Below are 105,294 nucleotides of genomic sequence, written 5' to 3' on the forward strand. Positions count from 1 at the left end.
AGAAAACACCGGGTTTCAGGAAATGCTGAGAGTACTTGAGCCCCATTACAGTATTCCTTCACGAACCTATTTCACCGATACCGCAGTTCCTGCTTTGCTTTCCTGCTAAATTAGAGACGGCAGTGTCAGCAGCACCCGCTGTTGCTCTGACCTCAGACGGCTGGACGTCAGGAGCTACGTAGAGCTACCTCACTGTCACCGCACATTACATTGATCCGGAATGACAGATGAAAAACTGTGTTTTGCAGACACGCCTGGTCATGCCACTGACAACTTAGCCAAAGGTCTCTCTGAAACTGTGGAAGACTGGAAGTTAGTGCGACCAAATGTGACAATACCTGTAACCACTGACAATGATAAGAACATAATTTATTCCGTCACAGCTGCTGGACTGGGGCCACAAATCAGATGTTTTGCACATACTATTAATATAGCTGCTCAGAAAGGAATGGCAGTGCAGAAGGTTTCCTATCTCCTGGCAAAGATGAGAAGAATTGTCTCCTTCTTTCACAGAAGCACAACAGGATGCAATGTGTTTAAGAAATACCAGCATCTGCTGCAGCTTAGTGAAAAAAAAACTGATTCAAGATGTTCCAACTAGGTGGAACTCCTCTCATGATATGATGGAAAGATACCTTCAACAGCAAGCTGCAGTGTATGCTGCTATGGCTGACAATACTGTGAAGAAGAGTATGAAGAACAATCAGAATCTAACTCAGGAAGAACATGCACTGGCTGAAAATCTTGTTACAGTCATGAAAACCCTAAAAACTGTGACAGTCATGATGTGTGAAGCGTCATCTTCAACAGGATCCATGATCCTGCCACTTAAAATGAACATCCTGAACTCTATGGCGCAGTCTGATGATGACAGCCCAGCAGTGAGAGATGTAAAAAAAAACATCAGGTAGGACCGGGAGCAGAGATACGCTAATCCTGCCCTTCAGAATTACCTACACAAGTGCACAGCTTTAGATCCTCGATTCAAGTCCCTGCGACACTTGGATGATGTCACTCAGCTGAGAGTCTATGGAGCACTCACCACAGAACTTGTCCTGAGCATTGAACAAGTAGGTGTTCTTTTTTTTCATTTTTGAAATTTTATTTTGCTACTGCTTGATTTATAAATATTATTTAAACAAATACAATTAACAGTTTGGTTGTTTATATTTCCTCAGGACCAAGCCGCAGGCACCACAGAAACTGCGACCTCCGCAGAGACTCAAGCAGCAAACTCTTCAGATTCACCATCAGCCTACGTAGGTAGGTAGTGTCCTTCAGAGCATCCTTCCCCTGAATTCGGACAAAGCAATTGTCTGTGTCTCCCCCCTTTGTTGTATCCATCCATCCATGTAGCCGTGTGCTCAGATTGTCTGTGTTTCCTGAGGTAAGTAGTTCCCGGTTTAAACCTATTCCAATTTTCTTGTATCTTCTGTTTTTGGGAGAGCTCAGCAATAAACTTGTTTTTGGACTTAATGTGACCTGTGGTAGGTACCTATTACAACAGGACAGAGCTGTAGGCACACAGTCAGTTAAAATGGTTTTAATGTTAATACAAAAATAAAAGTAAACATGTAACAGCAGCACCTGCAAACAAATAAAAGCGTTACTTTATTAAATGCGGTAAAAATGATAAAAATTGTATGATTGCCCGTGAGACAGGATAAGCGCTGCGGGGAACCTGTTAAAAACAAATCAAAATATATAACACACGTTAAAAGAGATGGCAACAGACACAGAACCCCAAATGGGCAAAACAGGGTTTAGGTCAACCCTGCTGGTAAACAGAACCTGTTACTGAAAGCAACCACACAGACACTAGTGTACTTTTCACTTGCAAAGGGAGCATTGGAGAGCAGTGCTGCGACTCGCCTGTCTAAGCAACTCCAACTGATTCCTTCGCTGCAGCCCTTTTTATTGTCAGCAAGCAATCATTCATGAATATGCAATTACAAATACATGTGACATTCTTAAGCAGGCACATCTGAACAACATCAGTGTCAATGTATTCTCTGTGTGCATGTGTGTGTGTGTGTGTGTGTGTGTGTTTCCAGTAGGGCTGGGCGATATATCGAGTTTTTAAAAAATATCGATATTTTCATACGAGATATAAGATGTGACAATATCCTTTATATCGATATAGTCTATGTTACGTTATAATTATACTTGTGGAGCCACAAGTTTGCCTCTCTTTCGTCCACTTTTGTCTCTACGCAACGTTACTCGGCCTCGCCTCTCCTTCACTGAATACAACTCCCCCTCCCCCATAGCTTCACCTGCAGGCAGCGACCAGATGGACACGGCAAATCTCCGTTAGCGAGTTGTGGGGCTGGACGGCGTCAACGTGTTAGCGAGCTAACCGCGCTAATGAGCTAACCACGCTAACGACATGCAGCCCACAGGGGCTGCACGGACTAAAATCCTTTCATTTTCTCAAAAGTTGACAGCGCGCCTTATGTATGAATTCTGGTTGTGCTTACTGACCGCGAACCGATTTTAGGTGGTACACGGCGCTCAGCAATCTGTCAAAAAATGTTTTACGACTTTGGTAAGCTACGGAGCTGCAGCGCTTGATGGATTGTCGGAGCATTACGGCTACCGTAGTCTGGAGCCTCGCGGAGTGATACATACTGTGCTTCGACGTAATATTACCGTATTGTGTGTGTATAAGGACCATAAATGGCACCTGTTAAGAGACATGGTTACGAAGCGGATTTCAAACTCAAGGCTGTCAGTCACGCAGTAGAAGTTGGGAACAGAGCAGCTGTGAAATCTGTCTATGTTATTATGTTCAGCATCTGTTAGTTTACATTTTGACTGCACAATTATGAGCTTTTTGTTATGCACAAAAACAACATTGTTTTCTTTTATTTATGGAGCATGATTATTTAATAAATGCTGATAATTTATTTTTGAGTAATTTCTTCATGTAAATCTATGCTGTATGTAAATAAAAATGCCTGTGTGACATCTGGGACACAGTGTGACTAAGAACTCTCTTTTTGTTCTTAACTTATGGCTTTAAAAAATATCGAGATATATATCTTATATTGCCACCCAGCTAAAAAATATCGAGATATGAATTTTGGGTCATATCGCCCAGCCCTAGTTTCCAGCCATACGATCTTTAAACTCTGTGTGAGGTATGCAGAAAAGCAGAAGTAAGCATCTTGCTAAACTATAAAAACAGGAACTTGCAATATGTCATATTTCAAATGCACATTTCAAGCTGTGAACTCTTTAAAGAAAACAGAAAAGTCTGGTTGAGATGAGAGGAAGTCTGCTTCCTCTCATCTCATGGTACACAAGTGCACACAGAATCTTATCAGACCTAATAAGGACATGATTTTTATCAGAATACAAATGATTATATATTTCTAAGCATAAATGATTATATGTTTCTAAGCACAAAAAGGTGAATCTTCAGTGCCGTCTTCACTCACTCAGGCATGCAAAAAGCGGGTTGGCTTTCCATGCAGTGCCCTCACTATCTGCAACGCGATATATTTATTAAGATTTTTTTAAAAAGGTAAACCACTCTAAAAGGCAATCAATATCTGCGGTGCCTATACAGAAAGAATAAAACAAATAAACTGAACAAAATCGACAGACACAGCCATCACAATAAGCTTTCAGCCCTTGGCTGTCGAATTACACCAGTTTAAAAACAAATTAATCCAGAAATCCACTCGACAAAGCAGCAGCTCGGTACTCGGTAAATGAAAGCAGGAGATGACTTACACTGGACACTAAAACGCAGCAGGAGTATCCCTCCAACCTGGCTTCAACTGTATTGCTTAGTTACCTGTCCACAAGTTGGCATCACACCCTAATAAATATTGGTCAGTGACGGTGGAGTCCACTACACGTTTCTCTGCCGCAGTAAGGCAATGTTTCCCACCTACAAGCGTGCAAATAACTTTAAATCTCTGCCAAACAGCCAGACCTCAAGTACATTTTCTATGTCCTACCGTTCTAACAGAAGGCTAGGGGGCCCGCAGCAAGCTTTCATAAAAGAAGTTAAAAGTGCCAACTCGCGTGGCTTGGACCAAGCACTCACAGCTTGAGGTTTGCTCCAGAGAAAACCTAATTGCCTACATCTGAGCTTATGAAAGGGACAAAAAACCAGCTCCACCTACCAAGGGAGGTTCCCAGACTCAGGTCTCACTTAACTTTGTGCTTTTGGAGTCCTGCGTTTGGGTCCTAACCTGCTTGCCACACAGCAGATTGCAACAGTTACAGCTGTCTCATGCGGCCACAAAATGCCAATAGTTTTCAATTATAATGTCTGACTGCTCTGACTTACCACTTTGCAGTGGTGCATTTGCAGGCCTGATCCAAACTGGGGGGGGGTTATGTTTTTAAAAAGGTTTTATCCAGCCCATGAGATAATCTTGTAAAGTTTAAACTTGGGAATATATTTTCCTCAATGTGGCCCCTAAGATAAAATGAGTTTGAAACCTCTTGCATAGAGGAACCAGGGACCATGACAAAAACTGTCTCAACTAACAAACCATAACTTAAGATAGAAGTACAGCAAAGCAGGAAGCTGTGTGCTTAAAACTGCAGATGCTATCAAAAACGGAAGAAAGAAAGATAAGGAGGTTATAAATTAGTTCTGCATTTTCTTATTACATGCCTTTGCCACACCACAGCAAAATAAGTTTGTTCTTAAATACAAATCTGACATGGATTGTGAAAATGGAGCTGATACTTCAACCAGAAGTAAGTAATTCAATTTATTTAGAAGATTTTCATGCTGTCTGTCAGTGTCATATGTTTGATTGGGGCGATCGTGGCTCAAGAGTTGGGCGTTCGTCTTGTAATCGGAAGGTTGCCGGTTCGAGCCCCGGCTCCTCGCCTCTGTCAGTGCGCCCCAGGGCAGCTGTGGCTACACTGTAGCTTGCCATCACCAGTGTGTGAATGGGTGGATGATTATGTATAGTGTAAAGCGCTTTGGGGTCCTTAGGACCCCAGTAAAGTGCTACACAAATACAGACCATTTACCATTTATTCTAGCTTTGATTATGAGTTTCATTGAAAACCCCACCTTGGTAGATATTGTTGGAATCAAGTGGAGGATTTTAGTTTTTAAGAAAACCAAACGATTAGGGAGTAAACTGCATTCAAAGTTTATTTTTTCAACCACTAACACTATTAAAATTATTTGATAATTGTATTTAATATTTATGAACTATTTAATAGTTTCTTCTTTTAAAGAACTCAGTATCAGGGCTTTCTAAATTCAGCTAAAACCGAGGTTATTGTACTCTGCCCACTTTTTTTCCGGTGGCCCTAATCCTCTTCCATACTAACCAGATACTTACTCACTGAAAAGCTTTAAGTTAATCCTAAATGCTGCAGCAAGAGTACTGACAGTGACTAGAAAGAGAGCATATTTCTCATATATTACCTTCTCCTTATTGGCTCCGTGTTTAATCCAGAATCTAATTCAAAATCATTCTCCACAAGGTTTTTTATAATCAAATAATAATAAATAGTGTCATATGACCCATTAGAGCTCTTCAGTCTCAGACTGCAGGCTTACTTGTTGTTCCTAGAATATTGAAAAGCAGAATGGGAGACAGAGCTTTCAGTTTTCAGCCCCTCTTCAGTGGAACCAGCTTCCAGTTTGGATTCAGGAGACAGACACTATCTCTGCTTTTAAGCTTAGGCTTAAAACCTTCCTTTTTGATAAAGCATATAGTTAGGGCTGGATTATTGGGCACCAGGTATGCTCAGGCAAATGTTAAATATAGTCCAGGTGTTGGTCAAACAGATGTACTGTACACTCGCTTTTCGACAGCCCCTACCAACAAACCAGGAAATGAATGCAGTCAATATTTCGGTCCTCTGTTCTCCTCCCTACAAGATCCAGCTGTTAGCGCTCTCCCCTCCTAGACTTGCTTGTCAGGAGCCGCAACTGACAAACCAGGAAATGAATGCAGTCAACATTTCATCTTTAAATATACATTTCTGAGAGGCTGTTTTTAGCCTGTGCTCTGTGCAATCTTTATGGTTTAGCACACCAGCTAATGCTTTTTTATCAGTCTGCTAATACACATCTGGTAAGAGATACAGATGCATAAAAAGTCACACCAAACGATTCCTGAACAGTTCTTACCCTACCACTGTAACCACACTGAACTCAAAAACCACTAAAGACAGTTTTTTTATGTATAAGATATTTATTATGTAACATGTTTATCATTTCTACTTTCTCTTTATTTACCCCTCCATGCATTTTTTTATTCTCCTGTTGTTGTTTATATTATTATTATTATTATTATGCATGAGTCCATATCCTGGCAGTGCACCATAATTTTCGTTGTACATTCTTATATAATGACAATAAATGTAATTTTCTTATCTGTTTGATACCTGCACACAGAAAGAAAACTCTGCAGACTGGTTGCTTTGAGCTTTGCACTTCTGTGTATTCTTCAAGCTACACTCAACATTTCACTACGACTGGCTTTTTGTGAGTCAACTTACATTTTCTTTGTAATGTGACCATAAATTCACCATCTGAATAATATAAGAATAGAAATGACAGAGAATTACCGTTACAGTTTGAAGAATTGCAATGAATTTAACTTTAATCAGGTTCATTCATGTGGCACTCTGGTGGTGTAGTTACTTAAGGAAATGTTTGCTCTTACAGACAGTTCTGATACAACAACAACACCAGATTGTGAGGCCATTATTAAAAACTTGACTAAAGAAGAAGACATTAAAATGAATGAATTAGGTGAGTGTAACGCTAAACAGTATTATCATTATTAACATTACTGTTTGTTATTTTCTTGAGCATAATTTTGAAGGTTCAGTTTTACTGTCCTTTGCAGCTTGCTATATCCAACAAGGATGGATATACTTCAAACACAGTTTATATTACGTTTCATCTACTAAAAACACCTGGAAAGACAGCAGAGAGGACTGTCTGCAGAGAGGGGCAGACCTGGTGATTATCAACAGCAGAGAGGAACAGGTACAGTATATAGGAGCAAAATCTGTTTCTGAGACACAAAGACAAAAGTGTAAAACTCAGATGTATTTAATGTTATTCTTTATTTCTTTTTCTGTGAATAAAAACTTCATAAGAGAGTTTAAAAATCGGACATGGATTGGACTGACTGACACCGAAAAAGAACAGACATGGAAATGGGTGGATGGGACTACACCTACCATCAGGTTTCACACTTTATGTTTGTTGCATGACTCTTTCATAAATTATTATTGGTAACTTGCATTTTAAGATAAAGTGTAGGTGTAAAGTTTTGTTTGTTAGATCAGTATACCATGACTTCAGTGTCAGTATAAAATGGTTAGTCTTTTTTCGTATTTTTTGTGTTCAGCTTCTGGGACACCGACGAGCCTAACAGTTATGGAGGAAATGATGAAGATTGTGGAGAAATCTATTTCTATAAAAGAGAAAACTCCTGGAATGATACACCGTGTGACACAAAAAAAGTCTGGATTTGTGAAAAAAATTTATAGATAATTAAACCCACCAGAAAATATTAAGATGTAAAATCATGACAAATAAATGTAGTCATATAATATCACCATTGATTTCAGGTTGTCAGCTGATTTTAAGTGAAAGCAGAGAGGCAGAAGAAAAGACAACCAACATAATACTTTGTTTATAAAGTTGGTGTGCAGGCTGTTGTCTGTATGTCATACATAGAAAAATATTTAAATACTGTTCAAATTATGTGATTATCTTCTTTTTATACATATAAAATATACCTCTGTCCCACTGTGTCTTTGTACAACACATGTACAAAGACTCTTCATACATGTGTTGGCAGCACTGATCTACTTTAAGCAAACATAATCATGTGTGTTTGCAAATAATATCAAAAATACTTTATTCATTACATTATAACAGCAAGAACTGTTTCTCGAGTTATGTGTGACAACATGAGCCTGGTTACTGGAAAACAAGTAAATGACTTCAATAGTTTGGAAACTAAATGAGAAAAATGCAAAAACCCATGTGGAAGATTGTCACAGTTACCATTTTTTAAGGGTGCCAGAAAAAAACCAAATTATTTGTAGAAAGAATGATGTGAAGTTGTCTGACTGCTTGTATTCAGTGCCATTTTGTTATTACCACATATACTTCATTAAAAGGCCTGGAATCGCTTTTTCTTATTAAAAAACCCATTGCCATTTTAGATGCGACATCTGTTTATGTTTAATGATCTACAGAATTATGAAAACAGCACACATTTGTTTGTTTGTTTGTTTGTTTGTTCATTTATTTCAAACATGCAAACAATATACAGGTAGATTTAATAAAGAAGATAAGAGAGAGAGAAAAATACTAAACAAAAGTCAATACATTTCAATATTGCTACCGTTCTAATTCATTTACATGTTGAAAGGGAGTGGGAAGAAGTACACACTTATTTAATCGCACCCCTTTGCCATAAGATATCAGTTAACATTTAGTCAGCTTCCTTACTGATATAATCTGTAATAAAAATAGTGAACAGATTTCTGATATAATATAATATCACATCATGATTTTTTTTAAATAGAGATATTTTTTGGATTGGATTTATATAGCGCTTTTCAAGGCACCCAAAGCGCTTTACAATACCACTATTCATTCACTCTCACATTCATACACTGGTGGAGGCAAGCTACAGTTGTAGCCACAGCTGCCCTGGGGCAGACTGACAGAAGCGAGGCTGCCATATCGCGCCATCGGCCCCTCTGGCCAACACCAGTAGGCAAGTAGGGTAAAGTGTCTTGCCCAAGGACACAACGACCAGGACAGAGAGCCCAGGGATCGAACCGGCGACCTTCCGGTTACAGATGTGATTTCCAACCCCCTGAGCCACGGTCGCCCACAGATATTCACTTAATTTCAATATTTCCCTTGTCTTTATAGTTCGAGAATATCAAATTTTTATATCTCCTTTTGAACTGTTTTATGTTTGGACATTGCTTTAATTCCATATTCAAACTGTTCCACAGTTTCACTCCATGCACAGTAACACAAAAGCTTTTTCTTGTAGTACGCACCTTCCCTGTTTTGAAGTTACAAAAACCCCTTAAATTATAACTTCTTTCAAAAAAGGATACTCTGAATATTACCTGGCAGTTCTTTATTTTTTGCTTTGAATAGAATTTGTGCTGTTTGGAATTTCACTAGATCGACAATTTTCAATATTTCAGACTGCAAAAATCGTGAGTTTGTATGTTCCCTTATAACCTGCACTGTGGATGATTCGAACTGCTCTTTTTGAAGAGTAAAAAGTGAAGGCAATGTGGTTTTATAGTTGTTGCCCCAGACTTCTGCACAATAGCTTATGTATGGTGAAATCAGCGAACAGTAGAGAATATGAAGTGATGTTCTGTCTAATACCTGCTTTGCCTTGTTTAGTATTGCAATGCTTTGTTATACTTTGGAATGAATGTATCTTACGTGAGGCCTCCAGTTAAGTTTTTCGGTACCACTTTACAATAAGGCTCCCCTTATAGATGCTAATAAATAGTTTATAGCTATATTATTAATTAATTTGTAAATGCTTTATAAACCATTATTAATGGTTTATTATGCATTAGTTAAGGGTGAGAAAGAGGAAAAAAACTGACCGGTTTCTTGCCAAATAGTGAGCCAAATGTGTTCACCTATATATTTCATCTAGAGTTGCTATATTAAACATTTCAGACTAAGTTACTATCCTGTAAGCACAATCAGCATTTGTAAACATATTTTTTATCATATAAAATTGTACTTCAGAAATGCATTATAAATATCCACAACTATCAATCGGAGCTTTGTTGTAAAGTGTAAAGCATAAAACCATTTATTAATGAATAATAAATATTTATAAATGCCAAATGGGAGCCTTATTGTAAAGTGTAAAGCATGACACCATTTATTTATGACTAATAAACATTTATAAATGCCAAATGGGAGCCTTATTGTAAAGTGTAAAGCATAACACCATTTATTAATGACTACTAAACATTTATAAATGACAAAAGATAGCTTTGTGGTAAAGTTTAAAACATGTCAACATTTATTAAGGACTAATAAACATTTATAAATGCCAAATGGGAGCCTTATTGTAAAGTGTAAAGCATAACACCATTTATTAATCACTAATAAACATTATAAATGACAAAAGAGAGTTTTGTTGTAAAGTTTAAAACATGTCAACATTTATTAAGGACTAATAAACATTTATAAATGCCAAATGGGAGCCTTATTGTAAAGTGTAAAGCATAACACCATTTATTAATCACTAATAAACATTTATAAATGACAAAAGATAGCTTTGTCGTAAAGTTTAAAACATGTCAACATTTATTAATCACTAATAAACATTTATAATTGCCAAAAGTGAGTCTTAAATGTATAATGTCACCATTTATAACACTTAGACCTAAATTACAATCAGTGCTTGAAATAACATTTAACTACTGTCAAAAATGGCAATGTATTGTAAGAGTAACACATGTAACATTAAATGTGTTTTTTAAAACACCAAACAGTCACCCACTCCAAAAAAAGTTCATGCCAGACTGGTTCAAACTGGAAATATTTTTTGTATGTCCTTAAATAAGCGTCCCAGTGGTCCATCAGGGTGTCGCGCTCCAGTTCCTCCTTAAGAAAAGTCAGTTTCTCTCGCTCCTTGTTAAGAAGGGCAGTTGCAGTAGGGGCAGGATTAGAAGAAGAATCTAAAGAACAAACAATTATTAAATTACAATACTAAAATAATTTATAATCTAAACTTGGGAAACTCAAATAAAATATTGAGTTTGCAAGTGTTTTGGAGTTTGCATGTGTTTTGGAGTTTGCAAGTGTTTTGGAGTTTGTACGTGTTTTGTCTCTAGGGGCCATCGTATATATTAATTGAAGTGCTTTGAATTTGTACCACTGATTTCTTCTCCCAGTTATGAGCCGCCTTTAAAGGCTCGTTACTTATTTTATGTATGCTACCTATCACAAAGCAAGCACAAATTATTATTCTTATTCTATTAAACTGTAGCTTGCCTCCAGCAGTCTGTGAATCTGAGAGTGAATGAATAATGGATAATGGAATTGTAAAGCGCTTTGGGTGCCTTGAAAAGCGCTATATAAATCCAATCCATTATTCTGTTTTTCTTAAACAGATTGCAGAGAAAATTGGGTGGCCTTCAGTGATAGTTTGTACCAAGTTTCTTCAGAGCAGAAATCCTGGCCAGAAACCAGACAAGACTGTCTTCAAAAAGGTTCAGACCTGATGATTATTAAGAACCGAGAGGAACAGGTGTGTGTGTGCAAACCTAATACAAATGTGTGTAGAACAAAGACTAAAACAGAGGATTTTTGGATTTTGGATTTTGCAAGTGTTTTGGAGTTTGTACGTGCTTTGTCTCTAGGGGCCACCGTAAATATATACTGCACATATATGTACACATAAGTGCATATATATATATATATATATACATATATATATATATATATATATATACACACACACACACACACACACAGAAAGAGAGAGAGAGAGCATAAACCCTGCAAACATAGAGAGAACATGATGCAAACTCCACACACTCCACACAAACCCAGGATTCTTGCCTCACCATGCTTTTTAAAAAGCTAAATTTGTTAAAATGTTACAGAGCCAAAAATGCTGTTAGAGATAAATCGGCCATCAAGCATTAAGATATAATTACACTGAAGCTTTCTCTGAAGGTCATCTCTGTTTGTGGTCATGTCTTCCAATCTTTTCTGGAGCTGGTCTCTCTCTTTAACCAGATTGTTGTGACTGGCCTGTAATTGGTCTTGTTTGGTTGTCAAGTTGTTGAAAATGTTCTCTAAATGCTTTCTCTCGCCGGTCACATTGTCAACAGGCTGGTGTAGCACCGCTTTCTCCATTTCCCAATGAGATTTGCTTTGGGTGGCTGTGGTGGACACATCATCATGAAATAAATGCATCACCTTTGAGGATTTTAGCATGCTAATTACATTTCTTTTGTACTCACAAAGACAAACCACATTTATGAGTCCAATCAGGAGGAAAACACACAGCAGACCCAGAAGAATCACAGCAGCTCTGCAGGAACTCTTCTTTACAAATTCAGCACCTGAAGATAGAAGTCAGTATTTGTTATATGTCTAAACATTTTATTATAACACCAATTTGGAGGCTTTGGGGTTAGGGTTTTTCCCGCTGTAAGCATCCACTGGGGTAACGGGGGTGTTGGGGCTTAACAGGTTCTTATTACTTTATTATTATAGCACTATGTCTGTGAAGGTTCTCAGTCATCCAGGTGATCATAGTCAAAGGAGCTTGCAAATTATAGCACTAGAGATTATAGCACTGGGAATAAGGGAAGGATTATGGATGAGCACCATGATGAAAACTTGTGGCAGTATATATACAGTACTCTGAAAAAGGTATAAAATGTAACTGATCGTTGTCTCGTCGTTACTGTCATGAATGGTAAATGGCCTGTATTTGTATAGCGCTTTTACTAGTCCCGCCTAGGGACCCCAAAGCGCTTTACACACCCAGTCATCCACCCATTCACACACTGGTGGAGGCAAGCTACAGTTGTAGACTGACAGAAGCGAGGCTGCCATATCGCGCCATCGGCCCTTCTGGCCAACACCAGTAGGCGGTAGGTGAAGGAAGTGTCTTCCCAAGGACACAACGACCGAGACTGTCCGAGCCGAGGCTCGAACCGGCAACCTTCCGATTACAAGGCGAACTCCCAACTCTTGAGTCACGGTCGCCCGTGGCCCGTCTACACCTTCTCCATGCTGTGTCTCCTGCTCCGTGTTCAGGAGAACTTCTACTTCCCAGTCCTGCTCTCCTAGTCTATGCTTCCTAGATTTAGTTTCCTAAGATTAGTTAGTTCCAGTTTGAGATTATTGGTTTGTTTTGGTAAAGTTTACTTCTGACAAAGGATGTTCCAGCAAATAAAGCTGTGCTTTCAGATAACTTCCTGTTTCTCAATCCTGCATTTGAGTCCACATCCTCCCTGCACACAGCGGTAGCCTCGACACATAACACTTGTTTAATCAGCTACTATCTCGCCTATAGACTTTTTAATGTCTACAGTCTCAGATCAACACACTATCAGTGCCCTTCGGCACTATTAGCAGCAGGAGCAGCAGTAACCCCTTAACTGCAACATTGCACCCAATCACGTAAAACATAGGCTACTTTTGCACTTTCAGACGTCTCTGCATGGCCCTGTGCATCAGAGCCACTTCTGCCAACAATTGCCAATTTAGGCCCAGTTACAGACACGTGAGTAGATCACACCCTGTGTCCACGTGGGGTTCGGCCTTGCAAATTCTGGTTGGTTGGTTTTAAAAAATTAGGCGAGGAAAAAAATCTACTTTTTCTGTGTTCCAGCCTCAGTAACTTTGACACAGTAACATCTGCTGTAATATTTATCCAATGAAATCTCAGAAGTATTAGCTTTATTTTGATACCAAGATTGTTTAGATGGGGTTTGTAATTGTAGAGAAATACTCCGTTCATTTTGGTCATGTCTTTTTCGAGCAGGAAATGACAGTGGTATGTGAGATTCGAATGACAACAAGGTTGAAAGGAAAATTAAATTCCTCTCTTGTTCAGAAAGTCTTGTTATGTCATGTACATTAACTAGCTTAATTTGATTAATATCTTGGTAATGAAAGTATAAATACTGACTGAACTGTTGAGTTTAACTCTTATAATATTACCTCTTTTTCAGCTACTGGAAAAATGGTGAGCTAAATGATGAGAAAAAAGACTACTGTGGACAGATAGATACTTACAACTCTTACAACAGCTGGAATGATGCATCATCAACATCTGATAATTTGTTTTGTTGTCAGTGACACAAATGCTGTTAGTCACAAAGTTTTTGATTGCATTATTATTTCTCTTCTAAACTCCTTCCAGTCAGGCAAATGCCAGCAATGGCGTAAAATTAAACCAACATTGAAACTAATACAAACATTATTAAACAATAAAAACTAAACTGAAAAAAAAAACCCACACATTCTGGAAAATCAGCTAAGAGCAGACCAGGATTAAACAAAAATGTATGTCTCAATCAAAATTAACAGCCAAAAAGGATTTCAAAACCACAGTAACTCTACAGTAAACCAGACTCCAGATTACGTTCCCTGAAATTGGTCTTTTGTTTTCTTGAGACAATTTGTATGAAATTCTCTGTTCTATTTTTAGTTTGGTTTATGCACAAAACCTCAGCAACATGTACATTGTAATATCTATAGATATGTTTGTGTTCTTTACCTGAGGGTGTAGGTCCGAAACAAAAAGGAGCACAAGAGTCCAATCACACAAGAAAACAGTCCAAGAACACAGGAAAACAGATCAAAAACAAAACCAAACTAGAGCTCAACAAGAGTCCATGAAAAGTTCAGGGGGCCGACCGTGTACACGGCAACGGCGGCGACGGGCAAACAGTTCTGGAGGCCGACCGTGCACACGGCAACGGCGGCGACGGGCAAACAGTTCTGGAGGCCGACCGTGCACACGGCAACGGCGGGGACAGGCAAACAGTTCTGGAGGCCGACCGTGCACACGGCAACGGCGGCGACGGGCAAACAGTTCTGGAGGCCGACCGTGCACACGGAAACGGCGGCGGAGGCAAAACCAATCAGGAGGCCAACCACTTGGAAGGTAGTGGCGGCCACTGAGCAGGTCCGGAGTTCGGCCGCGATGCCAGCGGCGACCACGAACGCTTTCTGGAGGCCGTCCCCGAAGGCCATGATGCCAACTTAGAGGCCCGGAAGACGGCCGGCAGAGGCGAGGCGGAACGGGTTGAGCTGGCCCTGACGGCGGTGTGGCAACCGCAGGACCAGACGAGGCAGGACCAGACGAGGCTGGACCAGGCGTGGATGAAGACACGGAGGCTGGACCAGGCGTGGATGAAGGCAGCGGGACGGCTGCGGAACCTGACGGCAGCGACGCTGCAGGCAGTGATGCGAATGGTGATGATGTAGAAGTCGCGGGGGATGACTCAGCAGACGACGGCTGAACAGACTTCCCCGGACCATCAGCAGAGGTGAGGATGTGCTGGATAGATTGTGATGGTTACTGGACCCTGTTCAGAGAGGTTGCTGTGGTCTGCCCTCAGCCCTCCAATAGCCACTGAGCATTGCCATTATGGGTTGTGCCCTTCTCCCATATGCTCTTCCAGTATTGCTCCATCTCCAGCCTTGGTAGTGCTGTTCTCATGTTGTTCTCCTGCCACTGAGAGTACACCTTGGCTGATTCTGTAGAGAACAGCTGGATTATTCTCCTGCCTTCAATCTCTCTGGTGTACCTCTTTAAGCGGCTGGCAAGGGCTGTGAGCCATTGCTTGGCAGTTTTCAAGGCCTCAGGTATGGACAGCTTGCTGTACTTCTCAGGCACCTTCTTTGTCCCACCTTTCTGCAGCTCTGACAGTTGGCTAACCTCCCTCTGTGCTACTTTGTTCTTCCAGTATTGCTCCGTCTCTAGCCTTGGTGGTGCTTTTCTCATATTTTTCCCCTGTCACTGAGAGAACTTCATTAAACAATTCAGAGAGTTCACATGGATCAGACTGACTGACTCAGAAGAAGAGGGGACCTGGAAGTGGGTGAACGGGACTTTACTGAACAGAAGGTTCATAAATTCTCTTTATAATTTAAAGTTATAATCACTAATAATGTGTCAATATTGACCAATCATGACCAGTCATAAAACTGTTCCACAAAGTAGTTGCATTTTGCATAAGTAATGTTGGTCATGTTGTATAAACAGTTTAAAGATGAGTGTAGCTGAAATGCATTCACAAATCAATAAATATGTTTTTATCATAGTAAGTAATTACTCAACCTTCAGTGAATTGTATTCTGTGATTGAATGTTTCGTGATATGTTGCAGCATCTGCAGGTATACAGAGACTTGAGTTCAGTGTATCGGACAATATCTAAGATTTAAACAGTTAATCATTATCATTATTCATATTTAATCATATCATATTTATTCAATATTTTATCGTTATTTGATTTATTTAGTGGTTACTGTTTTACTGATGCAGGTTGAACTTCAAGCTACAGCTAATTTGAGGACCTCGTTCCTGTTTGTTCACAAGTTGTTGATATGCATCTCTGATTTCTTGTTCAAAGCTGATTCTTTAGTTTCAGATGGCACAATGGAGAGCTCAACAGCTACAATGGCCCAGATGAAGACTTTGGAAAAATGAAGATCGTTAAAGATGAAAACAAATGGAAAAAACATATGGATCTGTGAAAAGATTGTGGATCTGTAATTGGCTGTCGCACTAGTATTTTAAGCCACAGGGAAAACGGCTTATCATTATGCATGCAAGTTCAAACACACATGGACTTAAACCTTTATTAATGCACAACTAATAACAGGAAATATGTTGCTTTGCCACATGTTTCCTGTTTTTGTGAACATCTCCCTTCACAGCAACCAACAAGAGTTAGCAGCACTGTGAAATTTCTTTTACAAAGAAGGACAAATCAGATACTTTGCTGTGTATTAATAAATTACTGCAACAGTGAAAACTGCTCAAGTGTGTAAAAAGAAAACTTCTGACTATGTAAAAGTAACAGTCAGCAAATATCCGACTGAACTTTATTTCTCTGTAAGACAGTATTAGCGTACTACTACATACTAAATAATAACAATTGTAACAATATTTTGTTGCCAAGACAACAATGTGGCAGGCAGAGTACTTTGATGTGTTACTCATTAAGTAAACTTCTTGCTGTGGTTAGCACTGTAACCTCAGATAAATTTGGCAAAGCCGTTCTGAATCAGCCATTTTACTAATAAACTGTATATCACATGAAAAGGACTGGATTTCAGTTTTCTTTAAAAGAACTTTATATTGTATAGCACAAAATTGTCATTCCATTTGATCAGATTTATTGGCAATTTGTTTATAAAAATTAAATATGCCGAAAATTTTTTTAGAGGTGGCTATGTTGTTTAAACATTTTCCTTTTGTTTTAATAATCCTGGATCATTGTGGAACTCAGCAACCTTTGTATGGAAGTGTGATTGGATGCTTGTATGTGTATGTCATATCTTATATATGAATATGAACTCTATGCAGGTCTGTACACCTTATAGACTATAGACTATAGTCTCCACTCACAGGCTGAGGACCGGCTCCCGATAGGACAGTGTGCTGATCCCCCTCCTGTATTGCCTCTACACCTACGACTGCAGTTTGGCCCACAACAACAACAACCTCATCATCAAGTTTGCTGATGACACCTCGGTAGTCGAACTCATGTCAAGGGGAGAGAAAAAGGGAGACAGAGAGGAAGTCTTAAAGTTGGCAGCATGGTGTTCAGAGAACAACCTGGCACTGAACACCAAGAAAACCAAAGAGAACATTGTCAACTTCAAGAGGCACAGCACTGACATAGCCCCCTATTCATCAACGGTGACTGTGTGGAGAGGGTCCACACCTTCCGGTTTCTCCATGTCCTTATCTCCACTGACATCTCCTGGACAGACAGCATAACAGCGGTGGTCAAGGCCCAGCAGCAGCTGCACTTCTGCTGATCTTCTACTGCTCATCCATTGAGAGCCTGCTGACATACTGCATCACAGTATGGTACGGCAGCTGCACTAAGCTGAATAGAGTGAGGTTTCAGAGAGTACTCAAGGCAGCACAGAAGATCATCGGCTGCCCTCTCCCCTCCCTGATGGACATTTATTCTTCCCGGTGCCTCCGCAGAGCAGCAAATGTTGTCAAAGACAGTTCCCACCCTGGTTTTGACCTGTTCAACCTGCTTCCCTCAGGGAAGAGCTACAGGTGCATCAGCACAAAGACGGACAGATGCAAAAATAGTTTCTTCCCAAACGCCATAACCACCCTGAACTCACACATGCACTGACAACACAGTTTCACCCCCCAATCCAAGGACTTTCCTCTATACACAGAATACACATCTACCATCACCACTGTGCAATACTTAATTTACATGCAATGTCCCACACTGTAAATGTATAAGGTTATGTCTTTATTTATTTTTCCCCCCAATTTGTATAATTGTACATTTTATTTATTTATTTTTGAATACTGTTCATATGTAAATAGTCACCCACCTTTTCCCACATGTCTGCATTGAGTATGAGATGCCCTGTATCTTATTGTACATGTGTATAGTGGCAATAAAAGGCATTCTATTCTAAAGCTGGGTCATGTAAAGGACATGGATGCAGAGCTCAGCAGAAAATCTGCAACAGAATTGCTGAAAAAGAAAAATTATGGTGTTGCAACACCCCACTCAAGGTCTAGACCTCAACCGGAAAAAAATGCTGTGGTAGAAACTTTACAGAGCTGTGCTGAAATTAATGCCCACAAACCTTAAGGAACTGAAGCCACAGTGTAAAGAAAAGTGGGCCAAAGATCCTCCACAATGATGTGAAAGACTGATAAAGTCCTACAGAGATGTACTACTTTATGTTATTGCGAAAAGCAGATCTAATAGTTACTGAATCAGAGGGTTCATTGGTTTCTGTGGTGGTAAGTAAGCAGGGGCAAATATGTAGCAAAAGGGTCAGTATTTTGAGGAACAGGAGGTTGTTTTTTCAGTGTTAAAAAAGGGAAACAGGAAAAAGAGAAATCAGTTTGTGGATGAGTTCAAAATATCATTATATGAGTACATTCCTTAATTTTATCCTGATAAAATAAAGAACAGCCTGAGATGGACTATGAAAATGTACCTGATACATCAGCAAGAAGTAAGTATCTTAAAGATTGTTTATTTGTTTCATTTCAGCTCGGTGTAAGTACGCGCTCCACCATTGTCCACCATCGTGGGCAGTGTCAGAAACAGGTGAAGGGTTTTGTTCAAAAACAAACAGATCCAACCAACTGTGTGGAGTTTCTTTTCATCTGCTGGCAGTAATATGAAAATACTTTTTAGACATTTGAGTCTTTTTGCTGTTTAATAAAGATGATTTTGTGTTTGTCTATTTGATTTCTGCACACAGAAAGAAAACTCTGCAGACTAGTTGTTCTGAGCTTTGGACTTCTGTTTATTCTTCAAGTTATTCTCAGCATTTCCCTGCGACTGGCTCTTCGTGAGTTCACTTACATTTTATCTGTAATGTAAAATTCATCATTTGAATAGTGTACGAACAGAAGTTAGAAATAATTACCATTACCATCGGAAAAACTGCAACTAACTCCACTTAATTCAAGTTTATTTTTACAGCACTCTATTATAACATCACAGTCTAATTACTTTGTCAGCAGTTTACTTAATGAGGCCAAAACCTCATATTATTATATAAGACTGGAATAATTTATAAAATAATTACAAAACACTTACAGCTGTCTGTCCACTCCTTTAATAAAGAAACGTGGCCCTCTAACACATACTATCACATCACTGTATAATTTCTTCACTACAAACTGTCTTGGCCTCCATCCATCTGTGGAATAACTGAATAAACGAAATATATCTAAATGCATCCTTTAACATAATGTTTTATTTCACATCAGACCAGGCCACTAAAAATGAGACTAAAGAAGAAGAGTCACTGAGGAGGAAGCTGAATATTTTCGGCAAGTATGATGCTGGAAATTAAGAGTCAAATCTTAAATATTAGCCCATTTTACTAATAGTATTATCATTAGTGAAGTAGATGAAACCGTTTTCTTTTATCTTTTTATGTTTACATTTTGAACAGATCTCAATACAGAACAAGGATGGGTATACTTCAGGGGTGATTTTTATTACATTTCTCATATTAAAAAGTCCTGGAGTGACAGCAGAGAGGACTGTTTGCAAAGAGGTGCAGACCTGGTGATTATCAGCAGCACAGAGGAACAGGTACAGACTGTAATTCTGAAATCTGCAAGAGTTGAAACAAAGTTTTAAGAACTGCAAGATTGCTAAGATTTATTTTCTTGATTCTTTTACTGGGAACAAGAACTTCATAAGGCTGTTCAGGCGTAACACGTGGATCGGACTGAGTGACACAGAGGAAGAGGGGACGTGGAAGTGGGTGGACGGGAGTTTGCTGAACAGCAGGTCCATACATTTTTAATTTTTAATAATAAATACTGATAATTTATAAATCAATCCTAATCTCAATAAAACTCCACAAAGCAGTAGTAATCACTCATAATAAAATCCTCCATCCATCAGCAGCAGCACTTTATTCATCCTCACTGTGTGTTGTGTAAATATACTTGAAGTAAATGTATTATAGTTCAAAATTGGTATGATATCAAAATATTCTTCTATTAGAATAGAATAGAACAGAACAGAATATATTTTAGTTTCACATGTAAATATAACTAAAATAACAACTATAAAAAAAACACATAAAAACTTTGTAGACATAAAAAACGAAGACGTAAAGTTGTCATGAATATTTCAATATCCACACAATGTTTATGCTCAAAAAGAAGTAGGAAGAAGTTTGCATTTATTTGTTCCCACCTCCTTATTTAAAATTCCATAATTTGCAAATCAGAATTCACAGTTTGGCTTATTATCCCACAATATACACGTTTAACTGCATAGAAGTCTACACTCATATAAAATACTCACATAAAAGAATTAAAGTTCAAAAACCAAAACATTTTTACATTTGCCAAACACCCCGTCATTAACACGCCACTAAAGCTGTGTGCTTTGTCCACATAATCTCTTTTATATTTGTTTTTAAACTGAGTTATGTTTGGGCATTGCTTCATATAGAATTACATCGATGTGACAGTTATCTTAATGAAAACTTTAAGTTTGGGTTACTCTCGCCTTGATCTATATAAGATGTCACACTAAAATGTTTTAGATCATCAAACAAATTTAAATTTTAGACAATGATAACACAAGTAAACACAGAATACAGTTTCTAAATGAGGGTGTTTATTAAGGGGGGAAGAATGCCAAACCTACACGGCCCTGTGTGAAAAAGTAATTTCATCCCTGTTTGTGGATAATGGCTCTCACTGTGGTTTGCAAGAGTCTCAAAGCCTTTGTAAACCTTTCCAGACAGATAGCTGTCAGTGACTTTGTTTCTCAGGTGTAACATGTAGGTTGGACAAAAATGCAAAACAGGAAACCAGGCAGGGGGTAAACACTTTTTTACACCTCTGTAAGCTATAGGATAAGTACTCACTATTCAGTGGGTGGATATCTGTGACTAAATATCTCTTAATGTGCAGTGGTATCTCATTTTGTGTAACTTGGGTTTTGTAATACGCACACACTTTGTTTTTATCACTATCTGCTTATTACTTTATTCAATTTTATTCAATTTTATTTATATACCACCAAATCACAACAGCAGGTGCATCAATGTGCTTTAGGATTAGGATTAGGGTTAGGATACCGTGTGTGTAGGACTTAAAGTCAGAGCTAATTTGAAGACTTTCTCCTTTGTTTATAAGTTGCTGAAATGCAAATCTTCATTTCAGCAACTTGGCTGAAAGGCAACTTTCTTTAGTTTCAGATACTGGCGAACCGGGGAGCCCAACAGCCTTGGAGACGAAGACTGTGGCGTGATGGCAGCCAATGACGAAGAAAACTGCTGGAATGACGCAAACTGCAGAGATGAAAACTTTTGGATCTGTGAAAAAAAGGTGGAACAGTGATCAGTAGCAGGAAAATTGTTCCATCACATACAGATGTTAACATGTTTGTCTCGACTGCTGGCTTGCTAGGTTGTGGAAAATCCTTTGAATTGATAATTTGTGAGTCTTTTATATCTGCTTTTAAATTCCTTAGGGAGACCTCTAAAGGGAAGTCTGCAGAGCATGTAGATGAAACCCTATTTATAAATTGCTGTTAAACATTAAGTTCCTGTTATTATTGTATACTTACTAACACATACATAGAGTTCCACTAGCTGATGCAATTTTTAAAATAATTCAAATGTTGAGAGAATACCAATATAATAGATGAGATTTTCTTTTATATTACATTTAAAGTTCCGAAGTTCTCACTTTGTTGTTTGAATAAACTCAGTTTTCTGGTTTTAACATTTTGTTTAATCAGGGTATGCTGTTGTAGGCTATTAAAGAACACTTCTTTGTTTCTGTTCCATAACAGAAGCTATAAATGCTACTAAGCCATCTTTCACATAACAACGCTAAGCCCTGACATCATATTACTGTAAATACAACAAGACAAAAGTCTCTGTACAAAAACAAACATCCTTGATTTGTTAGCATTAAGATATTGAAACATATTTTTCTCTCTATCTGTATGTAGCTTAACTTAATTTGAGTGTGTGAAGGAAAACTGTGCATTAAAGTGAACTTCCTTATATTAATGTTTCTCATTTCTGATGCAAAAGAAAAAGCCAAGAATAACAACATATACAAGAGCATTGGTGACTTTTACAAAGTATGCGCGTCAGCAGCCACTTTGTAACTTTGTATCTATCCTACTTGAGCAGTCAAGGCTTTTTGTTCACACACACACATTCATACAGCTCTTTTTCTGTCGAACCAGTTTCTATTTAACACACATGAAAGCATGTTCCATATCTTGCTCAAGGACACTTTGACATGCAAACTGGAGTAGTTAATCAGAGCAGTTAATCCTGGAATATCTAGGATGGACAAAATTTCACAAACTGACTTGTTGTAATGGTGGCCATCTGGTTACAGCCAGATGGATAAAATCATGCTAAAAAGCCTCTATTGATCATATTAACTATGTATCACTCACACCGGAAAAAGAGAAGTATTGCAACATATTTTTGCATGTGAGATGTACACTTTCAAAACAGGACAGATGTACAGATGATACTCATCCTGTTCCTGTTCAGATGCTGCAATGATAAAAACCTGATGAAGCACGCATTAAGGAGCGATATCTATGACAGCTCTGTAGCGTTCTTATTTAGATATCATGCGCAAGTTCCTAAATGATCTTTAGTCAATACATCTGCTGTTTATTCTTAAGATTTAAAAAAAGAAAAGAAAAAACTTCACACCCAGTACACCTCTCACATCCGAATGAAATGTAACTGACATGAAATTAGAAGTGAGAACTTCTTTCTTTTTATCTTCTTCAGTGTCCCATCCCACAAGGCTCAGTTCAACTGTGCGGTATTTACCTTTTGGTGGTTCAGTCTTTAGTTATTTAAAGCAGAATGTAAAGTGTTATGTTAAGGCACTAACATGACACCATTATTTCATCTTACAAAGTTGTGCCAAAGCTCAGTGTTGGGCTTTAATTCAATGCTTTTGTTTAGTTAATCCTTCACCTTTATTTCTTTCTTAATAATGTTTTCTTATGTTGTTCATTTTAAATTCTTCTTTCTTGTGCTCCCTGTATGGGTCACAACAGAGGATCAGCTATCTATCCCCAGTATCCTCTTCGGTCACACCACCTCTCTACATGTCCTCCTTCACTATATTGATGAATCTTCTCTTCCTCTTTTCTTCTGCCTGGTAGCTCCATATTCAATATCCTTTGTCCTGTTTAGTCTCTCTTCACCTCCAAAACAATCTTTAAATAGCCCAGTCCTATCTACACCACAGCAGGACAGCTTGAATTCACCTCCAATGCCCCTGCCTTTCCTTCCCTTCAACCTGGTTTCCTATACACAACAGTATAACTACTTCCATCATATCTCCATCATACCTGTTTCTTTATCAGCCATAGTCCCTACATTTAAAGCCTTCGTGCTGTCTAAGCAGCTCTAACCTGTTTATCTGTGTCAATATCTGCATCCTGTGGTGTATAACACTAGACAGGGACAACAGATTTTTAAGGTTATGTGAGCAGCAGCATTGCAGTTCAGTGTTCACTCTGTTACTTGAGTTTCTCCTGGGCAGGTTGTGTAGAGAGCTTCATCCTCCCTCTGACGTAAGGAACAGCCAATGCTGTGGGGAGTGTGTTTCTTCTGCAACAATGTTTTGGTGGGTGGTACGTGTCAAAGTAATATCCACATGAATGCAGGAGTGCGATTGTGACTACTTTGTGATTGGGTGAATGATACTTGCGTTAGTGCTTACTATTACTATTACTATTTACTTTTTTAGTGGTCTTCCACTTTTCCTCCTTTCTGCTTGCTATATGTTCAGCATCTTTTGTCCAAGATATCCACTACAGAAGGACGAGAACGATATCAGAAGGACACCTCAGTCCTTCTGATGTACTTACTTGTAATCCTACCCCTCGTGGTACTGTTGTTGTCATTGTCTATGGAGGTTGGAGTATTGGTACCAGTAGGGGGCGGTACGTACCAATCGAAAGGCACTTCCGGAAACAAAGACCGAGCTAATGTCCAATCAGAAGACTTTTCACTTTCAAACGATGGTTCCTTCTCCCAGTTACCGAAAACCACAACAAAACGGATTGTAGCGCTCGGTCCAGGCGTTTACAGGACTCTCTTTTACAGCTAGTAGATTTTTGTCAGCCCCATCTGCCTGCTGCAGACAGCTGTTTCATGGGAACCCAGGAGGGAGAGAGAGGTAAGGCAGAAGACCCTCCAACTCCGAGGAAAGCTAATGACACGTAACGCTGACTTAGAGCTAACGTTAGCACACGGTTAAAGTTGCGACTCCTCACTTGTCAGTAAGCCTGGCTGATATAAGCGATTTATCCATATATTATAGAGAGAACCAGAGATGAAAACGTGGGCTCTGCTTATGTTGTTTTCTTAAAATGTTCACGTTCGTGTTAGCAAACATTAGCAGTCTTAGCTAGCTACTTTTGAGTTGTCTTAGCCGGTGAAGTTGCGTAAAAAACATAAAATATAACGAAACAGATGGCAGACAAATTTAGATAGTTTTTTGATTTCAGGACAAAACACGACTACTGATGTTATTTATTTAAAACTTAATTTGTTCCCATCAAATCAACAGTTTTAGCCGGCGGCTAGCGTAGATAGTAGGTAAAGACTACCCCCGCCCCGCTCTCAGACTTAAGTTTGCCGGGGGCGGTCGTGATTGAGGCAAACTTAAAAGGCGTTGTGATAGAAGAACCACTTAATGTCATTGAAATGAGTTATACAAAAGTTAATTAAACTCTTCATGCTCGATAACCTCGATGTATTTTTTTTAATTAAAGCGAGTTTTCCACTCGAAGTGATGACAAGGGCTCTGCTTTTGTAATTTCTTTTATACTCCATGATTACGTCAGAGAAATAAGTTCTCGAGTTGCTGTTATATGAATGAACGTGACTTCTCTTTTTTTTTGTCTACAGATTGGGTTGATGTGGCAAATGATCTTCTCAGCAAATGTCACGTAAACCTGAGGCTGAAGAAACTTACGGACTGTAATGCAGATGTTTTCATTGCCCTGTATGAGAACATCCTGGGGGAGAAAGTTCCAGGTAAGAAGAAGTTACAGATCTGGCAGATGTCCGCTTTTACATTTTTTTTAAGCAAAAGTGTAAAAATGTCTCTGTTCATACCTTTGTAACTCAGTATCTTGAGATTTTGACATGTCTAATGTCTATAGATGGCGGAGCATGGGGGGCATTACTGTTGCAGGTAATCATGTAATCAAGTAAGGGGGCTACAGTCTTAAGAGAAATTCCAGTTCCAGAGTTAACAGTACTATGGCATTAATCAAATTTACAATCTTTTAAACAATACTGACATTACAATCGTTTAACAAAAGTACTCACAGTATTTGAGAAAAACCTGGATAAATAAAAATTTAAAAACAAACCAATTCAAACAAATAAAAAAACTGGACTGCACTTGCTACAGGGAGTTAACTGAACTTTCATGGAAGGACAAAAGTAAAAGACAAGATGTGCTAAAAGGGAAATGAGTGAATTATTGCAAAACATATAATCCAGAACAATAATTGTTTAACTTTCATTATATGTGGAAGCAAAAGTTGTAATTCAAATTAAAATAAAATTATTGCACAGTCCAACTATGACTTTAGTTGGGAGATTAGTTTTGTAAGATTGCTTTCTAAGACCCTGTTTTCTTTATTGTTAAGTTGAAGGGGGAAGTTCAGCATGTATGCATTAATTAATTCATTGAGCATTTGGTTAATCAGATGCTTGTTTGTTTTTTATATGTTTAGATTATATTGCAGTGCCATGTAGTCAAGAGGAAGATGTCCACAATGTCCAATGTGTGATTGATTCTCTGTCCTTGGATTACCTTCAAATCAGCCTCTCACATATTACAGGTAAGAGAAAAAAAATAATTTGTAAAAACAAGGAGTTAATAATATAGGTTTAAAATTTTGAATGTGCATGTCAGAGAAGCGCAAATATGAATCACTGTTTCACATCTGTGCAACATTAACTTAAATGAAGTTGAGATCATCATGAAAGTCATTCAATTTGTACTGCATGGCAGATGTTGCAGAAACAAGACTTTAATGAGTATGAGTTTGTTTTCAGGAGAAAATGTTGTCAGAGGGGATAAAGAGTCGGTTAAGAACCTCTTGGAAATCTTTGATGGCCTCTTGGAATATCTGAACGAGGAGATAAATGACGGGTCGCCGAACAGTGGTAGGAAAATGAAATTGTTGCTTTTCCCTCATCTTTTCCTCATTTGCTTTTACTTTGAAAGGCAATTAAAACTATATGATTTCAAATGTCTATAGTGGCACAGCTTAGTGTTTCTAAAGGACTTTTGTAGTGTTTTTATACATTATAAAATGCTTTTTGTTAGGAGGCATAAAAGCTGCACTCCTGCCTCTCTTTGTTTGAGTAGAGTAGTTAAGTAGTAAAATTACAATCTGTCTTTTTTTTAGTGTTTGTCAGACATTTATAACTGTGACTCTTTGAGGTTAGCACTTTGACATTTGGTGAGGGGGGGTTTCTGACTCTGTATGAGTTTGTTTCTCTTTAAATTTCCATGAAACATGTTGTTATCACTACTTTTGCTCTCTTTTAAATTAGTGCCTTTTCTGTTTCTACCTCTGTCATTTGCAAAATTCATGTTTTTCAGAGGAGCAGAATGGCAGTCTCAGTGAGGATGCACACGGTGACATCAATGATCCGCCTGGATGTGATGCTACAGAGCAGAAGGAGACAAAGCTGGAGGTGGCGTCCTTGTCATCGAGTGCAGAGTAAGCACAGACATGTTTTATAGACTTTACACAAGTCTCAGTACAATGTAGAAGAATATTACTGTTTGTTTTCTTCCCATGAACCAAAACACCACTGACAGACAGGTCTGATATTGATGACTCAGACCGCCATCATTCAGCTTTAGAGCACATCCTGCTCTACACCCTGTTGACACAGCAGCCTTTTAACAGCAGTGTAAATAATAAAATGTTAATGGCTGTCATAATAGATGAAAGACATCAAAACATGTTTGAGTTTTTTTATGGTGCTGCTTGGACCACTGCTTTATTAATTCTCTTCAGAACTCTTAATATTCATGTTTTTTTAAGAATAATAAGAAATGAACAAAAGTACTGATACAGCACGTGTCTGAGTCATTCTACACACCCGTTATAATTACTGGTAATCTTTTCTAAGCCTTGTATCTTAAAAATATAATTAACTGGCATTTTAATGTCTAAGTTTAATTTTTTTCTAGACTTCTTGTGCTGCAGTTGAATTTAGTAGAAATTTGTCCTTATGGGTTGCCCACTCTAATCATCTGAGAAAGAGAGATACGCACGTGCTGTGAAGATTACAGAGGTGGCTTGTTAAAGTTGAAAAACTTGTCGGTAATTAATCTGATACAGTCTGAATGCTCTCATTATTCAGGTCTGCCGTCCAGTCCAGTAAACAGTCCATCCACTCCTGGAATGGTGAGGAGGTGGGGTCAGCCAGCGAGCTCATCGGGCTGGGCGTGTCTGCGCGCACATTCATAGATAAAAAAGAAGGTAAGGCTTGCTTTGCCTCAATGACAGTGATTGTTTTGGGGATAATACTTTATTTCTTTGTACATATAACAAAAAATTATAATTTTCCACAGTTTCTTCAAAAAATTTTGTGTTTGATATTTTGGAAATGTATAAGAAGACATAGACAGTTTGATGCTTTATTAAAAGTCCAGGTGAGCTACCTTTTAATCCAAGGACTGGCTGTCCCTCCCCCAACCTCAGATGCAGCAACCACCTCTGGTCCTGTGGACAATGATGAAGCTCCACAGACTGAACCAATATACTCAGCCATTGCACTGCAGCCACCAAACCAGTCCAACACTCCCCACACTCCCATTGTAGGCCCTCACTTACCCGATCAACTCCCCACAGCTGCTGGTGTCAAAGAACAGCACACAGAGGAGGAAGTCAGCCTCATCACTACAGAGGTATCCTTTAAATACAGTATGATAAGGTTGAAGTGTTTTATGTGTTCTGTCTGCTGTGAACTGCAGTTTAAAACGACATGCAAAGTTTTACAACTGGTGTGTTGTGTTAATATTCTATACTTTTCCTATCATACACACACTTCCCACTTTGGTGACTCCAATTCAAATAAAGGAAGGATGAGCTTATGCTGACTTGGCTTCTCTGACAACATAAGTTACTCCAGTAATGCACTTCATTTTGACGTTCACATTTTCTGAATGTCTTCAACATTCACTTGCTGAACCTTTATATATATTTGTGTTTTGAGTATCTGTTGTCTGCAAGCAGAACTTGGTTATAAGATAATATCTGCTAAAAGATTAGCATTTTTCCAGCATGTTTCAAGTCGGTTTACATCTGTTCATCACTTAATGAGGAAGTCTCTGGAATCAGGAAGTGCCATGTTTATGCTGTTGTGATCTGTAAAACTATCTATGCTAACAGGTCTGACGTGAGTCTGACCTTCTACAGCACAAAGTACACAGAAACAAGCACCAAGTTAATTTTCCCTTATCTTTCTTCTGAGTAGTTTTTTTTGTACTTTGATTATCAGCCCTTATATTAGATTCTAAAAAGCCTTCTTAGGTTTCTGATTATTTTGTAGAGTTGAGTTTTGAGTGCTGCAGATTATGTTTAGTGCTAAATCTAAGTCTTTGTAATGAATGTGAATGACTTCTGCTCAGTTTTGCCTAAAACTCTTTATGCTTTCTCCTTATTTTTTCACTCCTCTTTTCACAGACTTCAAAACTAGTGGCTGAAACTAATGGACTACAGTCTCCTACCCACTGCCAGTCCCCTGGTGAGTCAAAGCACACCACAGTCGATAAGGACACAATTTCAAGTGAATTGTGATGAAAGTGATGAAAACATGATTGGAGATTAAGTGAAGCATCACATAGTTTTGTTTAATTTTCAGCTGTAAGTGAGAAATCTTCAACCAGCCAGCAGAGAGTTGAGACAGAAGTGGAGGGAGAGACGCTGGAGGTGAGAGTGCAAGTAGTAAGACTTCACTTGTACCAATTTTACAGTTTTAATATACCATCTAATGGTAAATTGTAAACTTGTGTGCTAGATGTGGTGGTTAATTAGCATGTACAGTAATACTCAGATACACAGTTTAAGTCAAATTGACGCTTTTCTTCTTTCTATTCTTAGCCGACTAACGGAGGTCCCAGGAGGGTTTTATTCCGAACACAACCAGATGTGCTTTTCCTCACCCTGCAAGATGGGACGACACCTGCCACCCCTTCTCCACCAGACACTGAAGAGGAAGATGAGGAGAATTTGAGTTGCACACGAAGATTAAAGGACAGAAGGATACACTGTAGAGAAAGAACTGCTCTCAAGGAAGACTTTGTAACTCACCCTGAGAGGTAAACCGAATAGAAGAAAGCTATGGGGAAAAAACAGAATCTATCACAGATTCAGATTGTTATGTGGAGGCAGTGTGGTGAATGTTATGCTTTTGATTTCCTAACTATCTTCTTTATGCTATATATTATTGCCCTGGCCAAGCAGTAGCAGGACAGCACAAGAGGATTTTGAAGAGCCTCTGTCTTATAATCGAAAAAGGAACAAGCAGGCAGAACAAGAGTTGCATGAGATATCTGAAAACCTCTCCCATCGACTAGAAGAACTCGATCAGGTATGTTTGCATTTAGTTGACTGAAGTGATCAGCGAGTTCACAACTCAGTTGTGTCACTGTTCTCGAGTGAGTACTGGTTACGATATTTTAAGTCTTGTGTAATTAATGTAGATGCTTAAACGAGTTCTGGGGGAAACTGGAGAGTCCACCGAGGTCAGAGAGGAGGACAAGCAGTCGCACCACAGCGACAGCATCATGGAGCGTCGCAGGACTTCAAGACAGGACACAGGTGTGCACACATTTTTGAGCACAAACTTTGTTGTTGTTCTTTTCAATTTTGACAGTAAATTACTAACAAATGCCACAACTTTTATTATTAACTTTTATTATTAACTTTTACCACATCACATTGCCTGGTTGGTGAAAAAAGGATTTCCAGTTGATTTTAAAAATCTTGTTGTAGGTCTTTATATTGTTCTTAGAAAATACTATCTTAACCATTCTGGATCTCATGCAAATTAATGAAATTGGTGAAATACACATTTAACTGTTTCAGGAGCACCTGATTTTGAGTCTACCCACCGAGCACGCTCCTTATCCCCTTCCCCTCCACGAGTCCGTCGTTCCCTGCAGGGACAGCTGGAGGATGTGATGGCAGAGGCTCTTAGCTTGGATGATGGGAGACAGTCCAACCTCACAGCGTCTGATCGATCAAGGCGAGGAGAGCTACACCACAGACCATCTCACAGAAAACATGACAAGGTACAGTACTAGTGCACTAAATATTACAAGATAATCAATTAGATGCTAAACTGACTTTTAAGAGTAGTTAAAGGACAATAATGATCAAATTTAGTCATGAACGTTTTTGCAACTGAAAAAAAATGTCATATTTGGCAAATATACTGTGCAAATTTAAAGATGCCATACGCAAATGTGAGCAATATGGTGAAGTTGCTTGATTACTTTCATATGCTTTGAAAATAAAATGATTATTTCTCTTTTTCAGTATCTGGAGAACGAAGCGTACGAGGAAGAGCTAAAAAGATATGAAGAAAAAGAACGTAAAGAGTTAGATAAGGCTCGCATCAAAGCTCAGGAAGCTGTAAGTTATAAATCTACGGTTTTCTGTTAAAGATTATTTAATTATTAAAAAAGTAAAACCTACCCTGGGTCCAAAAAAAAAAGAAGAAAAAAAAGATGGTATATTCTAAAAAATAGGTAGACCTTTGAGATAACATAAGTAGAAAAAAAAATCTCTAATGTCTGCGGAGGGAAAGCATATTGGTTCACAGAGAATACAAAGTTGAATCTATTTAAACAAAAATCAGTGAACTATGGTACAGTAAATGTTTTGGGATGCATTCAAAGAAAATTTCCAAATAAGTAAATGAAAAAAAATTACTAGAAAAATAAAAACTCCCCTTAATTTTAGGCGTATTTTACTTAAGACTTTTATAAACATAAACAACAAGATTTCCCTTTTAAAGCAGCGGTCCCCAACCCCCGGGCCTCGGACTGGTCCCGGTCCGTGAGTCGTTTGGTACCGGGCCGCGAGAGTTGAGGCTCGTGTGTGAAATGTATGGTTTTCAGGGTTTTTATCGGTTTTCAGCGTTATTTTGTTATCGTTTTTATCGTTAACTCAGTTTTCCTGGGTCTTTTCACGTGTGTTATGAATAAATCTTCTTTTTTTTCGGTACCGGTACTAGTTTTATTTTGTTGTATTTATCCGCGACACCTTAAAGGCCGGTCCGTGAAAATATTGTCGGGCATAAACCGGTCCGTGGCGCAAAAAAGGTTGGAGACCGCTCTTTTAAAGCAATATGTCAAAATGTTAAAGAAGCAGTTATATTAATCTCTGTGAATCCTTCTGTTTAGTTGTGAGCGTAGAGTCGTTTGTTCTAGTTTACTAAACTAGGACTGTGTGTGTGCAGGAGCGAGAATACAGAGAGGCCATACTAAAGGATGTTTCGCCAGATCCCAGACCCTCACCAGCTAAAGTGAAAGCTCAGCATAAATCACAGCGTACTGCACAAACCACTCCAGGGCAGAGACGACTGGAGGCTCCCAGGAAAGCTCCATCAAGTAAGTTGTGGGTGAGGCTGAGGGTTTGGAAACTGTTCTGTTTGGCTGTGATCACTCAGCTTTAGCATTAACCAGTGTTTAGGTTTTATGAATGTTTGTATTTCGGGCTGGCTGGCCCTCTGATAATCACAGAAATAGCACTTCTGGTAGATTCAGAGGTAAGGACACCAAGTGTGTTTGCTGCTGCAGCACTTTCTGTTGGACATTAGGCAAGTCTTCATCAGCTGAATGGACTCCTCATCTACTGTGTAATGTGGAGCTTTTCTGAAATGCATCAGAAAAAAGAGCTGAGAAACAAAAGGACTGATCATCTACAGATGGTGAAATACAGGAGAGGGTGGAGTGGAGGATAGAGTTCAGAGTACTTGAGTGTAGTTGAATGATGTAAAGCAAAGCTTAGAAAGAGTTGCTGAATGTGATCACTGCTTACTTAATTCTCTGGCAGATTTACTTGAAGGTCTTTAAACTAATGTCAGGATGCTAATGTCTTTATAATGGCTTTATAACTTCATAGCCTTTAAATGGTTGAAGATATGGAACGTTTGGCAAATTGATTTTAGATTGAGAAGAAACATATTTTTTAAAAATGGCGAAGGAAAAAGTGTTTTGGTGATGGGTCTAAATTCAGAAGATTTGGGCATGCTGAAGCAATGATTCTCTTTTGGTGAGTGTTCTCGTTTGTGTGTTTGTTGTTTCCGTTTGTCAGTGGGTTGCTTCTTGATGCTAAGAATGAAGATGAAGAGACTAACCTGAAACATTTGTGGACATTTACCAATAAATTGACACAGATATTACAACGCCTCTGTATCTTCCACACTGCAAATATCACATGTTATGCATGACTATTACACAGGTTTGGCTGTGTAAATCATTCATAGTGATGCACAGAGAATCCAAATTAGATGGAAGTAGATTATTCACCAACGCCCGTGTGCATCTGAACTGACCTGACGGTTGGTCCCTTACTTCCTTGTCGCCATGGCAACAGTACCAACCAAAAACACATACTTTAAGACAGACCGGGTCATAATGTATTATTGTTACACTCAAACATTGCAACTATTCTTTCTGTATTTGCTTTTGTTGTGTGGAAGTGAACCTCTGTTATTGTCTGTCTTTCTTTAACACTCCCCCCGACTTTGCTAGAAAAAGTAATGAGGTCAAGGAAAACAATGCTTTAGGAAATATCCTATATCCTGTGATCCTCGGATAATGAGTGCACACTCATACCAGATTTCAATTCGCTGATAAATAACATTTACATAATTTGCACCACTTCTAAACAGAGAGTTAGTTTAATTTTGTGTGAGAGTTGTTCTGCAGTCTTGTATTCTTAGTTTAACCTTTAAAACTGTGGTTTTGAGTTTTTGTTTAATCTAGTTTCCTTACTGGGTTTCTTGGGGATGGTTCAACTAGTATCTCTTTTTGAGCCACAGGTTTCTATCTGAGATTCAAAAAGAGAGAATCATCAGCTGCATTTCCTGTAATTTGTGGTAGTTTTTCCAGACATAAATGTTGAGTATCTTGTGACTTTGTGATGGCTGAAGTTTCCACCCCTTGGGCGTGTAGGCAGATGATGTTGACATGTAAACCTGATGATGTCCCTCTGAAGAGCTACTCACTGTGTCTAACTTTAGAATCTGAAGAAAAGATGAAAAGTGTCTGGATATAGGACAAGTAATGACATTCTTGTAAAGCCCCACATAAAAAGGCACACACACCAGGTTTGATGTTGGCTTCCCTGTTGAGCTGATGTTTGAGTTGTAAACAGAAAAAGACTTAATCCAATTAGACACGTTTCTGGTTAATCTGCTTTGGAATGGGTATAACTTTAATTCTTATTGTAGTAAATGCCATCCGTGGAGTCTAATAAAAGAGACGGATATGTTGAATGGAGGATTGCACTGAAGTACGTTAGTTGTTAGTTTGTCACAAACAATAAATAAATGTTCTTCTCTGTGCTTCATGTGTCTCTACAGTGAGAATAATGGAGAATGAGCTGCTCCCGGTGCTCCGGGATGAGTTGCCTCACCTTCACATCTCACCTCACGCCCTGGGTCGAATGTGGGAGCAGCAAATGCAGCAGGTGGACAGACTCCACGTAATGTCGTCCAATCACAGTCGGCATCGCAGCAAACTCTCCAGAGAGGTAGGACAGTGGTCATTACATGTCTGGTGCATTTTTGACCTGTACTAGATCATCTGATGAATGGCCTCATTAATAAATATGTAATTAAACTTCCAGTTGGAGGAAGCTCAGAGGAAACACGATCTGCTGGCTGAGCTCGTTCATAAAGGACAGGACCACAGCAGGCGCCTGGTGAGCTTTAACATATCAGACAGTTACACTACAGTCCACTGCTGTCCCCTTTTCAAAACTAAACCTGATCCTACACATTTCGACCAAACATCGTCTGGTGCAGGTGCCAAAAACCTGGCAACACTGAGTAAAAATCATTTCTCAAACCTTTCAACATAAAAGACACCAAAGTCAAGCTGGCTCTGCAATGGCGTCCTGTTGCTGTGCAAAAAAAAAGTGCAGGACACATGCTCTACCTGCCTGTGCTGGACAGCATTTCTCTAACTGACCTTTCGATCATTTAGAGAGACTTCAAAGAGCGAATCCAGCAGCAGAAGTCGACGCAGAACAGGCTGAGGGACCAGAGACAGCAGATAGCTCGAGCCAAGAAGTACCACAACGACTATCATGTTCAGCACCGAGCCCGCCTCATGAGGGCTCGCACCAAGGAGGAGAGGGTGGGTACTGAAGGGACAGTTTAGGACTAAAGACAAGTAATTATTTACTCATAATCATGATGTTCCTCTTTGTTTTAAAAATGTGCATGCTGGTGCCTGATGTGATATTAACAAACTCACCATGTGACAGCATAAAGACATTTTATTGCTGTAAAGGTAGAAATGTATCCACTGATCTCAGTTAACAAGCTGAAACAGTAAATGCTGGATTTATTTGACGGCTTCTACTTTCTACAGTGGACTTAATATCGTACCTACCATTGTACCCTCATCCATGTCCCCTGAGTCCAGACTGTTTCTGACTCTAAGCAATAAAGTTTGAAACGTGCCCTGAAAAATTCTTAACATCAAATACTGGTGTGGGTGTTTGAAAGGAGCAGTACAGGAAATTTGAGCCACCAGCTTATTTTCCCATTTTCAGCAGCTCCCTGTAAATAGATAAATATGAAAATGAAAAAAGGTTTACAACAGATATTTATAGTTACTGGACTGCTGTAGATTATTTATTATTTATCAAGTAGACTTCAGTAAAGTTTGGGCTAATTTGAGTGATGACTAAAGTGTGTCTGTGTGTGTTTGCAGATGTTTCGGCAGCTATTCGACGAGGGTTTGGAGATACAGAAGAATCGGTTGAGAGAGCAGAGAGCTTATGCCAGAGAGCAGCGACTGGAACAGCAGAGACGACACGAGGATCAGATCAAGTCCATGGAGAACTATTATAAAGATCAGGTAAGATGCAGCTTTCTGCCATTTCAAAATAAAGGCGACGACACACCCGTTCCAGGTGAAGTCGGTGACGTGCTGTCTCTCTTTCAGTTTTCACTGCTAGCTGAAAAACTTGCACAAGAGCGGCAGGACATCCAGGTTCGGAAAAAAGCTCAAGAAAAGGTAATTTATATACTTGTTACTGCTGCTTATTGTTAATTTAAATATTTGTTAGAAAGTAGGAAAATTAAATGTTCAAATTGCACCTGATCCCGTCAAAACGCATTAAAGAAATCAATGTAATTTGCTATACGGTCCAGCAGAGGGCACCCTTTAAACTCACCTGCATGCTCTGCAGGTAGAGAATGCAGTACCGCAGCAATTGTCCAGAAATCCAAACAAATAGTTGTCAAAACCAGGCAGCAGCATCAACTGTACATTTTTTTTTTTTTTTTGCACACCCAGTTTCTCACAACCATAAAAAGCATTTGTATAAAAGGAAATGCAGCGATTTGAAATTATTTTTAGTAGAAGTTTTTCAGGATGAAGACAGAACTGGGTCCCAGCTGTAGGACATCCAAGAGGGAATTGTATAAACTGTGTAGAGTTTTTATGTGATTTCATGTGAATCCACAGATTTTCCTGTGCATGGTATGCAGCATATCAAAACTAAATATATTACACTGAATTTTCTCAGTCCACTCTTAGAGATCCTCATAAACCACAGTTCTTTGCTGTTGCACTGTAGTCATGGAAACCGCAGGACAAACAACATACACAGTTTATATGCCAGAAAACACAAATGATCAATCATTTAAATAATTTAAAGATTTACAGTTTATTTTCTTTCTTTTTTCCCCCGCAGGCACTGCTGAAGATGAAGCGAGAGCTGCGTTCCAGGATGGAGCGTGAAATCGGCGAATTGCAAAGAATCATAATCCAGAACAACGAGGACGACTACTTCCAGGAGCTGGAGATCCAGAGGCTGCGTAATCGGGTTCGGATGGCCTCCTTCCAGTACAACACTAGCTATCTGCACTGACCAAGGAAGACTCTGGTCTGACTGGTTTGAATCAAAGGACTTTCTGCCATTCACAGCCAACAGTACGAGAACTCGATGAACAGTACGATCTACTAAGGCGTCCTCCTTCAGAGCTTTGCACAGGAAAAGGATTTTCTCTTTGTAAGAACTTGTTCATGTGCTGATTATTGATTACTGATGAACTGAACACACTCTGACTAAATGTAGCTATTGGCTAGTTTGGCTAGCTCTTCCGCTCTCACCTCAGCTGCTGATCTTAAAAAGACACCATGGACTCTTTCTGGGTGGGTTTTTGGTACTTGATAACTAAGAATGTTTTAACTCCTTCACTGTGCAGTCTTTGTGTTGTTAATGTAGCAAAAAACCTAGCAATGTTCTTCCTCTTGCCAAATAAGGACCACAGATGCAAAGTTAAGTATGAACGTCACAGACTGACGACTCTTAACATTTTTCCTTTTATGTGCAACATCTTCCTTAATATTTTAACCATGCCAGTGGATTATTTATTTTTTAACTTTAATGTTTGGATTTTAATTAACCTGGTTTGCTTTCTCATCACCGGGGGTAGCGATAATCAGTCTTTAATGATCCTTTAATTTCCTCAGCTCAATTGTGATTGTTTTTTTTTTTGTTTTTTTGTAACCTCAGCTGAACTTGAAAGCTTTGGACTGATGCACAAAGGTTTCCTCCATTAAAAACACCGTCTACTGACACTGTATCGTTTCTATGAGCACACACACAACGACTGTCAGCACCTATTAAATGTGTGAGTGTGACTTGAATGATACATAGATGCCTAATACAGTCAACTGAATGATCATAAACATACTGTGAAGGATGAAAGTTGCTGTTTTAAACCTGAGGTAAGATTTATTTATTTATTTTTTTGGTTAAAGTGAAGAGGAGACTGTGGCTCAGGACGTAGACTAGGTCATATATTAATTTGAAAGTCAGCAGTTCAAGTCATCCAGGGGCAACCTCTAGACTTCAATCCCCATGTTAAGATGGACGGCATTAGAGCATTAACCTCTTGAAAGCCTACCAGGAGTAACCCTTGATGATCTTTTCTAAAATGAATGGTTTGTCGTGTTTCAGGCCTGTTACATGACTGGATGTGCAACAGAAGTTAGTGGGGGTGGTCTCTGCCTATGTAGCTATTCTTGGAAAACTACGACCACGAAAATAGTTTCCAAACTCTGACTTTATTGATACGTGCTGAGGTTAATTGTTTGATCTCTGGGTAGTTTCCCCCTTCATAACAACTCTGAGTGAGGTGGTGTGTTTTTAAATAACTCATCCACCCGTGTAATTCGGTTAGGGGTGTTGGCACATTAACTGTCAGGTGTACTAGGCTCCATCAACGTTTGTGAGATTGATCAGCAAAAGCATTTAAAATCTCTGAGTGCTCTGTGGGAGTGGGCAAGTGCCATTAAACTACCAGTCCATTTACCATGGCATGCAGAGGAAAACTGGGAAATCTAGAGGCCTTTGGATATATTATCTCCTTCCTGTCTGCCCTTAGTTTGCATAATGATTTCCAGTCATTATGCAAACTAGTCTGGGTTAACTTGAATATGGAACGCCAGGACTGCCATAATGAATTAATTAAATACACCATTAAATAATTAATTAAATGTGGCAATAATTAATTAAAATTGGAATTAATTAATTAAATAAATAGTTATGACACATGTAATTAATTAATTATTGACACATTTAATTAATTATTTATGTATTTCACATTTTAATTAATTATTGACACATTTAATTAATTAATTATTGACACATTTAATTAATTATTTATGTATTTCACATTTTAATTAATTATTGACACATTTCATTAATTATTGACACATTTAATTAATTATTTAATGATATATTTATTTATTTCATTTTGGCAGTCTTGGCGCCTGGCTCTCATCATGAAATAATTTTATCTGTCAGCCTCACCCATCAAACTCAGGGGGCGGGGTTAACGCTGATCGAGTCAAAACCATTGCTTTGGCCTGGTGGCCATTGTTTCTAGCACACAACAACCGGCATGTGGAAGCTAACAGAACTGAGCTTTGAAAAACCCTGTTTGTGTGTTACCAAATACCGTTTTAATATTTTTTTAGCCGAGAATGTAGTGGTTTAATCTTCATGTGTCTGGTCGGTTTGTCAAGATACAGCCTCTTTGCAAAAGTGTTTCGATGATTTCGGAGATGTCTGCCCAGTCTCACGGCAAAGCGTGGGATAGACCCGCTCGCCTCGCAAGCAATCCCACCGACAAAGCGCAGGCCCCGGTACACAGCTGTAGTAACCCCCGCTGACTTCTTTTACTGAGGTTATATTTATCGATGTTTTATTTCCTGATGTTCTTATGTGTCCTACGTGTTTCAGTCGCCAATTCTGAATTATAACTAACATTAAAAACATGTTTAAAGAGGAGAGAGAGCAAATAAATCTGTTTAACATCTGATCTTTGGGTTTTTGTTCAGTAATCAGCGTGACCTGTGTATAAACACATAAAAGAGATAACGTTGGTGTTTCCGTCATGTAGTAACTGCTGGCTTTAACTGTACAAAGGTTGTTCGACACTATGAAACACATACAGACTTCATGATGTTCGGCTAATATTTTTATTGTGAATATTAATCATGCTGACCTCGCTCTGTACACCACGCAGCGAGGTCAGCATATCCACGATATCCTCAGCTCCATGAGTTAACACAAAGTTTCCCAGCTGACTATCTAACTGCCAACTATTCCAGAGACGTGAAAATATACAGCATAAAGAAAAGTGTAAGAGACTCAGCAGCAGATTAGAATAACAGTTATACATTTAATAAATCACCAAATGAATCCAAGAAACGAGCAAACCTGTTCCGACAATTTGAATTTGTATTCCCTCAGCTGCAGACTCGCTGCTGTTTAAATGTTTGAAAAGGAAGATTAGATATAAAAAACGTCAAACATAGACTCAGTCTGCCTTCACATTTGATATGAGGCCAGCACGTATAGTGGCCTCAGCAGGCTATTACTGAAATACACGTGCTATATCATAAACTATGATATAAACAGGGAGGTCCTATTAACATGTTTAGTTTTAAAGGACACCTTCCTGCCTTTAGTCTCATTCATGAGCAGTATTAGTTTTCTTCTAACATCCAGAAGTCTGCACAATGTGTTTCATAGTTTGTAACAAGCCTTTGACAGGTAAACATAACATGACCGAAAAAGCAAAAAAAAAAAAAAAAAAAGAGAGAGAGAGAGAGAGAGAGAGAGAGAGTGTTGACATAAGAAGAGAAAATGCTCTCAATTATGGAGACAGGCAAATGGTTCATTTATGTTTGATGTGTGTTTATTCCTCCCTAAATATCGTCGGTGAAGTTCGCCATGCACGTCAGATTTTCCTGCGCATTTTTATACCTCTGCCAACAGAGAGAGAGAAAAAAAATCACATTCTAACAGACAGCTGGTGCTTAGAATACAGTTGAATAACTATTAAAAAACAGATGATATTTAGATGATAGTTCAGTCTAACACATGTGCCAGTGAACCATTAAACGTCTGTGAAACTAAGCAGTTATGAAACGTAACTTTAACCTCAGCCAAACCGATTTGCTCAGTTGTAAATAAAACAGCGAAGTAAACGTGACCCGACAGACAGAACCTGAGTGAATGAAGTCCAGCGTTTAACCACTGAGAGCTAAAACTCAGCTGAGGTTTCAAAGCTGTGTGCTGGTGATTGGACATCAGCTGATAAAGCTGGCTCGCCTATAAAGTGCTCTGTAAGGAAACAAGCTCCAGCAGCTCTGCGCTCGGGGAAAACACTATATTTACTTATCTTGTGCAGAAAAATGCGCTGACATTGCGTTATATCGAGCACCGGCTGCCCAGTTAAACTGTGACTATCACCAGGTAACTAGGCGTGTTTCTTGAATTAGCAGCAGGTGTTAAACAGCTGACAGATGAGGAGGAGGATGCATGCAGGTAAACTGAGGGTCTGCTGAGGTGATCGCTGGTTTCGTGAGAAAAATGTCAGCTCGTTCTTTATGTTACAGAAGCACAGAGACACAAGACCAGGCGGAAAGAGACGATCGTTCGGTGAAAATGAGAATCTGCGAATGCAACAAGTGGAACACGGAGAGTGGAATATGTAAACAAACCGGTTAACGTAACCCCCTCGGTGCGCTCTGCATGCTAACTGTTAGCAGAGCTAGTGAAATCTCTGAAAACATCTGAGCACTTTTGCAAACATGTTCTATGTTGACAACCTGACCAGACATACGTCGCGACATTCGCGGCTAAAACACTGTTAAAAGTGTAGCTGGTGACAGAAAAACGGGGTATTTTAAAACTACACCACCACCATTGCTGCTTGTGATTTGATCTGCATTCTGGGATAACTGGCTGCCCCAAGTCTACACAAGCAATCGATTATCTAGGATCGACCTGTTTTGACTTACTTTGCACGGCAACCAATCAAATGTTAGAGAAGCTGCATGGGCAGCGTTAACCCCGCCCCCTGAGTTTGATGGGTGAGGCTGACAGATAAAATTATTTCATGACGAGAGCCAGGCGTCAGGACTGCCAAAATGAAATAAATAAATATATCATTAAATAATTAATTAAATGTGTCAATAATTAATTAAATGTGTCAATAATTAATTAAAATGTGAAATACATAAATAATTAATTAAATGTGTCAATAATTAATTAATTACATGTGTCAATAATTAATTAAAATGTGAAATACATAAATAATTAATTAAATGTGTCAATAATTAATTAATTACATGTGTCATAACTATTTATTTAATTAATTAATTCCAATTTTAATTAATTATTGCCACATTTAATTAATTATTTAATGGTGTATTTAATTAATTCATTATGGCAGTCCTGGCGTTCCATACTTGAAAAGGTTTTTTTTTTTTTTTTTTAAAAAAAGGCATTGCCACTGATGGGTAACCAGGCAGCAGTCAAACTAAAATCACCTTTGACAGGGAAACTTGCTACTAATGCACACTGCTTGTAGCCATTGCCAGATTTTGGATTTGTGGATACTTATAAAGCAGTGGGGTACACGCCCCCGCCCCCCCCATTAAATTCACAGTTAATCGTACATCTTTAATGGCTATAAACAGACATAGAACTTCTCATTTTGATAACACCTTCCATACAAGGTAATAATCTTAAGCCCTCAGAGTATCTGAGGGCTGGTTATCGCCTCCAGTCATCTGTTGCCAAGTAGAATAAAATGCAACAGGTTTGCAACAAGAAGCTGGAAACATTTGGGCCTCTGCTCAGGCCTATTCCTAGATTATATGTATTATATGTACTGTAAGCATGCATTGCAGTTATCCTTCTATGTTCTAGTTTCCCTCAGCATGTATCACCTGGACAGTCACGCCAGTGAAGCTTAAAACCCTTAATGAACCGAACATCAACTCAAAATGAGCACAGATATGCAATGTGTATAAAATACTTCCAACCGTACTTGTAATAAAAGTTAACATAATGGAAGGATCCTCAAATGGACATCTTCAATAAACAACTGTAATGCAGTATCAATACTGTGAGAAATATTATTAGATGAAATAATGCTGTAAAGCATAGGTGTCAAACTCTGGCCCGCGAAGCCATACCAAATTATTATTAGAGCTGGCCTACTGGTATCATACAGCTAATATATCTATTTTTTAGTATTAAGCTTTGCTTGTTCCATATTCAGTTTTTCAGCAAAACTTGTTTGAGTCCATAAGAAGCGATTCATTCTTAAATCTGGAGGAAGATTTTTTTACAATAAATATTGATGTTAGCCCGCGACCTTGTTCCAGTTTTGAATTTTGACCCACTGTGTATTTGAGTTTGACACCCCTGCTGTAAAGAATGTTATTAATGCAATTATAATGATGCAGATTATATGGCAGCAATAAAAGAATTTCTGTATCTCCACACAGTCCACTCTCCCTGCAGCACGGACTACACTGCCTATGATGCTACATTCTTTAGAGCTATACCTGTAGCATTCTGCCTATTAGCTAACGACGACAACGACAACAACAACTCCTCACCGAGGAAACACGCAGAGACAGAGCGTCACCCTGTAACCATGGCAACCGTAACGCTGCCGCCTGGAACAGAACGTAGTCGTCAAAAAACCCAAACAGGCCTGGCCCGCCACAATATGAAACAGGGAAGTACCGCCGTGTAATCCATTTATTTCCATCTGCGTCTGCTGAACAGCCAACAGGAAATCAGTCCCTCTGAAATAGGCACCTGATTGGCTAAAACCTTTCCTAGCCCAGTATGCGGAAATGTTCGGTAGTGTTTATGTTTTTTGGTTCAAGGTACCCGAATCCAAACGGTTAATGCCAGCTGACGGTAACTACTAACTAAAAGCCTACCCCACCTCTAGAGCATTGATCGGATCAGTGGTTAACTGTGCAACCCCTCATTTCTTTTATTTACGTAATTTCCTCAGGGATAAAGAAAGTATTCCGATTCTGCTTTTTTTTTTTTTTTTTTGAAAGCAGAAAATATTTGCAGCAAAAATAGTTTGTGCTATTCTAATGAGCTCGAAAGTCAATATTTGGTACGATCACCTTTATTCTTCAACACAGCCTTCAGGATAATCAGTAATAATTCTCCGGGATTCTTAAAGTACATTCAAAATTCTTATTTGTTTTTGCCTTTTGTTCCACTCTTTGTGAGACAACCCCGCTCTGCTCTGATGAGGCTTTAGTGAACTGAAGGGTCAGACGCATCTCTGAGATCCTGCTTCAGATATTTGTGTGTTAAATGAATTTAGAATACTGTTCATCTGGTGTAGGTAACTTTTAGGCCCAGCACTTCTTTTGTCCTCCATTTGTCAAATTTATTTAAAAAAATTAATAAATAATAATAAAATTAACTCTTTGGGAATCGTATTTAATGCCTGTCAGATTGTGCACTTTGCCTTTTTGTTGCTTTGTTTAAAATTTGAAAGACGATATGAAAAAACGACAGACCAATGTTCTCTAAGATAATTTTCAACACAGCATCAAATATGTAGATTTTCTGAAGGCCCTACCTGTGTCACCCCCCTGTGAAACTCACCCTGTACGTATTCACTTAAGTCCTACTTAATAAGCAGATTATTACATGACCAGAAAAACCATCACTCAAAAAAAAAAAAAAAAAAAGCTACAACAATAGATAAAAACCACAGTAACAGCCATAATTCTATAAAACATAATGCTGTTAGGTCCAAACAGCACAGTTTTATTGCTCAGCTTTCTGCAAGGGTACAAGAAGTTTATAACTTTGCTTCTTTATTGTCTTTATGTACAGGTGTCAGTTACAAACTCACAGAGCAGCTGATGTTAAAAACTATGCAAACATATACTGTAATAATAAATACAAAAACAGGATTCAAAAGGAAACATGGTGCATTAAAAAAAAAAAAGTTCTTTTTTGTACTGAATTCCACCAAAAATCATTAACTCGCTCACACACACAGGAATTAAAGGGGAGAGGAGTCTGCCGAACACTAACTTGTTGTGGTTTTTAAACCAGCTGATTTTTTTTTAAGTGCACAATATCAACCAGAATCAGATTTAAGTTTGCACTTTTATAAATCGCAGATGTTTCTTCAGAAGGTTAACAATCATCTGTAAAACTGTTCAGACTGTCTGATTAATTTGGCTGCTTAACAGGAGGGAGAGAGCATTTTCACCTCGTCTGGAAGCACTCAGCCCCAACAGCTTTTGTACGGAAGACCAAACCGTCCGGAAAAAGCAAAGGCGGCAACAAAGACCAGATGCGGACTTTGTGCACTGAACAAACATACTTGTGAGTCTATATATGCCATCTACATAAAAAAAAATATTTAGTCCAATAACTATTTGGTAAATAGAAGGAAGTGTTGGATTATAACTTGGAGTCCAAGTATGCATAATGTGTGCAAAAAACAAAAAAACCCATAAACTTGTAATGCATTTTCCAGTAAAATTATCAAAGATAAAAATCAATGAATATATCTGTAACTAGACAAAGACCACAATTTCAATGTACTCACTTTTATTTGTTTTGTCTCGTGATGAACAAAAATAGATTTAAAAAAAAAAAAAAAAAAAAAAAGGTTTACGATGCGAGGGGTGTCTGCTAATAAACCACCGATGGCTGCAAGTAAATGCAGATTACATATAACGACAACAATAAAATTAAAAAAAAGTGAAGAACATTTATTAGATTCTTTCCAAGTCAAAAAGTTTGCTAATAGGAAAATTTATGCAAATAAATATCCTTTAATCTCAAGCATCCATTCATGCAGTGTGTGGTTTTTGTTTGCCTGTTTTCTTTTTGGATGGATGGAGGCTTTGCTGATGGAGATGCTTCTCGCTGTCGCCTCTCTAGTATTTCAGTGACTTTTCATTTTGGTTAAACATTTTCACCATGTAGCACCCAGGAGCTCAGCAGCAGTCAAACTCCAGCATTTGCAGCTCTTAAGATCTCAGGACACCCAACAGCACAGAAACAAAAAACAGAAAAACAATGAATGTCGCCGAACAGATCGCTCCTGCACGTGTGAAATCACACCGCTGTCTGTGCTACCAGACCTCCAGAGCAGCAACTGTGGTCTCCTGTGACAACGTATGTTTGTTAAGAAGTGACGGTGAAAGACCACAAGAAAACGTCACTTTAAACTGCTAGGTTTACACTAATAAAGGTTTAAAGAAAGGGCCCCCATATACAGTTGTATCCCCTCCTCACATACTAGCCTAATGTAAAATTTAAAAAAAAATAATTAAAAAATAAAGGACAACTTCACCTGAGAATGCAAAGAGGTCTGTGACAGACATCAACATGCTTGCATTTAAACTGAACAGAAAGAACAAGCAACAATATACAAAATAGCTATGTATTTGTACATATATACTTAAAAATTACAGGTGTATAAGATATTTTTTACTCTATTTCAAATGTAGTTGTATAGCAAATGAAACGTGATATATTTCAATCTAATGTGAAGAAAGCACTCCTGCCATTACCGCTCAGTTTGTAAAGTGCTCTAAAGTGACGCGAGAACGAGAGAACGAGAGAGAGGAATACTTCTGCCTGTTTAAACTGATGATGTGACCGTTAACGAGCAACTGCCCTCAACAGCTTTTCGCCGAGCCTCATCCCGTGGACAGATGTGCTCTTTTCACATATGCTTTGACATTAAGTGGGCTGAGGCAAGCTTGTCCGGACAGAAAAAAACAGAAGAAAGAAATAGGCATGCTGCTGGAGACAAACGTGTGAACGAGAGCAGGGAGAAAAAGGAAAGGTGAACCGGAGATGAAGGGCGACTGCGACATGGCTACTTTTCAGTGTACACATGCAGAAACACACAGACAAGCATCATTACACGACTGCAGCGATTTACGGAGAAAACATGATTGAGAATCCTTCACCGCCAGAGTTCGACCCTCGAAAACGCCACGAAACACGAGGACCTACGCCCGAATCATCTGTGTTCCACTTCAAAATGACACGAAATGACCTAACAGGTACAAAAGTACTGCTGGTGCGAAAAATCAAACTAATTATGGCCCACAGATGATCTTTTCTGACTCTTAACTGCCTAAATTATGACCTTTAGCATTTTGAAATGAAACCCTATCGATATCGAAGCAGGACATCGAGGTAGGATGAAGTCGTGACACTCCTACGAGATCAGGAGCAACAGCTCCACGAGGATCGGAAGGTGTTATATATGCTGAGGTTAAGATGGCTACTATGGTTTAAAAAAAAAAAAAAAAAAAAAAATGTATATGGCTACCTGCAGTATTAAAGATTCAGTAGCATGACATGCATCAGTCAGTAAAAACGGCAAAATAAAGAAACAAAGACTAATGGTTGCTAAATGTCTGGGGGGAATTTTCTAAGATGCTGACGATGACAGAGGGAGGACTCTATAGCAGCTGTTCAAACGCATCGATAAGGGAAGAGTGTGGACCGTGGTGGTGAGAGAAGAGGAAGACTGTAGGCTGGACACGCGCATCAGGCTCCGAGCGAACCTGTTGGCGCGTCACAGTGTCAGAAATAGTCACTATAGTCCTGCACAGTTACACTCGTTCATACACAAAAACACTCTACAAGATGGCTCTCATTCCACTGCGAAGCCACACGTCTCCTCGATTGCCGTCAGTAGCTTGTCGTACAGTTTATCATAGCTCTCGTAGGGCGGAATGTCGATCCGGTTAAAGCTGGAGAAAGAGGAAAACAAAAGAGGATTTGGACATGTGCTGTGAAAAAGGATCATTTTCTACTCCAAAAATATTTAAGTTTTTGTTCCTGTTAAATGTGTAACACGTGGATCAGTCCTGGAGATACACGTCACACATACCAGGTATGGGCTTTGGGCAAGTTATTGGTGTTGGCATCAATCTGATGAATGGTGAAGAGTCTGGGCCCTGCAGCGCCTGCAATCAGAGCACGAACAGGATCCATCACCAACATAAAAGTGAACTTGTTATGCTGGTGAAGGTACAAATACTGCAATGTATGTAAAAGTAATGCCTGTGAGCAAAAGCTCTGGATTTAGACCGTTGCAAAGACCTAATTTCATAATTTTCCCCACAACTCTTAGATTTAAAAAAACAAAACAAAAAAAACAAAAAAAAAAACTGATAACCTGATAATGGCCATGGCAGGCACAACGATTTGACAGCGAACATAGTCGCTACTCCCACCTGCTGTGCAAACCTTCTGTTTGTGAGAGTCAGCCAATCAGAAGAAAGTTGGCTTAAATTAAGAGGTTTGTTTTAGACAGCAGATGAAGACAAATAATGATCCCAGAGTACAAGAAAATGTAAATATATGAAGCTGCACATGAACATGAAGTCCTACTCACTTTTTAATTTCAAAGAAAACTGAAGGAATTGCCCATTTGTTATATGGAGGGAAAGCAGAACCAATATTTAAAAGTGGGGTTCTACCTTTTTGTGGGTTCACAAAATAATTTAGAGCTGCAGGCAGAGGCCTGCTGGGAACACACACACAGACACACACACACACAGTCAGGTTAAGTACCCTGTAAAGCCTTGAAGCCTTGCAGTGGGACTCTAGATGAGCCAGTAACAAACTGCAGTAATCGGGCCCTCCTCTCCTCGTCAAATGACTCCACGGCTTTCCAAAACCACTTGACGATGTTGGTGTCAGGGGTGCAATGCTTCAGGCGGGTGTTTGACTTCCAGTCGGCGATGTCTATCTTTCCCAGGCCGCACACAATCAGCTGAAAGAAGAGACACTTTTACACCATCCTGGAATTTGTTACAATACCTGAGTGGGCATAGAACCCATCAATATAAATGAAACATGACGATCTTTATGTTTTACAAGAGGTGCTGCTGTCATCTAATGTACCTCTAGTTCCTTCTCGTCAAAGGATTTGAGCAGATGTTGTGGGATAACCTCATTGAAGCCTTTCTGCAGGGCCAGAAACTGAGCCTCAATGCCATGAAGGAAACGCCAGTTCACATACAACCTGCATAGAGCATGAGAGAGCAGAGGAAACAGAGGGTTATCATCAGACAATGATGCAGAGAAGTGTAAAAGAGGAGAGCTTGCATGGGCTCAAATTAAACTCGGCTACATGCTGCACATTGTTGTCTTTGGGTTTCTTTTAGTCCATACCTCACATATTCTTTCTTGGTGTCTTCTGTCACAGAGATACTCTTCCCGTTGGGTTTGAGTTCATGTGGGATGATTTCTCCGTAAGCATTGTGCTCCACACAGAAAGTGTGGTCCAGGACACCAGTGATGTCATTGTCCCTGAGCAGACAGGGAGACAGAAAATACAGGATGTAGAGTGATAAGTACAAGCTCATTGATTCTGATTTCTTTATCTTTCAGTATTTGTTCCACAGTCACTAAATTAAGGGAATTATACTCCCAGGGTGTTTTGTCGGGGCCATTTGTTATGTCATGTTAATGTAAAGGTTTTTGTTTTTTGTTTTGTTTTGGGGTTGTTGTTTTTTTTTTTTTTGGGGGGGGGGGGGGGGGGGGGGGTTCTCCAGTGTTCACCTTTACATGATCAGCAATGTCTGAGTAAGAAACAGAACCAGCTGCATCACCAAAACAAAGCTGTTTACCATTAATCAGGCTAAAACAGAGGCACACAAGCCAACACAATTTTTAAAAGCTGCGGGTGAAGGAGTAAAATGGGCTGTTCGTTTTTGACGTCAGATGTTGCGCTCATGTGGCAGCAGGGGGCAGTGCAGTCATAAGAAATGGTTTGGTTGAGGACGAAATGATCAGGTTTTTGTGGGTATCTGAATAAGCGGTGCTCTGAGCTTTGTTTTAATTCATTTTAGTTTATGCAGACATGTTTCCCCCCTGCATGCGTGAAACACTACGATTTCAACTTTGTGTTGTCAGCGTTTAGAAAACAGATTAAAAGAATGACGTGAAAACAACAGGACTCACAAAATCCAGACGAGGCTGTTGTGTAGGTCCGGATCGACGGATTCCATATCATCCAGCGTGATCGGTTTTCCTAGCAGCTGTTTGTAGAAGGGCAGAGTGAAGCCTCCGTCAATGTAGTGGCCGTGAAACACTGCCATGCCCATGATGCGACCCACAAAGTGGAAGTATGACAGGTGCTCCTGCAGATTAAAACACAGAATAGTAATAAAGTGAGATTTCTTCCATAGCTTATCACATTCACCTCACCATTAAGCTGAAGCCAATGGTGAAAACCCAGGAGAGGAAATAATTCACTAGTTCAAGGCTTACAGAACTGAAGCTTGATCATTTAAAGGTGAAGTTGTTCTACCTACCAACCGTATTTCATGCTTTTGCCTGCAGCAATTAGCCGTTTACATACATTATCACATGTCTTATCAAATATTATGACTATTAAACCAAAGAATTCCTACTGGGTTGACAGCAGAGTCCGGGTTAATCTGTAGAGTGTAGATATCATCTCTAGAGTACTGGAACAGGCCGTAGTAAGGGTTCAGCATCTCGTGGGACAGCAGGTACAACCACTCCCTAACACAAATACGGGTTCAGTGTGAAAATGTAATACAAAATAACACTAACAAGCATAAATCAACGTTTAATGATATTTCAAGAACAGGAAAATAAAACGCATGGGACATGTTACCTTGCTACCCCGCCATAATCCAGCCCCTCTTCTCCTCTAAACTTGATCATGAGTCTCTTCCAAAGATCTTTCGGCCGCATCTTCATCACCTGCCGGTACGACTCCTATGAATCAGCAAATTTAACATGCAGGTCAGTAAAAGACGACACCCTTCAGTATCACATTTCTATGCAATACGACTTAAACAGTGGCACTGCTATCTTTGCTGAATGGAAATACACCAACTTTGCAACTTTGGTTGGGTAGGTGTATTACCTGCTGCACAAACACACCAAAGACTGTAAAGGAAACCAACTCACACCTTCAGAGAGTCGTGATGTGTGAAATAAATCAGAACAACCAGTACAGTTTGTCACTGTGCCAAGCGCGCTCAAACTCCACGGTCAAAGTTGAATATGTTTGGCCACCATCAGTGAATTTAACCTATTAATGAAAACTACCCGACCTGGTAATATAAAGGGAAGGAAGAAAGTTGATCATTTGTGTTTGAATTCAGTAAATTACAACAACACAGGTTGTTGTCTGCATGTGTCCTTTTTGTTTACAGGTTTCTATTCAAACAGACACGTCGGGTGTGTGTTTTAACAGGCAGGTAGCTTGCTGTAAACGTCGCCTTCCTCTTAGGGCTTCATAGTTTTGGTGATGAGGAAATGAGCGAAACTATTACAGAATATTTTGCTGGACTCCCACTCCAAGTTTTCGAAACTTCAAAGCTCTGCAGTCCTGAGTCAAAGTTTCAATAATCAGACCAGACATGAGAATATTCATTCATGTGCAGCCTAAAATACTACAGAATTACTACCATCATTAAATACTACTATTAAGATATTGCTTTAAAACAAACAAAAACCTAAATCCTCATCATCATACGGATCCTGTACAATTAAAAAAAGGTTTTGCTTATCAAGATCAGTCCTCTAACACGAGTCCAGACGCTCAAAGGCCACCCTGCAGTAAACAATCTCCTGCCACAGCAACGGCACTGCTGCAGCTGTGAAAACATGACAGATCTAGGCTGCACTGAGTCAGCTGCAAGATTAAATTCATCACAAACACTTTAGTTGTGTAAACTGAAGTTTTGGAGTCTTAAAAAGGTGCAGCTGATGTCTGGTAAACCACACAGCCAGCACATGGGAAACAAATGAAACTAGCCCTCCGACTACAGAATGTTAGTGAGCAAAAGGATTTGTGTACAAAGTCACCAAAACATTACTGAGGGACATCAGAGAAACTCAGTTAAAGATCATTATTTAGCTAAACATTGAGTATGACAGAAAAAAGACCCCTCCACCACTGAAAGGTGCTAAAATGAAGCCAAAAAACCTGAAACAAAATAGCAGACCACAGTAAACAGAGTTTTACGAGTAACATTAAGTAAACTGGTTGATTACTTTGGCCTGCCTCATTGTAGTTTGGGTCTGTACAGCATCAGTGAGGAGACGCCTGTGTCTCCATGAGAAGATAAGAAGCCGTCCATGGAAGGGAGCAGAGTTTATTAACTTCAGAGGATTATTTATTTTTCTTCTATATCAAGATCTACTCTAATCTACTCTACCAGTATCTGTCATGTCAGGCTTGTAATCAGAGTTGCTGTGAGGTAGCAGTACATGAGCCTACATGCAGAGCAGTAAGCAACTTTCTGTTGACTTTTCTGTTTTCGGTTAAGTGAGATTGACCTTCGTTTTAAAGAATCAAACAGGTGCAATGAAATATCAGCTTGTGGCGCAAAGCAAGTGTAACGAGGTGTCACCGTCACTGCAACGCTGCACGAAAACCTCCAGTAGGTCTGCACTTCAGGTTTTCACACTTTCTCAGACGTTCTTCCTAAGCCGTCACATCAAAGGGAAATGAAGTCATATTCTTCATCGCGCAGCTTGGAGTAATGAAGTTACGTCTAGCTACAAACACTTGCCACTGCTGCCTGAGCTCCTTTCCACACCCCCTCCCCATTACTGTTCAGCTGCTGAAATCATCCAGAAAGAATGCCTCTGCCTTGGTAGAACAAATGTTTGGGAGAGCACGAAAGAGGCAGAGGAGGAGAAAAAAAAGGAACATAGAAATAGGTTTTTTTGTGGTGTTGTAAAGGCCATTCTGTTCTGCTTTTCCCTGGAAATCATAAAGTAGCTCTCAGTACTGGTTCTGTGCTGTAATGGGCTATTTCTGATGCACATCGTAAATGGGGTGAAAAAAATTCCAGTAAAAATGCAAAGATTTGGGGTTTGCGAGCATTATGTTATTGTTTTAATGCGTGGGCAGCAGTCATATGATGCTTTCAATGCCACGTGATTAATTAACCATGAATTTGTATGTGTGTAAATTCTTAGTTATTAGGTTTAATTTGAATACACATGTTTGTGGCTGCGTTCAGACGTCCTTCAGATGTTTTCTGTTATTGTTTGCAGCACACAAAGGTTTTAGGTTGGAATGCCAGGTTTATAAATATGACAACTATTCTTAGATAAAACATTTGTAGTCATGCGGTTCATCAATACAGTTCATGGAAATAAAGGTTCAGACGGTTCACTACCTCTGAACACAAAGAAGCATGGTGTTTGTGTTCATTTTGCATTCTAAGAAGCATGAAGGTTATGAAAAGCTTCAGACCACCTGACCGTGTGTTTTTCCTTGCGTGAAAAGGATTCTGCTTTATTCCTTACCTCAAAGATCTCCTCACGGCTGACCTCAATGCGGCAATGGCCGGCCTGGGGTTGGTGCTGAGAAAGCTCCTGTCGCAGAATCTTCAGCTTCTGCACCAGGTCTCTCTTGTACTTGGGAACCGTCAGGCACTCTGCCTCTTCTGGTAACTGGGCTGGGGACAGGGCTTGCTGAGGGCCACCAGGAGCAACCTGTTCCTTTAACTGAGTCGGATGGCTGAAGGAGGTGAGATGATCAGTAGAGAATAGAAGAAAGGGAGAAGAGCATGGGAATAGATGGAGGGAGGGCATGAAAGAAAAGCAGGGGGGAAAGAAAAGAACAGCGGTTTGTCAGTATGACCCATCAGTTATCTTAAAATGTTTGTCCTTAGATGTTCTTTCCTGAAAGCAAATTACTATTGTGTGATTGTTTATACAAAGACAGAGGAGATATGTCCGGTAGGGAATTCCCTAACTCCGCCATCCACTAACCACAGGACCAGGGAGTTTTGTAAGAAATTCCCTCTGAAGCCCTCACCCGCTTCACTGGTCTTAAAGCAAAAAGTGCTAAACAGAGCTCTAAGCTCTGAGCAAATCTAATCCAGACCTGTGGACAAGCTGAACCTTTGCCCAGACATTTGGTAAATATCACCACCAGGAAAGAGAGTGAGGGAGAAACCCTGAGTAAGCAGAGAGACACAAACAGACACAGAAAGGGGGGGGGTACGAAAATTTAGACAGGACAGTGGTGTAAGAGTAGCTGGCGCCTCCGGCGAGCTCAACTGGACCGATAAGTTGATCTGTTCTTTTCCTCTTCATGTCAAACTTGACCTACTGTTTTGAAAAACACTCTCCATCCCACAAATCTTTACTTCCTGTTTTAAAGCTAGAGAGGTCCGTGGTTCCCAGTAGGTATCACTGCCCACCAACAAGCACAAGCAGAGCTTTCATCTAGCCCGCGGAGCTGCCCTCCCTTTCCATGCAGTTCCAGCTAAATTCGTGTTGCTAGATGTCCATAGACCTGGAGCTACAGATATGGATCATATGTGAATATGCAGGAGGCTTTAGCTCTCTAGTCTGAGCGGTTCTCAATTGTGTGTATCAAAACAACCTGACTTTAATTCTAAAACACAGCAACTGATGTGCTTAAATAACTGGTTACATCCACACAGACAGAGTGTCAACAGAGTTTGCTAACTATGAGACCATCAACATAGCATTTTGTTTAAAAACAAAACAAAACAAAACATTGAGGCCCTTATTTTTCTCCTCGTTTAACTTCTTCCGCCAACTTATTTGAATTTTTTAAAGCCAACCGCTAAAGTCACCTCTAGTTTTGCTCTGAATTTAGATGGAAGCCTAAAAAAAAAAACAAAACAAGAAAACCACCCTTTTCCAAAATGCAGTTAACTATAATTCCAATTAATGCATTCAGTTCATGTTTGTGCGGAAGCCTTGCATTTTTTTAGACAACAAGGTCTATTGTGAGGAAGGTGGAATTTGACACTGAGGCACTTAAATGCTGACCTTCATCTTATTTTGCCCCCTTCGTTTTCAGAGCTTCTATGTTCTAAGAAATATTTAGATACAGCCTATGGAACGTGAGCCATGGTGAGGATTCATGTTCTAACTTCCTCCAGCCCTCACTGTGGTTTTGGTGGTGAGATGCCTGGGTGGGCCTCGTAAAAACAAACTCCATCTCTCCCTTGAGCAGGGCAGCAGCCCTCATTTTCCTGCGATGAGACATGCAGGCAGCAGACGACTGCTTTAAAAGAAGCTACTGTCCTCTGCTGGGAGTGTCAAAGCTGCTGTTGACTAAACAAAGACAGCAAACCAACCGGCATGAATTGAAACAAAAGAATGAGAAAGAGAGGCCTTCCAATGCAGCATCACATATCCACCCACTTATTCCAACACTTAGTGTACACTTGGGTTGTTGGGATCAGTGGGTTGAAAAAGGCCCGTCTATCTATGAGGGCTTTCCAAGCTAAACGGGTACAGTGTTTCACCAGCCTATCCCTGTATAATCAACTCAGCTGCTATTTATTTTATTGGCAGGCGCTGGGGCTCCTAGCATGTCAAAGAAAGGGTAAGACTGCAGTACAGCAGTCTTGAAAACCACTTTTAGGAAGGAGGAGGGGAAGAAAAGATGCCTTAAAACAAAACTGAATGAGTTGCTTTTGGCTGGAGGACTTAAGAACCATATAATAAAGCGTAATTTCAGCGCACTTTTTCTTCTGAGGGCACAGTGCAATTAAAAATATGTTTCGGCATAGTTCACTGTCTCAAGTTCCCAAATGGGACAAACTCTGCATATTTGATGGTAAATATAGAAAATACAAGCACAGCAAAACTGAAAATCTTTCCCTGAGCCAAAAAAGAGAAATGGTTCTTACTGATGTGACAACTGTGAAATATGATGAGTGGGGAGAAATCTAAACTTTCAAATTCAATCTAAAAGACACAGGATTGTGATATTGTTATTCCATGCTAGAGGGAACAGGAAAAAGAGGCTGTAAAGGTCAAGAAATTAAGACGCAAACATTTGCACAAACTGGATGACCCCACACCTGAACCGGCGGAGTCATGATAGCCTCTCTCTGTACTTGCAGGCTGTGTGTGCAGAGCTGCACGTCTCTGTGTGAGAAAGTTTACTTGCTGCTTTTTACACTACAGCTTGCACAGGTGGGATATAATGAGTGGTGACTAAGTGTAGTAGTGTTAAAGCCACATGAACACACCCACTCTGACCCCCACCCAGCCCACAGAATCAAAGGGCCCTTTAATAGTGGGGCTATCAGGCTGGTGCCATGCTCCTTACACTTAAAATGCATAAGAGAACAGAAAGAGCGGGGAGAAATGTCACTGTCGTGCGTCTTGCCAGTGAACCGTGACCTTTGACATTCTTTCTAATTTTAAAATTAGAGAACTTCTGCCTTCTCTAAAAGCAGATGCATTACAGGAAATAAGCACTAGACAAACTGTGGATAGCCTGATGATGAAAATATTCTGTGTATGAAGACATTTTCTAAAAATAAAGGATTAACATCATTTTCCATTTCTGATCATTATGTGATTTCTGATTTAATTAGAATTTTTAGCATCCCATGGATACTAATGCCTAGCTAAAACTGGTAGAAGTTACACTGTATATATTTGTTAAGATGGATTTTTTTTTTCTTTTTTTTAAATTTAATTTTAGGCTTTAATCCATGTAGTTTTTTTCTGTTTGCTCTAATACTAAAGGTTCCCTTTCAGGTGGCAATCACTGCACTGGTGAATCATGTCAGGTTTAGAAAATACAGTAGAAAAAGTCAAAATCCCCACAGCCAAGTAATTTCCATTTAGCTCTACAGGTTATTATACTAAATATAATCATAACTTCACAAAACATCAATGCAAATGTTGATATAAATGTCATCAAGATTTACTGCTTGGTTGGGAAAATACCTGCTGATGCCCAGCAAGGCCCAATCCAGCGCCACCTAAAAATACCTTCAAGCAAACACTGATGTAATTTTTCAGACATACTCTATGAGTGGGTGCAAAGCAGGAAGCTAAGTATGCGAGAGACGGTGTGGCAGACCACAGTAATGCAGCCGTGTCTGACTGTCTGACTATTCGAGCCCTGCATCAGCTGAGGTCAAAGGCAACAGGGCTGTGAGTCTTATTTAAATGAAGTGTATAGGATTACAGTTTGCATCCCAAATCTGCTCCATGCATCTAATACTGCAGACTAAACATGCTGTTACTACAGAGAGGATGAATCTGAATCATGAAACAACAGAAAGAGTGCAGAAATGTGAGGTACTCTAGCTAGCAAGCTTCCAGCCAGCGTTTTTTTGTCACTGGAGTTAAAAATCAAGAAAAATATTGTCTGCCACATCACATAATTTTTTCAGCTGCTGTTTACGACATTGCGGCCTGAAGCACCAAAGGCTGAGCTGAGGTCAGGATAATAAAAATGGAGCACATGTCTGCATTAGCTGCAGTGCAGTGAGTCAAAAAGAACATGAAATTTTTTTAAAGAGCTTCAGGATCGGTAGAAAGATTTTTTTGGAAAGATCATCAATGTTTGATGGCGTGAAGTGGGCAGTAAATCTGTCAGAGAGAAGGAGTTGACATATCTGATCTGCCTTCCTCTGTGTCTTTTTAAAAAAAAAGTCATAATTTTTTTTCCCCCACTCTATAGTCAGAATCTCTTCATTGTTTTTGAGTGGCCAAGAATTTCATTCTGTGTCTGTGTGACAGAAAATGACAGGAACATTAATTGTGGTAGTGGAAGGAAACACAAACAACAACTGCTTTTCTTTTCCAATATGCACACAAAATTTCCTGTTGTGCTCTCTCCTCCTGCGGTATGCATACTTTTGTTAAAACCCACGGACTCTCACTGAAATCAATTCTTGCTGCTCTGAAATGGAGTTTCATGCCGTACTTAAGTGCGTGCTTCTATGTTATAGACCTAGGAAGTAGGAGGAAAAGTTGAAGAAGAAAAAAAAAAAGGTATCTGATCTCAACTTGGCTGATCTCTCTTTCGAGGTCATCTTGTGCATGACTGGATGACTTTTTTAGATGTCTCAGTGGAAGTCACTTTCTGTATCCTTACACTTGCACTTCTGTGATGTGAGCTGGATCTCCTCCAGAGTGTCAAAAAGATTCTTCAACTTTAATTTTATTTAGTGGAAGTGGAAAAGCTTACTGGGAGCCAAGTGTTACGAGTGGGACAGGTGGTGGGGCAAATATTTTGTTGGTGTGTTCTCAGTGTGCTCGATGTTTGTGAGTGTAATGTATTCAGTATATTTTGAATAGAAATATAGAAAACTATTCGGCGCGTATATAAAACAGGTCCGCGGCTCTGAACCGTAGTAAAGGGACCTCTGGCTAATACGTCGGGTTCTGTGTCGGGCTCGTAGCCGAAAACTAGCATTACTTTGTTGTCTGGGTCAACTTTGCTAGCGAGAGACAGAGAGAGGCGTTGAAAGGCTGCTCCAACGGGACTTATTGTTTCTGAGGAAAACACGAACACGGTGTACAATCGAGTCTTAATAGCTTACTTACTGCTGGGCTCGTCAGACACTCTTTTTGGCTGCAGTGGTTATTATTATATTTACATGCTTCCATCTCCCGTTTCTGCTCGATGACAGCTCGTACTTTTCGACTCTGTCCTTTCTTCCTCCCCTCGTGCTCACAGACACATAACGGGTATGGCAGTCCATTCTCCCTGCAGCACAGACTACACTGCCCATGAGGCTACATTCTTTAGGGTGATGCCTGTAACACTCTGCCTATTGCCTTCATATTAAATAATTTTTGAATAATAATTTTTAAAAATATTTCTTCACGTCATTATGCGGGCCACAAATAGAGGTGACATGGGCCACGAGATTGAGACACAGGCATTAGAGGCTCTTAATGTGTGTTTTGTTTGAGTGGAATTATCAAAAATAGAGAGGAGGGCATAACCTAACATATGAGTCAGTTTTAGATTTAATCATAAATCGTACAGTTCAAGTCATCATACTGGGACTTCCAGGGAGAGATCGAAACAAGCAGCTGTACTGGAAGCTGTCTGGGTATGCACAGAAAGATGGCCTTGAGGAAGAGATCAGCCAACTTTAAATTAGGTATTTTCATAATACCTTAAATGCAGTTTGGGGGCTAAATATTCTTAAAAGTAGATAATATCCAGCAATACTGTTTGGAAATAACAGTGAAGCTTGGCCCTTTCTCTGCCAAGAGTGTGTGAAAGACAAGAGGCGCTTGGTGACTTCTGACTTGCTGCCGACCAGAATTCGCTAAAATAAAAAAAGCAAATCAAAGTAGATGTCACTGCATACGGATCATGAGTGATGACTGAAACAGGTTGCTTTTCAGTTTACAGATTTTCCAAAGAAAATGCTACATATTATATCTTTAAATCCTGACAGCGATAAAAGAAACAGGTCCTGGTATGAAGTCAGCAGAAAAATCCAACACCTTTTCAGGACAGAAACGTTCAAGGTGGAAGCACAAAGGGGATTAAAAGAAAAATACACAACAAGGAGGAGGAGATGTAGAACAAAAACAGTGGTGGTGGTTTGACTGGTTGTTCTACTAGTGTTTACATACCGGCTTAGTAGACAGAAACTTAACGAGGCTGATACTCCCAAATGTTTCGACGAATCTGCTTCACTCGTGCAATATGTGTAAACAGCCTGGTGTGGCATTCGTGCATGTGCCTATGCAGCCTCTGTATTACTGCCTGCTGTTGTTTGTGTACATGCCGTCACAGTTCAGCCTCTCACCCAGTAAGAAGTTCAACATTTATCACCACTAAGAAAATGTTGTGTTTCAGTGCCAAAAGTAGAAAAGTGACTAATACTGAACATATTCCAATTTTGAAGAAAAATAAATAAAATTAAATAAAACACTGATTTTGAAGTGCGTTTACTTTTTCCTGCCACGGTGACTTTTCTACTTGAGTACATCAGGGTAGTAATTAAAAGCAATGTTGCCAGTTTTTGGTTATGGTCAGACATAAAGGAGCAGCTTTAAGGAAGCAGATACTATCTGAGCTGAAATTGTTTTTACAACTGTGCAGTTTTACATATGCGAGGTATACCACCGGACCATCACACGCCAAAGTTTTAAAGCCCAATTAAAAATGTAATCCAGCCAATATTCGACTAGGCTCTCTAAACTCCCCCCCCCTCTGTAATTGTACCTAATAAAAATACAAATAAAGACAACAAGTGCTTACTTTTACATACAATAACGTATTCGGATATTACATATTTCGGCAGAGCAGAACATTGCCCTTGCTGTGACACAAAATTGCAAACGGACTGTCTTTCAGTTTTATTTTCATTAATATCGTGTGCATCACTGCAAAAGCTGCAGTACAAATGACAGCTTATTAATTTTTCAAAGCTCTAAAGTGTTGTCTGGACTCAAATCGCACCTAATAAGGAGTCAGACAAGCGGTTAACGATGCTGACTGTGGATAACATAACTGAGCTTCAAATCACAACCAGAGGCTGTTCTGACACATATGGATACTATTTGACCAAATGACCAGATGTTGATTTCCCAAACATGTCTATCGTGCCAGCCGCTATTATTGCAAGAGGTTTTGACTAAGATTTTCTACCAAAAAAGCAAAGACGGAAAAATCCCTACATCTCTCTGTATGCTCCTCTTGTTCTAATAATCCCCACTGCGCACGCTGAAAGTCGTAAGTAAAGTAAAGAGACCTCCCTGACAGCCAAAATACTTCCTAAAATTTAGTCTGTCGTGTCTACAAAAATACCACAGACAATTTTGGTGTAATTTTCACTAAATTATGCGTCCGGCCTGCGTCTTCTGTTGAAGAATAAAAGAAGATTTGTGCTAAGCTAGCAGCTGCTTCGCTAACATGTGTTTAGTATTTTCATGAGTGAGGTTTGGCTTCATTGGGTCAGTGTACTAAGCGCTGATCTTCCATGGAGGCAGGCTGCTGACAGACTAGACGAGCATAATGAAAGATGAACTGACAGTTCTCCGATACGGACAGCAGGCCAGAGAGTGTGTGTTTAATACTTGCATGGCATCCAGTTGAAAGGTAACCTTGAGAAAAAAGATTCGCACATGTTTACAATAACACAAGCAGACATGCTCCCCCTTTGGATGGCATTTTCTCTCATGGTATTATAACAGTGCAAGTCTGTGTGTATATAGTATGAAAGCCTATGTGCCCTGTGGACAGTTTATCTGTACGTTGCAGATTATGAATGCTCATGTTCTTCTCTATGCATGTCTGTGTTTTTGTGTGCATTTGTGGGTTACCTGAGGTTAGTGTTTTGGCTGTCCATGGCCACACGGGAACCATTTGGACTTGGGCTGCTGGAGAAAGCAGGAAAGAGGAAAAGACAGAGAAAGACAAAAGGGGGGAAACGAAGAAAAGGACATAAAAGAGAAGGTGAATGGCAGAGAAGAGTATTGGAGCATTGAAAACATCAGGGGATGGGATTAAAAAAGGAACGGAAAAAGAGGACAGACGTGAAAAAGGACAGAATAAAGGACATAAAGAAAGAGAATGTAGGTAAGATCAAACAAGAAAAATGGTGTAAAACAATCCAAAACATGGACAAAATAAAGAAAGCAAGATTTTTAAGGTTATAAACAAATAATAGGATAGAGTGTTAACATAAAAGAAAAGAAAAACACGACAGAGGAAGTGATAAGGAGGAACAAAACAGCAAAAAGAGTGAGTGAACCATATACATATTCATTGCTGGTGGATTAAACAATGTAAGCAAACACATCCTCTCTTCTGTTGGTTACTCCATACACATGATGACAGGAGTACTGTTGATTTCCACTAACACAATGAGCGGGAAGCTCATTTTAAAAATATTAAGCCATTAATGTCCCTCTGCTTCAAATACAAAGATGTCAGAAAGCTAAAACAAACCTTAGCAGTGCAATAGGCACAGTGAGGTCAGCACTCAATGACGATGAAACGTTGGACTTCTTTTAGAAGAAGAAGAATATAAATGATGTCTTAAGCAATGAAAATATCTACTTTATTTTACAGTCATATCCTTGATCAGACTTGTTACTTTAATGGTTACCTGGTTTCCAAATAGCTGAGGGTGCTTTACAGAAACTACCATCAGTGAATTATGTGTTTCAGTCACCGCTACGCTCATTACCTTATGATTATAGAGGGACAGCTAATAAAAGGCTACAACAACTATATACCTGCATACTTCCAACATATCTAACTTCATTCTTTGGCATCTGACAGTTGTATGGAAATGTTTGATTCTTATATTACAGAGTGAACAGTACACAATAAAAGCAAGCATTTGTCTGTGCATACCACCACAAACCTAAACAACAACCATGGGACTGCTCTCAAAACACTCTTGAACAATTGTTAAACTCACTTGAGCACTAGATGCAGGTTAGCAGACAGCCGTGGGTCTGTGAACTGTGTTGTTCGATTGTTGTGGTCAACAAAGTAGACACGGCCGGTGGCAGTGTTTCTGATCTCCCAGCCGGGTGGCAGTGGGCCAAGCTCCTCACAGTTTACATTGCTTAAGTCCCTGAACCAAAAAAAAAGATTAAACTGTTACAAATTCACTCATGTTGCATTGATCAACCCTCTTTAATATAAGTAGCTGGATAGCACTGACACCATTAACTCGAGGCAAGATGAAAACGTTTTGCTACTATGATCATAAAAATAAAAAAACCAATAACTTAAGTGCTGTTCCTTAACTACAAAGTCGTGTCATTAGGTAGCATGCATATGCAGCTACAAGTGGTGAGAATGAAACTTTTACAGGATGCAATCTAAAAACAGGCAGTGCTGGTGCAGAGGTGTACGAGGAGACGACCTTGAAGGGCAGATGGGTCGTGCCACATACCTACTACAATTAATACACTACCAACTACAGTAAAACCAAATAACTGTTCATACAGAATTTTATATGAGGGACAATTTGTTGACATAGTTGATGATAGTTGTGTTGTGTGATAATAAAATAAAGTGATAACCTGTAACAACACTGTTGTTACCACTGAAATTATCATTTTGCCCAAGTCCTTGTTCTTATTTCTTGATTCTCCTTCTGTCTTGCAGAGTGACATTTCTGTTAGCAGAAACTAAAGTTGCGATCTGGGACAACGCTGTAGCCTGAGGAGCTTCTGTGCCTTTCCTTGTGTGTGAATCCATCGTCCTTGTGTGAAGTGAGGACACATCACTCAGGCACAAAGCACATGCCTGGCTGCACTCATCGCAGATACTGGGTCATTTTAGCAGCTCTGTCCAAAATGACCAAACCCAGAGGTTTATGCTCTCAGTCGGATGCTATGTGAGCAGAAGCTACATCGAGGTGTAGCCAAAAACATAACGCAACAGAGCTGCTTGTAATCTTTGGGGAATTAAGCAGAGAACTGTTGAGAGTTGGTGAAAAAGCATGATTGAATGCAGAACCATTGGCTTATAGTTTGGTCAGTTCAACAAATGCAAAAATGCTCTTCCAACTCCGCATCAGACCCAGGGGTTGTCCGTTTGGCTGACACCGAGTCTGAAATTTGACTAATAAGAGTGTTTTTGAACACGAAAAACAGCAACAAAGGAAGAAATAACGTCTAATTCAACCAAGTCAACTCCAGTTTGCTCTTGTCAGTTTTGCAGTTTTGTGTCAGGTTTGATACTAGGAATCGAACAAAAAAAGACAACACACTCATTTCAACACACATTGAAATCAGTGTGTTGTTAATTCCAGTACAATCATATATATTAACAACTGCATATGCCTTATCAAATAGGAATTGAAAAGGGTTTTTACAAGTAAAGGCACAATGAAGATGAAAAGAAATATATGAACACAAATGAGTTACCTGGGCACCCGGGGATCATGCCATGTGCTGACTCCAGTCTGTGTATGGAGGAAGTAAACTTGGCCCTGCTGAGTTGTTCTTTGTTCTGTAACAGAGAGGAGATTCATTTGTCAAAAAAGGCCAAAAAGAGCACAGAAAAAAAGCTTGGGACTGTTTGTGGGACCGATGTTCTGCAGTCTACATGGGTATAAGCAAGGATAGGGAGTTTGTATATTCTGGAGTAGGAGAAGTCTGTTTATAATTTATGTGACAGCCAAACTGCTGGGACACTGTTGACCTAAGAGTTTCTTAAGGTGTGTGCCAATGTAATCAATTAGTTCCTCTTCAGTCTCCAATAGGTGTATCCCAAGGGGATGGGAAAAATAAAATGTGAGGGAAATGTATCAAAGACTTCCATGAATGTTTTTCCTTGTGGACAGTTCGCTGATGCATCCTAGTTGCCTTATTTCACTTAAAGGTTTGTGCGTGCTTTGAAAGTAATCCACCCCCGTTAACCTTCAGAAACAAAGGAAATGGAAAGTTAAATGCTTTCATGTCGCCAAACCCACTAATTCGTGTGTAAACAACCAGAAGAAATCAAAGGGGAGTGACACTCATTTGTAAGCTATCATTAGCTCATTGAATCTGTGGTTCCATCCAGCGCATAGATGAATGGAGAGCAACTGTGTGAATGTTGGCATAAAGTCAGTGCTGCAGTGGTGGGGTATTCATGTGTATATTCACCAGCTAATCCATTACTAACTCCCACTCCAACTTCCTACTGGCAAAACACATTCCCTCTCTCCCTCTTATTCTCTCTCACCACACCCAGCCAGTAGTTCAGAGGGTTCAGCTAAGGAAGAAAGCTCTTGAGTTGTTGGGCATCAGTGACTCACTTTGTCCAACCTCAGCCAGTCTCAGTGGACACAGCAGGACCTTTCAAAGGGGGCACAGATCCAGTAGTGTCATTCCCAAGCACTGGCATATAAGCACCACACTTAAAATAATAATTTATTTTACAGAGACTGTGGCTATTGTGGGGTCCACTGTGGCTGACTGTGAGAGAAGAGCACTTCTTTGCAAAGAAATCTTTCCCACGTTGGAGAGGGCAAAAAACAAACAAACAAAAAAATAAACCCCAAAAACCATTTCTCTGTTATTTTCCCCCAAGTACTTGCATGCTGTAAGCAAATCCAGCTTAAAGAATAGACCAAAAAAACAAAAAAACAAAAAAAAACCCAACCTAAAGTCTCTTCTTGGAGTGAAACACTGAGCTATGAAAAGGATTCCCACCTTCTTTTCGTTGTGGGAATAATTGCGTGCAAAGCCAAAACATTCCAATAGTTAAAACGAGGAGAGGTGAGGAGAGGAGCCGAGAGGAGAGGAGAAGAGGAGCAGTAACACAAACTAAGGCTACGTTCACACTGCAGGTCTTAATGCTCAATTCCGATTTTTTGATCAAATCCAATTTTTTTATCTGCTTATTCACACTACAAATAAAATGCGACAGCAAACGCGCTCTAGTGTGAACGCTCAAAGCGGCCCGCATGCGCAAAAGACATCACACACAACGCGCTCTGTTTAGACCCAGAGCAAACAATATTGTTTGACTGATGGTCCTTAATGTGAAGACTTTGGACTTTACGTTTCCCAATTTTTGCTTCAAGTTATTTTGTTATTTACATAATAATGTAAATAACCTAATAATTATCCTTATTGCTGTTTTAGAGAGGAGCGGTGCTTCAAAGGTTAGTTGCAGATTTCTGTCAGAATCTGCAGATTATACAGTACAAATAAAATGTTCACGTTGTCTTCCCAACAGTTTCACGGACATCTACACGGGATGGCCAGGAAGCGTTCGCGCTGATAATTGGCGTCTGTCTTGTGTCAGTGACGTAAAAGACGGATTTAATGCGACTTGACGGTTCAAACAGCAGTCGCTTTCTAAAACATCGGATATGTATCGGATTCAGTACCACATACGAAAGTGACCCACATCGGATTTGAAAATATCGGATTTACACTGTCATACCATGATCGGATATGGGTCGCATAGGGTCCCCAAAAAACAAAAAAACAAAACAAATCTCATTTGATGCGCTTTCGCCTGCAGTGTGAACGTAGCCTAAGTGATGACTGCAGTTGTCACGATGTGCTTCTGCAGGGTGGGGGTGGGAAAGGAAAGAGGCGAGAAAGTGTGAATAAATCGAATGACGGGACGGGAATACAGGAAAAGACAACAAAGGGGAAGTTAGAAAGCTATTTAAATGAGATTCTCATGAAAAGAAAAAAAAAAAAGTGCCCCCAGGCAACAAAGAAAACACTCGCCCCAGGATCAGAGCGCCACGTCTTTCATCTGCATACCTTGGATATTTGGGGTTGGGGGGGTGGACTGATTTTGGATTGCACTTTTGGATGTTCCAAAATGCACTTTTTTAGTTCAACGAACATGGGATTTGGTAACCGCTCTAGTCTGAAACAACAGCTGTGAGAACGTAGTAGCTGACAGTATAATCACACCAGTACAATATAATGTGATGTCAATGAGGCAGCTTTCACTTAGTGGTAACAATAAGGAATTTAAATATAAAACAGTAATTAATACTAGATTTGTATGCATTTCCCGCTTTGCCATGTCTATATTTGTATACAACAAAGAGGCAGAAGAAAAAATCTGATGAGTTGGATGAGGTTTTGGCTTATACTTGTCAAGTTCATGCTGACCGTAGAAAGAAACTCCATCTTTCTTTAATGTCTCTAAAAGTTGTGAGGCATCACAGATACAGCATTGGTCTTCATTCATTATGACACAATAAGCATTCCTGACCAAAGCAACTCCCTACAGCGTCTGGTTTAGGCCATAATTTGGCTGTAGTCTGAACCACCGATGTGTTAATACTAAGGCTACGTCCACACGTACACGGGTATTTTTGAAAACGGAGATTTTCCGTTTTCGTTTTAAAAAATAATCCCGTCCACACGTAAAGGCAGAAATGAAGGAAAACGCTGCTATGAACATGCCAAAGCAGCAGGTGGCGCTATATTCCTAACCGTGTAGAAATGTTGGCCAATCAGAAGTCTAGAAGCCTCGCTGGGAAAAAGTAAACAAAGCTGGGGCATAGAAGCAGAACTGAGTCGTATGTGTGGAGGGACAGTAACTGTGTGTATATGTAAGCATTTAAACACTGCAGAGAGTACAATTAACAGTAACAGTATTGTAGAAATTCATTTCACCGAAACAATAACGTGGCGCACACTGTGACGTCAAAAAAGGCGCACATCTTTGACGCTGCGTTTTCTCAGTTTTTCTCGTAAATGCAAAAACTGAGTTTTAGAAAATATCCACCCTGGCCGGAGTTTTTAAAATTCTCAGTTTTCAGTGACCAAAAACGCCGTTAACGTGTGGACGAAAGGTGCAAACGCATAGAAAAATCTGCGTTTTCAAAAATACCCGGGTACGTGTGGACATAGCCTAAGTGTGTGCATTTGTGTGTCACTCCACTGTCTCTCACCATAACCCTCAGGCAAATCTGGCGGCGTATGTAGGTGTGTTCGACTCATGTAGTTACGATGCCGCTGCGATCGAACCCTTCGCTCCTGGATCCGCTGTTCGCCCGGAGGGCCACTCGCCTCTGCCCCATTAACGGGCGTCATCACTGGGGTGTTTTCATCCACCACGCAGCTCAATGGACGCCCTGATGGGCTGGAGTACTCTGATGCTGGTCTGGAAAAGAAAAGAAAGGGCACATGGTCAAAGTGGGGTGATAAGGGGTTTGTATTTCACTTTTGCCTCCATTTTCAAATCACATTCTATGAATCGGTACATACTCTGACAGTATATTTCTTGGCATATCTGAAATAGCTAATCCTATGTTTGAAAGAGCATTTCTATTCCATCTTGCTATAAACTGGGTGAATAACTGAAAAGAACAATGTGTGCTTTTATTCCTACAAGTCGTATGTGTGACTCCAAGAAACAATTTTTTGGTGAAGTGATAAATGGTTGGCTTTTAGTTTTGGTGAATTTAAGCAAATGTTTACCATGCTTACCAGCAAAGCTGTGTTTTCTGTTAAGTCTCAGAAGCAGCAACTTGATCTCTTTTTGGTAAGCACACAGACACATGGATAGCATCTTTGTTGCAAAACACTTTGTTTCATATGCTCTCTTGAAGATAAATGTGTTTTATGATAATGCTTAAGCTTTGAATAATATCAGTGATTATGGGTTGCATAAAAAAAAGAACAAAAAGTCATGAGACTACAGTCTGTGTCAGCATGTTAAGAGCGGGACTTGCAAACAGATATCTGATAAGGAGACACAAACACAGACAGGCTGGCTTACTGGCAGTCATTGTGTGTGCAGCCTGTCTGACCACTGTCTGGCTGTCCAGAGTTACTGACGCCTTGGCTATCTAAAGTCTTGGACCCACAACCCCTCCAAATGCTCTTCCTCCTCCCATTTCCTCTTTCACTGTGCTTATTTTTTCCCCCCCCCATCTCTGCATCGACTTTCCTTTGTCCCGTCTTCATGTTCTACCCCTGGACAAGTGTCCCCTCACGACAACCTAATTCATCAACTCTCACTTTGTCATTGCATCCTCCTACACAGTCCTACCTACTCGTCTTCCTCCTTAAATTCATCATTTCCTCCTCCTCCCCCAAATCCACACCGCTTGACCTTTTCCTCACCATTATTTCCTGCCGTTCCAACTGTGTTCCACTCTGCTGTGTAGGGGTGACTAAAGATGTGAAGCAAAAGTGGGTGAGGTGGTCCAGGGTGTTATTTGCTTACACTCCTAATGGCTCCACTGATACGGGCCAAGTAGGAAGGCGACAGTTGTTCCTGTAGCAACGGGGGCCAAATGAAGCCAGGCTGCCTGAATGGCTGGATAGTTTATTTAGCCATTTGTGTCCGTGTGTGTTGGGGTGGAGGACTAAGGAAACTGAGAGCATTATCAACAGACTGTTTTTGTTGTGTTGAAGTGGATTTTCTTCTCAAAGGGGAAGTGAGGAAGGAGTACAACCACTTTCTCAGATCCTCGTGCAAGCTCTCTATAAAATTTGCTTTGGATTAAATTTGCATTCTTGCTGTATGTAAGGTAAAATTAAAGTGCAGGTACATTGGTATTCTTTTTAATATCCTACATAGATTAAGGTATGCTAAAACTAAAGACGTGTACATATGTACCTGGTTGGCCTCTCCCATTGTGTGGTGCGTGTGATGTGGTTCAGGTACTGTATCCTTCCAGAGGCCGTCCTCCTCTCTTCCCAGCTGTTTCATTGTACACAATGACACAAAGTTAATATTCACCATTTAAAAAAACTAAACAACACGAAACAAACAAACAAAAAACCCCACACAACATTACTACATTTGTTAAAAGGATAATATTCAAAAGTTACTACTTAATTCAATCAAATGGACAAACTCCAAATACAAAAATAAGGGTTTTTTTTTTTAAATTAAAAACAGAACTAATAGCCAACAGGATAGATAAAATGTCTGAGGATACTGACCCGTCAGGTAAGTCATTGTCAAATAGACGACTGCAGTCTACCACTGGTCCTCCAGAACCGATGCGATCTCTGGACTGAAGACTTACTACAGTTTAAGACGAGAAAGATAATACAGCAGCGATTTTACTCACTATAAGGCTCAAAGTAAATTGAGCATTTTGTATTCTGTTATGCGTTTGTGTCACTTAAGCCATTTTCACACATGCACTTTTCTCATATGCAACCAGCAAAGCTGCATAATATAAGACAACAAATGTCAGATGGCGTTGGATTGGACATTAAAGAGTCTTTAACCTGCCAGCTTGTGAGTATAAAGTCAGTGTAATGTAAAAGAGATGTTATTCGCCTCCTGAAGGCAAGCTGTAGAAATGTATTTTCACTTCAGGGTAACATCTCTATTTACATTTCAATACTTCTGTTTCTGAGACCAACGCATGGAGCTGATGATCTGAGTTATTTGCATAATGGTAAATGCAGGTGTTAGAGACAATGCCAGGTGGTAACTGTACTTCGTGCACAGGCAAATGGGAAACAATACCCACACACTTAAACAAGCAGTTTATGCAGTGATAACAGTATTTCTTACCTACTATCTGTCCTCTCACAGTATCATTGTCATTTGGGCCCAGTTTATTCAGGTCAAGTCTCTGATCTGCAAACAAAATAGAAAAACGGATTCAGCATCTGCTGCATGTTTAACCTTTAAAAGTGTACCTCGAGGAGTCATACCAATAATGACACTAAGGAAAAAAAAGAAGTTGTGTAGGTAGCACAGGCTATAAATACAAGATTGTTATAACTACTCTGATGTAAAAATAAATAAATAAATAAATAAATAAATAAATAATAATAATAATAATAATCATAATCATCATCATCATCATCCGGGTTTAAACCCATAAGCTGAGCATTTGTTACGGCAAAACCAGATGACGCAAGCGAGGACTTTGAATTGTGGCAAAAAGTTGAGCCAGGATTAGCATTTTTTGTCTGCGTTTTAAATAGTGCAAGAAACCACTGCTTCACTTAAAAGCCCATATTTCTGTGCATGTACAGAGAATACTTCAAATGTCCCTATAATGTTTTTCTAAGTCTGTAAATTGGATCGCCGCTGGTTTCAAATGAGTGGTGATAACCCAATTTTTAACATGCAAGTTTAATAGCAGTTAATAAAAAGAGGAATCTGACTCAGGAGACAGCAAATGTAGCTATGTCTGGACACAAACTGTAATTAGCCTTGTTGTTTCTGAGTAAGTAAGAATTCACTGTCTGCTCAGGAAGGGGCAGTGGTGCTAGACACATAATCCAAGTCACTGAACAAGATCCAGACACAGATACACTCATCTACACACACACACACACACACTAGATCCTACAAGGAGATTTGGACATATTCCAATTGACCAGTGCAGGAGTAATATCAATTAATTTTCATTAACAACACAACGGATGTGTGTACAGGTGTGTGTGTTGGCTAAACACAAGACGTAGGTTGAGTGTAAAATAAACAGAAATATGCAGAAGAGAGTGTGAAAGAAAGCAAGATAAAGGGACACTCCAGCTCACCATAAGCCAACTCTTAAGTTGTCATGTCTTTGGTTTGTGTGCATGACTTATTTTGCACATTAAATCGTTTAAATGGGAAGAAGCATATAGCTCATTTCTATAATGCCTGCGGGTTTGTGTGAGAACAAGTGCATCTGTTCCAGATATGTGTCTAGACTAAACAAGGATGGTTTGAGCCTTACATGGCCAGAATAGTAAGCAGATTTTTTTTCTTAAATAAGAGAGGAGGAAAAACAGAGAGACAGAACATTTAAAGACCTTTAACCACAAGCCCTCACCACACCATTCAATTCCTCAGAGCTTTAAAAGCTGTGTGCTGCAATAGACTAAACTGCATAAATATGTGTCAATGTGCACATGCAGAGCCACATGTTTAATTTAGTCGCTTCATTTAGATAATGCACAGCTGTCTGGACATGTTTGCCATGTCTGCATGCATGTGTAAAAACTGTAGAATCAACAGTATCACTATCAGCACATCAGGAAAAATAACAAGACGTTGCATCAACAGTATCAATACCAAGAACAAAAAGCAAAGTTCAAAGTGAGTGTACCAATAGTAGTAAGGCAAGTCATTTTGAAAAACTGGTGGTCTGTGTGTCTGTGTGTGAGTGTGTTAGTGAGTTTGTGGGTACAGAAATGAGGCAGATGACTTAGAGGTTTGTGTCTGTAATGCTAAAGCAGGAAATGAGTTCAGTGTAAAGCCAAACAACCTTCTAGTAAACTAGGCAACCATGCTGGATACCCTTTTGCAAGACTGTGCAAGAGCTGTGTGTGTGTGTGTGTGTGTGTGTGTGTGTGTGTGTGTGTGTGTGTGTGTGTGTGTGTAGGGGAAGTTTTGTAAGGGTTTTGTGTTTATACTGGATGGCAGAGTGTGCTATGTGTATGAATATGACTTGCAGGAACTCAGACAATTCCAGTAATGCCTTTTTGTGTGTTTGGGTTGTTTTTATGTTTTTGCCTGTGTATGTGCACATCTTGGTTAGACCACAGAGTGGGCTCCATTCATGTGTCTAAATATGAATTCATGTATCTGCACAACACAGGAGGAGGACAAAGGCATAAAGCAAGGACCTGTCACAGAACATGCTTCCCTGTCCACTTTCTGTGGCTGAGATAAAGTATAATTTCTGCCATGTTGACTGCACAGTAAGTGGCTTGTCTGGAGCCTAAACTGTCTGCCTCTGGAAGTGGATAAATTTAAGTCCCCCGTCATAGTGAGGTAAAAGTATTGCACCAGGCTTTCTTAGGTTGTCAAGGTCCCTTTTGTGGCAACAATAATGCTGTTGTGGTTTTCGGAGGATTAGGGGGAATTTCATGAGCCAGAAATACCATTTAGCAAATCCAGAAAGGTGCTGGAAAGTATTCTGAATGCTTATGTGAAGTATTTAGCTTGACAGTTAGAAGCTGGAATAAGAGGCTGTCGCATCTGGGCCAACCAAACTACAACTGCTTGCATTCATGGAATTCATGCATTAATAGCTTCAATATTGCAGTTTGGATTAACAAAACACTTCAGTAAGTGACATTATTTGACAACTCCATAAGAGTTTTTTTTTGGAGAAAGACAAGCAGACTGGAACAGAGAAAAGGTTGGATACATATAAAAAGGGATAAATGTAACTCAGTGTGGTCTGGTACAAGTCTGACGGCCTGTGTTTAGGGCAGGCCAGGAAGACAGATTGAAGGAAAAGATGAGAATGACTGGAAGGAATGTTAATTTGATAGTCTGGACTTTGGTTAAGGGTATACGTGTCTGGTACTGCCAAAAAGTTAGGCAGGGTTAACAAGCATTTGGAATGCACAGAATATATTTGAAATAAAAGACCGTAACAGTGAGGTGACGGTCTTAAGCATGTAGATTAAGAACTGCTCATTTGAGAATGTGAGCATCTGTACAAGTATGTTGGGATCTTGTTCTGGGGCAACCAGTGATTATCTCATGCCATCATCAATCAGCAGCATGTTTCTTCCTCTTTTTTTCTGACAAGAAAGTCATTTTGCTTTAAATAGAACTATTGGCACTGATTTGGTCACAGGAGCCAGATGTCTGCAGCAAAAAATATTTGTGATATGTTATAAGGAGTTGCCATAAATCTCATAGCAATGAATGGCTGGCATATATGCTGTAGCAGGTTGCAGGCTAGGACACAGCTCACATGCTGCATGCCTACTGTAGCAGCAGGCATGCTATCTATTGCTGCAACCAGCAGAGGCACAGGAAAGACGAGTGTCAAGTCTGAAACCTAGGCTGTCTGGAGACATTTGGTTTGATTCACACATTTGTTTATGTGCGATAAGTTCAGTGCAGAATGTGTGAACAAAGGTTAACCTGGCATACCTAACTGAATCACACTTCAATAACAATCCTGACAGGTCACCTTATGGCAAAAGATGTACAAAAACAGAACACTGACCTGTTTTCAGTCAATGCGAAAGAAACACCTAAATTCATACTTACAATAATACAAATAGCTACTTACAGCCCGTGTCTTTGAGTCTGTTAATGGCATTGGACAGGAGGCGTACACAGCCCAGGAAACCCGCGCCCTGCTTTTTGTGGATCTTCTTGTGGTTCCATACACTGATGGTTATGGAGTCGGACTTTCCAATGTATCTGATGGGGTGAGAGAAAGAAAGTGAAAAAAAGACAGCTCAATAAAATAGAAACGATGAGTAATAACAAAGCTTTTAAGTCTTGACACTGTACTTGGAAAAAAAAGTTCCAAGACGTGTGCTTAGAGGCTCAACCCTTAAGAAGAGTGATATGAAATTGAATGAACTCACAAGTTAAAATAACCCTGCGCTCCAGAGATTTCCTAAAAATTATTACAGTTACTAAAAACTAAGCCAAAAAGAAGAAACACAAAACCATAACCTTCCATTTACATGTACTTCTCTCTGAACCTGTCACAGAGTTTTAGATGTACACTTTGTAATGAGGCTGATTACTGCATCACATTTAAAAGTAACTTCTGTCCCTGTGTGTGTGCGTGTGCGTGTGTAGAATCAGCACCGCTGAGGCCAGTCTAGTCGTGGTTTAAGGAACAGAGGAAGTCCCCGCGATGTGCTTCACCGCTGTCTGAGGCTTAGACAGCTCTTACAGTAAACACAATATTCAAATGCACAATCTCACATTCACTAACACACACGTAATTACAGTCTAGCAGCTGTTTTGCTATTATGCTGCATCGCAGTGGCATGGAGGGGATTTTCCTGCTCAACACATCAAAACATATAGGTTTGGTATAAAAGCCAAAACAAGGATGTTGGTAAAATGATAAGATATTCTTATGACCAGAATCCAGTAGCACATTGGCACACCGTTTGCTTCCCAGTAAATATTAACGTGTGGTTCACTGCGCATGTTTGTTAAAATCTCACTCTAATACTTTAACACCATTTGATGGCAAATTTTTTGAACGAATAGACCATTTTCTTTGCCACAAAGCATCAATTAAGCTCCAGTTTTTTAACATAAAGAAGAGTTAATTATACAGCATATTTGCCAGGGTGTTGATATTGACACAAAATGATTAGGATCATTAAATTTTCGGTTCTTTAGTTCCTGCTTTTTGTGTGCTGGGGTAAAAAGAAACCATACTTTTTTTATGTTTTCTTTCTACACAGTGTGGTTTACATTAAACAGGTCTCTTGATGCGGAGGTATGCTGTGCAAAGCACCACCTCAAGGCAACAGATTTAGAAGAGAGAAAAAAAAAGCTAAATTGCTGACAAGACTATGAAAGAGTGTCGCAAGATAAGAGAAGTTGAAAAAGTCATTTCCTGACTCACAAAAACATACTGACATAACACTTCAAACAATCTCGAATTTAGCAACAGTGAGGCACTGTCTGATGGTAGTCTGTCTGATGAAAGTTGAGTAAACTTTGCAGGACGGTTTATGACTTGAAATGCTGATAATGACACATCTCTAAAGTGTGAATTAACCAAGGCTTCCTGTTTTCAATAGATGATTCCTGGGACAGATGGGATGTGAAAACAAGTGCAGGCCCCTAAAGTTCTCACTGAAAATCCTTGAATTTTTTCCAAAATCTATCTTCATCAATTATTTCTTATTGCTCAAAAGAAAATTGTCTTTATGTTGCTATGCTAACTTCTTTCCCGTAACTCTTCATCTCTTTCATGAATTCAAAACAAATGATGATGATAACATGGAAAAAATACAGAAACTTAAAATGTAAAGAGCATAGAGGATCAATAAGGATTCAGCCCTTGTTTTTGTCACAAATTTTTATTAACAATTTATAAAATCAATAAAATTCTTAACTTGTTGGAGATGACTGACTCGGCATTGTGATCGTCCAATCACAGACGATCTTCAGCTGAACTTTAACACACAGTGTGAAAATGTTGTGTTTTGAACAGTTTTTTTTTTTTCTGTTCTCATCTGTACGAAAAGCACTTTGGCTCAATGTACTGATCACTACAGATAAAAATGAGATACAAACTTTATTGTCAAAACCCAAGTTTAAAGGGTAATTCTACAAAAAAGAAAAGTATTTAAGGAGAAACACTGTTAAATATGCACAGTTTATCACTGTGTTAGGAAACCCTCCCAGAAACCTTTATTTTTGCTCGAATTCTTTGGTTTATTTACGCACTGAGCACTGTGTATCTGACATCATTCTCAATAAGTCACACAGATGCTAGCACGCGCATAACACATGAAGTTAATCTAGTGGTCTGAGGCGCCTTCGTCATGTTTTTATGAAAAAATAAAAAAGGTTACTGGCCTAAATTTGGGACAATACTCTGTGTGTGTCTCTCTCATCCACATACACATTTATGGAAAGAAAAATACAAGGATATTAGCCACAGCAGCAGCAAAATTAGCACTTTTTTATTAAACTATAGGCAGGTAAATTTGATGTAGAGGTAATGCCTGTGTCAAGCGATCTATATTGAGGAGAGTTGGGTTGACAACTACTACCAATATATTATTGATCTGGATGTCAACAAATGCCAGAAGGAATCAACGCTAATGCCATCTATGTGTTCAACACTTTACACATCCTAATTGAACAAGATTTGATTTGTTCCCAGTGATAAAGACGGCTGAATTACATAAGGCTGTACAACACAACATGTACAGAATTTAACGTCTCTTGGGGAAAGGCAGAGGGAGCAGCAAGCAAACCCAATACTCCCAACTAAAGTAATGTGAAGACTTGTACTGAAAAGCCTGGAAATAAGAGGCCAAGCATGAAAAGACAACCTGCCAAAACAAGACCTGCATACTGCAGAGTTCATAAACTTTCAACACTTACTAGATTTTTTTTTTTTGTGTCCTCAAATATCTTCTGTGCAGGACACCAAGGTGAATTATAGTGTGTAAATTGTAGTCTAAAATAGCAAGTAATTATTTTAGTGTATTTACAATAACAAGGCCCCTGTCAGGACCAGTGTCATGCTGAAAAAGACTCCACCTCCTAAAGCTAGAGGCTGAGGTTGGGGGTGTGGTGAGCTGGCGATCTGCCAAGCCCACACTCCCATTTGCTTTCTGTGGCATGTTAGCCATTTCCTGAACCAGAGGAAGAGGCCAGGGGTCACGGGTGGGGAATACACCCTCTCTGAGACGGTGGGGAAACAGAGAGGGGAGGAGAATTATGTAAACGGAGGGAACCTGAGGTCATTGTTGACAGAGCAAAAATATTCGAATTGTCCATCTGTAGAGAAATGAGAAACCCTCACACATGCATGTTCACCGAAAGTGTATTTACTTTAACATTTGCATTAATTTAAGGCTGTGTGCACGATTAATATTTCTATTATTATAAATTACTGTTATTCATTACATAAAAAGTAACTCGCACACTTCGATGCTGTTGAAAAGAAGCAAACATAGAGACAACTGTCAGAATCGAAGTAGCTGTGACGGCAAAAAACGAGGATGAACTAAACCAATTGCTAGACAGTGAGCCAACATACCAATTGTGATACATATTTTCACCCTGTAACTTGACACTGTCTTTCTTTTGGACTTCATGTGTGCATCTATTTCTTCATGACTCATTCTTCAGGCCCCTTATTTCCTCTCATTTTCTTCAGTTACCACAGTTTCATCTCTTCATCTCTCACCAGTGCATAGGCATAATCAAAAGTGGGGTTTACTGTGATCAGTTCTTGAAATGGCCTGTCAACACAATCCTCGGTAGAGATTAACATTCAGAGTGCACAGCCCCAGTGAAATCAATATCTGAGACCACAGAAAAGATGATGAACACATTATTTTATACTTGATCTGAAACCGTAACAAACAGAAGGTGTTTTTAAACATTGGGGACAGAAAGAAAACGAAAGGAGCCCGCCCTTGTTGAAGGAGCAGGTTTCAAGATTTAAGTTGCATAGTGTTACAAAGGCTGATGATATGTGGCTAATCCTAAAAGAGATTAAAATAAAGTAGAGCTTTAAATGTGTGCGATCCACATTTAGTTGAGACAAAGCTAGCTTTCCAAAAAAAGTCTTCAGATTCACACAGAAGACCTTTCTGGAGTTATTTCCACAAATGCTCCGGAAGTAGACATAACCTGTTACTTTAGAGCACCATATCAATACAAGTTGGCTCCCTCCACATAAAATGTAATGAAAATACCTTTTGTGAGGCCTGTGGTATGGAACGCCTGAAATGTTACGCTACAGGTTTTGTTTTTATGTAATTGATCAGGTTGGTTTGTTTTTTTAACAGGGGAAAGATACAAATCAATCTACCTTCCTTCCACACAAAGACATGTGAGTGAGCAAAATCAGTACACTACATTCCTTCCTTCTATGTTTCTTTTGACCATTTTGAATTTGATTGATAGTAAACGCACACTTTTACAGCATTTGTTTCTTAATTAGCCACAAAGAGTAAGCAGCAATCTGGCACACGGCTTCTCCTGTTGACTTACAGATCATAATGTTGATTCCATTTTGGGTCCAGCGTATTTCTCACAGTATCTGTAGAGTGGCATTGTCCTGAACCATCCACCACCACTTTGGCAAAGGGATCTGGCAACCCTGTAAAAGTGGACAAACATTTTGTTTAACCTTTGTACAAACCCTGTGGGTACACCAATCATGGAGGCACTAGAGGTGACACAGTTTTTAACCCTTATTTTTGTCACTCCTTTGAGACTGCAGTGACAAGTTTATCTGGTTGTCCTCATTTACAGACAGTCAGGTTGGCAGCTACACCACTACTTTGTGAGAGTTCCTCTTAAAATTACATGTTGATTTTCTCTGCATTCCCCCCCCCCCCCCCCCCTGCTTTTTAACTGTAATAATAATCTGCTGTAGTCCATAAACATTACATTTTTCCCCATATGATGATAATATCCCTGCAGTGTCTGACTAAAACTAAACTCAGGTTCATGTGAAGGTCATGAAACCAGCAGAGACAGGAGGATGGATACATGTGTTGCTGTGTAAGCTTGTGGGTAAATATATGGACACTATAAAGAAAGTTATTAGTCTAATCAAGCGTCTTGTTTTGTACGTTTTGGTTAGCTTCCTATTTCATGCTATAACTGATAATACACCTATTAAACAGGTATTTGATAAGATAAAATACTAACTTTAACGCTCTTTATCTTATGTTTAAGATGAAGGATTTTTTAAAAAGTAAGAAAGTACAATTAAAATCTTCTCACGGGCTACTGTATTTTGTGAAACATTTACACAACACATGGAACATATGAAGCAATATGCAGAAAAACTTTACGACAAGTCTGTTCACAGTATCTCACTCATTTGGAAATCTGGTAAGAGATTCTTCATGGTGTATTTATCTTAGGGTCCCTGTCTAGGTCTGTGCATGCATGTGTATGTTTTTTTAAACTGCCGAGGTATGAAACTCTGAGCGCAGACACTTTACACAAGATAAACCTGTTTAGTCACTCAGTGGTGTCTTAGAATTTCCTTTGTTGTGGTTGTGCATTTGTGTATATACATAAGAGCATTTTTTTTTTTTTTAAGACAAAAATGAAGTACAAGCTGCTTTTGGCAGTTCAGTGCTTTCAGAGAAACCATAATTTCCAACTGAAGTAAAAACAGTGCATTTCTTGGCTGTATACTTTGGCAGCGTTTCTGCAGTGCAGTGTACTGCAAGCCCAGTGGCAGGCTGAGTCTGAGTCAACGCCAGGCCTGGCCAAAGCACTGGGCAATTTATTTTTAAATATATTTTTAAGTTGTTTTTCCCCTTTTTTTAATAAACATAAGCTGAGCTGTTAGAGCTAATGTAAGGTATGTTTTAATCCTACTTTTACATTGCAAATTTTTAACTATAACAGCTGGAAACCAAAAAGGTTTTAAAACAATTTTTTTGTAGTCGTTTACTTGATGATTTTGGATTTAAATTCAATAATTAAGGTATGTAAACCTTTGAGGGTAGTTAACCAATGAGTTTACGTTTTAATTAAAACAAACAAACAAACAAGCTAAGTATAAACTTCGTCCTTGCATGCTCTTAAACTAAACTGTAAATGTAACCACTAAATCTAGTACTATTATTATTTACAGTATTTCATGGGTTTGACTAAAATAGCGATATCCATCCTGTCCAATTAAAGTCTTTTAGTTTGGTTTTTATGTGCCAGTGAGCCACATTCCTATTACCAGAATTTGGGTTAGCATTGGGTCCTAGTGTGTACCAGGGCTCCTGTTGTGTTTAATAGACAGATGGCTCCTAAGGGACTTCTTTTACAGTTTTCCCAGTTTTACTTCAAAATGCTGCAAGCCACCACTGCTGACAAAGCATTCTAATGTACAAGAGAGGAAACAGGACAGGAATAGCATCTTATAAATAAAAATAGTTTTTACTTACGAAAGAAGTCTTTCTTTGCCAGGTTCTTTGCACACAGAACTGGGAAAAAAAAAAAGAAACAGATATTGTTTTCTTTTACTTTTTTTTTTTTGCCAACAAACGCAAAAAAAACAAAACAAAAAACAAAGTGATTCAGATATATTTGCCACAATAATTTTGAAACAGCATTCCAACAATATTCGGTATCATTTAAAAAATTCTTTCCTTATTTTTTTATATTTAGCCATATTTAAAGAAATAATGGCCACAAATATGTTTCATATATGTCAAAAAGCTATTATAAAAAACACAATATACATAATGTATAAATGCTTGACATCTTAAATAATAACTTTCTCTCTCTAATTTTAGTAGATTTTCATTAATTATTTTTTAAGTTTCTAAGGCTGAATAGGTACTACTCTCTTTTGGCCTACATCTTGGTTTGTCCATTTTCACAGTCCCTCACAGGCTGAGACACTTGTTAAGAGTTTCTCACTGTAAAATATTGAACAGACAAGCTCTTTTTCTTGTAGCAAGCAAGTCTATGGGGGTTTGCAACACGAACTGCATACACTAGCTTTCAAAAGAAACAAGAGGGATACTAAAAGTATGTCCATGCTTGGCTATGGTTATACCCTTTAAGATGTTTTTTTAATTCTTAATTTTCCTACTCCTAAATATTTTGTACTACATGCTATAGAATATAAGTGAAATTAAGCTCTGTCTGGAACTGGCTGGACAATCTTATGATGCTTACAGAGTAAGACAAAATAGGCCAAGCATAGAAGGAAAAGAGGGGGGAAAAAGAAGGAAAAAAAACGAGCGGTGGCAGAGAAAACTTGCACAATGAATGTTTAGAAAAAAACAACAGTGAAAAGGTGAAAGATGCAAAAGGAAGTTAATAAGCACCCTTCACTGCCAGCAGACAGACCAAGATCCCTATCACAAAAAGGCACTAAAGAAACACACACTATTCAGTCTCTCTGCTTTTAGCCATCCATGTATTTTAATATTCACTGCTTTCTATTCATGGTCCTGGGCAAGCCCTGCCAATACATTACTAATACAGGTACAGGTAACTTCTCTCTTTCCAAATAGCTTCACTGAGTTTTAGTCTTTGAGCAAGAAAGCAAACACCACAGTTAATCTAGAACAACTTAAACAGGAGGTAGTGCAAATCTGCTGAGCCCAAGGCAGCTCAATGAGCTGTAAAGGTATAACATCTGCTTACAAACACAAGTCTCATCTTTTGCTGCATATAAGCTTTCCTTGTCTCGAAATAAAAAGAAGAAACCCAAAAAACAGAATTGATTGTAAGCCATGCCCCCTTTCTGTTTTCTTAGCCTCAACTGAGAACTTTAATTTCTGATGAGTCCAAAAGGTAAGTTTCCAGTAGAGGAGCTGTTGTGTAATGCTTAACCGGCACCTACTTGCAGCAGAAAACAGGATGATAGCTATACTATACACAGCGTAGGTTAAAAGCTGCCATTGATCAGACGTTTCAAGCTTCAAAGTTGTATTGTCATATGCACAATAAAGAAACATGTTTCCCCGTGCAAAGAAATTCTCTTTGCCCTCCACAACAAATGCCAAACAAAAACACACACATATAAAAGCTATAGTATAAACAATAACTAAGACATACAAAAACTATTCTGGAAACTCCATATTAGAAATATAGTACAGACTATGAAAAAAAATATATAACTATACAAATGCAGCAATAGACTATATACCTAGGCACTATGGATAAAGGCATTATAAAGCAATTATAAAGCAATACTACCAACTCAGACTGCCTACTGCATACATCATTTACTATTTGATTCAGTACAGCAAATAAACAGTTTCTTATGCATTTGTCAAACTAGAAGTTTTCAAACGCATTAAGACAAGCCAAAACAGTGGGCATCTATTGTGTACATGGATTATATAACAGATTGCGTGTGTGTGTGAGAAACTGCCACTAATGAGCACTACTTCCGATAAAGATATGAGGCCGACTTGAGAAACAAACCTAGCATTACAGCCATTGCATGTGGAGACTTTGACAGTGACCAAAATGACACAGTCAATCAAATCAGAATCACAGCACAAGAACAGACAATCTCAACACAAACCAAACTGCGTTGACTGGATGAACACTAACCATCCACTTGTCAGGGGAAAATACACAGCCAAAGCCAACAGGTGCAGGCCAAATCAGAAGCAGCCAAAATAACCTCGCATGGGACAAAATGGACACGGTTATGTTGGCCAACAAGTGAAAAACAAGAGGTCTGAAATCTTGGCAGGACATATGTGAATAGATGCTACAACTGAAAGACTAAATACTGCAACAACAAAAAACAAAAACCCTCCAGAATGATCAGGATAGGCATGAAACCCATGCTTCAGGGTATTTGTAGAACTCTATAATGCAGATGTATTTCAAGGTGCTAGCAGTACAAACTTGGTCAGAAAGCTCATTTGCTCTTCTGCTTTGAAATTCTTGCCTGCTAAATATAATCAACATAGTCAATCCAAAATGAGTAACTGAGTAAAAGCTTTGATCATTCTGTCCACAAAAACAAACAAAAAAAAAAAAAGTCTTTAGTTTGTTCCTGATTATAGGGCACAATTTGCTGTGGTTATTCACAACAACTGAAGCTTTTAATAATAAATATTTAAAAGTAAAGTCATAGGCATCACCTCTATCCCATTTATTTGCTCTTATGTAGGCTTTATCAATTGTATCTCTATATCTCTATCTCTATCCATCTATAGATATATATCTATATATCTAGATCTATATCTCTATCTATAGATATCTATAGATATATAGTTGTTATATTCTATATAACACATATTCTGAAGTGAATTCATAAGTGAATTTCAAATATATCATTACGCAAACTGGAGACAGGTTGTCATTTAGAGGTCAGGAGCCAGGCTGGTAACCTCAACAAAATCTGGAGTGTAGACCTGACAGCAGTGTGCGCTCACCAGTGCTGAGGAGGCAGCACAGATTAGTAGCTAGCAGGTTAAATTGGGTGCACTTGGCTCTTAAGTTACCAAACTGTGTTAGTGAAAATTAAGGGATTAATCTGCACACTGCTCCACTGTCTCAGCCATAATTACGACAGGGCGAAAATCCTCTTTCTTGTTATCAATGGCCTCTCACTAACTGTGCTGCCAGGCACATCAGAATAAAGCTACTGATAGTGCTTAATATGTTCAAGGGGGTGTAACTTGCACAACAAATCAATAATCAGTGAAATAAGACAAACACAAGATCTAAGAGGGATAGAAATAATTACTGCAGGTAACTATGTTACTGGTGATTTTCTAAATTTGTGCTGTAAGATCATGGGAGGGAACAAGACAATATTAAAAGTGACATTTCATGAAACAAATAGTTCTGGACTGTAACCCATATGGACATGTGAGTTTGTACTAAGTGCTTTTTAGAGAAAAGATCTTCATTATTGATGAGCTAATGAACTTCTCACCCTTCAAATCAGGGAGAAAGCATCCTCCTCCAATTAGCTTCTTAAGGAGAACTGAGATCCAAAAAATACATAACTGGTACCAGAATACCAGAATACATAAAATAAAATTGTGACTTAACTGGCACCAAACATGACTTTAGGTACATTTTGTATTCATCATAATGCTCTTAGAAAACATGAATTTGGCACAATCTTAATATGGACTAAATACAATATAACAAAAATTAATTTTCAATAACGCTGTCTCACATAAATGGGACTTTGTACAACTAAAAGAAAAGATTTAAAAAAAAAAAAAAAAAAAAAAAAAACACACACACACACACACACACACACACACACACACACACACACACACACACACCAAAGAAGCTCCTATTTGAGCTTTTATTACTACTACCCCAGATCAGATTTCTATATCAATTTACAGCCTTCCCATAAGGATTTAGAAAATATGCCGAAATATTTTTATAACCTTATCTACACATATGCACACTCTTCCACTGTGAACTACAATCACCAATGAGTCAAATCTCACACTGTGCCCTCTAGGGATCCGACAGTGTTAAATAGCTGCCACGTGAGCAGGCAAGCCATGGCTGGCAGGAGACCAGACTCATTCAGATCCTAACACAGAAAGCTAGGTCAACTAGGAAACAGTAAACCACCAAGAAGCCCTGGGGTGAGGCTGTCCTTTGTGTTGTCTATGGGTCATCATCCCAAACATAAAACCTAATTTTAAAAGCAAGGGGAAAGATAATAAGTCTGACTGAATACTTGCGCAGTCACAAATGACAACCACTAACTCATTTTCTCTCTATTGTTTAATGAAAGAATTTCAGAATTCCTGGTATTTTAGATGTATGATTTTCAGCACATCTCCTGTTTTAATAATTCTGTTTAGCTGCTGATGTTATACCAAGATTTTTCACAATTCACTTAACCTTAAATACAGGTTACAGTTGTAGACATTCTTGGTAGGTAATCTTAAGACTGGAAATACTAACAGTACATGCTAAAACAATAAATAATAATCCCTATAGCTATTTTGATTGCTCTCTTTTCCTAGTCTTGCAATAACATGAAGTTTTGATGATTAACTTACATCAAAAATCAGTTCAGTTAAAAACCTCAAGAGATTTGCATCTATTTTCACACTTCTCACTGCAGTGTTTGAATAATCAACTTTAAACATGGATAGCCAATATTCCACAGTATTTTTGTTAAAAATCATAGTCACATGCTGTGCTTGAAAAAATACTTTTAATAATACAGATTCTTGGGGAAAAGATAAATAAATAAATAGCTTCCTCCTAACATAGTCCTCTGACCACCCAATATTGCTCTCATCTTAAACAAAGCTGTGGTAGCAGTTAAAAGTTCAAAATGGGGTCAACTCTACTCCATTGTTTATTCAAAATGATTTAAAGGAGCAGCTGCTGTTTTGGGATAATTTGCAAGTGGATCACCACATTACACAGGCTAAAATAAGCCAGTGAAACAGCTACCCCAAACCAAACTTACCCATCTAAGCAATTAACATAGAAGGATAATGTTTTTACCACTGTCTGGTAGATAAGGGATGTGGAGACACACAGTGCCCTTTCACTAATCCAGACAATATGTCTGTACATTTCAGAGGTCAACGGTACCACTTCCCCAGGGGAAATGGAAGTATACCATTTAAAGCCCATGAAAACCTTCCAAACCTACATTTGAATGTGTTAAAACGAGGACACAGGCTATAAACAACTAACAATTAAATGGCTTTTAATTAGAGCAGGGCGATGTGACCAAAAATATTCATCACGATATACATTTGAAAATTGGCGATAACGATATAACTGACGATATAATTCACACTAGACAAGACACTTTACAACTCCACAACTTTATTAGTGCGAAACAAACCAAAACAAAACAAAAAAAAAAACATCAATGTATTTTCACTTAAACAAGCAGCTGGTTTTTTTTTTTTATGTGCATTAAAGTTATATAAAAATTTAACAGTGCAAATGCAAATTCGTTGCTGGCAGTTTAACCAAAAGGCATTTCCAGTGGAAATTGGCCGACATATCCTCAGCATAACCACGTATAATATCCACAAAACTTAAGAGGTTATACACACACACACACACACACACACACACACACACGGTAATATTATGTTGAAGCACAGTACGAATCACTCCGCGAGGCTCCTGCCTACGATAGCCGTAATGCTTATTCCGCCATGTGCGTATAAAAACAAAGGCACTGCGCATGCGCGTTTTACCCGTATTCTATTGCAGTATTTTCTTATTGTTGCCCAACATCATACCGGTATTACCGTGAACGGTATGATATGGCCCAGCCATACTTTTAATTACTTTTCCTTACAATGCAATTTTTGTCCAATCATCTCAGGTTAAGTCAGGATTCCATCTTCTCAGATTATAAAATGATTTCATATGGTGATACTTTCATTTGCTACAACAGAGGAAATTTTTAAAATATTTTCAATTATAATATAATAATGTGTACAAATTACATCTTACAACTGAAAAAAAAAAAAATGTATTGCTCTTCATTGCCACCCATGCAATTTCCATGAATTCACATTTGGTTATAATTATACTGTGAATTTAAAAAAAGAAAAGGTAACAAAATATTATGAGTGTCTTTGATCACAAAGGGAGGCATTTAGACAGGCGGCACTTTTGTAACATCTCCACCTGTCAGAATAAAAGTGTCAAGCTAAAGGTTGGTATTAGTTCTGGTCATAAGGTGAAAGATCATAAACAGACACATGCGGGGGGCGCCGGGTGATTCTGACTTTTTTTCTCAAGGGACCCTGCACAAGAAGTCATCAACAGTTGTTAAATGCCCTGCATTAGTTCGGAAAAGGGGTGAGGGGTGGGATGTGGGATCGGACTCCAAATCCTTTGAGTGTCCCGTGAGCCTAACGGTCAGAATAGATCGCAAGTTAATCAGTTTAATTCCGGTCGAGTACTTCTGTTGCAAAGGACCAGAGTAAAATCTCAAAAATATTAATAAAGAGAACCTTGACATGATACAAGCCTGGCAACTGCACCACAAACTAAATGTAATTGCTTGATCTGTCAATCAATGAATAAATGTTAATACATTGACCAAACTGCCTGCAGACCCTGACAATGTAAAGATGAATGGAAAAAAATATATATTTATAAAAAGGGATGACAAGAAAAAGGGCATGAGCTGCATTAGAGTTCACAAATGTTTGTGATTTGCAATCACCAGTTCACTGCACAACTACCAGCATGCCTCTAGCCTACTGCATTCTCAGATAGAGCAGAGCTGGGTTGCGCTGTCCGAGTAACCCCAGTAGATGACTGTGTGATTGCGCACAGCTAACACTACAGCCAAATGCAGCCATTTTGTGGTCCATTTGCTCAATTAATTATCCAGCAGCAATCCAAGGACAGTACAGTCAACAAATGCTGCATCAGCACGACCCTGCTGTTGAACATGCAGGGAACACTCTTTTGAAGAGCCTTTTTCTGTATCATGTTCATTGTTTCAAGTTCAGTTTAGTGCATATTTGCCTTAAGTTGTGATGATTAAACTAATGTGCAAGTTTACTGCTGTGCTGGTATTTAATTTAGATAGCATTAAGCCCATCGAGCTTCAGAGTTACCAAATATTAGCATAGTAAACTGTGTGGCGCAAAAGAAAATGTTCAACACTGTTGACTTTGAAAAGAAGCCCGGTGAAAGCTCAGGTCTCGCTAAAACTCATGCAGGGCCGGGTGAGAAAAGGCTTCTGTTATGCAAGCACTTTAAATATTTTTAAGCAGAATCCCAGTTTTCTGCCAAAAAAGGCATTCTCACAAACAAATAAACAAACTGAAAAAAAAAAAAAAAAAAAAAAAAAAAAAGGTTCAATGACCCAACAGGCAATGACTCACTAGAAAGCACAAAGTGGAATATAATCCGTTGGGGCTGGATTAAACACAACACAGCCAGAATAAGGAGGAGGTCAAATGCAATTCACAAGCTGAGTCATATTTAACAGCTTATGCCAGGGTGTCAGGTTTGACTATTAACTAGGATATTTTAAACCTCATTGCATTAGCAACATAAAGCTAACAAAGAATTCCTGTCAAATATGCAGGGTACAAACAAAGACAAAAAAAAAAAAAAAAAAACAAAAAAAACATGGTGAAAGTCATAATCAGCATTTTTTTAGTTACTACCTGTAATGTAAATAGTTGGAAACATTATTTGCTAACTTAAACTGTGGTTAGTGAGGGCACAAACCCTAATCTTGGCTGAACTAAGCATGGAGACAGTTAGGGCTTTTTAAGGAGGGGCAAAACAGCACAGCAATTAAAAAAATGATAAAGAAATATAAATGGGTGTGGTTGTACCAAGAGCTGTATCATTTTAGTCCGATGAGCTTGTTTTCACAATTGCTGGAAATTAAATGGAGGACACTCACCCAGCTCTAAATGATGATAAAAGTGAATCATTTCTATAGGATTTCTATAGAGACAACTACTTCAATAATGCACTGGCTTGCATAGTCATTCAAGTATGCATCTATAGCAACAATGTAAGTGACTTCAGGGACAGAAAGTTGCACAAAAACATATCAGATTTGGAAGATTAACAATATAGAGGGGAAAAAATGAATACTTTTCTACTTTACCAAGTCTTGTCTGCCAAGTAATGAAATGTGTTTATGGCCCATAGCCAGAATTTTATTACTCTCGCCTCTGAACACATTTCACCTGCTGCCTGCCAATGTGGGTTGAGAATAAAGCTTCAAGCTGCTAAACTAAGCTGCTTGAGACCATGTTAACATCCCCTTTTTCAATTTGGAAAAACAAACAAACAAAAACACAACAACAACAGAAACATAATAAAAGTCTGGCCAATGAAGGACTGTATTTACAAAAAAAAAAGTTCAACATTATTCCACACCAAGGTACACCAAGCCATACTACCAGTTTGCAGAGTTTATGAACACTGGGATTAAATGTCTCTAACATCTAAGCAAACTTACATCTAAAATGACCAAAGTCTACAAGACTGCCATTGCTAGGAGTGACTCTGTTAAGACAAAGTAATTAAGGAACCTGCATATTTTAATGAAAATATTTAGTGCCAAGAGCTGTATAGATATTTTTTCCTACCTCTGTAATATACCCGGTTGCATCGTGGTAGCCTTTGTGATAATGATAATAAGAGGGAAGGCCTTCAACTTCCCCCACAGATTTGGCTCTATTATGACTCTTACAACTCCCTTATGCAGTCTCATTCACAGTATTGTTTAAAAGTTAAACCAAACATTTCCACTTCCCTTCCTCGCTTACTTGCTCACTGCAATACACTGCAATACAAGGAATAGAGCTCATGAGGGGAAGACGTCAGCACAAGTTGTCTATATGCAAGTTTATCTTACACTCTCCAAAAAATAAATATACATAAAAATAAAATAATGATGATGTGGTATGAATAAGCATTTATGGGTCTCCAAAACCTAATCTACACTTCCTCTATAAAACCATTACTCGATTTCTCAGCCTCCTACACTGAGCCTTCCTTGAGCCCAGTAAATGCGCAGGATGCCAATTGTGTCACTCAGTTGAGAGGCCAGTAGACTACAGCTGACACTCCCCCTCCTCTCTGCTCCCTGAGGAGATGCCAACAATTTGCAGGCAGGAATTTAGAGTGAATGTAGTCACTACATAGAGAGGGGTGAGAAGGTAAAGGCAAAATGTTCATCTGGAGGCAGGAATTTACGGTGGAATGAGAAGGGAGGAAGAAATGTCAGGAAGGGAGGAGAAAGGTATATCTACAGTCACAAATCTGTGGAATGCAGATATTAGAGGGGGAGAAATGGAGAGAAATACAGCAAAAGAGAGGGAGGGAAGGGGGGTAAAATAACTAGGGAATGACAGTGATGGTATTCCAGAAACAGTGGAAACACTGAGGGAGGAGTAGCAGGGATGGCAGTGAGAGATAAGAAAAAGTAGGGCAGGACTTTGTCTGGAAATCTATTGAGTGCATGCCATAAATAAAAAATGAAAAGTTCATTTCATCAAGTTCAATTGTTTCCACATTTATCTTTTCATTATGAACCATCAATAAATCTGGCATGTGTTTGATTACCATCGAATTTAATGATAACTGGCATAAAGCTTAAAAATGGTCAAATGTATTAAAAAAAGATCTCTATTTATATACTTTTATCCATAGTTACATGGAAAGTTGATTGAGCAATCCTCCTTATAATAAAATTCCCCAAATAATACCAGAACAACTACTGAAAGAGTTTGGGTTTTTCCATATCACCTAATAAAATACAAAGATTATTCTAAATTAGTATTTTGGATGCAGGGAAGCTGGCAAATAAGAACTAAATTGAGAGTTTTTTAATCTTGTGAAATCACTGATGAAAGATGTGGAGTCAGTAAAGAATCTAGGTCCAGATAATAAGAATTAAGGAATTAAGGAAAAGGAAATGAGCTGTGAGTCAAGCAAGACCATCTAAAGCCTGAGTCACAAAGTAAATGGAATAATCATAATAATAAACAGGAAGAATAACGCTTGAATCGGATACATTGAAGTATAATATACCAGAGGAAAGTTATTCACATGTGACTTATTAGGTACACTTGTGACTGGGAAATAGCTTACTTCGGTCTGATACTTCGCCTAGTGGAAAGCTGGTCCAGGATCTTTATGAGGACAGACCACAATGGATGTGATCCAAGTAAATAGTGGTTCAAGAATGTAAGGTCATTTTTGTCAATATCTAAGATTAGAAGGCTACTGTGATTCAGATGTCAAACTATGTAAGGTTTGGGCTGGAAGAGTGATTTGTTTCATGTATAAGAAACTAAGGAAGAGACAAAGGAAGACGGCCATTAGACATAGAAAAACATTGCTGCTTATTGTGCTTTCAGTTCACCCAAAAAGGCAATTTGCTCCTGAAGCTGCTTACCTGTGTGTAGATAGTCAAAAAGTTCAAATGACTGTTTTGTCATGGCTATAGTTTTAAACTACTTTTATATAATAATTTTCAGTACAAATGTATAATTCTATATGTATAATGTGTTTATTTACTATTCAGTACATGTAAAATTGTGTGCAGAACATGCTTGTCCATGTCTTAACAGCTTTATCTTAAAAGGCAACTATGGCTTCAATCTAAGTGCCAACTGGTTATTTGAAGGGATGAAAACTATAACTAGTATGCAGTGTAGGTCTATGCACAAAGTAACACGAAAACAATAGTTACGTGGATTTATTCCCATATGGATGGATTAATTTATTAACAGTCTCTGCGTGGACTATTAGCATCTATAAACAACACAAAGAGAGATGACAGGTGGAAAATGATGATGTTCATGACTGTGACGTGGAAAAAAAGCATTCTGAGGATGGGATGGGGAGGTGGAGATCTAGGAGAGTACCAACAGAGAAAAGAGCGATAAAAGAGGAGATGAGATGGAGCAGTGAAGGGAAAAGGACAAGCTAGTCACTACATGAGAGCCTACATTTTCATCACAATACAAAAAGCTAGATAGTCATATATTATTTAAGAACAAGGGCCAAAATACCACACGAGTTTGACTTCTTATAGAAAACTGCTGATAAAGTGATGCCATATCTTGCCCTTTGGATAACATGTAATGCTTAACAAATTTAATAGACCAACACCTAAAGTAAGGTTTAAGCTGTTTCTTTTAATGTGGCACTCCTTCCCTACGTATTCCCCAAAATATAAAACCGCTCTTCAAATAGTATATTTCAAAAGTGTCTGTGTGTGCTTGAAAGACAAAAAAAAAAAAAAAAAAAAAAGCACAAAAGTAACTGATCTACTGAGACCATTTGATACCCCTACTTGGACCTAGACCACTAAAGCACAGTGTGAGAGCAGGCCAGCCAGGTAGGGGGCACAATCAGTGGAGAATAGGTGTGTTCACACTTACAGGTACAAGGCAGCCGTATCTAGTGTGAACACACCCTATGTCTTTATTCATCTTGCAGCTCTATTCTAGTTGACAGGACATTGAGAAAGGATTGTAATAGCTGACAGAAGTGTGAGACTAAATGGTGAGAGATAGGCAACTAGTGTGAAGACAGAGGTAGGCGAGAAAGAGCAGTGACAGAAGTGTTGCAGTAAAAGTTATTTCCTGTCACTCTTCTCGTAGAGAAGCATTACATGAATGTGTGTGATATTTACCAACTAATTCTTGGTATCATTACTTTTCCGGTTCCATTTTGAAATGTTGGCCTGGACATCTGCTGGCTACACTTGACGCTTGGAAAAAGCTGTCTACTGCGCAGATGGTTAAGTCAGCATAGAAGCCAATTAGCTTCCATACTGATTACTGTAAAGATGCCATCGTTTTCAAAAAGGCTCTGGGTTCGCTGTCCACACTGCCACGCGAAAACAGCGTTTTCAAATGTATCCACCTTTTACCGAAAACGCTGTCTCAGTGTGGATGGAAGGCCAAAACAAAGAGAAAAAGATGCGTTTTCAAACGAAAACGTATTAGTGTGGCATGGCCACAAAGACAGACAACCATTTGCACTTTACTCTTTGACCTTTGCACCTAGAACTGTTATTTTAATTATGTTCAGAGTTTGAGCTACATGATCCTAATCTCCACCACTGCATAACTCACATCCTCCAAAACTGTATCTCAACCACAGTTACACTGAAAACACAGAGAGCATGGAGTGAGTGTGGTGAGTGTGTGTGGTGGGGGGGTAACTTGAGTGGCAGTGGACGTGCTTGTGTGTTTATACAGTATACGCTGAGTGGTCTAGCAGACACTCAAGCAAACAGAAATGGGCAGTCTGACAGCTGAAACAGTAGCAGGAGAACATTGGAGGGGAAGAAAGTGTGGTCCCTGAAGTCTTGCCTTCCTTCCTGACAATAATAACATTTGTGGATGTAATGTAATGTTCTCTATTTTTAATCCCTTTAACACAGAGAAAGTGAAATTAGATTCAGTTGATGGTTATATTTACACCATCAACTGAATCTAATTTCACTTTCTCTGTGTTAAAGGGATTAAAAATAGAGAACATTACATTCTAGGGGTCCCTGGAATCCCCTCAGAGTCCCCCCAACACCCCCTCAGAGTCCCCAAACACACTTTGACAAGCATTAAGTACTGTGCTGTGTTGAGGAACTGGCACAGGAAGTGTGCGTTTACACGTGCGTTTTTGTGTGTGTAGGTGCATGCGTGCACAACACATGCATAAAACAGATAAAGGAAAAAAAAAAAAAAAAAAAAAAAAGTACACCAAACTGGAGCCACACCGGCAGAGCCGTCTGACAGCTGTCTGGACTAGATCCGGGGGTGAGTGAAGGAGAGGAAGGAAGAGAGAGAAATGACAGAGAGATGAGGGACATCCTGCTCAAAAACGAAGTAATAAGACAAAAAGAAATAAAAAATAAAAAAATTCAGTATAGAAACTTGCAATGAGTGTTGCAATGGGGAGTTCAAAGCTGCAAGCTGTATCTTTTAAGCAGAAACGCAGTATGTTTGGTTTTACATTCCCATTTGAACTGACTTTAACATAAAAGTAAACTGAAAATATTTGGGTTTAGACTGTTGGGTCGAAAGGGAAAAAGGAAACTGCAAGTTTTTGATGTTAGAGCCAAAGAAATAATCATTGAAAAATTAACAAACAATAAAAGGTATCTGCCAGTTGCAACCCTAGAGGATTTATATAGTTTAGGCAGTGACAGGAAGACAAAACCAGGAGTATTTTAATTGCAATGCAATCGCTGCTGAAAAATCATTTGTAAACTAAATACCTGCCTTTAGACATGCTCAAATTTAACTTTTGAAAAGCTATAATCGTCCCACCCAACACACAAACACTTTGTACACTGATGTTGGCTTGGGACTACATATACATTGTCATACACATTGTACATCATACTGGAGAATGGTTAATTTTGTATTAGTCTACACATATTTTAATAAAATATGCATGGAGTAATACCTTTAAGCATTTAGGATTTTTTCCTAAGAATTTAGTAAGGGCTGTCAGAAATGCTATTCTGCAGCCATATGAAAAGTAAAAGGTGATATTTCTCCTCCACATTCAGCAGGAAAATCCTCTTGAAGCACTTGGAAAGTTTAATGTGTTTTGCATATTGAAGCCCACCTCTTCTCCCGTCAGAGGTTGTTATGCAATACTGAGGTGTTCAGTCTTTCCATTTTCCTGCTCGCTCTATACTGAAGTACTAAAGTAATTTGAAAAGCAGATTAAACTAGACTGACTGAAACAACGGAACAAGTTTTACAAAGCTATTAAGAGAGGCAAATTCACAGACTATAGTGTAACGTAGTATAGGTGTCACTAATAAAGTGTAATAAATGTGTCAACAAGCATACGTGATAAAATGCAGGTCATGAGTGGGGAACAGTAACGCTGAGTTATGGGAATGGCAGCAACCTGTGGGATTTCATTACTTAGACTCCTTATATATGCCAAATGCTTCCTAAAACACAGTGCTGTGTTAAGATACAAACAGACCACCAGAAAATGTTAAAGCCAGGTTTAATTTGTCATTTTTAACAGTAATGACTCAAAACAAATCACCGTAGCCTGATCTGATATCAAGTATCATTAATCTTAAGTTAAAGAGAGCTGACATCTCTCCAGAGCAATGCTCCTTTACGTCTTCTTTGGTGTTCCTATTAGATTTATGTCCTAAATCTAAAAGGAAAATCCACAAGTCAACTAAAAACAACCTTATCAATGAAAGAGGATATAATTTTACATAGCAGAAACCTGAGGGTTAGTTATCCTAAAACATGAAATCCGAGCACCAACAAAAACTGTGATCACCTCAGTGCGAAGCAACTTTTTTCCTTCTCACTCACATTATGTAATTACATCCCCAAGAGTCAGTGTCTGTAATGCTGAAATTCAAAACAACCAAGTGTTATATTTTTTTAAGCTGACCAGGAAAAAGTAAAAGTGCAGCTTTTCATTTATCCTCACTTATAGGGCTGTGCGATATGACCAAAATCTCATTTCCCGATATAAGACATCTATCGTCCTGATAGGATATAAATCACAAAAATTTTACCAACCTGGTGTTTGCGAGGAAAGACAATTAGAGGAAAGGAGTTTTACAGTACGCCTGACCTTAAAGATATAGGAGCTGAAATGACAGATGATTAACTTCAAAGCTCCAAAAATCCCCAGTACAAGCTAATTATGCATTACTTTATGCTGTGAATCTTAAAACTACTCAAAAAGAGTCAAAGAATAATGATATGGAGTTATGAGCATAACAGGTACACTTGAATAAAAACCATGTCACTAGAGTTCCACATGTCATATAACATTCAGTAGTAAAACAGCAGAGCTGAAAAAATGTTAGTCTTTCAGCTCAAGATAGCCTTATCTGATATCATTCAACAGAGAGAGGAAAAACAAAACAAAAAAAGAAAAAAAAAAAAATCAGACTGCAGATACCATTCTTTGCCATGAAAAAAAAAAAACAAATTATCTCACAAATGCAGACTAAATGAGGATTTAGGAATTTTACAATCCTCACCTTCTGGAGCTTAAAAGTAAATCTCTGGTGGAAAAAAAAACCCTTTGATGAAATAAAACAACATGTTTTGTAATTTCCAGCAAAAGTTTTTGCTCATTTTAGCTTTGAGCTGAATAATTGGTTTATATTGAAAGGGAAACCAGTACATTAATATTTGATGTTTGGATTATCACAAATATTTCCGATCTGAAAAATGACGTCTTCTGATAACAGAAATGATAAATACAGCTGGAGCAGCTGGATCTTGGAGTAGATATAAACATTTCCATATGATGATGAGGGCCATGTAAACGGGTGTATAGAACCTGTGTAGTGTGTGGTCAATTGAAGTATATACTAGTAATGCAGACTAAACAGAGCTGGAGGAAGTTTGGGTACAGATCTCGGTGCTGCACTACAAAATCTAACCACAGCAAAGTGACCGAGGCGCTACAGGCAAGATCAAGCAGACATGCAGGCACACACAGTCACACATTTGCTTCATATTGGACATGCACACGGACAGCTGCAGACAACATGGACGCATAGTCTTCTTAATCTACTTTCTAGTTCACTTGGAATCTATGCTGCATAAATGCACAGTAGATTGGCATGGACAAGAAGACTTGTACTTCTTTGAAAAGTCTGGGCAATTTCTTCTAACAAAAAATAAATAAATACAACGCATTTAATTGTGCAATATTTTTTTTCTTGTCTACAATCTTAGAAAGAGGAACTGCACAGATGTGGGTGGCCATAGACCTTTTTGAATCCCCCCCCCCGGCATGTATTTGTATTTTTTGGGCAAATACACAGATTTACAAACTTCACCAAAACATTTTGCTGAAGAATTGGTGCATTGGTGCCCATTTCTTAATTTGAGATTAAGAATGGTCATCAAATGAAATACAATTTCAAATTTATGCTGAAATTCTACGAAAGCATGACTTGCATTTTTGTGGTTGTTTGATGTTCTTGATCAAACACATCTGCATCAAGGTGCTATTCTTTAACACATGTGCTGTGAAAGCACCCTTCCTATGCATCAACAGTAAGTTCTAGGCAAATTTATGAATCACTGAAGGCAAAAATAAGGATTACACAGAATAAACTTTTTTCCTCTTTCCTGTCACCAGTGTTATGAAAAGTAGCTTTTAAGCAGTTGTTTGTATTTGTTTCTTTAGCCTTGACAATCCAGTTAAGACAAACAACCAAAACGGGCTAGAAAAATCCTGTCCAGCTGCTTTATCTCATTAGCGTAAGAGTACAACTATTGTCAAAGACGCTGAACACAGCATTTTATGTGAGGACACACACATTACTAAACTTTCTTATATCAGCCTTTAAATATTTCTAGTGGTGGTTCTTAACATAGGATTTTAATCTTTGGAAGTCATTCAAGACCACCATGCTAAGAAACGCCTTACTGAGATTCAGATCTTTAGAAATATCCCCAATTCTGGGAATTAAAACTCAGTGCTTCACAGAAAACATGGCTTGATGATGAACGGAAAAAAAATATTTACAAAAAATTAAATCAGACAGTATTTAGCAAGAGAAGGGGTTGTTGGAGAGGACAAAGAACAAGAGATGTTATAGGAGATAAAAGAAGTGGCATAAGATGATGTAGGAACAGACAATGACTCCTGTGCCTTTTCTTAACAGATTGAGTGCAAATGTTTAAGCCAGAACAAATGGTAAATGGGCCGGTTCTTATATAGTGCTTTTCTACTCTGCTTGAGCACTAAAATCACTTGATTCACCCATTCATTCATTCATTCAACATTCATGCAAGCATTTTTTTTCTATGCCTAATGTATTCTATTTAGTATTCACAATCTGATGAACAAAGAGAGCAACCTAGGGTTCGGTCTCTTGCCCAAGGATCCCTTGGGCAATCCCTTGGTATGGGATTGAACCACCAACCTTTCGATTAGTAGGCAACCTGCTCTACCTCCTGAACCACAGCCACCAGAATTGAAATGAGCATCATTCTTTTGTTAATGTTTGCTAAGAAAACTCAAACACTGATCATTCAAAAAGGCAGTAGACTGGTAAAACAAGTTGCATGCAGAGCTCCAGATATAAAACTGCTTTTTCAAAGCAGTAGGGTGGAGATGTGGTGCTGCATTCATAACAGCTAAAGCTTACTTATCTGAATGCCTGGATTGTTAAGGTATGTGAGCAACCTATGTAGATAGCACACCACATGCCTTAATCATAAAGGTTATTAGCACAAATGTTAAGCAAATATTTTCAGCCTATTATTTCTTCTTGTTGAGTGGACGATTGCATAAATTTGTGAAAACATGTGTTATAATTTTAAGAACAGCCCAGTATTCTAGAGGAAGGAAATTTTAGGCAGTGCCTATTAATTATTTCATATCTGGGTCAGACTGCACAGTCTGCTGGTGCCAGGCTTACATAAAGCAGAAAGGAACATACCGAACACGTCACTATATGACTCGCATGGATTGTGTGCTGATGAATCATAATCACTTACTCTATTCCACATTTCAACTGTCAAAACTGTATTGTTTAAAGGGGAGAAAAAAAGAGGCACTGAAAAATTACACAATTTACAGTCCCAAAAATAAATTACACCACCAGGTACATACATCTCCCAAGCCCGCTGGTACTAGGCTCTAGCAATGTTTTGACTAAATTTGACAACCAGCTACATTCAATATAAAAGAAAAGATCAAGCCAAAATGAAAATTTTATTTAGGGTTTTGCCTGTCTCAAAATGGGTCTCTGGTGTGTAAATATAGACATACATGACACTGATCTGAATTAAAGCAGTCTATTACTTTGTTTGATAGAAATATACGGCTTTTACTGCCAATTACTAATACTTAATAAAAATGTCTACTATACTTAAGCAACAATAAACTTCTTTTGTGAGTGCAAAAACGTTTTCTATGCAGGAAAAACCCTTTGATTAAGCTAACAAAAAAAATCATTACTTAAGAAAAGTAGTTAAAGTTAAAATTTGCCATTAAAAAGATTAATACACCTTTAATCATAATCTTAGTCCAACACACTAACATGAGCAAATCCAAAATTAAAATATAACTTAAAATTTGACAATGCCGGTCAGTTTTTCACTATCACTAACGTCCACTCTCTTTGTGACATTCATTCCCTAAATTTCAGGAAGCCAGCACACCTAATTTAGTTCAGCACTGCGTGCTAACAGTACATCCTGTGGAAGCTCAACTGTGCACAGAAGTGCATGCAAGTATAGAACCAAAAAAAGAAAAAATGTGTTTAACACACAAACAAGCTGACACACAGATGTGTTTCCTGAGTGCTGATGATGAATACTGAGACAGTGGTCCCCGATAATTTCCCTGAAATACAGTCTGCCCTGTGGTAAAGCAGAGTCTGGAAATGAGGCTGGATCTTTATCTTAATCACCAGCTTCCTAGCTACCCACCTCCCCACCCCAACCTCAGCACACACACACGAACAAACAAGAAAGCATCAGCATTGCTTTCCCAAAATGTCAGAAAGAGAGGGACACAAACACAAGGCATGACTGTAGATGAAAAGTATACAGCCTAGTATCACACGCTCATACTGAATGGGAAAAATCCTGAGATGATTCTTCCAGTCCTTCCCTGCTTGCTGCATGCCAGTTGGAGGCTGATGGAGGAAATGGATCACATAGACAGACTCCCTTCCTCCTGGTTTAATGCAGCCAAGAGGCCATATTTGAGAGAAGGATTCATCCCCTTGTACATCTCGTGTCAGTCACCTATGAGGAACTCCATGTTCCACTGGATGAAGGAAAACCAAGTTCTGTTCTTATTAAGTTCAAATCACCCACCAACTCATTCTTCGCAGGAGACCAAGGTAAGTGAAGGTCAGCACAAGTGCCTGCAACCCTGCAGTGTTTGGAATACCAGTACTCAAAATCCAAGATTACTTTCTTTTCCATGCTCTGTGGGAACACTACAACATACTGCCTACCAGTAAACTAAAAGTAGGCTGATTTTCTAATTAACTGAAGCATCAAAGAGTAACTGTCACAGATAAATGTAAGAAGCAGCTCTGAAAATGTGAGAAATTTCATGGTGCCATTTAAATGCAGTGTGGGATGACATAACTGGGGATGAATCCTGTCACAATTCAAAATCCTGCAGCGTGTGGGAGTTCACCCTTTGTAATTTCTAAATCAGTGCTGCTGCAAGAGGGGATCCTAATGAGTGTGGATAACGAACAGAGCACACTTCAAATTCAGCCATCTCTGTGACTCATGACCAGAAACACACTTACTTTGGTGGAGGAGAATTTAAAAACAAAATCAGTTCAACTTTACATTACTGTGAGAAACACGGACAGAATAAGACATGGCTGCAGTTGAGCTTTGCAGCAATATCATCACCTACAATCTTTTTTTTTTTTTTTAAACATCTGTATAGAGTTACAAATAAAAGACCTGTGAGCCTCTGGCTGTTCCCTGTCATTATTATTTAGCAAGTTACCAAAATGATTAGTCCTGGCACGGTACTTTAAGAAGCAAACCACATTAAGAGAACAAAAAAAGCTTTGAAGCATTACCATTTACAGCATTTAATAAAGGTATTAAGAAGCCATAAGAAAGATTTTTGTGAAAATCCACAACTATGCAATTTTTTAAAAGCCCAGCTGTGCCAAAGGTAGGTTTAATTTTTTTAATTCAAATTTTAATGCTGCAAATCATTGGGTACTAGCTCATAAATAGATTTGGAAACTGAGGATGAAACCAATAAATCAAATAACTTTATAATTATTTACTTAACTTCTTTAGATACATCCTTGCTCAGCCAATTTCCCATTTTTGCTAACACTGAAAAACTAGGAAGCCAAGGAAGATGGCAGCACACTAGAAGAGCTCCCAGAAGTACCAACCCTTTTTTCACATAAACTGGAAATATATACCCTGACAGGTTGAGAGGTATAAGTACTTTTGATGCGTTAAAACTTAAGACCTTCATAAGTGGCCAGATATTTGCAGTCTCCCAGAGAAATGTTGAGTAACAGTAGGGCTAACTTTTTCAAAGATGCGAGAATGAGACGCGAGCTAAGAACAAGGACCAGCCCGACGTTTGAAAATATTTCAGTGACTCCGAGCCCTCTGGAGGGCTCAAGCTGAACTGATGGGGGGGAAAAAAACAATTCTGACTTTATGGAAGAAATACGAAAGACGAATGCGACATTGCAAAGAGCTTAAAGACTCAGCGAAAAATATTTAAATAAGACTGGGCAAAGATGTGTGAGAAGAAATTGGTGACGCTCTGGGCACATATGGAGGATTTGGAGAACCGGAGCAGGGGGAATAATGTGAGAATGGTGGGGCTGAAAGAAGGCAAATAAGAAAGGGTGAACATGGCTCAGTATGTGGAGAGGATCGCCTGGTGGCACCTAAACTAGATATGAACAAACCACCCCAAACCATCCCGATGCAGTTTCTGTGCTCATCAGCTTGATAAGGTACTACAGATGGCCAAAGAGAAACGGAGTTAGAATGGGAAGGCTGCAAACTATCCTTCTTTGTGGATCTGATGAAGGAGCTTGTGGAAAAGCGGAGAGCTTTCAACATTGTAAAGAAACACCTTCTGGTGTTCCCGGCAACACTCATCTTCACTTGGAAAGGAAATAGAAATAAAATCTGAGATAGCGCAGAGACTGAAACTTTTCTGGAAGAAGCCAATTAGAGAAGATGTATTATCATAGGAAGTGTATATTCCTCAAACACAAGGTAAAATTCATGCTGGTTCTATGCTTTGGGACTCAGGTGGTTGTTTTGCCTAAGCACAATTTTCAATGAGCCTCACGGACCAACTTTAAATAATAGATAAGTAGTAATTAATAAAGGACTATAAAGCGGCAACATGTTCCCTGTTGCATCCCTATAGTTTTACGTTGTTGGTTTTTATGTTTGTACAAGTATAGAACACAAAGCACCCACATTTTACAAATTATTTATTGGCATAGAAAAGGATGTCTGTAAAGGTGTAAGGATTATCTGACAGAAGGACCTTGGCTGTAGTATTAATGATGATGAATGGTTGCAATTGTGTTAAATAATGGCAAACATATTAAAGAGTCTAGAGGAAAATGTATTAATTGTAAGATGGTACACAGATTTTATTTTACTCCATCTAGGCTTCATGGAATGGGTCTACTTTCCAATAATTTATGTTGGAAATGTCGAGCAGAACCAGGAACCTTTATACATATGACCTGGGACTGTTAACACATTTTCCCATTTTGGAAAATAGTATTACAGCACATAGGAAAGTGGCTGGGCACGGTGATACCCATGTCACCAAGACTATTGCAGGATCAGACAATAATACCTAATATTTCAAAGCACCAAAGTACAGTGACGCAGGTGGGACTGGTCAAGGCTGTCAGAGTAATCCTCAGATTATAGAAAACCACTTCTGCTCTGGATATTAAAAACTGGTTGGAATTCATGCTGGAAACGGTATCATTTGAAAACATGCTGGCCAAGCTAAATAACAATACAGAAAACTTCAAGAAATCCTGGGACTGCAGATGCCATGAACTGCTATTCCGAGAAACACTGGTGACCGACTTCCTTTCCCTTATTTGTTGTGGCTGTTGTTGTTTTTTTTGTCGCTCTTTTTTTTGTTCCCTCTGAGGATGTATGTAAAAGAATTTCCTCTTTGAAATTTTTACACTATTATTTTGGTATGGTAAGCAATGACCTGGTAGCTTTATGTTTAAGTTATGTTATTCCTTGTCTGTTGTAAAAAAAAAAAAAAAAAAAAAAATACTTAACTTAATAACCTAATAACAGCAAAAAAAAACAACATTGAAAAATAGAGAGACTATAGAACAGACAGAATAATGGTGGACCAGTTTGCAACGTTAATTCTAAATTCCTGCAGTCTCGATCACTTAAACCAAGGGTGGTCTCAACTAAACACTTGTGTACGGTGAGAGCTGCATGCTCAAGCCTTTTACATCACTGGTCATCACTGTAAGAACAGAAATTCTGGTCATTCTATATGTGAACCTCAATCCCCCCCCCAGCACATACTTCCTTGTAATGATCACAGAATGTGTTTGTTATCAGGACAAAGTCTCTCCAAGGTTTCACATTCCTGGAATTCACGCAAGTCCATGTAAAACCATCCACATATTGGGGGGGGGGGGGGGGGGGGGGGGGGGGGGGGGGGGCGGACCCAGGACAACAAGCAGGAAGCTCATTCACCAAACCACTGCTTGCAGATGATATATCCGAGCAGCTTCTATTATCTATTACCACTATTTAATGGCACAACTGCTTCAATACCCATGAACCACCGATGCTGTGTCCAGCTTATTGAAAATGTTTTGACTACTCAATCATTATTTCTGATATTAATCTTGTGCTCAGAAATTGTAACTGTAAATTCGCTCTTCGTCTTCCCCACGTAACAAAATCCATACTTTTACTACAGGTTTGGTCCTACAAGCGATTCTACCACTCACTTGAATTTTTTTTTTTACCTATATGTCAGTGTGATAAATCATCTCCTTCAATAATGGCATTACAGTTCAACAAGGAAAATTTCCAGAGGGAAGAGAATTAAAAAAAAAAAATGTGTAGGTTCAACAGATAAGTCTGTCGTTACAAGATTATCTCTCAATTTAGTAGAACACTTTGTGGGTAGATGATTAACACTTTCCAACCAGCAGGGTGATCATACAAAATATGCCAATATTTTCTCCCCACATTTATAAGAGTGAAAAAGTAAAAGTTAAAAGTTATCTATTTTTCTAACCCTAGAGAGAGAAACAATTAAAATTTTTTGAAGAGGTTTTTTTCTTCTTCTCAGAAACAAGAATACAAAGCATTAGCTTGTTTCTCAAACTCCTCCTCAAAACTGCACATCCTTTCTGTCCACAACAGCTGACTATACGGTAATCTCTTCTTCAAAGAGAATGGATGATATCTTGAATAATGAAAAAAAAAAAAATCCTATCAGCCCACTTTTAATAAATAATAGTTTGTATTATTTCTGATTTATTCATTCTCACATTTAAAATGAAACCTCACAATTGGCCTCTGTAATAAATGTAAAACTAGGTAACCTTGAGTTAAATCTATTTAGATCCTCAACAGTGCCAATAAATATAAATATAAGTCATAAATATATCTGAACCAAAAGTTAATAAAGGAGAGGTATGATCATGATCAACATGACTAAGTTCAAGTTTCCCCATAAATAAATTCACATAACTAGGATTGACAGGGCTACCCACTGAGACCCTTTGCTTCTATAGGGGGAAAAAAACAAAAACTCAAATCTGAAAAGATTCTTAGTGAGAACTATTTCTACTAACTTTATCAGCAATGCTGTTGCTAAAGTTCCCTCTTCCCTTGCATTCAAATTATAATGTAGGGCCTTCCAATTCCTGTTTATGGGGAACATTCGCATATAAACTCATGACTTCCATTGGACATAAGATTAGTATCTTTGATCTCTCTCACAGATATTAATTTACACAAAAAAGGAGAGCCTACTGACAACAGGAGATCATGGAACAGGCCCCCACACAACTTATATAAATCTTGGGCAATGTATAAGAGAATGGGAAATCTAGGATGTTCTTCTAACAAATATCCAAATTGACCTTGTGATATTAAAGTGCCATTTACAGCTAGAGTGTTCTTTATTTACTTCTAAACTTTCAATGTAAGATCATAACTTTATGAACTGTAGAAGTCTGTATTATGCAACTGACTCATTACTTGAACTGCAGTATGATTCTTTGTTCTGCCTACCGCACCACCTTCACTAGCATACTGGATAACTACTGTTTCATCATTTGCAAGATTTTTTAAGAGCCTGTGGAATAAATTAGGATAGCACTTGCACCTCCTCTTTAACTAAATGACGGAAAGTTTGCAGAGAAGCATTAATATCTTGGGGAAGAAATATGTTTTTAGATTTTAACTTCTTACTCCTCTGCAGCTCGTTAATTTTATCTTCATCACTTGAGTAAACAGATTTTGAAGAGGGAGAGAATCTTTACATGAAAAGAAAGCTTTGAGTCTTAGTGCATGAAAATTCTTGACAAATTCAATCTTGGTCATAAACTATTAGTCTTTTTAGAAGGCTTAAAAGACAGACATTTGGATAACATGGTAAAAAAAAATGTGATTACCTACTTGTGGTGTTAAGTTTGTAAGGGCTAAACTTAGAATGTATATTCTCTTGCAATACTTTAATTTAAGAGCATGTGTAAATTCTGAAATTAACAAGCTCAAGTCCAGTGAACATTTATTCAAGCCTTCCCCACCAATAGGTAAATATGTACCTTATTTATCCCTCAATCCCCTCAGGATCCTTTTTGTTCCTCCAATACTGAGATAATGCAACTCCCTCTGCTTCATACATTCTAAGTGTTACAACAAAAACTCGCAAGTCCAAAATACCTTGGGAGGCAAGTCTGAGGAGAAAAAAAAAAAAGTTCCTCTCACTAACCACCACAGAGAAGAGGCAAGCAGGAAGAACAGCTGGGTAATTCTTTGAGTACCGATTTGTCTTTTCGGTACAACTATACCCTGTTCTGTATGAATGAGCTTGTTGTTCCCCGTAGCAAACTGCACTTAATGAGTGCAACCAATGACTCCACAGCCATAGACATGCTACAGTGCTGAACAGTGACACTAAATAAAGGTAAAAACATCTCATCACAGTCAAATAGTTTAAGTTCCCTTCTTGCCTTCAGCAGTCATGCCAGATAAAAATCAACAAATCATTTGACTGATTTTGATCAACCTAAGAATTGTGTCACGCATAAAGTAATAGGTCCCAGCTCTCAGAGATTTACAATACACCAATAAGAAACCAGAGCCAGCTATGACATACTGAAGAAATAATGCTACCTGACAGCTTTTCCAAGCTTTGGAAACAAAGGCAGCTAACTTATAAACACCGAAATTATTGAACAAGTGTTTCACTCAGTCATCATCAGCACATCAAAACACCTGGTGATTTTTAAGATTTTTCAATAAATAGAGATATTCTTACATCATTAGAAGAGCAGAACAAAGGAAAATGTAACTCATTCTCATCTTCTTCTAATTAATTCATACAGCTTGCTTTAATTCTGCCCGTTTGCAGTAACACAAGACTCAAGACTATACTTTTGTTGATAACTTTGGCTTTAACAACAACAAAAAAAAATATGCCAACCACATTTCTTCAAATGTATCAAGTAACTTAATTATGTTCACCTTTCATTATAAATTCATCAGAAATGGCATAGAGCACTACAGCCCACGTAGCCCACTGTGAAATAAGCTCCAAGGGAGAAACTACTTTATCTTTTGTTCTGCCAAGCTAAGCAAACTGAACAAACTGACATAGCTTTCACCAGATAACTGCGATGAAAGACGATGAGTTCCTGTATCTACCCATGACGAAATACATCCTACAGAGGTCATCTCCCTGTTAAACCACTCGCTCTTCAGGGTAAACAAAAATAAATACCTGTGTAAACTAAAAATAAAGCGGTGTATTACACCACCTTCACCTCTTCTGCTGCTTCACGCTTTTCCTCGAAATTCATCATTGCCATTAGGGACGTTAATTTGTAATATACCGTTGGCTTATTCTGCACTTGCCGTGAAGAAACACAGCAGCTATCTTTGGAAAATTAAGATAATATATGATTTTTAAAAAGGTAAGGCTGTAATGTAAGGCTTCTACTGCTAATAAAAGTATTTAAAATAACCACTTATCACAATGCTGAAGGGCTTTGAGGAAACGTGTCGATATCAAGCTTAAGTATTTAAACATAGCTAACCTTCGGGGGGGAATAATAACCACCCAATAAACACTGTTGTCAACGCTAATGTGTGCTAACGATAAAAGCTCATTCACTAGCTTCCAATATTCCTCAGTATGCTACCCCGGATTTCAATTAGAAATAAAGGAATTCAGTCAAGTCAGAACAATATTATTAATAATAATAAGGTAAGATATGGTTTAGCGCTTTTATAGATTACAACACAGGACAGAGTTATGCTGTACAATCAGGAGACGCTAGTTAGCATGCTGGGCTAGGAGGCTAGCTCGCTAACGTTTCCGAGCGGCGCAGGAGGGGGTTTAAATTTTCTTACCAGTCAACCGCAGCTTTACTGGGCCATTTCTCCTCACTCCTTGGTTAGACATTCCCCTTCGTGTTCCAGCTTGACGAATATTCACAAAATTATCACCGTCTAGGTTTTTTTTCCTTCTTCTTTTTCAAAAAGACATCTCCCAAACAAATCCCTCTGCTAGCTTGGGGTTAGCTTGTAGTATCACCATAGCAAATCACGCTGACTGTGCACGCAACAAACAGGTAACATAATCACATCCCTGGAATAACACTCTCCGCGCGAACTCCTTTTCCGCAAAACAATTGCAAATAACTACATTTCCAAATGCAGATCATGCCGTGTGCCACGAGTACTGATACAAGTCAGCAGAGAGGCTCGTCCTCCATCCGGACAGGCGTCTGCTCTGCCTGGGCTGCCTGGACTCAAGTTGTTCGTGATGATGGTGAAGACAGTTCTACTGCAGGCAGGCAGGGACAGGGGAGGAAAACACGAGAGGACATCCGGTGCGAGCGTTCAAAATAAACTCACAATCAAAACAATGCTTTATAGTTTTCCAGTACAAATACTTCCTTGTTATGAATATTATAGACCAGATTTTGCTATTAAAAAAATCAAAAAATCGAATCTAACAGGATCACTTCACTGGGTTCAGTGCTGGGCCCTGAACTGGTCATGTTGGTTATAAACTCAGCTGTGTTTCTTAATTGTTCGCCTTATTC

At 38.9% G+C, this 105,294-nt stretch overlaps 4 protein-coding genes across 6 annotated transcripts; 3 read left to right on the forward strand and 1 right to left on the reverse strand.

Moving 5' to 3' along the window:
• The first annotated feature begins 4,642 nt into the window (after positions 1-4,642).
• Positions 4,643-10,000, forward strand: LOC146572886 (CD209 antigen-like protein A). The gene is made up of 6 exons (XM_085277326.1): positions 4,643-4,725; positions 6,392-6,481; positions 6,665-6,751; positions 6,849-6,991; positions 7,109-7,194; positions 7,359-10,000. The coding sequence occupies exons 1-6, from the start codon at positions 4,689-4,691 to the stop codon at positions 7,498-7,500; spliced, it is 585 nt and encodes a 194-aa protein (XP_085133452.1). The 5' UTR covers positions 4,643-4,688; the 3' UTR covers positions 7,501-10,000.
• An 8,559-nt stretch (positions 10,001-18,559) lies between these two features.
• LOC146572887 (C-type lectin domain family 4 member M-like) lies at positions 18,560-22,277 on the forward strand. The gene is made up of 6 exons (XM_085277328.1): positions 18,560-18,734; positions 18,987-19,076; positions 19,501-19,563; positions 19,689-19,831; positions 19,932-20,032; positions 21,456-22,277. The coding sequence occupies exons 1-6, from the start codon at positions 18,698-18,700 to the stop codon at positions 21,601-21,603; spliced, it is 582 nt and encodes a 193-aa protein (XP_085133454.1). The 5' UTR covers positions 18,560-18,697; the 3' UTR covers positions 21,604-22,277.
• Positions 22,278-24,236: 1,959 nt separating this feature from the next.
• On the forward strand, positions 24,237-37,135 carry LOC146572888 (centrosomal protein of 95 kDa-like). 2 transcript variants are annotated; one of them, XM_085277330.1, is made up of 21 exons: positions 24,237-24,438; positions 25,173-25,301; positions 26,012-26,119; positions 26,337-26,447; positions 26,890-27,010; positions 27,663-27,781; positions 28,004-28,209; positions 28,988-29,048; positions 29,166-29,233; positions 29,405-29,622; positions 29,765-29,894; positions 30,007-30,124; positions 30,392-30,597; positions 30,845-30,940; positions 31,770-31,920; positions 33,900-34,069; positions 34,166-34,240; positions 34,525-34,677; positions 35,260-35,406; positions 35,494-35,565; positions 36,248-37,135. In XM_085277330.1, exons 1-21 carry the CDS (start codon positions 24,414-24,416, stop codon positions 36,422-36,424), a joined length of 2,661 nt encoding a protein of 886 aa, XP_085133456.1. In that variant the 5' UTR covers positions 24,237-24,413; the 3' UTR covers positions 36,425-37,135. The 2 variants fall into 2 exon arrangements, with proteins under 2 accessions (XP_085133456.1, XP_085133457.1); XM_085277331.1 differs by having other exon boundaries at positions 24,238-24,438; positions 29,768-29,894.
• A 6,499-nt stretch (positions 37,136-43,634) lies between these two features.
• Positions 43,635-105,048, reverse strand: LOC146572889 (E3 ubiquitin-protein ligase SMURF2-like). Of its 2 annotated transcripts, none has more exons than XM_085277333.1 (20): positions 104,597-105,048; positions 78,443-78,481; positions 76,530-76,638; positions 72,100-72,233; positions 68,637-68,702; positions 68,051-68,135; positions 67,722-67,805; positions 66,046-66,257; positions 62,555-62,639; positions 61,093-61,251; positions 59,987-60,040; positions 52,205-52,418; positions 49,548-49,651; positions 49,318-49,432; positions 48,866-49,044; positions 48,074-48,211; positions 47,804-47,924; positions 47,471-47,672; positions 46,785-46,860; positions 43,635-46,644 (listed from the first exon to the last, which is right to left on the reverse strand). In XM_085277333.1, the coding sequence occupies exons 1-20, from the start codon at positions 104,646-104,648 to the stop codon at positions 46,545-46,547; spliced, it is 2,328 nt and encodes a 775-aa protein (XP_085133459.1). In that variant the 5' UTR covers positions 104,649-105,048; the 3' UTR covers positions 43,635-46,544. The 2 variants fall into 2 exon arrangements, with proteins under 2 accessions (XP_085133459.1, XP_085133458.1); XM_085277332.1 differs by having other exon boundaries at positions 59,987-60,043.
• Positions 105,049-105,294: the final 246 nt, after the last annotated feature.

The sequence above is a fragment of the Mchenga conophoros genome, linkage group LG6, assembly GCF_057382185.1.
Source record: "Mchenga conophoros isolate Kocher_MC1m ecotype Shallow Benthic linkage group LG6, M_conophoros_male_GT1.1, whole genome shotgun sequence".
Taxonomy (NCBI): Eukaryota; Metazoa; Chordata; class Actinopteri; order Cichliformes; family Cichlidae; genus Mchenga; species Mchenga conophoros.

Excerpts from the sequence above, each read along its gene's own strand:
- LOC146572886 (XM_085277326.1), top strand. The coding sequence starts at position 4,689 with ATGGATTGTGAAAATGGAGCTGATACTTCAACCAGAA. Across the intron at positions 6,482-6,664 it reads TTCACTACGACTGGCTTTTT|ACAGTTCTGATACAACAACA; the intron begins GTGAGTCAACTT and ends TTGCTCTTACAG. Across the intron at positions 6,992-7,108 it reads TCAACAGCAGAGAGGAACAG|TTTAAAAATCGGACATGGAT; the intron begins GTACAGTATATA and ends TTCATAAGAGAG.
- LOC146572887 (XM_085277328.1), top strand. The coding sequence starts at position 18,698 with ATGGACTATGAAAATGTACCTGATACATCAGCAAGAA. Across the intron at positions 18,735-18,986 it reads ACCTGATACATCAGCAAGAA|AAAGAAAACTCTGCAGACTA; the intron begins GTAAGTATCTTA and ends TTCTGCACACAG. Across the intron at positions 19,564-19,688 it reads GAGGAAGCTGAATATTTTCG|ATCTCAATACAGAACAAGGA; the intron begins GCAAGTATGATG and ends CATTTTGAACAG.
- LOC146572888 (XM_085277330.1), top strand. The coding sequence starts at position 24,414 with ATGGGAACCCAGGAGGGAGAGAGAG. Across the intron at positions 28,210-28,987 it reads TCAGCCTCATCACTACAGAG|ACTTCAAAACTAGTGGCTGA; the intron begins GTATCCTTTAAA and ends CTCTTTTCACAG. Across the intron at positions 29,623-29,764 it reads TTTGTAACTCACCCTGAGAG|CAGTAGCAGGACAGCACAAG; the intron begins GTAAACCGAATA and ends GCCCTGGCCAAG.
- LOC146572889 (XM_085277332.1), bottom strand. The coding sequence starts at position 104,648 with ATGTCTAACCAAGGAGTGAGGAGAAATGGCCCAGTAAAGCTGCGGTTG. Across the intron at positions 76,639-78,442 it reads GGCAAAGAAAGACTTCTTTC|GGTTGCCAGATCCCTTTGCC; the intron begins GTAAGTAAAAAC and ends CCACTTTTACAG. Across the intron at positions 47,925-48,073 it reads ACCAAGAAAGAATATGTGAG|GTTGTATGTGAACTGGCGTT; the intron begins GTATGGACTAAA and ends TGCTCTATGCAG.